Raw genomic sequence first — 118,454 nt, 5'->3', positions numbered from 1 at the left:
TGTAGAATGGGAAATGGCCACAAGTGAAACTGAAAATGGGAAATGGCCACAAGTGAAATGGGAAATGGGAAATGGCCATAGGTGAAATGGAAAATGGTAAATGGCCACAAGTGAAATAGAAGATGGGAAATGGCCCACAAATGAAATGTGGCTGGATAAGGCCAATGTGAACAAACCAATTGGGTTAGGGTTATGAGAGTGTGAAAAGGGGAGTTGGAATCCTAAGGTTTAAAGATATAAGGAACTTTGGTGAAGGCCTATGAGAGTGAAAAGGGAAGTTGGAACCCTAAGGTTTAAAGATATAAGGACCTTTGGTGAAGGACTAGAAACCTTTCTCACTCTTCTTCTTCTTCTTCTTCTCCCTCTCATGTTTACTTTTACTCTTCAACTTCTCCCTCTCACTTGGCTACACCTTTCTAGCAAATGTAGTCTAGAGCTTCAAGCTCTAGGCTACATGTTTACTTTTACTCTTCAACTTCTCCCTCTCAATTGGCTACACCTTTCTAGCAAATGTACCCTAGAGCTTTAAGCTCAATGATGGCGAAAGCTAATGTTTCTTGTTAAAGTTCTCAAAAATTTTCTTCAGCATGTGCTTTTGGCTTTTTTCATTTTACTCAGCGCTTGCTTGCAAAAGCAATGATGCTCTCCCATGCCTTCACATTGCTGAGCTTCATTGCAAGCCATGATATTCTCATGCCTTCACATAGCTTATGCTCTCCCTTGCTCCTCTATCCGTTTGTTGGTGTTTAGCACTTGGATCATAGCTAATGCACTGTTGTGCCCCTACCTAAGGGCTACACTCCCATGTGAAGTGCACACACTGTAATGAAGCGATTATATATGCACGTGCACGTGTTTGTGTATGGGCCTAGGCACATGGACCTTGTGTCCCTTAAGCATAGATTTGGGACATGGGCATATTGATTAGCCAGTGTGAAATAGCCAGGGACTATATAAGTGACCTTGGTTTATGCTATTGTATCTTTTATCACCCTTTATCACCTTTTATCATCATTTTGATATGATAGACATCTTGTCTTCTTGGAGCTTATGCCCAAGTTTCATGCCCAATTCATGGCAGTCTTTCTATGTTTAGGTGCTACTCCTTAGGATGAGTGGGACATGTGTGTACTCCATGCTAATGAGTGCAAACCCATATGTCCCTTTATTGTGTTGGTATCAGAGCTCTTGGCTTAGATCTTGATGTTTTCATTAGGGAGTGATTAGTAATTAATCCATTTTCAGATTAGTGCTTTTACACAATATTCACATTCTTTATTGATTTTGTTTTAAGTGGATTAGTAATAGGATTAATGATAATCATTTTTAGATATATGCTAATCAGAGATTTCAAAAACCCTAATTCTTGCACATATTTGAGAGAATCTTGAATTTTTTTATTTTCGTGATTTTTGAATTACAAGGTTTTCAATAATTTTCCCAAGTGCTTTTCTTGGACTTTTCTCGCTAAATCTCTTTGATTAATGCTTCTTTTCATCAAATCTATTCATAAACCACTAGTAAGCTAGTGTGCACCTTACACCACAAGACCCGACGGTGACTTTGTAATGTATGAAATTATGTGCTTGGTTGTACTACACATCCACATGTGGGATGAGGGGCTAAGCACATGATATAGGGCATAGGACTTGGGTTTATGGTGGGCAGCCCATGTGTGAAAGGTTTTACGAGTAAGTGACTATATAAGTCACTTATGAGATAGTTTGTACATCTTTGATATCTTTTGATACATGACCGTTTGGTTATCTCCTTACCTAGAGCAAGCTTGCATGGTGAGCTTCGGAGTGGGTTTCGCTATATAAGAGGGTTTTGGAGCGGGTTTCGCTATATAAGAGGGTTTTGGAGCGGGTTTCGCTAAGAGGGTTTTGGAGCGGTTTTTAAAAAAAACCTCTCTCTCTCTCTCTCTCTATCCATGTTTTCTCTTTCTTCTCCCCTCCTCCCTACTCCCAACATCGCCCAACCCAACCTAGCTCCTCCCCCCCACCTCCCCAGCCCCTCCCCCCCTTCATGCTCTCTCTCCCCCTCCAACCCACTGTAACCAATATGCTCTCCTTTTGCACACTCTATCTCTCTCCCTCTCTTTCTCTTCCTCCTTCAATACACACCCTCAGGCTCTCTCTCCCCCTCCAACCCACTTGTGAAACCAACACGCTCTCCCTTTACACACTCTATCTCTCTCCTTCTCTTTCTCTTCCTCCTTCAACACGTACCCTCATGCTCTCTCCACCTCTGTCTATCCCTCTCCCTGTCTCTCTCATTGCCACTGTATGCTTTCCCCCTTTCTCTCTTCGTACCCTCTCTCCCTCTCTCTTTCTCCCTCATGCTCTCTCCACCTCTGTCTATCCCTCTCCCTGTCTCTCTCATTGCCACTGTATGCTTTCCCCCTTTCTCTCTTCGTACCCTCTCTCCCTCTCTCTCTCTCTCTCTCTCACCCTCCTTCAACACGCACCCTCATGCCCTCTCTGACCTCTCCCTCCCTCCCTCCCTCTCTCTTTCTCCCTCTACACACTCTATATCTCCCCCTCTCTTTCTCTTCCTCCTTTAACACTCTATCTCTCTCTCCATGCCCTCCCTCCCTCTCTTCCTCTCTCTCTTTCTCCCTCTTTCTCCCTCTATCTCTTTCCCTCTCTTTCACATCCTCCTTCAACATGCACTCTCATTCTCTCTCCACCTCTATCTATTCCTCTCCCTCCCTCTCTCCCACTTTCTCTTTCTCCCTCTACACACTCTATCTCTCTTCCCCTCTTTCTCTTCCTCCCTTATGGTTTGAGAAAGTTCACTTTGAATTGTCCTCGTTTTTATCTTACATCTTCTCCTTCTTTAATGGGCTTCAACACTATCCTCTCCATAACAAGGAAAATAATATTTAGCCCAAGGACAAGTCTTAAGCTTCTGCCAATGGGGTCCGTGGCTTTGTAGGTGAGTTGGTAAGTATTTGAACTCTTGAGTGGGGGGGTCTCAAGTTTAGTTCCCACTTGTCGCAGTTGATGGACACCAAGGTTCTCTGCCATTGGGTGCCAGTGGGTTGATCTTGGAGTGGAGTAGCATCATTATGCAACTAATTGGCATAATCTCTATTAAGAAAAAAAAAGATCGAGTCTATTTTAATTAGGCAAAAACATTGAGGCCTAATTGAAACCTCATTATAGGTTGTAATTAAACTTAACGTTTTAGGTTTTCATTAACCTAAACGTTTTTTCTCTCCACACCAACACGACATTGTGAGGTGGCAGCGCAGCAAAGGGCAGCGAATGCAAGAGAGGACGGACGCAAGGGAGAGGGTGGACGCAAGGGAGAGGGTGGCGGACAAAGCTCTCTCTCTCTCTCTCTCTCATAGTATTACTCTCTCTCTCACTCTCTCTCTCTCTCTCTCACACACACACACACACATACACACACAATGAAGAGAGCTCTACGCCTCGAGAAATACTCCCCTTTCAAGTTTGGCATCAGTCCCAAGAAAGAGGTAGAGTGCACAACTCTCGCCTCTCTCTCAATATTGTTTAGGCTTGTCTATTTTTTTTCTCGAGTTTGTTGGATGCCATGTCCATAGTTGTGAGCTATCCAATGTCCAAACCCAATGTCCACAAGCTTGGTTGCATGGCTTATCTGGCCATGGCATTTCAATCGCACTTGGTTACATGGCTTATCTAGCCATGGCGTTTCAATCGCGCTCAGTTCCATGGCTTATCTAGCCTTGGCATTTCAATGGCGCTCAGTACCATGGCTTATCTAGCCTTGGCATTTCAATCGCGGTGGTTATTTCAATCGCGCTCACCACCGCGATTGAACGCCATGGCCAGATAAGCCATGGAATCAAGCTTGTGGACATATGGTAGCCATGTGGTAGTCATGATGCCATATGGTAGGCACGATGCGTGCTTGATAGGTTTTGTCTATGGTGCCATTAGAAATGGGAGTCCTACAATTGGTCATACTACATCGGCTCAAACATCAACACAACCACCGTCCCCACCCACTAGAACCTAGTCCCCTCCACTCTTCATTTTTCCACAGGAGCATGGTGAGAGATACCATTGACAAAATGTAGAATGGGAGAGCATAGGATCACAATTGAGTAGTCGTGATTCATTGAGCTTTTCTCTCATGGAAGGGGGGGCATGTTGGTCCCACTCTTGGTTTACATGTTCAATAGAGCTTTATGAAGGCAGGTGATCCCATGGACTCCAACAATTATAGGATTATCATGATTATTCATACTTTGGCCAAGATCTATGGGTTAATTTGAAGCATCAACTGAGTAGGTGGGCCGAGGAGCAGAGACTTAGGGCACTAGGGTAGGCAGGTTTTAGGAGGAGACACTCCACATTGGACCACATCCTCACAATACAAGCCATCGTTGAGGAGGGGATAGTGGGGATAGCCCGGGGGCATTAAATATACTGTTGCTTTGTGGATTTTTGCAATGCTTTTGATATTGTCCCATGAGCAAGACTAATGAGGAGGCTGCAAGACACCAGCAGAGATGGTATTCTCACACTCTATGACCTCACGATGTAGGCAATAAAAAATGACAATCATTCCACTTAAATCACGTGATGCACATGGAGACCACACTCTATGATCATAATCTCACAAAATTGCACAACCATGCCATCTTCCTTTTACATAGATTGAGCTATCTATGAACAACCATGAAATAACCATGTAACTCCATCCTTACAATGCACAAGATGAGAATCCTTCCATTCCATCTCAAAGTACACATGATGCTACACACAAGACCATGATACTATCTGCATGCTTGCATTGTGACCAAACAATTGTGCTATTCTTGACACAAATAAAACTCCATGTCTGCAAACACGAGACGGTGATGCATGCAAGAAAATATCCCATCCATGGTGGATGGGAATTATCATGCTTTTGATCACTCCACGGAAGTTGAGGGGACTACTTAAAGTTGCTTACTCTCTAACTTGTTTTTCATTATAAATATTTTGTGAGCTTGTGAGCCCATCTTTTTTTATGTGATTCAATCTAGAGAGATTGATCAGCTTCCATAGATCACTTTTAAATCACAATCAAACTAGAGGCCTAATCACATGAAATTTAAATAAGACACAAGGACTTAAAAAACACAAAGATTGTTTGATTTACATATGTTTTTTGAAATCAATTAGAGACAAAGACTTCACATAGATAGAGGAAGAATTAATTCAAAAACATATTACTAGAGTAACTTACGTTGTAGCTGGAGACAGGATTGGGAGAGGAACTTACATGGTAGCTAGTGTTCGATTAGCAATATGAATTGAGTAAATTTTTCTCGCTTTTTTACATGTCTTTGTTTATAAAATTTGAGCGTCTTCTTGAATGCATGGTATTCAAAATACGTGTTTGTTATGAGTACCAAGGTCGTGGGTGCATGTCACATTATGAGTACCATGTCATGGGTGCAATTTTGAGATATGTGTATGGATATTTGTTATCACTCACCTAGTGAGACGAAATGAATTCCCCATCTCGAAAATTTTAGAAAAACAAAATAAATTTTTTATTTTAATTTCTAATTCCAATAAAATTAAAAACATGTCACTGCTTATGTTTTTTTCATTTCACTAATAAAATAGGTTCACCTAGCTTGTCAAAGGGGCATTAGATATTTTACAAGGTCATGTTGTTCTGAACCTGGGAGAGAGTGATTGAAGAAGGTAACTGTTATATGCAAATTATGTGTGCATATACTAGGAGGCGACATTAGGCTTGTGAGCATGGGAGCATGGGAACAAGCTCTAGTGGAGCATGGGTTAGGACTAACCTTATGGGTTAAGGTTAGGGTCAGGCATCTAAGGGTCACACATGGGAAATGGAGAGTCAAGAGTCACTTAAGGGCCCTCCTATATAATAAGGGCATGGGGCACACTCAAGGGGAGCTTGGAGGCTTGGTCTCTTGTGTAGAGGATCATATCTACTCACCTACCATTTCACACTATAGCTACATGCTACTGGATTAGAGTTATACCTCTTGATGGTATGGGACATCAAGGTAAAGGTATGATGTACTTCATTATAATTCATGTGTGTATCCCTTGGGCTCAGGGGTGGTTGGGTGGATGAGTTTATGCCTGATTTATGCATGTTTATGTATAACAATTATCTAGAGAGATCTTAGGATTTTAACAATGGTATTAGAGCAATCTCTAGTTAATTGTTGTTATTTTTTCTTTTTTATTGTAATTTTTTGAAGTAAATTTTAATATTTACTAAATAAAAAATATTATTTTATTGATTTATGTTGATGATTTGCACGTGGATCGTCAATATGGCGGTTGGAACACGTGTTACTACTATTCAATGGATGAATCGATGTTGCGGGGGAATTCCGTGAGTTTAATGCTATTTTTCTCTATTCTTTTTGGTTTAAAATAAGCATTAATGGGAATTTTTACAAAAATATCACATATTTTACTGTGGATATTTTTGGTAGAATAGATTTCCTAAATTTCTAGAATTTTTAGGAATATTTTTCTAAAATTTTAGAAATTTTTTGAGCATTTTTATGGTTAAAAATGTAATTTTTATGCATTTTTGCACGTTTTTCCACGTGTATGCTATCAATTTTTTGCCGATTTTTTGCTGAAATGCAGTAGGGACAGCATGTTGATGCATGAAATGCTCTCCTGTGTGCATGGGACCCTCTTCGTCTCTCAAATTCGAAATTTTTTGATTAATTTTTAATTATAATTAACTTTTAATTATGATTAATAAAAAAGATTAATTAATATTTAATCCTCCTCTCTGTTAAACAGAGAAGGAGGGGGTGGAGAAGAAGGAGAGGAGAGAGGGGAGGAGAGAGGGAGTCCTTTCACCCTCTCCCTCTCAATTTGGCGCACGCGGGGGGGAGGCTGTAGCGCAGCCTGCGGGCGAAAATCCCCCCCCCCATAATACGTTTTTTTAAAAGCTTAAAAACTAAGCTTATAAAAGCTTTTTTTAAAAAATCTTTTAAAATATATTAAAAAAAGATTTTTTCCAAAAAAAATCTTCTCAATGCTTTTCAAAAAAGCTTCAAAAAAAGGGAAAAAAGAGATGTTATTTGAAAAAAAAATTCATCGAATTTTTTTTTCTGGAATCTCTTGGCTTTCCAGTTTCCCGAAACCTTTTGGCTTTCCAAATTCCGGAAAATCTTTTGACCTTTCGGATTCTGGAAACTTTTGACCTTTCACATTTCGATTTTTTTTGTCTTTTCATTTTCCCAAAACTGTTGGCTTTCTGTATTCCAGGAAAACTGTTGGGATTCCGAAATTTTTTGACCGTACGTATTCTAAATGCGTTCGGGGTAAATTAAAAATTTCAAAAAATTCTTGAAAATTAGTGAAAAATTAGATAAAGGTTATTTTAAATTTCTGAAAAATGTGGGGTTGGTGTTTGGCATGTGGTGTGACCATTCAAATTCCTTTAAAAATATATTTTTTGACCCAAAAAATTAAAAAAAATCCATTAAAATTATAAATTTTCATTGGATTTGAGAATTGTTGGCGGAATTGGAAATCTCATGAATGATGGGATTCTTAGGAAAAATTAGGATTTTTTTAGAAATTATTTTTAGAAAACCTGAAAATTGGTATTTTTAAAATATCAATGGTATTTTAGCAAATTTATTTGCTGATTTTTTTTGGAAAAATATAGGTTTGGAATGCCCTAAGATAAGTTTGGTGGAATTCAAAATTATCGTATTTTGAAGCCCTATAAAATTAGGCAAAATTAGAAAAAAATTATGATAATTCTTTTTCTCGAGAATTTAATATTTTCGAGGATTATTTAATGTTGAAGTATGTTTTCTCGTGCTAACATTAGATAGATGCAGGTTATTTGCATATTATTAATACGATTATATCTCGTATTAATAGTTATTTCTGTTTGGATTAATTCTAAACGATGTTTTTACGATTTTTTACCATTGTTTAGCCATTCTTTTTGGACATGTTCCTTACTTTCTTCAATAATGGCTATAATATGCGTTCAAAGTGTGTTTCACCTTTGACACTTTTCCATGATAATTTATTTTACACTTGTTTAAGTGTGGTCTGTGCTTAATTTCTTAAGCCTAAGATAAATTCTATCATGGGTTAGTTGATCTGTTTATTTTGGTGGATTTGATTGGATGTTTTTCAAGTTTTATTTTGACTCATCAGGTTCTGCCTAGATCACTCATGTCTAGGGGTTTTTAATGAGTGTTACACACGTGTTTCACTTGCTTACTTTGGAGTTTTGTTTGAATGACACTCGTGTCTAGGGGTTTTTAATGAGTGTTACACACATATGTTTCACTTGCTTACTTTGGAGTTTTGTTTGAATGACACTACGTTCATATACTCCGGATTGATGAGTTGGCCACCAATTTTAATGCTTCTTTTGGCTTGACCATTAGATAGCATGCATTGATTTTACGATCAACTATGGCTTTTATGGATTCAAGGAGCTTCTATGCTTTTATCCATGGTTTTATAAGGATCTTTTGATTTTTTGGGATAATTTCATGTGCTTTGAAGGTAGCATTTGCCTTTGTTTTTTGCATATAATTTTGGAGTATATTCCTTGTACTCTTGTACATATTCTAACTCGGATACCTAGTTGCTTATGTATCTAGGTGAGTTATTTTTCTACGTTAATTTTAGTGTGTTTATTGGATAGTTATCATTAGAAAGGCACCAATAATTCAAATTCTTTTCTAATGATGTACTTGGAAAGAGTTATTCCTTGATGTAGTCTCAAGTATATAGAGACAGGTTTTAGTATGTGAAAGTTTGGGATAAGGCCATCTTATTCCTTTTATATAAGATCTTATTCATATTTCCTAGATGGCATACTAGGGAGTTTCAAATTGGTAAGGTATGTAGGGTGGTATCATGGTGGTATGGGATGCTAGCAATCCCTCACATATATTATCTTATGGGATAATTTGGGCTCAAGATTGTTGCTTTACTTACATTACTTAGCATGTTGACCTCAACATTCAAAGACAATCTCATTTTCTGAATTCATTTAAAGTTGTTATGTGGGCATTCTCTAGATAAACTTCTTTTTATCTATAGCCTGTATGTATTGATGAGTGTAATCTCGTTGGTATTTTCACTTGTTGAAATCTCTTTCTTTAGAGTTCAACGAGTTATGCTTGTGTTCGGATTAAGAAAATTTCGATTCTTCCTTTGTTGGCATTTCTTTCTCTAGTTCCGTCCTTTAGGTGATTTATACAGTCAACCTGATGGTTTACGGATGAACATATGTGACTCATCGAGACACGTTGATGACTCTCTATGTTGATATGGATAACTCAGGACGTCTATATTCTATGTGCAGATGTGAGTACGTTGGATCGTCGATGGATACCTGGTTCCTACTGTTATAATGCCATGTTTTTCTACTTTATTTCGAATGGTTTACAACGAGGAAACTACTTTGAGTATGAATTGCTATGATCATCCGCAGTCTGATGGTGGGTAAACAAAGCGTATGAATCCGATTGTAGAGGATATGCTTCATGCATATGTCTCTGGAAAAGCATCAAATTGGAAAAAATATCTTCCAATGATGGAATTTGCTTATAACAATTTTAAACATACGTCTATTGGTTTTAGTCCATTCATGCTTATGTATGGGTATCAACCCAAGGCACTTATTGATGTCGGTCTTAAGGACATTGAGCTTGATGCATCGAGGGATTTCTTGCTACGTGATATGCAGCTCGGGATTCTATTAGGAGTGCTCAGGATAGGGCACGGTTCTATGCTGATAGAGGACGCTCAATTTGGTCTTTTGAATCAGGAGCGTTGGTTTATTTAAAAGTTCCTAAAGATTTTCAAACTTTGTCAAAATTAAAATGCTTGAATCTATCTCCTAGATATTGTGGTCCATTTCGATTTATACATCGGATTGGCACGGTTGCATATGAACTTAAACTACCTCCACATGTTAGAGTTCATCCAGTCTTTCATATCAATAGATTAAAAGGGAAACTAGGAGGTGAGGATAACATAGTTACTTCTCAAGAACTCGTTGAAGTTGAAGAATTATCCTATGTTCCACATGAACCTGATAAGGTACTTGAATTCAGGGAAAGGAAACTTTGTAGTTGACTAATCCTTGAGGTTAAAATTAGGTGGAAAGATAGGGAAATAGAGGATTCGACTTGGGAGTCAGTTGAGATTGTTCAGCGCAGTTCTCCTTCTTTTCATTTGCAAGAGTGCAATGTTTTGAGAGAGGGGAAGTATGTTATATACACATTATGTATGCATATACTAGGAGGCTAACCCACATTAGGCTTATGAGCATGGGAGCATGGGAACAAGCTCTAGTGAAGCATGGGTTAGGACTAACCTTATGGGTTAAGGTTAGGGTCAGGCATCCAAGGGTCACACATGGGAAATGGAGAGTCAAGAGTCACTTGAGGGCCCTCCTATATAATAGGGGCATGGGGCACACTCAAGGGGAGACTTGGAGGCTTAGGCTATGGTCTCTTGTGTAGAGGATCATATCTACTCACCTACCATTTCACACTATAGCTACATGTTACTGGATTGGAGTTATACCTCTTGATGGTATGGGACATTAAGGTAAAGGTATGATGTACTTCATTATAATTCATGTGTGTATTGCTCGGGGGTGGTTGGGTGGATGAGTTTATGCCTGATTTATGTATGTTTATGCATAACAATTATCTAGAGAGATCTTAGGGTTTTAACAGTAACGACAAGGGGGATGAAGAAGAGACTGCAGAAGGTGTTGAAGGGGGAAAAGAGGAAGGAGGGGAATTTATTGAAGAATAAAGTGCTCAACAAGAAAGTGCACGAGACAAATGTGCCAAAAAGTACGGGTAAGAGGAAGATAAAGATATTTGGTAAGCTCTTGAAAACTAGTACACCTCATGGTTTCCTAGAGAGAATCAGGATCAATTTTACGACACCACCTCCAAAAATCTCTCTATGTAGCCTTATTTCGAGAGAAAATTAAGTCCATCAATAGAGAAAACTTTATCAAGGTTTTTTATCAAGGTCTTTTATGAAGATGGGTGGTTACTTGGAAAGTAAGGGGTTCTTCATTGTTTACATCCTTGATTTAGACGGGGAGGAGATACCCCTTACAGATGAGAGGACGGAGTCTTGGAGTGATGCATGGAAGACTATGAATGATAGGTTTGAGAAACTCTTGAACACAAATGCAGAGTGGGGTCTATACCTTAGGGCCAAAATGATCCACATACTTGATGGAAACAATCTCCACAAAGCATTCACGGATTGCATCAAAAGAGGTGAGTATTATATTATAATTGTTTATGTAGATGGTCAAATCTTGTCTTTTACTTATTTATAACTGTGTTCTTGATGCTGCAAAATACCAAAATGATTTGTCGATGCACTTCAGTGTTGTTTGTGATTTTGTTTCATTTGAGAACAATGATGTTGGGAAACTCTTGTTTTCGCTCACTCGATGGAACAAGAAATTTCTCTCTCTTGATTGAACTTATGTATTTTCTCATATGATTGACCAATGTGCATTTTGGATCGTTGTTGATTGAAATGTTGTCTTATGTGTGGTAGGATTAATGAGTTTGGGTATGTTTTTTTAGATTAGGAAACTTGGGGAATCAGATCTTACTACTCTTATTGTTGAATTGGATAAAGAAGATAAGAAATGGATTGAAGCAGAGTTGAGAAAGATAGATGATGCAAGAGAAAAAAAGGGTTGGTACAAGATTCCAATTCAAATACTCACACAACTTGTTTTCAAGGTAATTTCCTACATGTAACATTTTTAAAAATGTCAGATTACATATATATCTTCCATTTTCAAAATGAGAACATGAACTTATGTTAATTGTTCTTGTTTTATTATATTGTGTTTTCTATCAAAGGATGAAATGGAACAAAAAGTGGATGAAAAGACAAAGGGCATGGATGATGATGCTAGACAAAAGATCATAAGAGAGGTGGAGGTGTTGCTTATCTTAAAGATGAAGACAAATCCTTTCTTGTGGGGATGCTTGACAATTCCCAATCTCTTATATGCACCTTGGAGTACTTACCTAATGACAAGAGGAAGATACGAGATTGGTTGCATATGTCTGTTTATTGGCTTCAAATTTTCAAATTGGGGGTATCATTGTTGCATGACATACATAATGTAGTTAGAGTGAGGCTTCCTAATGACAATGTGTACAGAGAGTATGCCATGACCAATCGAAGAAAGTACTTTAAAAAGGCTTTCACACGGAAGCATTAGATTCAACAATGACATTGAGCATGAGCCTAGTCTTTGCAAGGCTACACAATGTGTTATTTACAGGTGAACTGCTTCCTATATACTTCTTGAGATCGAGCATCAGCCCAGTCTTTGCAAGGCTACATAATGTGTTATTTACAGCTGAACTTCTTCCTATATACTTCTTGACCTCTTAAATTAATCACTAATGACACCTATTGAAATCAGCTTCTTATGTAATAAGCAGGTGGCTTCTTAAGCTCGTGAGTGTGGGTTCACTTGAGAGCATGCCTCCGCAAGCAACTATATGGGCTTGCAATGATACACCATCATATATGTATGAAGAATTGCAATTGGGAAGAGTAAGCGTGCATCCTTTGAGTTCTTGTAATACCATAGTCAACTGTAACTTTTTCCTATTCTTGTTATACATATACACATGCTATTTCTAGTATTGAGAGAGATCATTGTCCATGTGGTTGGACATGGAAAAAAATCTAGCACTAGATGAAGAGATGCATCTATATCAACAATATAAGTCTGTATTACTTCTACAAGCACAGAAGGTAAGTGAGAATCGTTTGTCTTTCATGTGTTATAATATAATTACATGATGTAACATGTGTTTTGCATGTGTGTCATATGTTTAGAATATTCCCCTTACATCCCATGCCCAGTCTACTGCATCGGGCAGCCACAACTTATAGAACAAGCCTTGAAAGCAAGCAAGAGGCAAGTAACACAAGCAGGAGTAGTAGCATTGGTGGAGAGGAAATTGAGAACATTGGAGATCCACCAATAGACATTTTGGAACCAAAAGGTGAGTTGACTCTCCATACATATCACAATGAAGATCCCTACTTGACCTAGCCATGCTAACATTTAAAATTGTGACAGGAATTATATATTGCCTTTATTGCAAGCATTGTAGATCTTGCCTTGGATATTCAGAATTGGAACCAACCCTCCACCATTATGAGTGGAATTATGGAAGCTTTGAATATAATTTGTACTAAAGGCAAGGTGAAAGGGAAGATTGTGGATCATTGTGTTGAGCTAATATTTGGTGACTTCCCATCTGACATTGTTGTAGAGAGTTGTTCCATAAATAAGATTCCGTCTTGGAATAGGCTTAATGATAATCTATATACCTTGGCCTTTAAATTTGTCGGCTTTTATCTCTTTGATGCTGGATTCTTTTCATACTTATACACAATGGAGGAGGATACAAAGGTGGAGCATTGTGCCTCAATTCAAGGTTTTGTAGTGATGCATCGCTAGGTTGTGAAGTGTAAACCACCGGTGGGAAGAAAAAAGGGACTAATGGCAACAAAGGTAACCTTTTTACATAGAAGTCTACATAGAAGCTAATTATACTTTATTTTCATTATCTTAATAAATGTGTAACACATGTGACATGCCTTATCTTATCTGCATTTGTATGCTCTTCTTCACCAAAAAATGTATTCTCAATTCATAATGATCAAGTTAAAAACTTGAACCTTGGAGAGAAACTTGATGTGGAGCATGAACTCATTCATGATATGTATGTATTTAGTTTCAATTATCTTTATTTCTGTTAAGAATTTGTTTAATTTTGAATTCGTTTCAACATGTATGTACTTAGTTATCATTATCTTTATGTTTGCCATGTAGTTGATTTTGAATGATAATTTATTGAATCACCAGAGTTCCTCCTAAAGATTTGGTCAAAATAAAGGGCTCTTCTTGGAGAGGTGGTTTCCAAAGAGGCCAGAAATTCTACAAGTATATCGGTTCATTATTCAGAAAGCCTGGGGATACTATTGTGGATTTGTTCTCTGGAATTGGGACACTTGGTCTTGCAGCAGCATATATGAATCACAATGTAATATTGTTAGAGAAGGATGAGCGCATTTACGACTGCCTACTACTAGAACCCTACTCTCCTAAGGTCAATTCCCACTAATGTGCATTGAAATATAATTTTCTCTAACTAACATACATATTTCTTTTGTAGATTTAGAACAAAGCCAAACAACCTAGAATACCATTAATGCCTTCTTGTTTGGAACATCATTCCATATTTTGATTCTTGTGTTTGTTTATTTAGATTCATAAGCTCCTCTACACTTAGAGCTTTGAACATTATGGACATTATCTTAGTTTCACTATTGTAGACATTTGTTATAATCACTCTAGGTTTCTTGCCTTTGTTTATTATGTGACTAAGAAGTTTCTTTTACTATTATAGCTTCAAACATTATGGAAATTATCTCAGTTTTGCTATTGTGGACATTTGCTATGATTTAAGTAGATTTATGAGATTAAACATTGCTTATTTGTGAAGGTATTATCAATATTATTACATTTCATTAATTTAATATTATGTTATGCCATACATTTTTCACATTGATGAGCAAAAAGTGGTACATGGTTTGTGAATTAATTTTTTGAATTCACTATTAACTTTTGAATGTTGCTTAATACTTCTATTGGCATTGTCTCTTCTAGGCACTTCATGAAAGAGTAATCAATCACAAAACTCAAATATGCTCCGCTCAATCATGCTCACAGACCCAAACCATTAAAAAAAAGAAAATTTGCTCGCTTTTTGGCCATCCCCAAAATTTTTCAACACTCTTAAGTGTGCGTTTCTCAATTCTCAAAAGTACATAATCTCCAATTTCAAAAGATATAGCTTTACGTTTACGGTTTGCTTTCTTAACATATTGTTCTTGAGCATGTGAAATAGAATGTTTTATATCATTCAAAATGCTACTAAAATCAATAAGTGAATTGATTAGCAGCTTCGATTTTGTGGGAAAGTCTAGTAGCCGAAATAGGCAAAGATCAATTTTGAAAGGTGCTTGATCAGTAGTCGAATGAGGAGTATTATTGTAAGCAAACTGGAGAAGATGAATGTACTTATCCCATGAATTAGATTGTTGGGCGCAACATAGGCTCTGATTAGATCCAAGATAGTATTATTAGTAATCTCAGTTTGCCCATTAGTTTTCGGATAAAAAATTATGAAAAAATCTATCTTAGTGTGCCTAAGTTAGAGAAAAGAGTGATCCAAAAGTTATTGCAAAATCTAGAGTCTCTATAAAAAATAATAAATTTTGGCAATTTGTGATGTATAAAGATTTGCTTAATAAACATAATTGCGGCTTGCTGAGAAGTCAATGTTTTCTTACAAGGTAAGAAATTACTTAAACGGTCAATGTTTTCTTACAAGGTAAGAAATAAGCTTGCTTACTTAAACGGTCAAATATAGCCCAAATCATGTCATTACATGACTAGATGTAGTAGGCAAACCTATAATGAAGTCCATAGATATTTGCTCCCAAGTATCATTAGGGATTGGTTGAGGAGTAAGAAGTCCTTGGGTCTTACCTTTGTAGCTTTTAATTTTCTGACAAAATTAAGAGAAGACATTACACAAAAAATAAGAATGAGCAACTATTTCCACCAACACACACCTTAAAGCCTAAAGAACTAAAGAAAATTGAAATTTCCAAGTTGATGGACCAAATACAATGGAACAACGGACCTTGTTCAACATCTTTAAGTATTTGAACAAGTTTGTGAGGTTGTTGGAAATGTAGGCTACCCCACAAAGGTACATGCCTTGGACTTTGCCTTGATGCCAAGATGAGTCAATGGCTCTACTCATTGAAACCACAAATAAAGATGAATTTCAACTCGATGAAGTATCCTTGGGTTCTCCCCATTCCCCACCCTCCCCCGTCCAATATGTGAAGCTCAACCATAGAGTTGCAACACATTGAAGGAGATAAGGGAATCTTTGATAGATCTTATCACATGTGCAAAGTACCTCAACTTTAAATGTGAGGAGAGGGAAAAATTCCATCATTATCTTTAAAAAAAGTGATTCCTCTCGAGTCTAAAATGAATCATTTGCATAACTTAATCATTGTTTGTAAATCCATTGATCAAAATTCTTTGATTAATGCTACAAACTTGCAATGACAACATGATAAAGCACAACCCAATTCTAATCATCACTTACAATTTGTCAAAGGCTTCAAATCCCTTCATATTTTATTTAAAAAAAACTTGAATTCTATGAAATAGTACCTTTATGGATGGGGGACCTTTGTGGGGGGAAACCCTAGTCCAAGGTACAACCCATCGTCTAGATTATCCTATCACATGCTTCTCAAAATTATGGTTGAGAGTCCCTTATAGAGGCTGCTAGAAGAGCTTGGGAATCCTATAAAGAAAGCAGAAGTACAAGAAGCCAAAGGAAGTGCAAGCAAACCATTAGAACCTCTTCCTAAAATTGGGGAAGATAAAAGAACCTCCTTATAGGCTAAATGACAAGGGCAAGCAAAAGATGGATCTACGAATGACTCCTAAAAGTGGAGTTACAAACCCTTAACTCCCTCCCTCACACATGTGTGGCACCACATGAACATGCATCCAAAAAGGAAGCAGCACCACAAGAACCGATCTCACATGAGGGTCACGTGAGGGAAACACTTCATCCTCAACCTCAACTTTAAGAGTGCATTTATTCTAGAGCTAACAAGAGCTTTATCCCACATTTGCTCTAGAGCCAACAAGAGCTTCACCAATGGTGGCACTCCTCCGAGAGCTTGGCATTCGGTAAGTCCCTAACAACGACCCCCCCTCGCACACACAAGGCTAAACCACATATCCTAGCCATCCTATGTGATCCACATCAATGTGGTCTAGGTAACCACATCAAGATGGTCCTATCTTATGAGAGGTACATTTTGTTGAGTTTTTTTTAAAGACATTTTCAAAGTCATTTTGTACAAGAGGAGTGACATCCTAGATCCATATGGTCATGTATCTATTAAATGGCACTTGGAAAGTTATGACATTGGGAAACTACAATGGATTTTTGAGATCTTACATTTTACAAGGGGTGTCATATACATTAGATGATAGCTTATCTAGGTATTCAAATTGTCAAATATAGCATCATGTGGAGTGCTTAAAGTTTGATGATCAAAACTACGATTATTGGAAAATGGGAGATTAATCACATTGTTATTTTATAGTTCAATGCCACGTCAAACCATTTATGTAAGGCGCACACACTTTTGACAATTTTACTACTATTAATGTCCTTGCTGTTGCATCTGCTGCAAGAATAAGTGATATCCCCAGTGCTCCAAGGTGTGGTGGCAATCGAAAAGAGAAAAACCTAGTGGCATACATTGTTTTTTCTTTGATAAAGATGTATGCGTTTTAACCCAATTACAAATCGTTTAATGAATATCCCTACTTGACCAAAAGTTGTATCAACATGAATGCAGAATGTGGAAGACCATCATGGCGGTTAATATGGAAAAGCTATAGGATATGTGTACACAAGCATTAGATTTTCCATGCTTCACATTTCATGTTTTGATAAAGTATGTAGAGGGACAACAACTGAATTTTGTACTTAAAAGCATTCTAATGCTAATAGATCCTTGCTCAGACGAATGCCTCCATTAGCCACTTCACTTTAGGTGTGTATTCATGATATCACATCATGATAGAAGCAAATTCGTCTCATCACAATTGTATCCTACTTTGTCCCATGATATTCCATTTAGTGAGAGCAATGATGGAATGCCCTTTGGATAGATATGATGTGCTTTTGTCCCCCTACCCACATCAAAAAAGTATGGATCAATTTGTTTTACCTTACAACTCACTTATTAAGTTATTAAGATCTACTAAGCTCTCCCCTATGGCTCGTATTTTTGGGCCTTGCCGTTTTCAGCCTCTATCCCAACCACCTCCCACACCCCTCAAACTCCTTCCATCATTGTTCCCAACCGTTCCTTGCACCTCCCTCCTCTCATTTCCCCTTTAAGTGCTTCGTCACTTCAGACTCAAGCTTCACTCTAGCCTCTAAATATGTCCTAGAACTCACATTGTTGGCTCTTTAAGCTGTTTTATTTCTTGAGCTCTTGCCTGCTTTCTTGAGCTCTTCTTGTGCACACTCCGTCGTCCTCTACACACTTCACTTTCTTCATCTTGCCTTCAGGCTCCCTATCGTCTCGCAACCTCCTCCCAAAGTCCAAAATCAATTTACCCTCCCTTTTGTCCCCAATCTTCTTTTAATGCCTCTCTCTCTCTCTCTCTCTCTCTCTCTCAATACAAGCACGTCTCCACCTCTACTAAATGCATCAATATCCATGCAAAAATCCACAAAACAATTAGTGCATGCTAGTGTATAGATGTCACAGTGGTCAACATCCATGGCCAAACTCTACAACAACACAAAGGAAAACAATCTAAGCAAGTTGGTTGAAGAAGGCACTTGGACAGATGGTTTTCAGGGCCAAACCACATATCACCTTGTCACCATCTGACTCCTCATCGTGGATAGCTGGCTTCAAAGGAAATCATTATACTACTACTATGTGATTTCAAGAAGGCATTTGACACACTGCCCAGGCATAGCCAGGGACTCCAAGGTCATATTGTAGGACATACTCCTATGTACAGGATGATGTAATACTTTTTGCACACCACCTAGAGGCTTTGCAGCACCTCATTGATACTCGAATTAGTTTTGCAAAATCAATAGGCTCTTGGTCAATATGGCTAAATGGTGTTGGTCAAGACAGTTCAGCTTGGCATAATACCCATCATTACATTCACAATACAGGAGATCAAAACAATGCAGAAATTTCATAACCTTGGAAATCGAAATCCCAGCTTACCACATAGAAACAATGCTCCAAGCACAGACTAGAGGCTAGGTAGACCAGCTACTGAATACATGCAACCAAAGCAACACCTATAGATGACACATTCCGACGATGCTCTTTGATGCCTTGGTTACCCAAGTGGTGGCCTGTGTGTTTTTTTTTTTTTGGGGGGGGGGGGGGGGGGGGGGGGGGGGGCGCGGGGGAATGTCACATCACTTGGATTGACATATACAAAAAACATTTAAAAACTGACACGGGGTGCCAATAAAGTTTCGTTTACCAGGACGATCCACAAGATCCGAAGTTATGGTTTTTCACATTTGAGTCATACTCTGCCTCTACCCAAAAGTCGTGCTCCTAAAGACTCATGTACCCCATACTCAATCATGCTCCTAGAGACTACGATTACACCACTAGAGTTGGTACCTCTAGAGAGGGTATATAAATAAGTGACCTTCCACGAATGGCATAGGAACAAGTTGTTTTTAACCACTAGATGGGTATTGCATGTAAGGCCATGGTTGCCACAATGGGAAGTTGCCTCAACCAACATGTAGCAACCTTTAGATAGATCGAACTGTAAAAACGCCCTGGCTAAAGACCAGAAATTTGGGACGGGGGGGGGCGTGGTGTGGTGTGGGTGGAAAATAGCACAAAGCACGAAGCCAAAAACATAACGAGCTCTCAAGAGCACAATTATCAAGTTTCCAATGCCATGCCTTGACCTGTTCTGGAGGGATGTTGGTTTTCCATTTACTGGATCCGTTTCAAATCTCTGCCTCTTTCAGTCTAAATAAGGGGTTTTGATACTTTGTTTAGGCCTATATGATGTTTTGTACTCCCTGATTTTTAGGTTTTACAATGAAGAGCGAAAACCATAAAATTGCCAACATACTAGAAATTCGCACTTCAAAGTTGGTTCAAATGCCATCCCTACAAATTTCATGCACTTTTTTTCAGTAATTCCCAGAATGCTTAAGAACTTCAACTGCTTAATGTGAACTTGCTTAAAATTTTCAGCTCAATTTAATTCATGTGGTTTATTTAAGTTAAGAACTAATGCACTTGTACAGAAAAAAGAGGGGTGCCTATTACAGAACAGAAAAGAGAGTTGTCCAACTTTAGAACTTCTAAGAATAATACAAGATAACTCACATTTTACGTACACTCAGCTTTACCTTTCCCTGTCACTGATGGCATCAACACATCATCTGCACAAGAATCTTCTGTCCTATTTTGAACCTGTGCCAAAGCCTTCAATTCTACTGTATCCTGGGCTTCCTCTACAGACCTTGCCACTTCTGCACGGCTTCCAGAAACCTCACTGTGCTCTGGTGCCGTTCTGTTTTCCAGTGTATTGCCTTGTACTCCTGCTTCCTGGGCACTTGATTTTTCCGACTCCCTGGGACTAGTGAGTTCCCGCTCAACTTCTTCAAATTTTGAAGTCGCCCATGGTGCAGTGCCAACAGTAAGTTTTGAATTCACAGTCTGGATCGTCAATGAAGATATAGAATCCCTTGAAGAGTACCATGAATTTCCACACTTCAAGCATTCCAACTGACAGTAAAAGAGATGAATGAACATCTCTCTCTCTCTCTCTCTCTCTCTCTCGCTCGCTCACACACACACACGCGCGCGCGCGCGCGTTTGCACACAAGGGTGCACACAGAGACACACATCCAGAGATGACAAGTGGCATTTATACATCCATAGCACATGGATACAGAGGCTCACCACCGTCCAAGATGAGCCCAAAACAAGACTGGTCCACAGTAACAGAGGAAGGGTTTATCTAGAAGCCAAGATAATGAAGCACTGATGTCACATATACTCGATCTCCACGGGCCAACTCATGGTGTCATCACATAGGCTACACATTCAGGCATGGAGAGAGGTGCCAACCACATGCAAGAATCAAGCTGAACATTTACAAAAATATATATATGTATGAATGCATCATGTTCAGTGTATCCATCCATGTTTATCCACAAATGAGTCTATATGTATGCGTGTGTGTGTGCGCGTGCGTAAAAAGTATTTGGTTTTTTTTTTGAATCTTTTTTATTTAAATTATAAAAGAATATAGGAATTTGATCTCCATGTTTGCATATCAATCTGTGTGCATGCATGCACAAAATATCCATGCATAATGCACCTAAGTAGGTAATGAAATTAACAAAATGCTTGTGAATGCACAAACTCAAACTCCACCTACCTGATATCTATCTCCATATCCAACGTGTATGATATCCTTTACTCCAACTTTCTTTTCACCACATATTGTACATCGAACATCTGCCATCTGTCCAATGATAGATGTTATGCAAGAAATCACTGGTAAATTAAATTGAGAGTTACCACCCAATTATTAGCTTAATTGTTAAAAATTGTAGTATTATAAAAGAGGACATATGATCGTGTATGTGTGGGCATTGTTTTGGGGGCACATGTATGACTGTATACATGAGGGTAACGTTGTTAATGAATCAGCCACTCAATACTCACCTGCATAGTCTCAGGTTCTTCTGGCTCCTGCGCACTTTTCTCTTCAGCAGTTAGACCATCCTGCCAGCATGAAGGTTGCATTCGCCATCAAGGACATCGGGGCTTCAAAGATACAAAATAAATGAAACCTTACTCCAACATTCAAGGTGCCCTGCTCCTGAGCTATTCATACCTTCAACTCTGCAGGAGACATATTGAGAACTTTCAAGGCATCCAACTCCCTTTTTAGAAGACGTTCTGCCAGGACAGTACTATTCTGCAATTCAAGAACAAAAACTATAAGCTGCCGTAAGAAAACATAGATCTTTAAGTATCACAAAACCATCCAGACAAAAACCAGAATGCCTTTGTTGGCTAGAAATCACTCTGATCAGAATTGAGCTGGCAAATGTACCTTCAAATTGAAGTCAAGCTGCCGCATCTTGAGGTTATATTTATGCATGTCAGAGCTTAAGGTCTCATAGGCAGTCCTCTCAAGTGCAGTAACAGCTGCTACTGCTGCTCCCGGCCACAAGAGGTCTGCATCCACCTGAACAAACAAGCTTTCTTATTCACACATACATTTTTTCACACAATGAGCAGGTTTTCGACACACCTACTTTGAAAAGCCTTCCAAACTTGTAACCTCAAAAAATGGCTAACCTGCATCTTTGTTGGCCTTGTGCTATCAATACCAGCTGTTTGACTCTCAGTAGTATCCTCTGTAATTTGGTGTGCTTTGCTTCCAGCAGTATTAGAACCTTTCTCCTCGCCTGCCGTATCCTCACTCATCTTCCCCACATTTTCTGTGTTCATGTGTGACTTGCAAACATACTTGACCCCTTGTGCAAGTTTCTCCAACCATCTATCACGTGCCTTGTTTCCAGTAAAAGCATTGCATTCATGTAGAGCTACGTAACCCTCTGAATGTGTATCAGTGGGTAAACCGCTTCCAGGAGTATCAGGCCTTCCAAAGCCTTCTCTTGGAGGTATCTCACCAGGTAAATGCTCCTCCTTATTGACATTGATTGGCAGAACAGTCCTCCTTCGAACTTGCCTCCTCCCCTTATCAATTTCCTCTTGATCAGCTGCTGCCTCGTCCGGTTCAATGTCAAGAAGATCGCCCAGAGCATTTCTGGTCTTTTGTACAAGCAAGTCAAGTTCTGATTGCTTACTGTCTTCATAGTCCTTGTCTGTAAGCCTCCAAAGCTTCTTCTCAACTGTGTCATAAACCTTGCGTACAATAAAACCAGGATGCTTTGAACGAAGAGGAGGCTGCTTGTGAGATGGGATGAAGTGCACGACACACTTGTGCATTACAGATTCTGCAGCAACCTCATCTCGATGGAAGCTGTAAAACAACTCACGAGAATCAGATGAAACCCAGCTACCTCCTCCCTTTTTTTCTGCCTCTTCTGGCCTGTAAAACCATTGTCCAGTGACTGCAATATTCCCATCTTTCGACTGTTTTATTTCCTGCAAAAATAGTACTATAGAAGTTCTCTCTCTCTCTCTCTCTCTCTCTCTCTCTCTCTCTCTCTCTCTCTCTCTCTCTCTCCACACACACACACGCACAGATCTGGAGTTATCATGTCTCACACATACCCAGACCACCAACATTTTCTTTCAAGCCACCAGTGATGAAAGAGGCACCCAGATCTGGAGTTCTTATGTCTCACACATACCCAGACCACCAACATTTTCTTTAAAGCCACCAGTGATGTGGACCCTTGATGAAAGGCATCTCCCTGTCAGAATACACAGCGGAGATGATGACAAAATCTGGAAACACGAGCAAGTGCAGAAAATAGACAGCAATGGAGAGAGAGGCGTGTAACTCTACTCTATATACACAAAGAAGATCCCGAATACTGATACAATGTGGCAAGGGGCTGTGGGGCCATTTTATATGGCCCCCAAACAGCAGTCGGCCTGCTGTAGGACAGCCAACAGGACCTACATCTCCACGACCAGTATAAAAATATCCAGTCGGCCAGAAATGAACAGTCTGTCAGAATATGCAGCGGAAATGATATCCAAACTTGGGTAGACAAGAGCAAGTAGACTGCAGAAAATAATCAGCACAAGAAACACAGAGAGATGTGTGTAAACTCTTCTCTATACACAAGATCCCGGAAATACTGAATGAGAAAGTGGAGGAGGATGAGGGACAATATATACAAACCCATGAGGGCAGTCGGCCAGCTCTAGAAAGTGCCCACGACTGAGTATAAACCCACGACTGCTGAAAATAGCAGTCGGCCAGCTCCAGATGCCTACGCCTGAGAAAAATCAAGTCGGCCAGCACTCCTACAGCCCACGACTGATACAGATGCAGTCGGCCAGCTTCAGAGTGCTCCTGGCATCACCTGGCAGCCCTCCAGCCAATAGAAAAAAAATGGGAAAAATAGGGAAAAAATACGGGGAGTATGGAAAAATGATATACGGGCGGGCACACCCACAACAGAGGCCCTGGTGTATACAAATAGACAGGAGATGACTTCTAACACCCCCTCTCAGCTCCTGGCTGTGTAACCAACCCCAGGGAGCTGGAGTGCCGCCTGAGCGTAGCCTGAGGTAGAGACTTCGTGAAGAGGTCCGCCGCATTGTCCTCCGTCGAACAATAAAGTAGCAAGATGTCACCCGCCAAGATCTTCTCACGAACAAAGTGATACTGTATCTCTATATGCTTGGTCCGGGCATGGAAAACCGGGTTCCGAGCAATAGCTATACAACTCTGGTTATCACACTGGATGACTGTGGGCTCCCTCTGTGGAAACCCCATCTCGCCTAGCAGCCTCCGCAGCCATACAACCTCACAAGCAGCACCACAAGCAGCCCGATACTCTGCCTCTGTCGAAGAAAGGGCAATAGTTGGCTGCTTCTTGCTGCTCCAAGAAACCGCTCCTGAGCCGAGGGTAAAAGTGTATCCTGAAGTAGACCTCCTCGTGTCTGGATCTCCTCCCCAATCTGAGTCACTCCAACCTTGGAGCTTGACTCCATTCCCTCCTGTGTAAAAGAGTCCCAGATCCTTCGTACTCTGCAGATACCGCAAGATCTGCAATCCTGCGTCCCAATGAGCCTTCAATGGCGTCTGCATAAAAGAGCTCAACAGCCCCACGGAGAAGCTCAAGTCCAATCTGGTGTTCAGCAACCAGATCAATGAACCAACCAACTTCCGGTACTGCGAGGCATCAACTGGCTCACAAGAATCTGTAACGGTTAACTTTGTGTTCGGGTCCATCGGCGAAGTAATAGGCTTGCAGTTCTCCATCCCAAAGGCCTCAAGCAACTCATGAACATACCGTTGCTGAGAGACGAAAAACCCCCTCTGGGTCTGCCAGATCTCCAACCCCAAGAAGAAGTGGAGTAAGCCTAAGTCGGTCATCTCAAACTCCTTTGACAAGGCAGCCTTCGTCACTCCAATGTGCTCCACATGACCGCCGGAGAGAATGAGATCATCCACATAAAGGATGATGAGTGTGACCATGCCGCGTTCCCGAAAGAGATACAGGTTCGGATCTGCAACCGATCTCTGAAATCCAGTCCGAATGAAGAAGGAATCAATCTTCTAATTCCAAGCCCTGGGAGCCTGCTTAAGACCATACAAGGCCTTACGTAACCTATAAACCATCCCTTCCGATCCTGGAACAATAAAGCCTGGAGGCTGCTCAACGTACACCTCCTCCTGCAGGTCACCATTAAGGAACGCTGATTTTACATCCATCTGGTACACGGGCCACCTCTGAGAAGAAGCAAGGGCAAGAACGGTCCGAATCGTGGTCATCCGCGCTATCGGTGCAAAGGTATCCTCGTAGTCGATGCTTGGCCGCTGAGCATAACCCTTAGCCACGAGCCTAGCTTTGTGTTTGTCCACCGACCCATCAGCCGCGTACTTGGTCTTAAAGACCCATTTGACACCAATGACTGACCGCTTCGACGGCCTCGGTACCAACTCCCAAGTATGGTTCTTCTCGATGGCGTCAAGTTCCACCTGCATGGCTTCCCTCCAAGTATCCTATGAAAGGGCTTCCTTTACGGAAGTGGGCTCTTTATCCCGCATGATACGAGACATAAGAGCATAGTTCACCTGAAGAAGCTCCGCCATGTTGCTTTTATCTCGGACTCGATGTGATCTTCGAGGGCCGTCCTCTGTGGTCCACTCGGAGGGTAGCTCCGTGACACCTGACTCCCGAAGGGTGTCTAACAACCACCTAGGTACTCGAACAGATCGTGGAGCCTCCTGTGATCGCGGGGGCTCAACTCCAGCTGCGGGCTCAACCTCCTGTGATGACTGAGGTTGATCAACTGGAGTGGTGGACTGGGAATCATCATCAGACTCTGGATCTCCAAGAAGTGGCGGCTCCTCGACAGTGGATGCTGGAACATGCTCGTCAAAGACCACATCCCGGCTGACAACAATCTCGTTCCTCTCTGGATCATACAACCTGTATCCCTTGGAAAGAGAGTTATACCCCACAAATACCAGCTTGCGGGACTTGGAGTCAAGCTTCCCCCTCTGCTTCTTCGGAATATGTACATACGCATCACTCCCAAAGACACGGAAGTGCGAGACATCGGGTTTCCTGCCAAAATATGCCTCAAATGGAGTCATATGGGGTACAGAAGTCGTCGGAGAGCGGTTAATGGTATGGACAGCTGTTGCCACAGCCTCACCCCAAAGTGGACGAGGAAGATCTCGATGCTCCAGCATGGTCCTCGCCATCTCCACCACAGTCCTGTTCTTACGTTCAACAACTCCATTCTTCGAAGGCGATCCGGTATTGGCCAATTCCCTCTGGATGCCATGATCTGCACAAAACCGAAAAAATACAGTCGAGGAGAATTCACCTCCTTTGTCAGCCCTGAGAGTCTTGACCTGAAATCCAGACTCTTTCTCCACCATCACGTGCCAATCCTTGAACCGAGCAAAAGCCTGGTCCTTCTGGGAAAGAAAGTAGACCCACGTGAATCTGGTACAATCATCAACAAGCAGCATGAAGTAGAGAGATCCTCCTAAGGATGGTATCTGCTGTGGTCCACACAAGTCAGTGTGAATCAACTCCAAAGGTTTCGAAGCCCGCCTGGAAGCCTGCTTTGGAAAGGATTCCCTGTGCTGCTTACCACGTATGCAAGAACTGCAGCGTCCTTGCCTACTACCAACATCTGGCAAGCCAACCACCATCTGGTCTCGGAAGGCGCGCCTCAAAGCATCCACATTTAAGTGGCCAAAACGAAAGTGCCACAAATCTCCGACCTGAGAGCCTGTCAGTGAGGAGAGTGCAGAGAGCTTGTAGATGCCATTCTCCACACCGCCTTCCCAAACAACTTTGCCTGTCTCACGGTCCCTTAGAGCAACTGAATGCTCCTCAAATTCCACCCGAAAGCCAGTCTTGCATACCTCATGCACTGACAGAAGATGAAAACCTAGAGCAGGGACATAAAGAACACGGGAAGCATGCTTGCCCCCCTTGCCGTCGGGAATAATCTCCATCCGGCCCTCACTATGTATCGGAATAGTGGAGTTATCGCCAATAAAGATACGACCTGACTGCCGTTTCAGATCCGGGAAGAAGTCACGGGATGGAGTCATGTGCCTGGAAGCACCACTGTCGAGAATCCATTCCCGGGTATCCTTTGCGGTGAAGCCAACTGCCTCCTCGCTCGAAGATGATGAAGCATCGGAGTCCACCATCTCCAAGTGCACAAATGCCAGAGTCTTCGCAGCTGAGGCTGAGGACTCAGCACTCTTCCCTGTCCGCTTAGGGCACTTCCTCCAGTAGTGGCCTTTCTCGCCACAATCATTACACGATCTTTCGGCCTTCAGCTTCTCTCGTTCTGGATCAGGCTTCTTCTCGGAAGACTTCTCCGGTGAAGCCTTCCCTTTGCCCTTGTTGGTATTACGGCCTTTCGACTGTTGGCCAGTTAAGGCCTCCGAACCTCCGCCGTGAGGAGGGTTCGTGAAACGTTCCTCCTGGTCCAAGACCATTGGCACAAGCTCCTCCCAAGTAATGGTGCTGAGCCTGCCACTAGTGATCAACGAGGAATAGAAAGCAGAATACTGACCAGGCAAGTGGGAAAGTAACGTGATGGCCATATCTTCGGATGATATCTCTTTCCCAGCTTGAAGGACTTCCTGCTGAAGGGCCTGCAGCTTGTTAATGTGCTCCCGCATCGTCGAAGACTTTGCAGGGTTCATAACCCGCATCTGCACTTCCAAGGATATCCGCTTCATGGGTGACACCCTGTTGTACAAAGAAGCCAAGTGCTCCCATATGCCTCTCGCCAGCGTCATGTATTTCACATGGTTAATCACCTGTGGTGTGCAATTGAGGAATATAAACGACCGGACCCTGGCATTGACACGGTCCCACATGTGTGCCTGTGCCTCGCGGTCCCTCCTCGTCGATAATAACTCCCCTTCCTCAGCTTCCGGCCGTGGCACCCCTATGATAATAAAATCAGCAAGATCATATGACTCCAAAACTGACTCCATCATGACCTTCCAGATGCCATAATTGGACCCGTCCAACTGACGATCCACTGGGAACGTGGGGAGAGTCGGAATCTTCACATGCTTCTCAGCCATCTCGAGTAAATCTGCCATCTCGGAGAGTAACCTGAAAGGGTGGGTGGGTGGGAAAAAATCTGAAAATCAGAAAATATGCAAGTGGCTGTCCAGCCCCTTTGCCCGCCTTCCTCTTGCACCTTCTCTTCCCGTTCAGCCCGGAACAGTCCACCGATCAGCAACCTATTGCTCCCCCTCTTGCTCAGAAAAACGCCCAAGATCTCCTAGAGCCTAGGGCTCTGATACCATGTCAGAATATGCAGCGGAAATGATATCCAAACTTGGGTAGACAAGAGCAAGTAGACTGCAGAAAATAATCAGCACAAGAAACACAGAGAGATGTGTGTAAACTCTTCTCTATACACAAGATCCCGGAAATACTGAATGAGAAAGTGAAGGAGGATGAGGGACAATATATACAAACCCATGAGGGCAGTCGGCCAGCTCTAGAAAGTGCCCACGACTGAGTATAAACCCACGACTGCTGAAAATAGCAGTCGACCAGCTCCAGATGCCTACGCCTGAGAAAAATCAAGTCGGCCAGCACTCCTACAGCCCACGACTGATACAAATGCAGTCGGCCAGCTTCAGAGTGCTCCTGGCATCACCTGGCAGCCCTCCAGCCACTAGAAAAAAAATGAAAAAAATAGGGAAAAAATACGGGGAGTGTGGAAAAATGATATACGGGCGGGCACACCCACAACAGACGCCCTGGTGTATACAAATAGACAGGAGATGACTTCTAACACAGTCGGCCAGCACCAGAACTGAAGTCGGGTACTGCAGGTACAGTCGGCAAAGATAAAGACATCTTGCCACATCAGGGCTGCCACCCAAGCCACATAAAAATGGAAAAAAATGGGGGGGGAAATACGGGGAGTGAGGAAAAATGAGAACAACACCTACGAGGGTGGGCACACCAACAACAAAGGCCCTAGTGTCTACATAAAGACAGGAGATGACGTCTAACATCCCCTCTCAGCTCTTGGCTGTGAAACCAACCACAGGGAGCTGGGGTGCCGCCTGAGCAAATCCTGAGATAGCGACTTCGTGAAGACGTCCACCGTACTGTCCTCCGTCGAACAGAACTCTAGCAAGATGTCATCAGCAACAATCTTTTCACGAACAAAGTGCCTCTGGATGACCGTGGGTTCCTCCAGTGGAAGCCCAATGCTGCCATGCAATCTCTCCAACCTCACCACCTCACAAACAGCATCACAAGCAGCCCAATACTCTACCTCTGCCGATGACAAGGCAAAAGATGACTGCCTCTTACTACTCCATAAACTGCTCCTGGGCCTGAAGTAGATCTCCTCGTGTTTGGATCTCCTCCCCAATCTAAGTCACTCCAACCGTGGAGTCGAACTCCATCCATCAATTCCCCTCTTGTATAAAAGAGACCATGATCCTTCGCATGCTGCAGAAACCACAAGATACGCAATCCTGCCTCCCAAAAGAGTCATCTGCAACCATGAGCTCAACTGCCTCATCAGGAAGCTCCCGTCCACTCTGTTATCCATCAACCAAATCAATGAACCATTCTGCTTCCGAGTCAAAAAGGCATCACACTTCTCACAAGGATTAACACCTATTACGGTGGAAAGCCAAGTCCTGGAAACCTGTTGAAGACCACGCAAGGCCTTCTGAAACCTGTCAACCGCCCCCTCTGAATCCGGAACCACAAAGCCTGGAGAATGTGCAACAACCACCTCCTTCTGCAAGTAATCAACTGCCACTTGCCTGGCTTTCCAAGAGGTCCTCGTGGAAAGAACATCCTCATCTACAGGAGTTTCTTTGTCCCGAATGCTACGAGACATCAAAGCATAGGTCACTTGTAAAGTTTCCTCTGACTAACGAACACAAGAACTACCAACATCAGTACTGGAAAGTTCCTACCAACTGCTGCCATCAACTGGCTAGCTATCCTCCATCTGGTCCCGGAAAGCCTGCACCTGCAGCGTATCCACACTTAAGTGACCATTACTAGATTGCCACTCATCACAAAACTGAGGACCTGGGAGAGAGGGTGCTGAAAGTTTGTAAACTCCATTCTCCACTCTGTCTTCCCAAACTACCTGGCTTGTTGCCTTGTCCCGGAGAGTAACAATATGCTCATCAAACTCCACCCCTACGCCAGACTTGCAAACCTGATGCACTAACAACAGATGAAAATTCTTGGTCTTCTGCTTGGGACACTGCCTCCAATAGTGGCCTTTCTCGCCACAATCATTACAGGTTCTCTCTGCCATATACCTCTGGCCAGCGTCATATGCTTTACATGATTGATTACCTGCGGTGTGCAGTTGAGGAAGATAAATAAACGGACCCTAGCGTTGACACGATCCCACAACTGTGCCTGTGCCTCCCGGTCCTTACAAATCGATGGTAACTCCCCTTCTCTACTTCCGGCCGTGGAACCCCAACAACGATGAAATCAGCAAGGTCGTAAGACTCGTAAACAAATTCCATCATAACCTTCCATATGCCGTAGTTATTCCCGTCCAACTGACGGTCCACCGGGAACGTGGGGAGTGTAGGGATTTTCACATGTCTCTTAGCCATCTCTAACAAATCTGCCATTGCGGGGATGTAATCTGAAAAAGGGTGGGTGGGTGGGAACAAAGAAGAACTTACACCTGCGAGTGGCTGTCCAGCAAATCAGCCTGCCGTCCTCTTGCTTCTCCTCTTCCCGAACAGTCCACCAATCAGCAACACAACAGTCCCCCTCTTGCTCACACAAATCCCAAGAACAATCAAAAGCCTAGGGCTTTGATACCATGTCAGAATACGCAGCGGAGATGATGACAAAATCTGGAAACACAAGAGCAAGTGCAGAAAATAGACAGCAATGGAGAGAGAGGCGTGTAACTCTACTCTATTTACACAAAGAAGATCCCGAATATTGATTCAGTGTGGCAAGGGGCTGTGGGGCCATTTTAAAAGGCCCCCAAATAGCAGTCGGCCTGCTGTAGAACAGCCGACAAGACCTACATCTCCACGACCAGTATAAAAATACCCAGTCAGCCAGAAATGAAGAGTTGGCCAGCATCATCAGGATGTCCACGACCTGTACCACAGTCAGCCAGCACCAGAACTGAAGTCGGGTACTGCAGGTACAGTCGGCCAAGATAAAGACATCCTGCCACCTCAGGGCTACCACCCAAGCCACAGAAAAATGGAAAAAAATGGGGGGAAAATATGGGGAGTGAGGAAAAAAGAGAACAACACCTACAAGGGCAGGCACACCCACAACAAAGGCCCTGGTGTCTACATAAAGACAGGACATGACTTCTAACACTCCCCACATGTGACATGTCACAACCAGCATGCGTGGGCTCAATATATGCAGGCACTCCAACAACTCCCCAACCAGCCATCACTAGATTTCTTACAGTGCACACAAACTTCATAATGAAGAGCTAGAGACCATGAGGAACTGCAAACAGAGTTTTTCTTAAGGGTGGAAGAGATTTCCCCTCAACTTTAATACACTGAAGATACCATGAAACCAAGCATGGTTAGCCACTGGAAACCACAGCCAATTTTCATTTTTATCATTTAGTGGTTGATTTATCCCTACTGCTGGAAAACATCCTTTTTGAGTGCATTTCACAACAGTAAGCGATCAAGACACATTTGCTTCAAAAAGAGGACATGCAGCAAGAGTAGAAGCTAAGCAAAAGGAGAAGGCAAACACAGACACATACAAAATAAATTATCTGTAACAACTTGCCATACACAAGCATAGGCAAGGACCTCAACAACAGCCCTGGATCAAATTGATAAATAGTACTTTATTTGACAAAATATCACACCGTTATGAAAGTTGAAAGAACGGATACCTTTATTATTGCCACATAAGGCTTCTGATTTCTTTCTTCTGGAGTGACAAGCACAGGATCTTCCTGAAAAGAACATGAAGATGAGAGCTATTTAGCCTTGTAGAAATGCCAGTTGACGAGCATAACTTTCACAATGTCAAACGTATGTATAGACTTTCATAAGCTTGTGCCTGTTATAGCAATTTTCTTTCTTTGGAACCTTCAATGCACAGGATATTACACATAAAAGCATGCCTTCTCCAACCCAATTCTCCCTACCAATTATATAATCATGATGAAAACCTTTTGTAAACTTGCCTTAAACCTTTACAAACATAGTTTTCTTATACAAATCCTCACCAGGTTGTCACTTTTAACTAACATAGCCATAGTTTGCAAGCCATTTTCTTATAAAATTCCTCACCAGGTTGCAACTGTCACTTTCAACTCACATGAGCCACAGCCCACAATGTACAAGCTTGAAATGACCCGGAGCTACATCCACCAGCTCATTTTGCATTATCCGATTACAATTGAGAGATGAAAACATTCAAAGAGTGCAATGTCAGTGTACTAGATCATTTGACGTGCAAAGAATCACGCAATCTCGGTGAATACTCACTCTCATAGGGTAATCCAGTTCTCCCACGAGCCTTCAAAAGCTGTTCCATTGCGTGAAAGTCTTCAAAATTGAAGCATAAATGGATATGTGCTGATTCTACCTCTTTTCTATGCTTGTGAATGGTAGGGCCATCTCTCAAAGCTTCCCAATGGTCCAGACAGCACTATGGAACCTTCAAATCAGCCCTAAAACAAGCCAGAAGTCGAGCTCCTCCGCGCAGTAATAGGGCAAGCATTTGGAGTGATTTTGTCACATGCACTTTGTACTGTAGTGCATGGTGACAAGATGGCTCATCATCAGTGCAACACCGTACAACACTAGAACCCTTTAGGATTTGATATTTCTCGTACGTCATGACCCCATTGTAATCCTTAGTCTAGGATATATCAAGCACAGCTACGTAGGTCATTCCTCAGCCTTAGAGAGTCAATCAATCAGTCAAAGTCACGTAACCCACTTGGAGAGAATCATTCATGCATATAGAAGTCATAGAAGCCTTCGGGTTTGCATCAGACCATGTCTGCATTTTGCATATCAGATAACCAGAAGGGACAGGCACTGGCCTAGGGCCTAGTAGAAGGTCCTTTGAAGAGGCCAAAAGGGGAGCCCAGAGAGCTCCAAGAACAGGGCGTGGGAAGGCAAGCCCAAACAGGCCAAAAACGCAGCCTGTTGGGACAGCAATGTTGCTGCCCAGACCCAAAAAATAGTCGCCTGAGAACCCTGGAGGTGCCGCCAAAAGAGCAGGTATGCTGCCCTGAAAAAAAAAAAACCCCTGTCAGGCCGCCTAGAGGCTGCCAACTGACGCCCTAATGGAGAGGGACTGCAACCCACTGAATTGGGGATGAGTCAGCCCTTGATTGACCTGAAACGCAAGCTTCAACGCTTGAAAAACGCAGATCTGTCCATAGGCAAAAAAACGCAGAAATCAAGAGGTAGCGGAGGGAGCATCCAACGCTGACTATCACCGGCGCTCTGATACCATGATAGAATGTGCAGCGGAAGAAGGGAAAGTGGAAACACAAGAGAGAGAGTGAGAGAGAAAGATGGAGAGGAAACACAGGTGAGAACCTGCTCTTAATATCATCACCAAAAGGAATACATGTCCCGAGCAAGAGGGGAGAACCTCGTATGTGAGGGACTGTAGCTAGACAAGCAATGAGATATGAGGGAGGCATGCTGGCTATGTATGTCTACATGAAGGCAGCCGACTGGTGATAAAGTGCCTCCACGACTGGGAAAATACCCAAGACCATAAAATGGGGAATAAATATGGGTAAAATATATGTGAGGGTGACCAGCCCCTCTGACTAACATCGTCAGCCCCAAAGGCTAAAATAGGACACCAAATAGGAAGCTAGCAAGAAGGGGATGATGTCTAACACTTTCAGCCAACCGACCAGCAGCATGTGCATATAAATAGCAATCATTGCATTCACTCATTCGTATCATAATCATTGGACTCAAGCGTTTCATCCTTCAGCCCAAGTAACATCTACGATTGAGTATTCAGCCCATCTTCATTGAAACGCCAGCACCTTCAGCACTCAGCCACTACAGTACCTTGCGTTTTCAGCATTCATCATATCATCATTTTGCTACAGCCCTTCCGGTGAAGGTAAAATGCATCATTTTCAGCATAGATTCACAACCTAGAACAGTCCCAATCAGCCCCTTCTCTCAGCCTCAGATTTGCAGCCTTCCTGCATTCCATTGTAAGAGTGCATAGGCTTGAGATCGGTCATCATTGGTCAAACTTCACTCCGGCACGACCACCGACTTCAATAACATGTCTACATAGGAGAGTACACATCAACACGAAGACATCTCCCCCGAAGGAGACCTTGCTCTTCAGACAGACGGGACTATGAGGAAGCCCAACACAAGATCGACGAAGACCATCGTCAAGCTAAATTCGCTGCTCGGGAGCACCAATGAGAGCTCGATCGAGAGCGTATGTTACGTAAACACCAAAGGGAAAATGAGGCCATTGGTGATCGTTTAGCTGTTAATCAGTTTATTCATCAATTTAATGCTCATTTTCCTTTAGCTAGGATCCAAGATTCTCAAGATAGAGTCCACATAGCGGCTCCCTGCCTTACGGGTGAGGCAATCACTTGGTGGCAACATTGGTCTAGTCTTCATACAGACCCGAACAATAGTGTCACAGAACGGATCACCCGCGCTTCGGTTTTCCGATAAGGTTATAACTTTAGCACAACAGTTAGGGTTATCTGAGCAAGCCAACATGGATCAAGTCATTCGTGGATTAGATTCTAATATCTGGTTCACAGTTCGTAACTTTGAACCTAGCACGTATGATCGGGCTTTGACTCTAGCTCAAAATGAAGAAACGAAGATGAACGGAGGCAAGCATAAGCAACCGCAGTCTAGTACCAAACCCCAGCAACAGCAATCTGCTTCGTAGCCGGGAAAAGGTAATGCATCTTCTAAAGATGCTAGGAAGGACGGCAGTTCTAGCTCTAGTTCAGGAGGTAAGAAGGATAAGGAATCCAAGCCTAAGAACACCCTTGAGGAAAAGGCATCACCGGAGACTATCTTTCTCCAGAGGAGCAAAGGAAGTACCAATCTGATAACAGATGTTTTTTCTGTCATACCATTGGGCATGGTAAGAAGGATTTCCAGAAATGGCAAACAGAGCAAGCCTCCAAAACACCTTTCGATTTGGTCCTTCGATCAGAATCTCCTAGCAAGTTCTCCTATCGTCTCTATCGTCTTTCCAAGACTTTAGAGGGCGAGCTAGAAAAGCACTTATCTGAGCTCCTCCGAGCCGGATTCATTCGGCCATCTTCCTCACCATTTGCTACACCCATCCTATTTGTCCAAAAGAACAAGTCTGCACACCTTTGTATAGACTACAGGGCATCAAACAAACTCACCATTAAGAATAAGTTTTCTATGCCAAGGATTGAGTACATTTTGGAGTGTTTTGACGGTGTAAAATTTTTCACTAAGATCGACCTCAAGAGTGGTTACCACTACGTTCGCATTTTTGAAGCTAACATTCCAAAAATAGCTTTCCGAAGAGAGCGTGGTCACTACGAGTTTGTAGTCATGCCCTTTGGGCTTACCAATGCACCCGCAATCTTCAATAAAATGATGTCCAGGATTTTCATAGTCCTCATTGATAAGTGTGTTTTCATATTTCTTGATGACATACTAATATTCTCAGCCAATGCGGAGCAGCATGAGAAAGATGTGGAGACAATGGGCTCTACATGAACACCAAAAAGTCTATCTTCGGCGTTACAGAGGTTCAATACTTGGGCTATATCATTGGTTCTGCTGGGATTCGATTGGACCCCTCAAAGGTTCAAGAGATCTTGGATTGTGACATTCCTCACACCGCGCAAGGGATCCGTTCTTTCGTAGGTCTTTGCCAAGCGTACAGCACTCATGTTCTCACCAGCTTTCCAACCTCGTAGCACCTTTGACTGACTTGCTTAAGGGGGTGAAGACTCGTAGACAAAAAGTCACAGTTACAAGCAAGGCGCTTGATGCATTCCATGCACTCCAGAAAGCAACCTCGGAAGCGCCTATTTTGAAGTTAGCATCTTGGGATGAACCTTTTGAGTTCATTACCAATGCCAACAATGTAGCCGTAGAGCAATTCTTCAGCATGACAATAGACTCGTGGCCTACTACAGTAGAAAGTTGGATGTCGCCAAAAAGAATTATTCAGTTTATGACAAAGCTTTTGGGTGTGACCACAGCGCTCAAACATTGAAAGCCTTTCCTTTATGGACAAGTTTTCACAGTCAAAATAGACCACCAAGCACTTAAGTGGCTTCAAACCATGCCAAGTGTCCAGTGGAGAAATCGGCAAGCCAAATGGAGTCAGATCTTCCAACAATTTGGAGGAATGATCGAGTACATCCCTAGTAAGCATAGCCTAGTCGCAAATGCTCGTAGTCGAAAGACCAGCATCCAAACCATGTAGGAGTCCACCATTCTCGAAATCACTAGGAAAGACTTAGATAGCATGAAAGATCAGTATGTCGATTCCCCTAAGTTTGGTACTCAATACAGTTTGGTCCTCACATCTGAGCCTAGCCATTACTCAGTGCAGAACGGTTGGATGTTCTACAAGAACCGCCTCTGTGTCATTCGAGAAAAGCGAGCAGCTCTTCTCCATGATGCCCATGACTCCTTAGTTGAAGGACATAGAGGTATCAACAGTACCCTTGAGAAATTGAAATGGTCCTTTTATTGGCCAAAAATGAGACGTGATGTCTATTCACATGTTCAAGCCTGTAAGATTTGTCAAAAAGTTAAGGTTCCACAAAAAGGTTGGGTTACTTCAACCTTTGCCTATCCCCAGACAGCCCTTTCATCGACATTTCTATGGACTTTGTAGGGCCTCTACCAACATCCACCGGATCTCGTAACACTCAATGTTTTACCATTGTGAATCGCTTCAGTAAGTTCTACATGCTAATCCCATGCAAGCATACGGCCACAACCGAGGACGTAGGCCACCTTTTTCGCAAGCATTGGTATACCATTTGTGTTTTGCCTAGCACCATTACATCAGACAGGGATTCCAAGTTCACCTCGCATTTTTGGAGGGCATTATTCGAGAACTTTTAAACCAAGCTACAGTTGTCTAGTGCGTTCCATCCACAAACAGACAGCCAGACAAAAATCTATAACCAATTGGTCTTTGATATTCTCAAGTCATATTGTCATGACTAGCAGTCCAAATGGGAATATTATCTTCTGTTGGTCCAAGCCGTCTTAAACGATACTCATTCATCCAGTGTCAAACGGACTCCGTGTGAGGCAGCCTTGGTCGCCGTTTCTCTTCCCTTTTGACAAGAATGATGTCTCCATCTCTTGAGGCTAACAAAACGACGAAAGCATTTTCCGAAATCATTGAGTCAGTTAAAGACCGCTTGACCAAAGCCTTGGAAGCTTTTATAGCACAAAGGCAAGAGCTGTCCACTTCAAAAAATGAGATTGGGTCTATTTGCGCATCATGAAATAGAGATTGAAGCAAGTGGACAAAAATGAGATTGGGTCTATTTGCGCATCATGAAATAGAGATTGAAACAAGTGGACAAACGCTATTCCAAGCTTTCTTTCCATAGTTTTGGAGTCCTTGCTATAGTTCAAAAGATAAGTGATGTCTCCATGAAGTTGAAGTTGCCTAACATTTGGACGATGCATGATGTTTTCCATGTTTCTTTGCTAAAACCATATGTTGGACCAGAAGTTTTTAATGTTTCATATGAACAGCAACCAGACGTGGTAGACAAATCACAAGTCATTGGGCCTGTGCAGATCCTTCTTCATTGTTAGAAGCATGGTTCCGATCGAAGACTCCGTCAGTTCTATACGAAGTTGATGGGGAGAAAACTGAATTAGGGTTTAGAGTTCATTCATGGGAGACATACACAGAGAAGCAAGGGAGAGAGAGAGAGAGAGAGAGAGTTGTGGGGATAAGTCAACTCATGAGGCATGAGTGTGTGACTCCCCTATCACACATGTATATTGCACTAGTACACATAGTGCACTTAGTACATTAAAAGTACTAAGTGTACTATGTACTATAACTTATGGGCTTGTACACACTATAAGGGTGGGCATAACGCCTTTGAGCAAAATTGGCAAAATTGGGTGACATTGGTCACAATCAGGATAAATTTGCAGGAAATTGGTCAAATCAGGATCAATTTGCAGGAAATTGGATGTCGAAATTTGGGGCTTTTGATGTAATTGTGCAATTAAGCACTCATACATGCTGTATGATGTGAAAAATTGCACATTTGGGCAAAATTGCAGCAAATTGCAGTGCAAATCAAGGGGCTTTTGTGCCGATTTGGTTGATTTGCATGCAGGCGATCGCATTTGATGCCGTGGATAATGTGCTGATGCCTTACAAGCACTCAATGTGCCTGTAAATCAAGGGGCTTTCATGTATTGGATGTATATGTGGCCAGGGGGAAGCATCGTGAACACTCTGGATGCCTTCATGTGCGTCAATGTACCATGTATGATCAGAAATTGATCTTAAATGGCTTTTTCAAGTTTTCATGCTTGTTGAGCTTGGCAAAGCAGCAGGCAAGACATTTATGCCTTGAATCCTCAAAAATCAGCTTGCAGTCAAGGGGCTTTTGCCCAATTTCTGTTCGGAACTGTTGTATGCAGTGTTCGGGACTGTTAAAGTCTGATTTTCACTCATTTGGACAGCCAGGAGAGCATTTATTGCTATTGTACCTGCTGGTACAGATTTGGCACAGCTTTGTGCATGTTTTGGCATGGCTGTACACTGTTTTGAGTGATCAAAAGGTTCAAATTCACCTGCTGAAATTGCCGGTACAGGTTTGGTACATCATTGGTGAGCACTTGGTACTGCTGTACAGTACTTTGGAAGGGCAAAAGAGCACATTTAAGGTGCTGTCCAAAATCTGCAGCAACCAGATTTTGGTGTTTTCATCACAAAAAAGTGGGAGAAAAGTTGCATTCTTGCTTCCGCAGTGGGAGATAAAGCTTGGGAGAAAAACTGTGAGCACTTTGTGTGCTTTTGGGTGCAGTGTTTGCACATTTGCAGGGAGTCAGGCATTTACAGGTTGCATTTTGCTATGGCAACCACAGGTGAGAGCTCTTCATTGCTTCACATCAAGAAGCTTGAAGGCTCGCATAATTATGATATTTGGCAAACCCAGTGCTACAATGTGTTGCTCCAGAAAAAGCAGCACAAGCCTATCAAAGAAAGGGGTGTGATGCCCGCTTCTCTTACTGCTGAAGAGTGGGAAGATATGGATGAGCTGGCAAGATCTACTATCATGTTGTCTGTGTCAGACTCATTACTTTTCAGCATTCGTGAAGAGAAGACAGCTTGGGGAATGTGGCAGAGATTGCAGGACTTGTATGCCCAACAAAGTGCCTCAAGCAAAGTGTATTGGTTGAAGAAACTCATAGGTCTTCAGATGAAGGAAGGGGCATCTATGACAGCCCATCTCAATGAGTTTAATGGTATTGTCAGCCAGGTCATCAATCAAAAGTTGGCAATGGACGATGAGTTCAAAGCCACTTTTTTGTTATGCACTTTGCCAGAGAGTTGGGACACATTCAGGACAGCCACTAGCAATTCGCATGCTATGCTGTCATATGCAGATGTTGAGGGTGCTCTTCTTCAAGAAGAGATGAACAGGAAAAACAACTCTGTTGGAAAGTCCAATGCAATGAATGCACGTGGGAGATCCCAGCAAAGGGGGAAAAGCCAAGAAAGGGGAAGGAGCAAGTCTCGCTCCAAAAAGGATTTGGAATGCCATTATTGTGGCAAGAAGGGACACATTAAAAAGCAATGCTACAAATGGAAAAATGATCAAAAAGAAAAGGCAAAAGGCAAAGACAAAGAGAAAGATGAAGCCAAAGATGTAAAGCCAAAGGGCAAAAGTGGAGTCAAGATCGAAGAAATCAATGTGTCACATGCAGGTGGCAGTGAGGATGAGGTCCTATTTACTTCTTCACTTGATGCCCATTCACTTCTTACAGGTGGTCATGGTATGCACTCATGGATCATTGATTCAGGTGCCTCCTTTCATGTCACAGGTTGCAGAGACTTGTTTGTCAGGTACACTGCTGGCAATGAAGGAGTGGTTTATTTGGGTGATAACCATGCATGCAAGATTCTTGGCAGAGGTGATGTGAGGCTTGTATTTTCAGATGGCTCACAGCTTATGCTCCATGATGTCAGGCATGTGCCTGAGATCAAGAAGAATCTGCTTTCTACTGGACAGCTTGATGATGCTGATTATGTTACCACATTTGGTAGTGGAAAGTGGAAAATTAGTAAGGGCTCACTGGTTGTTGCCAGAGGCTCTAAGGTGGACACTCTTTACTTCATGCATGCAGGTGTTTGTCACCATGCTAATGTAAATGCAACCGAGCTGCCGGAAATTTCTATGTGGCATAGCCGGTTGGGACACATGAGTGTCAAGGGAATGGAGCAATTGTCTCGTTTGGGTTACTTGCCTTCTCTAAAGTTTTCAAGTTTTCAGTTTTGTGAGCATTGTATATATGGTAGGCAACTACAGTGCCCCCACAAGAAAGCTCTTGGACAGAAAGATGCTCAGTTAGAGCTTGTGCATACAGATGTATGTGAGATGCCTCAGCTTTCTTTAGGAGGGGCAAAATATTTTGTGTCTTTTATTGATGATGCCACACGCAAGGTGTGGGTTTATCCTCTTCGTTTGAAGAGTGATACATTCTCAGTGTTTCAGAAGTTTGTTGCTCTTGTTGAGAATCAAACTGGCAAAACACTGAAGGCTTTGCGTTCCGACAATGGTGGAGAGTATATGTCCAAACAGTTTCAGGACTTTTGTGATGCTAAAGGCATCAAGAGGGAGCTTTCTACTCCTTATGATCCTCCACAAAACGGGACAGCAGAGAGGATGAACAGGACCATTCAGGAGAAGGTCCGTTCTATGTTGTCACATGCTGCATTACCTCATGGTTTTTGGGCTGAAGCTGTTATGACAGCCGTTCACCTTATAAACAGGTCACCTAACACGAGGCTTAGTGGGAAAGTGCCAGAAGAAGTATGGACAGGGAAGCCTCCGTCATACAAGCACTTGAGAGTGTTTGGTTGCGTTGCGTACGTGCACATACGCAGGGAAATGCGCACCAAACTTGATCCTAAGTCTCACAAATGCATATTCCTAGGATATGGTGATAGAGGTGAAATGGGGTATAGACTTTGGGATCCCATGAATAGAAAGATCATACGCAACAATGATGTCATTTTTGATGAAACATGCATGTATAAGGAGCCTGCAAAACAACAGGAGCCTGGCAGAGTCATCTTTGATGATGATGGACATCATGGACAACAACAAAGGGCTGTAAATCAGCCATTACAGCAGGAAAACCAGCCCTTAAATGGTGCTGAAAATGGTCCAAATGGACAGCCAGACATGGCAGAAGATATCCCTATGGATATACCACAGTTAGAGGATATACCGGGCATGATTTTTCAGCCTTATGGCATGGAACAGGAGCCACCAATCGGTGATATGCAGGCTGGACAGCAACCTGCAAATGATGGTCATTGGGTACGGAGGTCTACTAGACCCTCCAGAGCCCCTGACAGGTTTGTTCCAGGGGTTGACTACTTGATGCTCACTCACTGTGGGGAGCCCTCATGTTATAAAGAGGCTTTACAGAGGGCAGACAAGGCTCTTTGGGAGCGTGCCATGAAGTCAGAGATGGATTCTCTGCATAAAAATGGAACTTGGAAATTGGTGCCTTTGCCTGCAGGCAAGAAGGTTTTGCCATGCAAGTGGGTATACAGGCTCAAAGTTGCACCTGATGCAAAGCCAAGATACAAAGCCAGGTTAGTGGCTAAAGGCTTCAAGCAGGAATATGGTGTGGACTTTGATGAGATCTTCTCTCCAGTGGTCAAAATGACCACACTTAGAGCTGTGTTGGCTTTGGTTGCGCATGATGATCTGGACTTGATTCAGATGGATGTGAAGACTGCTTTTCTTCACGGTGATCTCCATGAGGAGATATATATGCAGCAGCCAGAGGGTTATGCAGTGAGTGGAAAGGAGAAGCTTGTATGCAAGCTGAAAAAGAGTCTTTATGGGCTCAAACAGGCACCAAGAGAATGGTATCATAAATTTGATACATTCATGAAATCTCAGAAATTCAGGAGAAGTGACATAGATCACTGCTTGTACACCAAGAAAGCTTTGGATGGCAGTCTATTGATCCTCATCTTGTATGTTGATGATATGTTGATTGCCGGGAAATCTCATAAAGAGATGGATGCCTTGAAGCAGAGGCTGCATCAAACCTTTGATATGAAGGATTTGGGTGATGCAAATCACATCTTGGGTATGCGGATACTTCGGGACAGAAATCAGCATGTGTTGTATTTGTCTCAGAAGGAATACATTGGCAAAGTCTTGCAGAGGTTCAATATGGACGGGGGGAAGAAGACTAGTACTCCTTTGCCTCCATATGTGAAACTCAGTGCTATGGACAGCCCACAGTCAGATAGAGACAGGGCTGATATGGCCAAGATTCCGTATGCTTCAGCTTGTGGCAGTCTCATGTATGCCATGGTTGCTACTAGGCCGGACATTGCATTTGCAGTGGGAGTGGTTTCTAGATACATGGCCAACCCTGGCAAGAAGCATTGGGAAGCAGTGAAAGGTGTCATGAGATACCTGAAGGGCACACAGGATTTGTGCATTTGCTTTGGCAAACAGGATGCATTAGTGCATGGTTACACGGATTCCGATTATGCCGGTCATCCAGATAACCGGAAGTCTACTACCGGTTATGTGTTTACATTCACAGGAGGTGCTGTGTCATGGATATCCAGGATGCAGAAGTGCACAGCCTTATCTACTACAGAGGCCGAGTATATTGCAGCCACAGAGGCTTGCAAGGAGGCATTATGGCTATCTCGGTTAGTGGTTGATTTGGGCTATACAGGGGATATTCCATTGTTGCATTGTGACAGTCAGAGTGCTATCCAGTTGGCAAAGAACCCTGTCTTTCATGCAAAGACGAAGCATGTGGATGTGAAGTATCACTTCATCAGAGAGGTGATAGAGAACAAGCAAATTCAGCTTGTTAAGATTCATACGGATGACAACCCGGCTGATCTGTTGACGAAGAGTTTGCCTCCGGAGCGGTTTGCTCATTGCAGACACTTGATGGGCATTGGATGAGGCCAGTTTCAGCCTTGATATGGCCTTGTATATTATCATGTACATGCTGATTTTTTCTTTTCCTTTACTTAAGGGCACTTTGCCTTTAAGTGGGAGGTTGTTAGGGTAAAGGCGTTATGCCCACCCTTATAGTGTGTACAAGCCCATAAGTTATAGTACATTGTACACTTAGTACTTTTAATGTACTAAGTGCACTATGTGTACTAGTGCAATATACATGTGTGATAGGGGAGTCACACACTCATGCCTCATGAGTTGACTTATCCCCACAACTCTCTCTCTCTCTCTCTCCCTTGCTTCTCTGTGTATGTCTCCCATGAATGAACTCTAAACCCTAATTCAGTTTTCTCCCCATCAGAAGTTCCAAGATCGAGGTAGCCACGACACAGTTTGGCTAGACGAAGAGTTCTTTCAAGAGTACCCCCAGTTGTTGGCGGCCTACTTGGAAGCCATGACCCTGCCGCCAATCTAAGCAAGAAGAAATGTCACATGCACTCTACACTGTAGTGCATGGTGACAAGATGGCTCATCATAAATGCAACACTATACAGCAGTAGAACACTTTAGGATTTGATATTTATCGTACGTCATGACCCCATTGTAATCCTCAGTCCAAGGTATGTCAGGCACGAGCTACGTAGGTCATTCCTCAACCTTAGAGAGTCAGTCAATCAGTCAAAGTCCCTTAACCCACTTGGAGAGAATCATTCATGCATATAAAAGTCATAGAAGCCTTAGGATTTGCATCAGATCATGTCTACATTTTGCATATCATTCATCCAATATGCATATAGACCATCTAGATCACTGCACAACACTCAAAATATCATCCAGTATTTTTTTCACATTTTATAACATTTATCTCGTATTTTTAACCATATTATTATCAACATTATCTATTTTATGCAAGACATGATGCAGTGCTTTCAGCCAGCCGACAGTCATGAATGCATGTGCACATGTAATGGACGAAATCTCCTTTTCATGAAACTCGTACAAAAAAGTTCTTGTCGGACATAAAACTAGCGCGACAAAAATATAAAAATATGTCCTGGTCTTGCTATTGAGTGGCAGTCCCATAGGTAAGACGCCATCCTGGCCATACATGGGTGGCACCAACATGCTCCCGTCCATACAGCACGAAGCAGGTCACACAGAGGTGGCACGAAACTAATTCCCGTCCATGTGACGCAGCACCAAGGTGGTTCCAAACGTAGTGAACAATACGTTTAGTACGTTTGGAAAACATGCTGAAAAGATTCCAAACCTAGTGAACGTTACCTGCGATATATATATATATATATATATATATATATATATATATATATATATACAAAATTTATAGTTTACTTATAAAATTTTGAAATATGAAGTTTGAAGATTCACCAATGAACATTAAAGGACTTACTAATACTATACAACCTTTAGTTTCAATTTTGCGGTAGTGAGAGAAAGAGAGAGAGAGAGAGAGAGAGAGAGAGAGAGAGAGAGACTTGAGCGCCGCATAGAGATGCCCATAGGAGAGGATTTGAGCACCGCACAGAGGCTACCATACGCACGTAAGGAAAAGCGAAAAAAAAATGACGTTGACTTGCGTTCGTTTTTTTAACCTATAAAATCAAAAGTGCATGTTCACTACGTTTCCAAACGTTAGTGAACGTTCTAAATGTTTGGAATGTTTGGATTACAGCCAAACGTAATTTGGATGAAACTATGCGCAGCACTGGTCACACACGGGTGGCACTAATCTAGCTCCCGTCCATGTGACACCAAAAGACTGGCCCTTTCACACAAGACACTGACCTGGCCTCGTGTGAACATGGCACAAATCTGGCCGCTCTATGGAGTGACAGTCCCATAGAAGTAGCTCCAGAAATGGAGATGGACCAAATGGTGACATCCCCCCGGGCTTCTAAATAGTTGTCCTCAACTGAAAAGCCTCAAGATATGCCTCCAAAAGCTGAGAGTAGTCAACAGAATAATCCTCGTCTACCCACTTTGCATCAATTGGTAAATAATTTTTAAATTTCACAAGGTATCTCCTAGAAAGCTTCCCATGTGGTAACTTTCTGTCCTTGTGAGAAAAACAATCTGCTCTGGCTGAAGGATCTCCTCAAGCTCATCTTCCAGCGGATCTTCTGTGTGACAGACTCCTCTGGATCTGGCCCCACGTACTTCTACAAAAGACTCACATGAAAAGCATTGTGAATCTTCCAATGGTTGGGTAAAGCAAGCCTGAAGGACACTTCATTGATTTTGTCAATCACTTTGAAGGGTCCATAATATCGAGTAGAAAGTTTTGGATATGATCCCTCTCGACCTAGCCTCTTCCGAAGCCTAGCTTTCTCAAATTTTAGCAATACCCAATCACCTTCCTTGACTTGCATGTCCCTTCTATGCTTGTCAGCAGCCCTCTTATGCTTGTCTTATGACCTTGCAATGGTTGTCCCCACCTAAGCAAAGGCCACATCCAAGTCACGCACATACTCATCAACTGCAAAAATCTCATCCTTTGTACGAAGGATGGGTGGCAAGACCACTCTGCCATAAATAATTTCAAACGGGGCCTTTCCCGTGGAGGCATGAACTGTGTTGCTGTAGGCAAACTCTACAAGTGGAAGATACTTCTCCCACGCACTCTTTTGATCTGCCACATAACACTTCAACAAATCCAACATGGCTGAATTTGCAGCTTGGCTTTGGTCATCCGTTTGGGGGTGATAAGCTAATGAAAACTCGAGCTTAGTGCCCATGGTATCTATCACCAGCCTAGACATTTCCCAGTATGAAAGGGGTCTGGTGGACTCCAGGATGTCTAAATATTTGGAAAGTACAAGCTTTGGGAATGGGGGATTATCCTAGAATACAAAGGACCACACTCCTGAGAGTTGCTATTTTTGGCCCGACTCCGATGGAAATTCTATTCGCGTCATTACATCTGAAATTGAGCAGATACCAAGAGTTGGCAAAGTGCCTATGACAGAATGTCTACCAGTTGGGATATTTTTAGAGATAAAGTTTATGGAAGGACCCATCTCTTAGATTGCTATACCAGCATTTTTACTTGCTGTACCAGCCACCGTACCGGCGGTACCAGCCACTGTACCTATTGTACCAACCACTATACCGGTTGTACCAACCATTGTACCTATTGTACCAACTGAATGGAGAGTTGTACTTGCTGTACCAGCTCTATTGCACGAAGACCCGTGGTTTTTTTGGGGAAGAATCAGTACCCACACGGAGGTATATGGATTATATTGTTGGCTCGGCATTTCTACAGCCTATGTTCCGGCTTGGTTGCCTCGTGTTGGGCTGTGTTATGGCATTTGTATATGGATAATCCGGCATCTCTCGTGGAGAGAGTAAGGCCCTCAAAGCTTGTACATGATATTATTCTCCTTGGGTAATAAAATACTCCAGGGGGGAGGGGGGTCGGCCCATTCCGGCCTCTATGCGGTGTCACACGTGCAAGCTCCACTTTCAGCATTTGTGGATGTTTTGTCCAGCTTTTTATGTTTCATGCAAAGTGATGATGAATATATGTTAAGGCTATGGCCATCTTTAAGTGTTTTAATATGCATTGATGGTATCAACAAGTGTGTCAAAGACCCTAGTCCCCTGGGCACCGCCGTGAGTTTCATTGGTATCAGAGCATAGGCTTTCTTGGAAACGGAGGCTTCCTTCTATCAATAAGGAAGAGAAAAGATCTCAAGTGGGGACCACACTTACCATCATTGCTATTAAACATGGCCAGCCACTTCAAGGCTTATGAAGCAAGAGCATAAGCAGTAGACAGCTTGTTGATCTAAGGATTTATGAATTCACAAAATTTATCTTGGAAGTATGGAGTTGGCTTTATGTGCACACGTTTAGTAGTCTCTCCATATGGATATTGTGGATTATATTATCAAGCTTACAGGCAAGCTATATGAAGATATATCTCAGGATATCTTAAGGATATGGTGACGAGATATTTCTTTTGGCTTCATGATCAACCTGGCAAAGAAAAGCTAAGTGTACTTTGAGTTTGCAAAGTTGGTGCTTTTGCTATTTACTATGAAGTATTTTTTATGTTCTAACCCTTGTATAGCTATGCAAGGAGAAAGGTGTTGTTGTTTGCCTTGAGATGGTATCAGAGAAACATTGTTTATGGCTCACTTTAATGGGATGAATTCTTTTCATGGCTCCCTTTATTGGGATGGATTATATCTATGGAGATTTCTTTCTTGGACAAGATTTATATAGATATTGGGCTTCACAAGCAATTTCTACGGATGAATCTGTCCGAGTTTATAGAGAAGAAATCTTTGGATATCTCATGGATATGATGCTTTTACGGATAAAGTCCACCTCTACTCCAAGGGGTGTGGTTATTACGGAGTACGTGATAAGAGGTATGGTATACAGGTCTATGGATTCCTAGACTTCTTTTCTAGGGATTTGGATCTATCCTCAGGTTTATGGATTATTCTTTATAGCTCCCTTTATTTGGGATGCATTGGACTTATGAAACTCATGGTTCACATATCCTGTGTAGTGTTCTCTTGTCCTATGTGCTCTCTTGAAGATTGTTTCTACCATGTGTGGGTGGAACAATAGAGAGCAGATGGAAGGGAACATGGGCACTTCAGAAGGTAGTGTCGACACAACATACCGTGTGTAGTGTTCTCTTGTCCTACGTGCTCTCTTGAAGATTATTTCTACCATATCCGGGTGAAACAATAGAGAGCAGATGGAAGGGAACATGGACACTTGAGAGGGTAGTGTGAGTTGGTGGCCGAAATGCCTATAAACTATGTGTAGCAAAAATGCTTATGGAACACGAGGTTATCTATGCCTGCAAGTGATTATTTTATCTTGTTACTTGAGCCCACCTCTCATCCAAGGTGTGTGGTCAGAGTACCAACACAAAGTGCAAGTGGTAAAGTGGACATGAAGACTGGTTGGCACGGAACTTATATCTATGCCAAGGGTCATGTGGACCGATGCCTTATTAGCAGGAGACTTATTTTGTCTCGCCCATTTATTTGGGACATGGATTTATTTATCTTTATGCCATATTAGAATCAGTATCTCCCCATACAAAGGCCAAGAGATTCACTGTTCATCTCACCATGCATGTGGATTCACGTTAGGACAATTCAATGAACACTCCACTATACACGTGGATTAGTATTGCGATTGTGGAGTGAATGTTTCATTGTTTCCGAACCATGCTTGTTGATCAGAGTTGGGATTGTATGGGAGATCATTGAAACTGTTGGGATTGGGAGAAAGGATTGCCAGAACTATGGAGAACCAGCTTTTCTGTCACCATGGTTTGTGCTCCTGAATCGCACCAGTTTGTGTGCATAGCACTTGTTTCTGTGCGAGGCACTAGTATCTTGTGCATGGCACTTATTTAAGTGTCTTAGCACCTGGTTGGTGATTTTCATTGGCATATGATTATCTCGTTGATATTGGTGATTGAGACACAATTGGCTCTTGTGCCTGTGTCTAGCATATCTTCCACGGAATTCTCGCCCATTTATTTTGGGACATGATATTGATATTGGTATTATGAAGACTTATTTAGTCTCACCAATTTCTTTGGGACATGGATTCTTCCGTTGTATTGGATTTTTGAGACTGTCTCGTCTCGCCCGCTTGATGGGACATGATTATATCTTGAATATATGGCTTCAAGCTTAGAGTTGTGGACAACTTCTAAGAAGCTGGGAAGGATGTCACCAGCCTAGACATTTCCCAGTATAAAAGGGGTTTGGTGAACTCCAGGATGTCTAAATATTTGGAAAGTATAAGCTTTGGGAATGGGGGATTATCCTAGAATACAAAGGACCACACTCCTAAAATTTAGGAGAGTTGCTATTTTTAGCCCTACTCGGATGGAAATTCTATTCGCGTCATTACATCTAGAATTGAGCAGATACTCTCCCGTGGGGAGAGTAAGACCCTCAAAGCTTGTACATGATATTATTCTCCTTGGGTAATAAAATACTCCAAGGGGGGGTCGGCCCATTCCGGCCTCTATGCGGTGTCACACGTGCAAGCTCCACTTTCAGCATTTGTGAATGTTTTGTCCAGCTTTTATGTTTCATGTAAAGTGATGATGAATATATGTTAAGGCTGTGGCCATGTTTAAGTGTTTTAATAAGCATTGATGGTATCAACAAGTGTGTCAAAGACCCTAGTCCCCCGAGCACCGCCGCGAGTTACAGTATCAAATAAAGCCCTCCAAAAGAGGCTCGTAGTCCTGGGATCTCTATCCCCAATGATGGACTTTGGCATACCATGATACTTGAATATGTGAGCAACAAAAAGCTTCACCATATGATTAACTTTAGTGGTTTTCTTAATAAGCAAGAAGTGAGCTTGCTTGCTAAACCTGTCCATAATGGTCCAAATAGCATCATTCCCATGCTGGGATCTAGGCAAATCCATAATGAAGTCCATAGTAATGCTTTCCCATGGCTGCAAGGGAATAGGCAATGGCTGAAGCAAAACTAGAGGCTTTTGCCTGTCAAATTTCACCTTTTGGCAAGTAATACAAGCGCATACATATGCCTCAATGTCTTTACGCATGCTTGGCCAAAAGAAATATCTCTTAATCATGCGTGTAGTAGGCATGATACCTCTATGACCAGCATAAGGTGGAGCGTGACATTCCTCCATAACCTTTGCACGCATATCCTTCACCACACATAAGCAGTTATCCTTCATAAGATAAGCCTCTTTGATCACATAAGAGGCATGTGAGTGACCAGCCATCAAATCAGCCCATATATGGCAAAAATCAGCATCCAAATGATACAAATCTCGCATGGCAGATAAGTCCCCATGAGAGGCCACTAAAACTACCACATAAGGCCTCCTGGACAATGCATCTGCCACTGCATTTTTCTTTTCCGGAGTATGTACAATCTGAAAAATGAAACATGGAAAGAAAGTTTGTCATTCTCATCTGCTTCTCCAAGAGCTTTGTTTGAGAGAGAGAATATCTCAAGCTTTGATGATCTGTCTTGACTACAAATTTAGCCCCAAGAAGATAATGCGTCCATATCTTTAAGGCATGAATTACAGCCAAGAGCTCTTTTTCATAGATGTCCATATGAAGCTCGACATCATGCAATCGACGGCTCTCATATGCAACTACATGACCTTTTTGATTTAGGATAGCCCCTATACAATTCCCACATGCATCACATTCCACTGTGAATGGCTTTTGCAAGACGGGAACAATCAATACGGGTCCACATATGATAGCATTCTTGAGTTGCAAAAAGGTATCTTGCTCCTTTGAGGTCCATTTAAAAATGGCTTTCTTCTTCGTGAGATCATGTAAAGGCGTGACAATCATAGCAAAATGCCTTATAAAGCGCCTGGAATATGAACATAACCCCAAAAAGCTACGTACCTCATGTACATTTTGCAACTCTAGCCAATTCCGAATGGTTTCAATCTTGGCAGGATCCATTCTTTCACCATCCTTGGATACAATGTGGCCCAAATAGTGTATCTCTGTGATACAATGTGGCCCAAATAGTGTATCTCTGAAAGAAAGAACTCACTTTTCTTGGCATTAATGAAGAGTTTATGCTTCCGCAACTCTTCAAACACTGTAGCCAAATGAGTCGTATGCTCTTGCTCATTCTTGGAGAAAACCAAGATGTCATCAAAGAATACACCTGTGAATATTCGATGGGGTCGGAATATCCTATCCATCATAGGATTGAATGTGGCTGGGGCATTGGTGAGACCAAAAGGCATCATCAAAAACTCATACAATCCAAAAGCTGTCATGAATGCAGTTTTGTGGACATCCTTTGGCACCACTCATATCTGGTGATAACCACTCTTCAAATCTATATGACTGAAATAAGACGAGCCATCAAGCTGATCCAAAATGTCATCAATGCGTGGGATTGGAAATCTGTTCTTGATGGTGAGCTTATTTAGAGCTCTATAATCCACACACATGCGGAATGACCCATCTTTCTTTTGTACAAGAAGCACGGGAGAACAAAAAGGTAAGGAGCTTGGCTAAACCAAACCTTTTTCCAAAAGCTTATTAATCTGCTTCATAATCTCTTCTTGTTGTGTGCGGCACTCACACGATATGCATGTTTGTTAGGTGGAGAACTACTTGGCACAAGATCTATGCAATGATCGTCGGGCCTTTGAGGAGGTACTTCACTTGGCAATGCATCAGCAAAACAATCTTTGTATGCATTAACAAAATTCAGCCTATTCTGAGTCAAAACATCCACATTTTCATGACTTTGTTCAATGTTATCACGAACAAAAAAACCCGAAAAGACTCTTTTTCATTGCTTTATTAATCTGGATGTGAGATACAACTGGAATAGAATCCCCTTCCTTGCCAACATCAATAACATACATGCGGCCTTTATCCATAAAGCATATTCTGTTTGTCTTGTATTCTTTGCGGGGCTCAAGCCTATGATGCCATGGCTTGCCAGGCAATACATCACATTCATTAAGAGGTGCAACCAAGAAATGCTCATGATCAAGATAACCCTGAATATGTATGCGCAACTTCCTAATAAGTGCGGTAACCTGCACCTCTTTACCAACAAAGGCAGCTTCTGCTTCAATTTGAGGCCCCATGTTCTCAACCTCAATGCCCAAGGCGGCTGCCATCTCGGTAGAGATGAAGTTATCTGTTGCACAATCATCAAACATAAATAAAGCGGGTTGATTATTGATTTGACCCCATGCTTTGAATATCGTCCTCTCTTTACCATCATGCTTCGTGTTTCCCTACACATCGGGAACGGCATGCACATTTGCCTTGGGTTGCTTGTCCTCATGCTTTTGTTTGCGATTGGGACATTGCCTAAATATATGCTCTTTACTTCCACAAGAAAAGCATTTTCCCTCTTTTGCATATTGCTCCCTTTGCTCAGGAGGAGTCAAGCCAAATTTGTTCTTCTTTGGCCCATTATCCTTGGATGAGGTATTTTCAGCTTTACCTCCCTTCTGGGCTTCCCGAAAGCTCTTTTTAGGTGGCTGTCCACTTTTTTGTAGGTTTGGGACAGCCTTCTCTTTGCCCTTGGAACCACCTTGATCTTGCTTGATTTTAAGCACCAATTGCTCCGTAGCAAGAGCAGATGCTATAAGCTGCTGTAAAGTGTGTTTCGGGTGCAATTCGATGCCCGAACAGTAGGCAGGTTGCGACCCGGAATGAAACTTTATTTTCTTTTCATCTTCAGAGAGTTGCATGAAAGGAGTAACCTCGAGCAAAACTTTCCAAAATTTGCTCCCATACTCCTGCACACTCTCATTATCCTTTTGGTCAAGTCTATCCCACTTTTGGGTGAGTGTATGCTCTGCATTTAGAGGCAAGAATTGGGCATAAAATCTATCCTTGAACTCTTTCCAAGTGCAAATGGGGTCTTTGGTGGTCTTTTTAGTGATCCACCAATAGGTAGCTGTCCCCTTCAAAAACATCCTTGCATGATGGATTTTGGACTTCTCAATGAAGTCCTCTTCACTAAATGCAATATCAAACTGAGCCACAAACGCAAGCACCTTAGAGGCATCAAACTTCCCATGATAGGCATCAAACTTCACTGACTCGTCCCCTGCCTTGAACTCCTCCATCTTTTTGACATGAGGCTCAAGTTCTTGCCCTTTTCCAACGAGGCAGCTTTCTCTTCATGAGCTTCATGGGCAATCTTAGGTGTTTCACTAAGCAAAGTGACATGGGCCTTTGGTTCTCGTGGCCCCACTGCATGTGACCTCGCTAAAAGATGCCTTGTCTCGCCACGAGACAACTCAATAGGCAAGGTCTTTTGGCTTGCATGCCGACCACTGTCTCCATGATGTACATACTTGAAATCCATATGGCCTTCAGTATGCATGAATCTGTTTCCTCCTGTGCCATGAGGAGTGGATGCATGGCGAGAAGTGACCGATACTTCTTCTTTATGCAAATATAATCTCAACTTTTGAGAGGCTGGGTCTCCATGCTTCAAACGGGGTGGATTCTTGAACATAAGCTGTCCATCCTCTCCCTCTTTTAGGTCACCCTTTCGGATAAGATAAGAGAGTGTCAACTCTCTTGGCTTCTTGTCCACTTCTCGAGCACTCCAAAGTCTTGTCCACCATAGCATGAGCTTTCTCGGCTTCTATGACACTTTGTACACGGGGTCTTCATGCAAGAATTTCAACTCTTGCTCTTTTGCAAGCAAGAGCCTCTTCATGTGCTCCAACTCGGCCCTCAATGCATTGGGCTCTTTACCACGTGATGGCTGTCCCATCAATGCACTGTCATAGACTCTCTCAAGAAGCTTATGCCTTCCATGCAATGCATCGGAATCCCGTGAAGCACTTGATTGGCCCCTCGAATTTGGCACTTCCAATGGGTTGCCCTAGCTGTCCATTGAGTCAAGTGTTCGTACATGCTTCCGATCTCAAAACTTCGTGTCTCCTCTTAAGAAAGAGAGACGATTGGGCTCTGATACCAATGTGACCACTCCCTATAGGAGCCCTACAGATCGGAAGACAATATACACATATTTAAAACACTTAACTAAAGTTAACAATGGAAACAACATTAGCAAATACTGGAAATACCAAAATACACATGACGCCAACACTAGGGCCGGAAAGGGCCGACCCCCCCCTCTATACATTTGTATTTCTTGGAGTATTTATTTGTACAAGTGTCACCGGCCAAATAGGTTAGATTTCTCCACCAGGAAGTGAATAACTCAAACAAAATTGATTCAAGTCGATGAAGATGTGTTGGTCGAAGAAGTCTCAAATCACTCGCTTATTCCCACCTTCACTAGGTACAGACCTACCTTGCACTGGTCTTCCGGGACCGTGCACCAATAGGCACGCCTGTACTAACAGGTACACCGCGGAGGTTACATGGCCTGGTTCTTCCCAATAAGCTTTGCTTCCAAATTCCCTGGCGTGTCTAACCTTCACAGGCTCTCAAAGACTCTGAGGACGCGGTTAGCACCACCACACAGGAAAAAATACTAACCACACCATGTAGAACTTCCTGAGCATGGTTAGCATATACATGCTTTGTTCTTGCTCTACACAAAACTTAAAGAATTCTCTGAATTTAAATTAACAAATCTCAAATTTACACAAATGATAAGAAATCATGTGGGCACCTAGTACAACAAGTACAATTTGGTACAACATGTACTATTCAGCAAGTACAATCCAGATTCAACAGATACAATCCAGATTCAACACACGTGTGAAACTCAACAGCAAGTATAATCAGATCTCAGCAAGTATAATCAGATCTCAGCAAGTACAGTTCAGATTCAGCACACGTGTGGAATTCAGCAACAGGTACAAGCAGGTACAGTCCAACACGTACAGGCAAGTACAATCCACGTGGGCAGCAAGTACAGTTTGGTTTTCAGCACACGTGTGGGTTTTCAGGAGGTACAATCTATGTGGAAGCAAGCGATGGAGAAAAATGCATCAATTCAGTCCTTGAAGAGGTAGGCAATGGAGAGAATGAGGGAGAATAACAGGCGATGAGAAGAGAAGTGCAGTCAGCTTCCCCACGTGTGAATAATTACTATAATAATTCATGCAATAGTTTATCCAAAGGTTTTCAAAAGGGTACACAATATTAAAAGGGTATTTAAAATGCTCATGGGCACCCTAATGTGATAATGTCCAACCCCTAATTTAAATGTGTGAACACATGGACTATTAAATATTAAAGTTGGCCATAACTTATAAATTTTACATTTTAAAAAGAGAAAAATGATAATACTCACCACCTGTTCATACGCCACACCAACGAGTCAGCAAACAACATTCCACGGTACACTAGGAATGTCTCCGTCCAGTATACTGGCACGGCATAGCAGGCAAACACACACAAACAAGTCATGCAAAAACAAATTTATGCATGCAGTCATAAATGCATGTGCACATGTAATGGACGAAATCTCCCTTTCATGAAACTTGTACAAAAAGTTCTTATTGGGCACAAAACTGGCGCGACAAAAATATAAAAATATGTCCTGGTCTTCTTATGGAGTGACAGTCCCATAGGTAAGACGCCATCCTGGCCATACATGGGTAGCACCAATAGGCTCCCGTCCATACAACACGAAGCAGGTCACACACGGGTGGCACGAAACTGGTTCCTATCCATGTGCGTCCATGTGACACAGCACTGGTCACACACGAGTGGGGCACTAATCTAGCTGTCGTCCATGTGACACCAAAAGACTGGCCCTTTCACATGGGACACTGGCCTGGCCCCATGTAAACATGGCACAAATCTAGCCGCTCTATGGAGTGACAGTCCCATAGAAGTGGCTCCAGAAATGGAGATGGACCAAATGGTGACATTCTCGGTACGAGCCAAGTATGCACGTGCTGCATCTCTCGGTTGCATGTGCAACTCTTGAGCAATCATTGCCATTGCATGATCCATATAAGATTCAGCTTTCTTGGCTTTCAAACGGTCATGTACCAATGGATCCTCGCAGCGGTAGAGATTCAACTCTTCTTGTTGTGCATGGAGAAGAGCCTGCATACGAGTAAGTTCAGCCCTCAAGACTATGGACTCTTCTTCCTGCATCTTCTCTTTGCCACGGGATAGCTCTCCCACAAATTCATGTTCCCTATTGTGCACCACATGAGTTTGCTCATCCTGTAAAGCATTGGAGGCATGCATTTCATTGTCCCTGTCTCTTGTGTTAGCATCTCCAACATTCACTGTATGGCTGTCCCTAGTGTTCTAAGTGTAGAGATAGCTAGTGTTCACATTGATCGTCTTTCACGATAGAAGTGAAAGAGAACCATATACTTTGATACCAATGAAACTTGGTTGAACACAATGCTAATGAATATACTTAAATACACTAAGATTTGATGGACACATACTCAATACAAGAAGTAATTTGCTGAATTGACAAGAGGCACACAATGAGCCGGAACGGCCGGCCCCTCCCTCAAATAAAGTACAGTGATCTTGGGAGAATCAAGTACATAGTGTCATAGGCATTTCTGACCAGATTTCCATACCAATGCATATGAATACAGTATTGCAAACAAGTGTTTGTCGGTGTAGACTTGCAACTCACACTACCCTCTCCAGTGTCTATGTTCCCTACCATCTGCTCTCTATTGTTCCACCAACACATGGTAGCAACGATCTGCAAGAGAGCACCTAGGACAAGAGAACACTACACAGGGTATGTGATCTTATAATCCGGTTCCTCCCTCCTGCTACTTGCTTCCATATTTAAGCATAAAAGCTTATCAATTGCAAGAAGAGTCGATGACAACGGAAGTCTTCGCGATGGAAGTGCTTGGACTATTGAAATCTTCGATTTGTCGCAATTCTTCGCGAGTCTTCAAGAGGATGAAGGGAACCCTGGGAAAGCCTCCCCTATCGTTCAACTAGAGAAAGTAGGGCTGAAATTAGGGTTTTAGGTAAAAAAGCTAGAAATTACAGCAAGAAAGAGAACTGTTTTGCTGAATTTCAGTCATTGGGAGTGTATAGGAGAGTGATTAGCATCCAAAAACACTCTTGGAAGCTTGGGAAAGACCTTAGCAAGTGTCACCAGCCTGGATATTTCCCAGTATGAAAGGGGTCTGGTGGACTCCAGGATGTCTAAATATTTGGAAAGTACAAGCTTTGGGAATGGGAGATTATCCTAGAATACAAAGGACCACACTCCTAAAATTTGGGAGTTTTGCTATTTTTGGGCTGACTCCGATGGAAATTCTATTCGCATCATTACATCTCGAATTGAGTAGATACCAAGAGTTGGCAAAGTGCCTATGAACAGAATGTCTACCAGTTGGTAGAGAGAAAGTTTATGGAAGGACCCATCTCTTAGATTGGAACATGTGGCAAGAAAGTGGACCAAAGTGAGACAAGTGGCCTGACACTTGTTAGAAAGTGGATCAAAGTGAGACAAGTGGCCTCACACTTGTCATTGTAGCCTTCTCTTGCCATTTTAGATCAAAGTGAGACAAGTGGCCTCACACTTGTCACTTCAGCTATTGTGTGGCTCTCCACTTGTCATTGTAACCTTCTCTTGCCATTTTAGCTCATGGGAGGCCCAAATCTATAAATTGGAGCCCTCTCTCTTCATTAATAGAGGCTCTCTTGCTGCACACTAGCCTCTACCACCATTACAGGCTGCCCTAATGATGGCTACTCTCTTTCTCCCTCTCTTGAAGGCTGCCCATGAAGAATACCGGCAGTTGGGGACTACTTTGGAGGCTTCCATCGTGAAGAAATACTGAAGGCAAGGGTATTTAATCATTTATTATGATTTCTAGCCATTGTACTTGTTGTACCAACCCTTGTACCTACTATACCAACCACTGTAATGGCTGTATCAGTCCTTATACTTGTTGTACCTACTGTACCAACCATTGTACCGACTGTACCAGCTTTCGTACTTGACGTACCAACCATTGTACCTATTGTACCAATCATTGTACCTAATGTACCAACATTTGTACCTGCTGTACCAACCACTGTATCAGCTCTACCAACCACTGTACCTACTGTACCGGCTGAATGGAGAGTTATACTTGTTGTACCAACTCTATTGCATGAAGACCCGTGGTTTTTGGGAAAGAATCAATACCCACACGGAGGTATATGGATTATATTGTTGGTTCAACATTTCTACACCTGTGTTCGGACTTGGTTGCCTCATGTTGGGCTGTGTTATGGCATTTGTATATGGATAATCCGGCATCTCCCGTGGGGCGAGTAAGGCCCTCAAAGCTTGTACATGATATTATTCTCCTTGGGTAATAAAATACTCCAAGGGGGGGATCGGCCCATTCCAGCCTCTATGCGGTGTCACACGTGCAAGCTCCATTTTCAGCATTTGTGGATGTTTTGTCCAGCTTTTATGTTTCATGCACAGTGATGATGGATATATGTTAAGGCTATGGCCATGTTTAAATGTTTTAATATGCATTGATGGTATCAACAAGTGTGTCAAAGGCCCTAGTCCCCCGGGCATCGCGAGTTTCATTGGTATCAGAGCATAGGCTTTCTTGGAAGCGGATGCTTCCTTCTATCAATAAGAAAGAGAAAAGATCTCAAGTGGGGACCACACTTACCATCATTGCTGTTAAGCATGGCCAGCCGCTTCATAGCTTATGAAGCAAGAGCATGAACAATAGACAACTTGTTGATCTAAGGAATTATGAATTCACATAATTTATCTTGGAAGTATGGAGTTGGCTTTATGTGCACACGTTTACCACTCTTTCCATATGGATATTGTGGATTATATTATCAAGCTTATAGGCAAGCTATATGGAGATATATCTCGGGATATCTTAAGGATATGGTGAGGAGATATTTCTTTTGGCTTCATGACCAACCTGGCAAAGAAAAGCAAGTATACTTTGAGTTTGCAAAGTTGGTGCTTTTGCTATTTACTATGAAGTATTTTTGATGTTCACTAACCCTTGTATAGCCATGCAAGGAGAAAGGTGGTGTTGTTTGCCTTGAAATGGTTTCAGGGAAACATTGTTTATGGCTCCCTTTATTGGGATGGATTATATCTATGGAGATTTCTTTCTTGGACGAGATTTATATAGATATTGGGCTTCACAAGCAATTTCTATGGACGAATCTGTCCGACTTTATAGAGAGTAAATCTTTGGATATCTCATGGATATGATGCTTTAATGGCTAATCCCAAGTTTTTATGGCTAAAACTCTTCTTAATGAATTGCTAATGCATGTGGTTTAACCCCTTGGCCTCATGGATTGTGGAAACACATCAATTTCAATATTCTGCATATTGGCTGTCCCAAAACAATGAATTTATTCCAAATGATTGCCCTTGATTAACCTTGTTGATCATGCCCTCATCACATGAATCCTCAAATGTAAAGCATTTGAAGCCCAAGAAAAAGGAAAAGAAGTCAAAAACAACAAAACCCTCAACAAAAAGGACATGGTACTATCATCTTGCAAGAGGTCAGGGGTTTTCAATGTTTTTGTCCTCCAATATGCATCTCTATGGTGATGGGAGTCTTTAGTTTCTAGCCTCTTGCATCTCAACTTTGTGTAAGAGTTTAGACACTGTCTTTTAGTCTCTAGTGCCAAGCGGTAAGACCTACCCAATCATAATGGCTAGTAATAAAGTAGATAAGTTTGAAGGGTATAGCTTTCATACATAGCAGACAAAGATTAAATTTACTCTCTTGAGAAAAGGGCTATGGGGTATAACAAATGAGAAAGAAAAATGCCAAACAGCAGATGGAAAGGACTCATCCAATGAGGCTTGGAATACCCTAGATTTTCTTTTTGGAGCACAGTCAAAGAACTCTAAAATCAACCTCCTAATCAAATTTTTCAAGCTAAAATTGAGTTCAAGGGAGTCATTTCCGACCCGTCTGAACTACATGAAAAGTATTTTGGGATCAAGAAGACTATTGAAGAAGATGTAATCATAGTGGTCAACTTTTGTGGAAAACCAAGGCACAAAGAAAAAGACTGTTTCTATAGAAACAAATCTCAAAAAGCTCTACTTGCAGGAACAGCTCACAGCTCAAGCGAAGACATAAACGACAACAAAAAGGAAGGACCCTCACTGGAGGACTTCATCGAAGATGATTGGGCTTTTTAGACCATTTAGGATCTGCCCACTTGTGGTCACCCCTCTATCCTAAGCGAAATGTAAACATAACTAGTATCCTAGCATCTGTCATCGACTTCTAGCATTGTAAACCACCATGAGCAAGACCTACGAGCACTTGGATGGTCATCATAACTAGAGTTGTAAACAGTAACTAGATCTAGCATTGTCATCTTAGTAGCCATGGATATTTTGTTGAGAAGGGTGTTGGAAACAATACACCAAATCAACCATGTGACATTGGGAATTAGGACATATGGTTCATTATTCCACTTAACCTTAGAACTTTTTGGTAGACTATGGTTTATGACATACATTAGAATATATGGAGCATATTCTAGGTGCCTAGAGCAAGTGGGAGGAGATCTCCTTTGCACTCCAATCTAGGTTTTTGGGTGCTCTCTTCTAGATATAATTAGGGTTTTGCTTAGGGGTTAATCATAACCTAATCCATTGTACTCCAGCCTATATAAGAGGCTCTCATCTAATGCAAGGTAACATCACCTCCATTATCCCATCTCTTGTGTCATTATGCTGCCCATTTAGTTAATGATGTGATTAGCATTAATCTTCATCTTATCTAGTTTGTTTTATGCAATTATCATGAGTATGATCATGGTGTCTCTCCATCCACCCTGATTTCTACACATAAATCATGGATGCATGTAAATGCATTAGAGGATTTTTCCTAGAGAATGACGTGTTTTTGTGTTTGGCCTGCTTGGATGTGTAAAGGGATAGGTAGTGCCAGGGACGCCTGCTACTGCATGCTGCCTATCCCCAGTAGAGTGTTCTTGTTTGTTGATGAAGTTATGGCATTTTACAAGGTTCAAAACATGTAAAAAGAGACCTTATAGGGGACATTTTTATGTGGACCCATTTATAAGCCTTTGAGTTCACACTCATTTTAATGTGGTTGGACACTATTGAGATTGGGTATCACAAGTAACATATTATTTGGCAACAAGACTCGTGGAATGGTGTAATAAAATAGTAACCGCCAGATGTAACCCCAAGAGAGAAACTTACATCTATTCATGGGCTTTCCTAAAATTCAACCTTTTGATATTAATAAAAAGTTGATCGACCAAGTCTCTTTCACGGAGATCAACACACAGCTAGTTGTTGCGAAAACTCTCCTAATGGGGATTTGTGGGCGATGCCCTTTGTCGTTTTCGTATACCATTTCTTTATTTTCAATCGCCAGGAAAGTAGTAGAAGCTGTCGCAACTGTCCGTACTGTACTTGATGTATCATACCTACTAAAAACTGTACCGGCTATATTCGATCCAGTTGTGCCACGCACCAGCCGCTAAGGATGAAATCTGTACCTGTTGTATGTACTACACGTGTTTGTGTTTTGCTTGCTGTTCCAGTCTGAATGGTACCTGCTGTACATGTTGGACTTGTTGTGCATTGACGTCCGATACCTGCCATACAAACTGTACCAACAGTACCAATACAAGGCTGTAGATAATTGCAATGCTCAAAATCCCCAAATTTATGAGCACCAATGGGCTGATTTATGTGTCAATTGCACATAATTCACAAAAGCCCAAAAATCTATGTACCAATGAGTTTTAATTTTGCGATCAAGCACTGATCCCCAAATTTCTCTATGTCCTGTAGCTGCAATTGTGCAATTAAGCACAAATTTTAAAAATTCCTTTTCTTTGTGTCCTACACTCTAATGTTACCCTGCACTGCTACCTTCTGCAATAAAGCAAGCGTGACACAAAGTGGTGGAGTCCTCGGCACTAGCACCGCCCCCTTTGGAGGCTGAAACGGGCGGCAGAGCTGAGAACAGGCGGCATTGGAGAACAGACGGAAATTCGAGCGACGGTCGAAACTGCAAAACGGATGGAAGGTGAGCTGGCGACGAAAGTGCAGCTCGAAGGGAGGCGACTTCAGCTCTGCCAGTGTTAGGTTAGGGTTGCACACAAACGGAGGCACACAAAGAAACACAACAGCAAGCACTCTCAAGAGAGACAGATGGTGATTGATGCTCACACAAAGAAGATGGCCTAGAATGTGTGCAGCAAGAGAGTTGACTCCACAATATCAAAATACAATAAATGTGGTGTCCTTTCACACCTAATATCCAAGGGGGAAAATGAAACGAGACCCAAGCAGGGGTCACCCCTTCCTGGACTCACCTCTCCAGTTAGCACTCTATTATACACTCTTAAAAGACAATAGCACAAGACAAAATAGCAAAAAGTAATTAACAACTCTGAGCATAGATAGATGACACCACACTGAAGAGGTGAGTCCAGGAAGGGGTGACCCCTGCTTGGGTCTCGTTTCAGTGGTATCAGAGCTCGGATCTTCCTTTTTCTACATTGGGAGACGATCCAAAGGCTTCCTGACCACTCTCCATTAGTGACTTTACTCTTATTATGGCTAGCCAAGCAAGTAGCAGGGAAGTGCCAAATTCAAAGGGGCACTCCAGTGGAACACAAGCAAGTGGACGGATGCCTTATGCCCGTGATCATGTATGGTTGGGACAGCCGTCCCGTGGCAAGGAGAAAATGCAGGAGCAAGAGCAAGAGCCAAGTGCCATGAATGCAGAAATTCAGCGTATGCGAGAGCTTCTCCATGCCAGGGAGATGGAATTGGCCAGCCTACGTGAGGACCCACACATTCAACAAGTGCTAGATGCAAAGAAAAAGGAGGCAACCGTCTTTCAAGACTTTGAAGCTTTGGCTCGTGGATCAGGGCTGAAACCTCGTGAGCTAGCTCTTTCATTCTTAGTGGATAAGGGTGATGTATTGCAGGGCCAGGATGGGGAGCTTGTTATAAAGAGATCTCCATTGGTGGACATGCCTGGGATAGCCTCTCCAAAGCTGAAATCTGCTGTCCACAAAGAGGAGCCTTCCATTACATCCCGACGTGATTCTACCTTACATGGGAGGCATAGCCATGCCTATGAAGGTAATATTACTTCTAGAGATGATCGTTACAAGCCTCATTCTTCATCATTGCAGGTTTCTCATGGGCTTAGAGAGCACCGACATCCCCGTACTACTACTTTACCTGTTGAACTCTCCCATGAAGAGCCATTTCTTCATGCTCCCATCTCCACATCCTCTCCGGATTATGCTTATGCTGCAAGAGATAGTGGTGGGGCTACACACATGCATGCAGGTACAGCACATGCTTCACGTCCACGTATGCCACCTAAGTATGCAGGAGCATCTATGGATGCCAGGGCTGATCCACATGAACGTGGAATCAAGAGGACGCATGGGGATTATGAGCATCATGTTCATAAGCAAAAGGAATTCAAAGCCGGGGACAAATCCGTCAAGTTCGAGACATATCATGGTGAGTTTGATGCTTCCAAGGTTATGTCATTTGTTTCCCAATTTGACATTGCTTTTAGTGATGAGGATTTTTCAGAAAAGTCCAAGGTGAGGCATGCCAGCATGTTCTTGAAGGGCACGGCCGCTCATTGGTGGCTTGCAGAAAAGCTCTCAGGCACTCCCGTGGACACTTGGGCTGAATTTAAAACTAGATTCTATGTCAAATTCTTACCCCCTAATGCCAAGAAGAACATCCGCAAGAAGTGGGATTGGGTTAAGCAGAATGAAGGTTAATGTGCATATGGTGCCCGATGTACAAGGGGGGACAGCCCATGATGCTTTGGATAGGATGGTATGCAAGGCATGGGGACAGCTCAAAGATCAACCCGCATTATTTATGTTTGATGATTGTGCCACGGACAACTTCATATCATTGGAAATGGCTACAGCATTGGGCATTAGTGTGGATGACATGGGACCGGAGATTGAGGCCGGAAGTGCATTTGTTGGCAAGCAAGTCAAGGTCACACCCCTTATTGGCAAGCTTCGCATGCATATTCAGGGATATTTGGACCATGAGAACTTCCTCATTGCACCATTAAATGGGTGTGATGTATTGCTTGGAAAGCCTTGGCACTCCCGTCTTGATCCTCGCAAGGCTTACAAGACCAACCGGATCACATTTATGCATAGCGGCAAAGAGCATGTTATTGATGCCGGTGTGGAAGGGAATTCTATCCCTATTGTATCCCACATACAAATAAATAAAGCCATGAGAAAGGGTCTTTGCTCGTACATGATTTTTGTTCGTGATAGAGTAGACCATGTTGATCATTCTCTTGATTCTCTCACATGTGATAGGCTGGAATTTTTGAAACAATATGAAGATTGCTTTACAGATTCACTTCCAGGGGAGCTACCACCACCACGGCCGGAGGATCATCTTATAGACCTTGTGCCTGGCAGTTCTCCACCAAATAGGCCGGCATACCGTGTGAGTGCAGCAACATTGTTAAAGGATAATCTCCGTTCATGTACTTGCACAATACTTGACATTTCCGGGCACAAACAGGCCCACCGGAAAGTCAATTCCAGGTACACACACAGTGTACAATCCACCCGTCCCTGGCACTACGAATCACGCCGTGCCAGTCCTAGCGGTGGTAATCCAGAAACATACACCGTGTGCAATCCACCCGTCCCTGGCACTACGAATCACGCCGTGCCAGTCCTAGCGATGGAGCACCACTACGGAGTATGCTCATCCAGAGCCCAAAGCTCACACAAGAAGATAAGAGGACCATTAGATAGCTCAATGGTGACAGAAAACCCAAAGGGAGAAAAGTGCCCTTGGTTAGCCCATGTTCACATGTGGCACCACTCATACCATATGTGGCATAACTCAGTGTGTCACCAGCCTGGACATTTCCCAGTATGAAAGGGGTCTGGTGGACTCTAGGATGTCTAAATATTTGGAAAGTACAAGCTTTGGGAATGGGAGATTATCCTAGAATACAAAGGACCACACTCCTAAAATTTAAGAGAGTTCCTATTTTTGGGCCGACTCCGATGGAAATTCTGTTCGCGTCATTACATCTCATCTTGAGCAAATACCAAGAGTTGGCAAAGTGTCTATGGCAGAATGTCTACCAGTTGGGATATTTTTAGAGATAAAGTTTATGGAAGGACCCATCTCTTAGATTGGGACATGTGGCAAGAAAGTGGACCAAAGTGAGACAAGTGGCCTGACACTTGTTAGAAAGTGGATCAAAGTGAGACAAGTGGCCTCACACTTGTCACTTCAGCTATTGTGTGGCTCTCCACTTGTCATTGTAGCCTTCTCTTGCCATTTTAGCTCATGGGAGGCCCAAATCTATAAATTGGAGCCCTCTCTCTGCATTAATAGAGGCTCTCTTGCTGCACACTAGCCTCTGCCACCGTTACAGGCTGTCCTAATGATGGCTACTCTCTTTCTCTCTCTTGAAGGCTGCCCATGAAGAATACCGACTGTTGGGGACTGTTTTGGAGGCTTCCATCACAAAGAAATACTGAAGGCAAGGGTATTTAATCATTTATTATGATTTCCAGCCACTGTACCAGCTGTACCAATACTCCAAGGGGAGGGGAGGGTCGGCCCATTCCGGCCTCTATGCGGTGCCACACGTGCAAGCTCCATTTTCAGCATTTGTGGATGTTTTGTCCAGCTTTATGTTTTATGCAAAGTGATGATGCATATGTGTTAAGACTGTGGCCATGTTTAAATGTTTTAATATGCATTGATGGTATCAACAAGTGTGTCAAAGGCCCCAGTCCCGCGGGCACCGCCGTGAGTTACACATAGCATATATTATACTTGCTGTTCGATAGTAACAAAACCAACCGTACTTGTTGCTGTTTATTTCTTGTATATGTTGTTCGTATTGGCATACTTACAAGCTTTCGTACAATCGAACAAATGCAGCACAACAGTAGTAGGACTTCTGTACAACAGGTACAGTCGCAGCTGGTGCAGATACGACAGAAACAAGTACATGTATTGGTATAACAAATATGATTGTAGTACAGTAGCTGGCGGGGGACAAAACATTTGCACAAGACTTTGTGATTGCTTGGCATTGCACTCCGGTGCGTTTGGGATTTTGCTTGCAGGTGCTTTTTACAGCATATTTCGTTGCACGTGTTTGCATATCTCTTGGTTAAGAGATTTTCAACAAATGGCTAGAAATACAACCGATATATTCGGGGTTTTGTCCCAAGAGGACAAATTGGATGGCAACAATTACTCCCTCTAGAGTTTCATGGTCCGAAATCTTCTTGTGGCCAAAGGATTATGGGGTCGTGCGTCAGGAGAAGATGTACGCCCTATTGACATAGCACCTAACACGCCTGGCGTGGTTCTCAACAAGCTGCAGTACCTACTCCTCCCTCGCAAGAGCAGAAGAGATGGGATACTCGCGATGCCAAGCGATGGCTTTGATTGCTTTGTTAGTAAAGCGATCAATCATACTACATATGCGGTCTTGCAGGACCTCTCAGCGAGCTTGGGATGTACTTGAAACCATGTATCAAGCAAAGAATGAGGCCAGGGTTGCATTTCTCAAGAAAGAGCTTGAGAACTTGGACATGAATGATGGTGATAGTATGGCTGATCATCTTACGAAGATCCAGGATCTTCGAGAGCAGTTGCTCAATATTGATGAGATCATTTCCGAAACGGAGATGGTTTCCAAGACACTATCATCTTTGCCAAAAACCTACTTGAACTTCCACACATCGCTCACTCTCTCTATGCGCCGAAACCCGGAACCAATCTTGTTTGAAGAGTTGGTTGTTTTGTTACTCTACAGGAGGAGCACAATCGGAAGAGCAAATCTTCCCGCATGCGTGGCAGTGATGGGGCTTTTGTTGCCCAAGGGAAAAGCTAAACACAATTTTCACCGAAAGGCTAATTTGGGACAGCCTTCACAAAAGGGTAAAAATGATGCAGGCAAGCCCAAGAAAAAGGACAAATGTCACCACTGTAAGAAGCCAAGTCATTCCTTGCATGAGTGCAGCAAAAGGCTTGCAAAGGAGAAGAAAAAGGAAAGCGGCATGCTTATAGATTCTTCTTCATCACCTACAGGGAAAGATGATGCATCAGTAAATCTTGTGCAGGATGAGTGGACTTTTCTTACTTGTAGTTATGATACATCATTGCAGCATATGTCTCTCAGTGTCAATGAAAGACAACACATGGTACTTTGACAGTGGTGCTTCCAAACACATTACCTCACGGAGAGATTTGTTTAAGAAGCTTATGGCTGCCCCTGAGAGCAAGCGGGTAACGTGTGCAAACAATTCTTCGTATCCAATTCAAGGTGTTGGTGAGGTGATCCTCACAACAGCAGATGGTGCAGACTTATGTCTTCCGGATGTATTGTATGTGAAGGATTAAGAAGAACTTGTTGTCTGTCTCCTCTTTTACTAAAAGAGGATATGCAATGAACTTTGAGGCAACAGATGCACAATGAAAGACCGTGAAGATGGCTATGCATTGGTCACTTCCGACACATTGTACCATGGGTTATATCAACTTGACAGGTTTGACAGGAGAGAGCATGATGCTCATGTGGTTACCACTCTTATACCTGCCATGCATGAGGCAAAATTGTGGCATGCCAAGTTTGGGCATGTGAATTATGGCAGTTTGATGCTATTGCAAAGACATAAAATGGTACAAGATATGCCTCATGTAGAGCTGCCACCAAAACATGTATGTGAAGGGTGCATATTGCATAAGATGCACGGAAATGCATTCCCGAAAGATGGATCAACAAGGGCTGTCCACAAATTACAGCCTGTGCACAGTGATGTGTGTGGTCCTATGCAGACACCATCTATTGGAAAACATCTATACTTTGTAACTTTTATCATGACTACTCCAAAATTGCTTGGTTGTATCCCTTTAAGGCAAAATCTAATGTATTTGCATGTTTTCAGCATTTTGTGGCACAAGCTGAAAATCAATCAGGTTGCAACGTGCAGACCCTCCGTACAAATAGAGGGAGAAAATACATGTCCATTGCTTTCAAAGCATTTATGGCAAAAAAAGACATAAAGCATCAATGCACAATGCCATATTCTCCTCAGCAAAATGGTGTTGCTGAGAGAAAGAATAGATCTTTGATGGAAATGGCTAGATGCATGATTGCCTCACAAATTCTGGATGGAGACAATAATGTGTGCTAGACGTGTTGAATAGATGCCCCACCAAAGCATTGAAAACCATTACGCCATATGAGACCTGGCACGAAAGAAAACCTAAAGTTGACCACTTTAGAGTTTTTGGATGTATAGCTTATGCACATTTACCTCACCAGTTGAAAGGTAAGCTTGATGACAGTACAGCTAAGTGCATATTTGTGGGTTACAACAGCGACAGTAAAGGGTACCGTCTCTTTAATCCTTCCACACAAAGGATTTTGGACAGCAAAGATGTATTTGAAATTTAGACCAGCCATTGACTGAATTTTTTGAACAGCCACCTTCAGGTCCACTTAACATGTTTGAAGGACTTCTCCCGTTGGGAATTGATGGCACAACAAATCAACCATCAACTTTGCCTAATGGACAGCATTTGGCTGCTCAAAATCAGCCCATGAATGAGCTCATTACACCTCAAAATGTGGAGGAGGCAGTGGAGCAAGAGCGGACAGCAACAGAAGAGGCTAGAGTTGTGCATCGTTGGCTGCTCCATACTTTATAGGAGAGCAAACTTTCGACTCCACTTGGTAGCAAGACTCGGGTTGGTTCACGTAATGCAAGAGAACAGGTAGATGTTGCTTGCATGAGTACACTTTGTGATGCAAATGAGCCCGATTCATTTGAAGAGGCTCACGAGGATGAGCATTGATCCAGTCCCGAAAAAGTTTCTCGGACGCCTAGAATCCCAACATGTGTTTCTTACAATCTATGGGTTTGAACCCCATTGTAAAAAAAATTAATAACCTACATGGGAAATCCTCCCAATTTTCCAAACCTTAGACATTGTATAACAAATAGTGAAAGTAAACAACTTTGCTTAGATCATTCTCGTTTTGTTGGAGAAAAGATTTGTAATTTTTTAATACGGCTATAGGAAATGCAAGTGTAATCATATATAAGTGTAGTTTGTCCTCTATTATCACCTTCTAGAATACTAGAAAAATAAATAATTTTGCAGGCCCATAAAAACAAGGCTTGGCACTCCGGATGGTCAAATTCATTGTGTAGTGACACTACGGGACCAAGTAGTATCACTCATGGGCAATTTTAAGATATTATTTTAGCCAAACACTTAGGGCTGGTGCCTTCATATTGGTAATTTTTTCTCAGTGCTATGCTTGCACTCACAGTCAAATATGACTACAAATGGTACAATGTGCAATATAATACCTCCATGCTGCACTGTGCAAGAAAAACTCACCAGTTCATAACGATTTCCATCCAGTTCAAAAGCTTGGTAGTATCTTTTCTCCAGTTTGCCCCTTCCTACACGCTTGATGACTTCTCCCAAAGGTTTGGGCTCAACTGCCAACTCATCATCACTGCCGCCGCGGCCGCCGCCATCCTTACCAGCCGCAGCCTTCTCGTCCTCCTCCTCTTCTGAATCCGAAAGCTGTGCTAACTTCCTCTTTCCCATGGACTGTCTACAACGTTATCCTAATTATATACCTAACCGTGTAACCCTACCTTTGTACTGAAATGTAACACAAGACTGCAACCCCAGACTGGCGGCAAAACCTGAAAAAAAAAAAGATCATACTTGAAACCCTAATTCTTGGTTGGATAGAAGAAAAAAAGCGGACCAAATGAAAAAAAAATTGCAAAGAGAGGAAACTTACCATGCACAGTTCGAACAAATTGCGGGCCTTAAAGAATGCACCGCATTATATAAGGTTAGCGTCCGGTGTCCAGAATTTAAGAGGGCTGTGTTATCTCAAATTATAATATAAATTTTACATTCTCTAGGAGGAGGTCTTGTATTCTAATCTACGTAGGGGGTATTGTGTTCCAATCTACCTTGCTTGGGCAAGATAGATGTAATTTCGTACCATTTTTTTTTGAAAACAACCTTCATACTTTCTTTGAAAATTATTTTCTTCCAATTTACTACACAGAAGAGAAAAAGTGTCACCATACAAATTTTGATTTTTAAAAAATCCTATAGAGGAGAAATATGTTCAAAAAAATATATGATTATTGAAGGTGAAAAAACAGACCAACCATGGCAACCCAGCCCCAGCCTCCTGCATCTGCGTCAAAGAGACGAGTGTTTGATAAAAGTAGAGTAGTGTTTAATTTGGAGTTCACCTCCATGTGTTTGATCGGCATGCCCTCATTTGCCTTGTTGGTTTTCATCACACACTCCTCGTCCTTCCTATTGCCTGTGGTGGGGAGCCTATTGGCTGCTATTGGCATGCTCATTCTGTATGGTAGTTGTTGGTTCCATGCTCATGGTTGGTTTCTATCACGTGCTTGTCATCCTTCCTCTTGCCTATCGGGAGCCTATAATTGGTTGCTTGGTATGCTCGTCATATATGGAGCCCATTGGTTGTTGACGGCATGCTCATGGTTGCTTCGTTCGGATGGCATGGCGCATCTCTTCTTTCCTTTAATTTGATCCATCCACTGTCTATGGTGGTATGTTTCTTTCCCTTTATGGTAATCGATTGTTGGTTATTTATATCTATGGGTTTGTTTGTGTCTCTTGCATTCATCCTTTCAATGTTTTGCTTGTTTCACCTCTATGTGGTACCATGTCGAAGAAGCATGCATGTCTCCATGATATTACCAATGTTACATCTCGTCCACAAAATTGAAACGTTGCAAAACTAACCTAGCTCTCATTTCTCCATTTCTATATAAGATTCATTGAGGGTTTTGAAAATCTTTATATTTGTATATGATCAAATAAGGGTTTTTTGGACCAATTATGTGTGTGTGTGTGTGTGTGTGTGTGTGTGTGTGTGTGTGTGTGTGTGTGTGTGTATTGGTCTCAAATAAGGGTTTTTAAAAATGTCATATGTAGATTAGTCATAGTTATTATTCTTATTGCCAGCCCAATAAGATACTTTATCATGGCACTATAAAAGTTAAATCACTTTTAGGCCCGTCGATGTACACACGTTGATGTACACACCACTTTTCAATCGATCAACTTCTCCATCTGTGTGTGTTGAGATGCCTTCTATCTCTTACTTCAAGGTTCTATTACATTGTCCTTTTTCTCATTAGCTTTTAGAAAAAAGGTCTCCTTCAACAATAGATATGAAGCTCCTATATTTGTCTTTTTTTTTAATGCATAAAGAGAGTTGTATTGACACTCCAAAGAGAGAAGAATACATCATCATGCCCTATACATGATCAGCCTAATGTCTCTCTAACCTCCTAAGCAGACTACCCACTATAGCTTTCTGATTAAGACTATTGTTTGTCTTTTTTTTGGACCAAAATATATATATATATATATATATATATATATATATATATATATATAAACACTATAGTTAAACCCACTTTAAAAAAATGCCCGAACTACGTGTGCTAAGAGAAGCGTAACTTTTGTAAGGGAAAGATATCTTTTCATCATTTTCATTTCATATCATTTCATTGCATTTACAGACTACCAAACTTGTGCAACTTGGCACATCCACAGCCGATGGATGCGCATCGAATCGAACGTTCGCAAAGCCGCCCCGTGTGGAGCCTTGGAGGTCGACGCCTGGCCTGCCGTGGCTGACCAACGTTCATGATCAACGTTCATGTGGCTAGTAAGAGATCTCCCACACCACTCTTCTCTCCTTCACGTTTATGTGACGCTGCAAAGCACCGTCATCCTGTTGATTGCGGTAATGTGGGCGGTTTCCGGCACTCCATTCCGTCGATCCTCGGAGATCCCCGTCCGTCCTACGGGCAAGCGGCATGTTGATTAAATAAGCCTCATTACATTTCATCCTTTCCCCTCTTTTCGAATGCTCCCGTAGCACGCAGGTTTGGTGGCATTCGAAGAACCCTTGCTAGTCCACATCAAAAGGAGAGTGATTGAAACACCCCAGCCAAGCAAGAGTTCCGCTTCTTTTTTTCCACCGGGATTAGTCAGATGATAAACCAGCCACTAGGCTGAAATACGGACACACAACCTCTAAAAGAGGACAAAACCTAGGGGCCTCTCGACATTTGCACATGCGGTTCGAACCTCCGTGTAACTTCCTCCATTGGCCGGCCAGAGGGTATGAATGATACATGTCCATATGTCATGGACTTTGCTGGGGTGTGAGAGTACCCTCAATGGTCTCACTGCATCGTGCCTACCAAATGTGCCATGCCACTATGTTGTTAATGATCATCTCTGACAAGTGTTAGGGAACCATGCCTCTATCGAAGAGCCACGTGGGGGATAGAGACTATATCTTGCAATGTGTGAGCTTGAGGGCTTGGCTATCAGTTGTCTCCTCATATTGGAGGGTGGGCCCTAACTCTATTACCTAGGCGCCCATCCCCCAAGTAATGATGCAAGAGGCGACCCTAGAGGTAGTGAATAGTCAAAAAATCCTATGTCATCATGCACTTTGGGGCAATCCCAAAGGCAATGTTGCTCTGTGTCTCCTGCAAAGCAGGTGGCTCCTTCGAGTTGTTGCATCTCATGTCATTGCGTTGGTGGACAACCACTAATGGCCATCCACGTATACCCTCAATCTCATGCATCTGCATCCAATGGCCTAGCCTTACTACTAAGTAGTGAAAAAAGGGGGTGGTGGGGCTCTCAAGGTCTGTCTAATCCCACTCACCAGGGTCCCACTAAATTCACATCAAAGGGTCAACTCCCCTAAAGCCATAGTCTGCAGGACCTATCTCGGGCTACCATGCGACAGAGGGGGGTCGATGTGCCATGGAAGCCCGATGATCCGGACCTTCTCAAGTGAGCCACCCCACTAAAGTCCTCAATTGGTGAGTTAGTCTGACAGCCATGGCTTCCAACTAAGAAAATGAAAGTTGGACCCTAAAACTGCCAGAGAAAATGAGAGTTCAACTCTAAAACCGCCAGCAGAGGGATGTCATGGCACGTGAAATCTCCCAAACATTGGGGAGGGGGGATGCTACTGTAAGGGGGTCATCCAGTCATAGAGGATGGTTGAGTCAATGGTAAGGACTATTTGCTCTCTACCTCGAATCTCAGCGAGCTACCTATCTGGCCCTCTTGGGGAAGCCATCTGAAGAAGCTAATCCACTCGTACAGAGACTGGGCAAGGCCCTTGAAGAGGCGGTTCCCAAGGGCTGACCAATTGGGCATCCTGAAGAGGAGGCATGGTCTTGTGGCACTATCAGAGATGGGAGATCATCACCAACATAGCAGCGTGGCACGTTTGGTGGGCACGATGTAGTGAGATCATTGAGGGCACCCTCACAACCCGAGTGGAATCCATCCGTGAGATGCCATATGGACATATACCATTCATACCCTTCGCAGCAGCAAGTGGGGGGCAAGTCACATGGAAGTTCGGAACGACATACAAAAACATTAAGAGGCCTTCCTACGCATTGGGAAGTAGGGTCCCTTCCTCTTAGACAGTGGAGGAGACCACATTATATTAGGGTCCCTTCCTCTTAGACAGTGGAGGAGACCACATTATATTAGGGTCCCTTCTCTCGAACAGTGGAGGAGACCCCACTTGGCACTACAAGCCATCAGTTTGTTATAGCAAAGCCCTACTAGGTAAGTTGATCATTAGAGGCCTTTTGCCAGGAGGTAAGCCCTAGAAGGCTTTTTTAAATGATCAGATCTAAGCCCGAACCCCCTCACTTGGCATCCCATCTGGAGAGTCGGGGGTGGGGATCGACTCTTATCCTACAATGTGTGAGCTTGAGGACCTAGCCTGCCAGGCAAGATGTCATGGGGTGGCAAGACTAATGATCTACGGAAGCGGGTGTACTATCAATCTCATGCATCTGTATCCGACAGCCTAGCCTCACCGAGTAGTGAAAAAAGGGGGTGGTGGGGCTCTTAGGCCTAAAAGGGTCTCTCTAATCCCATTCACCAAGGTTTCATTGAATTTGTGTCAAGGGGCGAGTCTCCCTAAAGCCAGAGTGTCTCGGGCTACATGAGGGGGGTTGATGTGCCAACGGTGCTCATGGAAGCCGATGATCTGGACCCTTTGAAGTCAGCCATCACATTGAAGTCCTCAACTGTGGGGAGAGGGTCAGATACCCATGGCATCCAACTAAAAAAATGAGAGCTGAACCTCGTCTGATCCGAAAACCGCCATAGGGGCTGTCATGGCGTGTGAAAGCTCCCAGCCATTAGGGAGGGGGGGATCTTGTAAGGAGGCCAATCAGTCATCAGGGGGGTGGCTGAGTCGATGGTGCATAATATCTGCTCTATGCCTCCTAGGGGAAGTTGCCTAAAGCTATAGAAACTAGGTAAGGCCCGAGCTGAGGGGACACCAAGCTATGTGAGAATGTGCACCCAAGGGTGACTGTCTTAAAGAGGTGATTCCAGATCAACATCGTAGTCTCTCCTCATCCAAGGCTAGGGGGAGTTGTTGAAGAACTAGCTTGAGGTGATCCCAAACTCTCATCAAAGGTATAGCAAAGTCAGATCGAGGCCTCTTGCCGAGAGGTCTCATCTTCTCCTTAAGAATAGAGATTTGTCCACTAGGATGTGTGGCTAGGTTTATGGCATTTAAAACATGTCTCCTTCATGCGGGTCTTAGTAGGTATAGCAAAATCAGATCGAGGCCTCTTGCCAAGAGGTCTCATCTTTGTTTACTCCTTAAGAATAGAGACCTATCCACTAGGACTCTAGGTTGCTGCTACCTGCTTGGTGGTTCTTCTTTCGTTTTCTCTTCTGTTTCCATCCGTTGCTCACCAACTATGGCATCCTATATATTTTGTACCTACTAATAAAGAGCTCATGTGCCCAACCCTTAACGAGCTCTAGCATTGCCAGTCCTCCCAAGCCACATGGCCTACTATATAATGTCACTATGGCAGCCTCCCGTGTACATACTACACCTTGTACAATACCTTGCAATCATCAATGCATTACAATATTGGGTGTAGCTGACAAGCACGGATTTATAATTGACCTGTGTAGATTTGAACAGAGTCAGGTTGAAGGAAATAGATCCTCACTCACCACTCACACTCTAGTGTATTATGATAGAGTAATGTACACCAGTTCAATTGTAATCTTGTATTATAGATAATAGTATAGTCATGTTGCATCTACTTTAATTGCATAAGCTTCTTTTATTGTAGCTACATAGTAGTCTATCTACCAGTACTTCTCTACATGTGTGTGTGTGTGTGTGTGCGCTCACAAACTACACTGTCTACTTGGAGATCACACATATTGGGCATCCAAGGCAGATATGTCCTAATCAAAGGACATCCATCTTGCTGCTGTGCTGGTTGATTTGTCTTGTTGTGCTAGTTAATCCTTGACATTTTTTTGACGATCCTGCAAAGGAACATCCATTGCCACCATCAAGGGTGCTAAATTAGAATTAATAGCAAAAATGTGTCAGTGTGCCAAAGCCACTAATTTCAAAATAATAATGGCAAATAGAGAGGAGCACCAGAGGAGCTTGAGCAGCATAGTAAATAGTGGAAGAACCAATGTAGAGTCAAGAGAAAGCTCAAGAATAAGAGGTAGAGCAACAACACGAGGAGTACTTTGGATTTCAAGAACTATTCCAAGAAGTGGAACCTAACAAAGGAATCAAAATGGCAAACAACTTTAACTATACACAGTTCCAAACATATAAGGCAAGAAAACAGAGGATCCATACATCCATGTGAAGAAGTTTGAGAAAACATATAAGGTTGGGATTTCAAGAAGAAAAACTTGAGCAAGGAATCAGAATGGCAACAACTTTAACCATAAATAGTTCCCAACATACAAAGGCAAGTAAACAGATGATCCAGCAACCATGTTAAGAACTTTGAGTAAGCATGGAAGGTCATGAAGGTCCATGGTCCAAGGCTAAAGGAGGTGAAGAGAGACAAGTTTTCAAGAGTCACCCCTGATGGAGTGGTTCACATAGTTTGATGATTACCACTTTGACATGTATGAGGCCAAGGGTATGCATTCTTGAAAAGGTTCTAAAACATTAGGACTTCAAGTCAGCTTAGGGACATCATGGGAGAACTAAAGCTAAAAGACATGGATGTTAAGGCCTATGCAACAAAATGCAATTCCCTCAAGAAAAGATTGGATGAAGCCAATAGGCCTTATGAAGAACAGATCGGGGAATGGTTCATAAAGGGATAAAACCAAAGCTTAGATAGTCAGTTATCATTGTGGATGTGCAAAACCTAGGGTTTGATGAGTTAGCAAAGGTAGAAGGGCTGAGAAGAACTTGTAGATAAGAAAACCAAGTCCAATAAAAAGAAGAAAGTATTGAATGAGGATTCACCTGATTGTGAGACGCAGGATGTAGATAACTCAAGAGAGGAGTCTGACTTAGACATCCTCGCAAAGAAGAAAGATAAGAAGGGTGTGGTGAGTGTAGAGAGCAAGGCGCTACTCCGAGAGATGAGAGACCTTACAAAAAAGAGTGCCAAAAGTCCAAATGGGTCTACATTTTGAGAGGGAGTGTACTACGAAAGATGCATTAAGGAAGGCCACCTCAAAGAAGAGTGCACCTTTGAGTCGACATGTCGTATATGTTTGGTATGATGGAATCGCACAATGTAGAACTACACATATGTTTGGTGTGATAGAATCACACAATGTAGAATTATAAATATAATGGTTGGAAGAGAGCCCCTGCTATAATGTGAATGAAGGGGCAAGGGCACTCCATTGCCAAGACAATATTATGGCTGGCGAGGAGGAGCCTAACGCGAGGACAATCCGCCGCCAAGGCAATACTATAGCAGAGGCCCAAGGAAGAGGAAGGGATAACCCCTCAAAGAGGGATAGCTACTACTATTATAGAGGTGTGTAGGTCACCCAAAAAACAATTACCTCATTTTCCTCTATTATTAACATGAATTAGAAGGTTAGTTGGGAGAATCCACAGACCAACTAACCAAGCATAAATGTGGTATTGCACTAGCTAAGCTAGAAGAAGACAAGCCAAAGGTAATGGTAATGAGATGAGGTCGCAAAAGGCAAAATTGGTTTTTTACTTTGAAAGAATCCAATAGACAAGAAAGATAAATTGTCTCGTGGGAAGACCATGCAAGAGTAAGGGTTGAGGCCATGAGGATGGTATAAGAAGCCAAAGGCATGGAAAGAAAGGCCGATAAAAAAAGGTGTGAGCATACCCAGAGTGAGGCTACTAGCAAGGATAAAGGAAAGACCGAGATAGCCGAGGATAATGTCGAGGTCAAATGAGGGGTGCTCAGTAGTGAGGCTACTAGCAAGGATAAAGGGAAGGCCAAACAGTATGTTAATAGCCAGTATGCTTACCAAGCAAATACGTTGATAGCTAGATAAACCTAGAGGATGTGAATGACACTTTAGATTTCTTAGCGAAAAGTAGCATAACTGAGAAATGAAGAAGACACCTCAGGGAATTTAGAAGCTGTTGCACAAAGATGCAACCACGGTGCAAAAGAATAAGAACAATAAAGTGCCACTGCAGATAAGGGCAATGAAGAAACTAGCAAGGCCAAAGAGTACAACCTTTGGAGTGAATTGAAGAACATGAAGTGCCACTATAGATAAGGGCAATTAAGAAACTAGCAAGGCCAAAGAGTACAACCTTTGGAGTGAATTGAAGAACATGAAGTGCCACTATAGATAAGGGCAATGAAGACACTAGCAAGGCCAAAGAGCACATTAACAAACTTTGGAGTGAATTGAAGAACATGAAGTTGAACATAACACTAGGCATCTGCTAAACTTAGTGCCTAATTGCTAGAGGAATCTCTTAGCTAGGTTTAAAGGGTAGTCCGAAGAAGAAGAGGAATCTGTAGCAAATAAGCCGATAGTAGAGTGTCAAAAAAAGTATAAATAGAGATAGTCTTAAAGGTAAATAACATGGTCCCACAAGTGATAGTTACGCACCAAGGACAAGGTATACTTGGAGTCCTACTGGATGGAGGATCAAGTGTAAATATCATCTAGATAGCTAGGGAGCTAGGATTGATGAACTGGCAAAGCAGCGCCGTTCAACATAAGAATGGCAAATGAGAGGATAGTGGAACCCTGGGGCATAATCAGAAATGAGGAGATGATAGTGGCAGGATGCAAATTGCTCGTCTTCTTTGTGGTGTTGAAGATGTAGGTAATATATGGAGTCCGTACAATGCTGCTATCTGATGCTTTTGGGTAGACCATGGCTATGACATGGCAAGATAAAACAAGACTAGGAAAGATACACCATCTCCATTAGAAGGGGTAAAAAGAAGACAAGAATTTCAATCTAAAGGGACACACCTATCAAGAAGATGTGTCAATATGAAGGGACACACCTATCTATCCAAAGGGACACACCTGTCAAGCAGATGGTGCAAAAACTACATGTAGAAGGACTAAACTTAATGTGGACAGAGTGGATGATGAGGAGAGAGGATCCTCAGGAATACCCCCATTTGGTCACAATATTCATGGTGGATGTGGGGAAAATAGTATCTCAATACATTGCATCCACACCTTGACACAAAAGGTCTATAGAGGATAATCAAGGATAATCAAGGGACTCCTTAGAATAATAAAAAAGACAAAGTCCATAGAAGATTATGGGCCAAATAACCACATGGAGGAACTAGCGGAACTAAAACAACCGTCACTAAATGAGCTGAAGAAGTGGTTGGACAATGAGAAATTGCAAGAGAAATTGAGTAGTAAGCCTATTAGAGTGAAATAAGGTGATCTAGCAGAGGTAAATCTAGGTTTGAGGATGATCCACAGAATATCAAGATCAGTGTAGAACTAGAGGAAAATTTTCGTGAAAACCTCATTTCATTGTTGCTATTGTTGAGTGAATAAAAAGATATCTTTATATGGAGTTATATTGATATGGAAGACATTGACCCCATCTTATACTAGCATCATATCAATCTCAAGGATAATGTAGTGCGGATGTAGCAATAGTGGTATAGAATGAACCCCAACTATGCCAAAAAAAGTAAAGGAGGAGATTGACAAGCTACTTAAAGTTGGATTCATCTATCACGTCGATAGAAAAGGCCACATGGACATCACCCACATAGTGATTGTGCCAAAGAAAAATTAAAGTTTGTATAGATTATAAAACTATTTCCTTTGCCCTTTATAGATTTATTATGATGCATGAGGTTGATATATTTGCTCCTTGATGGTTTTAGTGGCTATAATCAGGTTCACATGGCACCAGAAGACATCATTCATCACATAATGGGGGGTATACTGTAAAGACATTTGGCCTAAAGAATGCACTAGAGGATGGTCCAATAATCATTGATGAATATTTGTTAGATTTCATGGAAGTATTTGTTGTGACACTTTTAGTGTGTTTGATAGAAGACCAATACACCCTTATCACTTAAGGCTATGCCATAGAGATGCAGAGAGACTAGGTTGAAACTAAATCCATCAAAGAAGGTAATCTGCACCATGCTACCATACTAAACAAGATGAAGGATCTAGAAAGCTTATTGGTGGGCAAGGTCAAATGGCATACATGATTTTTGTGATAATTATCTCATGTGGAATATCTGTTATACTGATTGGCAAAAAAGGGTGCAATATATGAATGGCCTCAGAGGAGCGAGACATAGCATTTGGCTATGTTTAAAGAAAATGCTAATTGTTGCACATGTATTAATCGCCTCGTACTTGAAAAACTTAAATAAACCATTCAATGTGTTTATAGATGTAACCGCCGATGTGGCGATAGGCAATGTATTAATGCAGAAATCAGAGGAAGGCTAGTCTCAACCAATTTAATATGAAAGAAGAATGCTCTCCAAGGCAAAACACAACTACGACACAACTGAAAGAGAAGCCCTCAAGCTAATATACTCAATAAAAAATTTCAAGAATGGGGAAAAATTTTGTGTTCCATGTGGATTATCAAGCATTGTTGTATCTCGTCAGCAGCAAGATAAAAGTAGTGTTTAGTATAAAAAAAAATTCAAGCCTACTTGCTATTGGGGGGAACAAATTTGTGTTCCATGTGGATCATTAAACATTGTTTTATCTCGTCAAATTAAGAGAACATTGCAAGGCAAGATGACTAGGTGGATGTTACTCCTACAAGAATTTGATTTCACATTAGTGCACACCCCTCAAGAAGTGAGCATGCAGTGGTAGACTTTCTATCGAGATGGGACAACAAGCATGGGAAAACATGTAACATCTAGAGTGCCAATAAATTGTTTATAATAACAATAGAGTAGTATGGTACAACAATATTTGGTAATTATGATATGCTAGCCTTTTTATAGCATGCCATTTTTCTTGAAAGAATGACAAGGGATTGGTGTAAGAAGTTAATGCTAAAAAGAAGTATGTTCACGTTAATAGTTGATCAATTGTGCAAAATGGGAGCACATTAAATACTCCACAGATGTGTGCTTGATCATGAGCAGCAAGCCATCGTGATAGAATCTCATTGGTAGTCAAAACTAGGCAACAATAATCTCAAGGAACATGGTGACTCGAGCCCAAAAAATAGCTTCCTTGGGAGGAAAGTCTAAGATGGTGGGTGGACATGTAAAGGTAATTGCATAGCTCAGAAGCCCAGAAGAGCAGTAAGACAAAGAAGATGATAAGGAGAAATAGAGCACACAATGCATCCTAAAGGATAACGAGGAGGAGTTGAGAGATACAAAAGCAATAAAATATGTCAGAAGCTCAACACTCTAAGATGGTGGTGGGTGGACATGTAAAGGTAATTAAGAAGCCCAAAGCAGTCCGACAGAGAAGATGATGAGCACACAATGTAGCCTAGAGGAGAACGAGGAGGAGTTCAGAGATACAAAAGCAACAAAAGCTGTCAAAAATATCAACCAGCAACTCCTCAAGTGTAGAAGAAGCCATCTCCCAATCCTAACCCCTTTGATGTTTATTTGACTGGACATAGAATGTTATCACACACGAACCCAAGAAGATCGAGCTTACAGGAGGAGAAAGATAACAAAAAGCTTAGATGGCAAAAATTGGTAAGCATCTCCTACAACAGGTTCAAGGCAGAAAGAAAGAGAGGTGAATCCTCTCCACATGAATGAAGAACAACCTGCCTAAAGATGTATACACATGCAATATAAGCAGCTCAAGCATAACTCTTGACCTGATAAATCTGATAACAACTTTAGCAATCCAGCAAACAACTGGCATAGTGGTGCCTCAACAACTCAAGAGAAGTATCTCAGGCTATGATGTAGGTACTATACACTACGAGAAGTAGAACACCTCCAAGAATGAGATGGAGGCTGCAATTTATAAGTTTAAAGACACAAAATAATGAGATCCACCACGGAGATGGCAGCATACACAGATAAAGTAATAAAAATTGCTGACCATGCATAAAAATGATCAGAAATGGGGAACAAGTAGCAGAGGCTAATATAAAAGAATTGTTCACTACCAAGGGCAAACTGCAGATCCAAGAGAAGATGAAGAAATCGATGTAGTTTAGATACCCGTAGAAATGATATAGGTGTGGGAATAAGAAATCACAAAGACACAACAAGCATGCTGGGAGGAGATCATACAACTAATCAAAGATTTCATGATTCTACCTCCTCCCACATGCAAACTATTAGTCATGCCACCATAACAAGATAAAGATAAACTTGATGGACGATCTGGAGGATCTAAGAAATTAAGTGAACAACCACACCAAAGGATCCTTGATGGACGATTTGGAGGATTTAAGAAATTAAGTGAACAACCACACCAAAGGATCTAGATAAAAGAGCAACAACTTATAAATGGAAACTAAACTTTGGAAGAGCTACAAGCACAAATCAAAGATCTATTGAAGAGCCTTGAGAAGACTTACAAGGGAATTGCTATAGGCAAGTCTCTAATGGAGCTAGAGGAAGATAAAGGAAAAGAGATTTTTCTCTAATCAGCAACATCCCTCGATAATATGACTCCATCATAAATGCAAGATCATATTCCAGTAATAGAACAACAATTGGAAAGATCACAAGGAACCAAAATGATGCACATCGAGCTGAATGCAGAGACCTAAAGAAGTAGGAATATGACAGTATCTAAGCACAACATTAGAAGGCCTTCAAACAAGTGGATAAGCTGACTATCAAAAATATTCAACTAAGTGGAGGAGCAAGGAGGGTCAAAATCATCGACCACCCATGGAAAAACAAAGGGGAAGAAAGACAACAAGGCATCAAAAGAGGGTAAAACATAGACTATAGCTCAAAAGCTACAAGAACTCCAAACAATAAAGAAGAAGAATTGGGACCTACAACAAAAGGCCCAAGAAATGCTACAAGTTGTGGAGGCTAAGGCCAAGGAAGCTGCCCAGCTATCAACAAATTTATAAGTCCTCAAGAGGTAGCTAGAGGACAAGCCAAAGCAACTACCAGAACCAGTCTAGCAAGGACAAGATAAGGAGTCCAAAGAAGAAGAGACTGACAAGGTAGCACATTCACAAAAGCAGTAAATCACATAAGGCACTAGTGAAATAGAAAGACTCAGAACGAGGGTAATGCAATTGGAAAACAATTTTAAAAAAAAGACACATAACTGTTGGAGGCTAATGAAAAATTTGAGAATTTGAGATCATCTGCATTAGACACTTAAAGGAAAGAAATTGGAAAAAGTGTATTTGCATAACCTATGTCAGTAGAGATGCACATATAAAAGAGTTTCAATAAAAGATTTTGCAGATTTATAGATAGACATGTATACTTAAAAGGCAAGAACCGACTCAAGGTTAATGTTGCAAATAAACAACCTTGACTTTGCAACTCAATGTCTAACATGGATGGAAAAATATTGTGATAAAGCCAATTTTCCCATGCCAATCCAATAAAGAAAGGGTGTAGAAATTGATTGAGATATACAAGGTGCAACATAAACCCAAACCCACCCTAGTATATCCGTGTAGTCTGGTAGTGACATCTTGTGACTAACACAAGATGCTACCTTGGGTGCATAACATATATGTAATAAAGCAAGGGGCTTTGCATCACAATGTGGTAGTCCCAACATTCTAGTGAGGAAGATTAATAGACATGAAAACCCATAGAAATATATTTATATAGAATCAAAATTTTATGTTTAGGTGTCTCCCTATCAAAGTATGCACCCATCTAGAGAAAAACCATAAAATCAAAGGATCTTCAGCCCAAGGTGGTCTAGGATGCAAGAGCAGTAGATTTGTATAAAATGGAGTAGGAATGCAGAGAAAGGAAAGAGGCATGGAAGCTACCAAGTGTAGTAATGCCACCTCCCCTCCCCATTACTAAAATCATTCCTTAGACAAGGGCAACAAGCTATTGAAGTAGAACCACAGAGAGTGCCATGGGATCCCCACCCTTGAGGGTCATGCATATTGGGCATCCAAGCATTGCCAAATCCATCCTAATCAATGGACACCCATCTTGTTGTGCTGATTGACCCCAACAACCACGGATGGTCGTTATTGATCCGACTGATGAGCTAAGGTCCGATGTCATTTCAGGAGGTAAGAGTGGATCCCATGGATTAACAATGGTCATTCTATGGAGATAGCTCTACTATGGAGGTATACTTCTCACACCCCCACTAGAGCCTAAGAAATGATAGGACCACCCTCAACCTGGGTGACATCATGTCTATAATAGTAGATCTTAGACTTGTTTAGTCACCAAGTCCAATTAATAAATTTTAGTATTTGTTTATCATTAAATTTCTCATAATCTTAACCCAAAATTTCCATAAGGAATTAAACAAAACCCCTTTAAAATATCCAAAACTTTGGACGATTGGGAAATTCACAAATAGGTCCCCTTACCTTGCCATAGTTATCTCATGATTTTCATTCAATTTATTGTGCTAAATCCATGGCACTTAACCATTTTATTCACTCAATTTACCAGATATTTATGCACAATCTCACTGCATAGGTATCTCATGATTTCCATTCAATTTATTGTGCCAAATCCATGGCACTTAACCATTTTATTCACTCAATTTACACCACATATTTACGCATAATCTCATTGCTTCACATATCATTTAAAAAATATTAATCAATAGGGTTGAATCACTCGAACCCCATCATTAAATTTGAATAGAAAAATAGTCCAAATTATGTGAGAAAAAAGACATCATTTCATCCCATCACAAGAGTAAAACATGTAGTTTATGTTTTGCAAAAATGAGTAAATTAAATGATTAATCTAAATGGATGAAATTAAATATTTGAGATAATATTTTAAAGAATTTAAATAAATAAATTTAAAACTAAAACAAAATTTACTTGTTTTAAGATCTAATCTTTGGGTTAGTTGATAAGAGGTTATCAAATAAAAAGACTCTAGTTTCACACACATGAACAAAAGAGTTTAGTGCTTTTAGCTTTATTTGCTGCACCAAGAAGGCTTAAAAAATCATGAGTTTTTGTCTGTAATTCAAGAGGGGATTAAGATAAAGAGAATTTTTTATTTGCACTTGTATTGATTTATTGTTGAGTATCTTAAGCTTATAACTTGATGTGTTGAGAGAAATGGAACATGGAGATATGTAGCTAATACACAAGGCGGGTACGCAAAGCAAATAACAAAGATAAAAAGTTGATTTTTTTAAATAGCTATTTCTTTAATATATGAGACCTTTCCTCTCATTCTCCTAGGCGTGGAAACTCATGATGAGGAAGTAAAGGACATGTGGCACAAATTTACTTATAAGATTGAATACTGTAAGTACCACATGGGACACCAAGACCCCCACACATGGGAGGTTCCCAAGGTTGCCAAATGTCACTGCATTGTCATTTTTGCTTCACACACACAACCCTAAATGTACTTGCTTCACTTTCCAATGCATGGAAACTTGCAGAAGACGAACAAAATTTCCCAAGCATGGATAAGCCAAATCAACCATATAAATTTCAAACTAGCCAACGGGACTACACATTGTAGTAATCAAATCTCATATTTGTCACGGTTTGTCTGTCCATCCTTCTATGGTTAATTGGGGACGCCTAATTACCACTATGTTTGAAGCATGGCACTTGGGTGATTTCGAATATTTCATGTGTAGGACATATGAAATTAGGGATAGCTAGAACTAAGTGTTGGATTTATTACTTATGTGCTGTCGTGGACTTGTAGGATGTGTTGCTAACTCGTGGTGTGTTTGAATGGACAACCTTGTAGGTTGGTGAGACGGACGGGCCTTGTGCTCGTAAGCCGGATTGGCTGGGATGTGATGGTAGCGATATGGTGCGAGCTATTACCGGGATGGTTCTCATTTGATATTTTTACCGTAGTGTCTACTACGAGATTTTGTATTGTTATTGGCCGCTCCATTTTGATGTATTCGGGCGTGGACTTATTGAGCTGCCCACTTTTGTTATATTGGACATGGACTTATTTATTTGTACGTGAATTAGCCCTTGGGGTTCTTTTTGTACCTTTAGTGATTAGATAGGAACACTTTACCTAAGCTTGTGTTAAAAGCAACCCCTGTTTTTGTAAAGGGCAAGCCCTTGGGGTTCTTTTTGTAATTATCCTTTAGTGATTAGATAGGAACACTTTACCTAAGCTTGTGTTAAAAGTAACCCCCATTTTTGTAAAGGGCAAGCCCATGCATAAGCGTGCATCTATTTTTGGCTTATGGGCTATTTTTATTAATAAAGCATAAATACTCAAGAAGTGGAAGGAAGCCAACACTTCTTGAGGGGGGGATAGATTGCACCCAATGATTCTCTCTTGTGTTTTTATGCTATGTTATGCTTTTATGATTATTTATTAATTTCTTGATTATGGTAATTTGATTGAAGTGATGAACCAGTTGTTGATATTTGGTTGGACGGTGTGTCTCTCCATGATCCTAGTGGTTTCAGTTGTATTAGAGCAAAGGGGGGAGAGAAGGTGAAAAATATTGAGAAAAATCAAATGGAGGAAGGCTTGCAAAAGAAAGAGAGAAGGTACGTGCAACTTTCTGGTTTCTAAGGGTGAAAAATAATGACAAAAATCAAAGGGAGGAAGGCTTGCAAAAGAAAGAGAGAAGGTACGTGCGACTTTTTGGTTTCTGTGAAAGAAGAAAAATTCAAAAAAAATTCAAGGGGTTTGGAGGCTTGGTTGAAGTTCTTTTTCAAGGTCACATTAAGCATATAACCAAGGGATAAAAGCTCTACCTAAAGCCTTGGTTAAGGCATAATACTAAGCTTAAGCAAAGCTTAAGATAAAGCTTAAACAAAGCTTAAGCTTAGCTGAAGCACGGCTACGAATTCCCGCCCGCCCGTCAGGCCAGCCTGAAATTTGCAAAAATGGCACTTCTTGCTTGGGAAATTGGTTCTTAATTCTGTAATCTGTTCAAAGATCTGTTTCGTTAGATGCATCCGGCGTGTTCTCTTGCATAAATCTTGTACCCTGTCTAAGGGGTTTTGTGGAAGATCCAGGGATTTGAATTTGTAATGGTGGAGGAAGTTTTGCAAAAATCATGGTGGAGAAAAATTACATCTTTGCTTTACTCAAAAAAGACTAAAAAGATAAGAGATTCATACACAAAGCTTCTTCAAGCCAAAACTTCATTAAAATTAGCCCGAATTCGTTCTGGTTCGGCTCAGAAAATTACAGCAATTCAAAGTTGCGGGATTTTCAAATTTGGTTATTTTATGCCTTTTAGAAGCTTAAATTCACTCTCAATTCTCAATATTTTTTCTACCGAACGACCTTCCGACGCTTCGAGGCTACTTTAAGCACTTTGATGATTGCATTGGATGGCCACACCACTCTTCTAATTGCCACGTGATTCAAGATCTTTAAAATTATTACCACAAGCGAAAAATCGTATAAGCATTTCTAACTTTTTCCTATCTTTGATTTTTCATGGGGTGGCTGATTTACCTACACTTCCGTCTATTCAAGAGTAACTCACAGCTTTGTAAGCACAATTGGTCAATGAACGCACTCACAAACTTGCATTAGAAGACCAATTGAAATCACGTAAAAGGCATAAGCATGACATTGAAGGCGATAATGATGAGGATTCTATTCTTCGAACCATGAAAGCAACTTTAGATGCTCAAAGCGGCTCGGAAAGAATCTCGCAGTAGTTGTTGCAAGGCTTTTTCTTTTTAGAATTTTGATGGAAGAAGGATGCACGCATCCTTTTGACTTGGCTTAGCCAATTCGATGACTATTTTTTGGGAGAGAAATTTTTTGAGAAAGGCAAGGTCGAGTGTGCTACAAATCATCTGATTCAGAATGTTGCTTTATGGTGGAATGCTACCAAGAATCGATCGATGACTATTTTTTGGGAGAGAAATTTTTTGAGAAAGACAAGGTCGAGTGTGCTGCAAATCATCTGATTCAGAATGTTGCTTTATGGTGGAATGCTACCAAGAATGGGTGACATAAACCTCATACTTGGGAGGATTTTCAGCACGAAATTAAGAGACATTTTCTACCTCCCCAGTACAAGACCAAAGCCTGACAGTATTAGGACACTCTTAGACAATTGAAAGGAGAGGATGTCCAAACCTACATTGAAAAATTTTGGAATGCTCTCATTCAACAGCAATCTATAGAAAAAGTACATGAAAAGCATCTTAAAAGGAAGTTCATCTTAGATCCAAAGATTAGAGCGGAGGTTAATATGTTTCATCCTCACACTCTTGCCTCTGTTAAATCTCTTGCTCTAAATTGTGAAAAGAAAAATGGTGTGCCTAGGTTCCAATAGGAGAATCGTACTTCTAAATTTTCCAAAGATTCGACATCTTCTAGTGGTTTTGAAAGGCGTTCTTCATTCAAACGACCTTTTAACAAGGATCAAGATCAAAGAAGCGAGCAATTCAACAACAACAACAAAGCAAAGATTAGCAACAATAGTAATGGAGCGAGTGGAGAACCAAAGAAGAAAGATGTTCCAGATTCATTAACTCGAGATGAAAAAGCAAGCAATGTTTGATGTTACGCTTTCCATTTGAGGGGACACTGTGCTAATAAGTGTCTAAATGACAATAAGAAAAAGAAGAAGAGCCAATTGCATGACTTGACATGGTGGATGGAGATGAAGACACTGGCAATGGAGATGATGATGATGCTTACGACGACGACGACTACGAGCCACAGTCTGATGGTAACGAGTTCAATGGTAAATCTGATCAAGAAGGTACTTTTAACCTTGATTCTCATTCTTTTTCACCACATACTTTACTTAAAATGAAGGAAAAAATTTGAGATAAGAAAATCACAATCTTGCATGATGATGGTAGTACACACGATTTTATTTCTGAACGTCTTACACATGCTCTTCATCTTGACATGATTCCTTCTTGTTTTAAAGTAAAGGCTGTTTTTCAAAACCAAAAGTATAATTGCATTAAGAAAGTGAAGAATCTTGCTTTTTCTATTGCACAATTTTCGGATCAACGTACTATCTTAGTAGCACCTTTGCATGGTATTGACATGATTTTGGGAATGCCTTTTCGACATGAGTACACACCACATATTGATTATGCAAAGCACACAATGTCTTTTATACATCATGTAAGAATGTTTGTTTACAAGGAATTTTGGAAGGTAAGGATCAACCACTTTTGAGCCATACTCAAGCCAAAAGGGCTTTGAGGAAGAAGAAGAAAACTTTTTAAATTTTGGTTAACCAGCTTAGTGCTCAAGAACCACCTCCTAGGGATACATCCCATGACTCTTTCATTTCCAAATTCTCTGACTGCTTTCTCAATGAGTTACCTCCTAGACTCGCTAGATCACGTCATGAAGATCATCACATAGACATTATTCCTAGTGGTGCACCACCTTGCAGAGCACCTTATAGAGTTAACCCTCTTGAGCAAAAAGAAATTCAAACTCGAATCGAGGAATTGCTTTCTCGGCGGGGACTTATCAGACCAAGTAGTTCACCATATGGAGCACGAGTCCTTGTAAAAAAGAAAAATAGCACTTATCATATTTGTATAGACTACAGGGCTCTCAACAAGAACACTATCAAGAATAGATTTCCAATTCTTAGAGTTGATGATCTACTTGATAAATTAAAAAGAGCCAGCGTCTTTAGCAAAATTGACCTAAAATCTGGATATCATCAAGTAAGAATGGCCGAGTAAGATATCTATAAAATTGCTTTCAGAACTTAGACTGGTCTTACTAATGCTCCTGTGACTTTTAGTCGTATGATGAATAAGATCTTTCTTGAACATCAAAAACTTTGTGGGTTGTCTTTTTCAATGATATCTTAGTTTTTAGTAAATCTAAAGAAGAGCACAAAAAACACTTGGAATTTGTATTTAATTTGCTTACTTTACATTAATCCCAAAAAGAGTAGTTTCTTCCAGAGTGAGATTGAGTATTTGGGACATATAGTTTTTGCTAAAGGCATCTATGTTGATCCCAAGAAAATAGAAACTATTGCAACATGGCCGCGTCCCAAGAACCTTCATGAATTACGATCTTTTCCAGGATTGTGTAGCTCTTATCGCAAATTTGTACGTAATTTTGCATATAAGGCTCACTATCTCACTTAACTTCTCAAGAAAACCAAATCCTATGAATGGATCAAACTTCAAGAGAAATCCTTTCTTGCATTAAAATATGCACTTATACACCTATGTTACAATTACCCGATTTTTCACATCCTTTCTTTGTGGTTGTAACCGATGCTAGTAGTAAGGGCATTGGTGCTGTATTAATGCAAGATGGTCATCCTATTGCTTTCGAGAGTAGAAAATTTCACCTTGCTGAAAGTAAGTATAGCACCTATGACAAAGAGTTATCTACTGTAGTCCATTCTTATAAAAACTGATCAGCAGAGTATTAAACACTTACTTTCTCAACCACTTATTTAGGATAGACATATTAAATGGGTAGCTTTTATTCAAAGTTTTCAACCTATTATTCAATACCAACCTGGTAAAGAAAATGTTGTTGCTGATGCTTTGACTATAAGACCTTCCATTCAACATATTTCTGTGATTGAGAATACATCTTTTGACTCTATCCATGAGACTTATGACCAAGACCCTAACTTTAGTGATATTTGGTTTAGATTGAGAGAAAATCATTGGACCCCTTTTGCTGAGTATTCCTCAATGATGGATGTATTTTCTTCCAGAAAAGATTATGCATTACTCGACCTTTTAGACATTCTATTTTAGAGGAATTACATTAGCCACATTATGCGAGCATCGAGTTGTTTCATCTACATTCCAGACTATCTCTAATGACTTTTATTAGCCTAAAATGAAAAATGATGTAGCTAAATCTGTGTCTAAATGTGATGTTTGTCAAAAAGTGAAAAGTTATAAGGGTAAGAAACTTGGTTTACTCATGCCACTTCCTATTCTTAACACTCCTTTTTGGGAACAGATTTCTATGGATTTTATCACTGGTTTTCCATTGACTACGAACCATAATGATATGATTTGGACCATTGTTGATAGGTTTAATAAATAAGCATATTTTCTTCCTTGTAATAAGAAGACTCTTACTGCACATCAAGCTGCACATTTGTTTGTTAAACACATTTTCACACATCACGGTTTACCACCAGAAGTGATTGTTTCTAATAGAGATTCTAAGTTTTACAGTGATTTTTGGACTACATTGTTTGATAATCTAGGCACTAAATTGGATTTTTTCACTGCATTTCATCCTGAATCTAATGGTCAAACAGAAGTGACAAATAGCACAATATTGGATTTACTTTTGTCATATGTTTCATCACAACCTAAACAATGGGATAACTATATCCATATTTTGCAATTTGCATATAACAACACACTACATTCATCCACTGGAAAAAGCACCTTTTGCAATTGTGTATGGAAAAGTTTTACCTTCTCCTATCATTCGTTTGTCACACACTATTGAAGCTGCATATCAATTCACTATTGATTTCACTTCCATTCATGATCATGTTCGTAAAGCTATTTCTAATACACAAGAGAAATACACTAAACAAGCTAATAAGAAAAGGAAGCATATGGTTTTTCAAGAAGATCAATATGTTTTGCTTTGTATTAAAAAGAGACGTCTAGTGTTGAGACTAACCCTATTGTTAAGTTGGCTCCTCGTTTTTATGGTCATTTGAAAATTACTCATAAGATTAATGACCTAGCATGTAGGCTTTCACTTCCTTCTCATTGGAGAAATCATAATTCTTTTCATATTAGTCTTTTGAGACCTTATAGGGGACCAATTCCTACACATTTTGTATATGAGGAAACACCTAGTCTTGTTGACCAAGTAGAATAACTTCAACCTGAGGCTATTATTGACCATGAGACAACTACTACTCGCATAGGTATTGTATATAATAGATATCTTTTGACCTTCAAAAATCATCCTCGCAAAAATGTTAAATGGATGCTTGAGCGGTTTTTTCGCACCTATCCCGACATCATCCAATCTTACTTTTAAACACGGGCCAGTTGATATGATGCAACTGAGAACAGTTGCTATCCTAGGTAGGAGGGATGTCATGGTTTGTCCGTCCATTCTTCTGTGGTTAATTAAGGACGCCTAATTACCACTATGTTTGAAGCATGGCACTTGGGTGATTTCGAATATTCCATGTGTAGGACATATGAAATTAGGGATAGCTAGAACTAAGTGTTGGATTTATTACTTATGTGCTGTCGTGGACTTGTAGCATGTGTTGCTAACTCATAGTGTGTTTGAATGGACAACCTTGTAGGTTGGTGAGATTGATGGGCCTTGTGCTCATAAGCTGGATTGGCTGGGACGCGATGGCGGTGATATGGTGCGAGTTATTACCGGGATGGTTCTCATTTTGATATTTTTGCCATAGTGTCTACTATGAGATTTTGCATTGTTATTGGCCGCTCCATTTTGATGTATTCGGGCATGGACCTATTGAGCTGCCCACTTTTGTTATATTGGGCATGGACTTATTTATTTGCACGTGAATTAGCCCTTGGGGTTCTTTTTGTAATTATCCTTTAGTGGTTAGATAGGAACACTTTACCTAAGCTTGTGTTAAAAGCAACCCCCATTTTTGTAAAGGGTAAGCCCATGCATAAGCGTGCATCTATTTTTGGCTTATGGGCTATTTTTATCAAAGCATAAATACTCAAGAAGTGGAAGGAAGCCGACACTTCTTAAGGGGGGAATAGATTGCACCCAATGATTCTCTCTTGTGTTTTTATGCTATGTTATGCTTTTATGATTATTTATTAATTTTTTGATTATGGTAATATGATTGAAGTGATGAACCAGTTGATATTTGGTTGGACGGTGTGTCTCCCCATGATCCTAGTGGTTTCAATATTCCAACGTAAATGGTACCTTATACCACATATGAAGCATTTTTCTCCTCTTTAAACTCAAACTTTTTAAATTTGTGGAGATACATGAGAAATGAACTATTCTCAGTCCTCTCTCTCTCTCTCTCTCTCTCTCAAAACTAAACTATATGGCTAATTTTTATGGTTTATAAAAATCGACTTCGAGCTTAGGATTCTTTTGATGGGTGGCCTAAAGCAATTTTTGGGATGGCTAAGCTTCTAGTTCTCTTCCTAGATGTAGGCATCTTGGCTCTTAAGCCCTTGATGTTGCCGAAGGATATGTCACTTAGAAGTTTTGACTACATGGCTGATAACCTTAATCCACTGTTAAGTGTCGATTTTGGAAGTACTGGGGGGGGTACAAAATCACAGGTCGATTTTGGTGAAATGAGATGGTTTGTGAGACACCAATCTATGGCATCCTTGAGTGTGTCTCGTAAGGTGGCTATGGTCCCAAGGTTGGGCCAAAGTAGATGTGGTAGAGGTTGGGATGAAGTAAAAAGTCGTGATGGATTTAGGGAGGGTGGAGGGAGCCAACTCATGGGTCCCTTGGTGACTCTTGATGGGCATATTCAATTTAGGCTCTAGGCACTTCTCTTGGATGTGGTTCAGTGTGTGGAGAAGTTCATGAGGATTAAACATAACACTTGTGGAGCCGATAGGAGCATCCTCATGGGTGGAGTGGGGAATGGGGATGGTGGAAGTGGGAGGTTTAAGTTGTGGAGCCGATAGGAGCATCCTCATGGGTGGAGTGGGGAATGGGGATGGTGGAAGTGGGAGGTTTAAGTTGTGGTTGGGCTAGAGTTAACGACAAGTAGGTAGTTAAAGGTTCCTCCCAATGCTAGCCTTGGGGAAGAAAATTGATGGGTTGCGGGAGGGTTCTTGTTTATATTTTTTTGGAAGAGGTTGGGACTTGGGGGTGTGATACCATAAGCCACGAATGGGTTGGGTGAGGCACATGGGTGGAAGCGCTTTGTCAATGGCATGAAAAAGGAGCTTTGTGAGTGTATGAACACAATTTACCTTGCCTATTGGGCTCTTGCAAGAGCTTTAAAGATCAATAGTGAAGGCTTTGACCCAATTTATGAGTTGGCTAGGATGGTGAAGGACACCTTGTTGTGGTGGTACTAACCGAGCCTTTTGTTGGTGAGTGAGGAAGGTGAACACATGGGCTAGTGGCATCAATTTTGGGACTATGATGTTGTCAAATTTAGCTACATCGGAATTGAGGCCATTATTTGGTGATCAGGTGCCAAACCTTGGCTGTGGAATTTGGATGCACGAGGGAACCAGATGTGTAGGGCTCTTTGCATGAGATCCTTGGATGAGCAGGATCCAACAAAGTGACCCATCTGGCATCTCAACCTTCCCTAAATTGTCTGTATTATGGTAGAACTCAATGTAATGCAGGGTAAGAGGGAGATTTGGGCCCCATGAAGGTTGGTTAACATAAGGTTGTGAGGTCAACTTTACGGAAGCAAGGGGATCTTGGGTAAATGGAACATGGCATAGACAGGCAGGGGCGACCCTAAAGATGTCGCTCGAGGGGGGTTTTGACTTGGACATGAAAGAGGCATCCTCAAACAATGCAGAGCATTTTGGGATCTGGGAAGCAAGAATCATCCCGAATGGTGAGAGACATTTTAGCAAATGGATCTAGGAGATCCAAAGGCCAGGATTTCTAGGCTCCCTATGTAGGGTGATGATGTGGTTTCAGCCATGGTGTGTGCACAAAGGTTCCTTGTGCAATGGGTTAAAGTCTTAGTTTTAAGTAAGTGTATAGTCACTTTGTGTGGTAGTGCCGGGTTAGTGCATGGTTTGTGTGAAATGGCACGATGAGGTGGCTATGTTCGGAATGGGGTTTGGACTTTTTGGATGGAAGCTCTTGGACTTTTTGGGGGTGTTTTTTGGATTTCTAGTTGTAAACAAAACCAATTGTACCGCGGCTCTGGTACCCATTCAACTCTACGCACTTATTGGGGAGCGATAATAAGCAATAAAAAGAGGGATGAGAATTGTTTCACCTTTACTTACTGATAGTTGAGGAGAATAGGGGTGGTGGCATTGTGTTGATCTTTGCATACATGAATTTTTTCTATTTTACGATAATAAAGATGCAAATTCTTCTCAATGCATTATTTAGCATGTAAGAATTAATTATAGAAGGTGTATTAAGATCTATAAGCTTGAAAAAAAGTAAATTGAGTCTTGGGGGCCTATGTGCACATGTGCGTGCAACCTTGACAGCAACCTTGACAATAGTGGGTGATAAATAATAAATTAAAGATGAGGAAATTTATTAAAATAGACCCCAAAAATAAGTTCAGCACGTGTGCCAATTATCTTAGTGTACATATTCGACTAAAAAAATTATGGTTATTACCAAGAAAATAAATAAAATTCATTTTATCTTAGTGTACATACCTAGCTTAAAACATTATGGTTATTGCCAAAAAATAAATAAATTTTACATTATCGTAGTGTACAAATGTAGGTTAAAACATTATGGTTATTCCCAAGAAATTAAACGAATTTCACCTTAGATAGGGTGTGTACACATTAATAAATTAATTCTACAAAGGCTAGTAGACTAAGGTTTCAAAACCGTGGTATGGTGGAAACCAAGGGTGGATTTGCAAAGTGGAAAATGTAAAACCATGGGTAGTAAATGGAAATGGTAAATAGTAAGCAATTTTCACCAAACTTAGGTGTCGTGCATGCCTCTATTAGTTCACTTTAGAAAAAGGGGGACTCATGCATATCTCAAGTCTAGTCTGGCCCACAATTAACTCAAGTCTAGCCCACAAGATCTTGAGTTAAACGTAACCATGAGGATGAGCCCATAATTCATTCTAGTGCACTCAATAAACTTTAGTTACATTGCGGACTAGAGAACCCTAAACCCTAAACCCTATCACTCATACTAAAAATCAATATATTAAATATTTGACGACTTTCCAAAATCATCCTTGTTGTGAAGATGCAAGATGGGTGCCTGAGAAATACTTTTGTGCCTTCCCTGAGATCCTCCATTCTTTTCAACAAACCTGCAATTGAGAGCAATTGCAAGCTTAAGCAAGAGGGAATGCTATGGGAATATATTTTAAGCTCTCTTAAAAATATTATTGTACCCTCTTAGATAATTCAAGGACACTTAGATTATCTTTGTGTCAAGCCAAATCATGTTAATATCATGGGTGATGCCATTATAAATATTGATATATTTGGTATACATTGACATATAGTTGGGGCCTCCAATGTTTGTTACAGTTGGTTTATATGGAAGGGTGATTTCTGGGTTACTTACACCTGGCAAACATGTGTGTGGTTATGGTTTGTATACTTATGAATTATTTGTTTACCAATTTATTGTTGGTTATTTTATAGGTGAAGAGGATTCATCAAATTGAGGAGAATTCACACATTATTATTTGTTAGCAAACATTTTTGTAAACAAGCTTTGTATATACATGTGCTAGCTTGTGCACATTTTGATTTATTTTGGAAAGTTTTGGTTTATCAAGCTTAGACTTGAACTTTAATATTTTTGTAAAGCATGATATGCTTTAACCCTAGCCTCAATTTATGGACACTCGATTTTGAGCATAAGAGTGTCATGCAAGTAAAAGCACCTTTTTGTATTTTTAGAGGCTATGGCCTATTTTGGAATGAAGAATTGCGTAAATACTCATGTGTGGGGAGAGGCCACACACATGAGGAGGGATGATTGCGCCCAAAGTTTGAGTCATTATCTTGAGCTAAGTATTTTTATTTATTATTCATTAAAATCTCAATTAAAGATGTTGAATTTGTGGTCTTTTGATGAGTTATTTGGTTTGAATAATCTATTTTCTTCCAAGTTCCTATTTCCTATATTTTCCTAGAATCAGATCTGTGTCAATCTACCGCACGACATGTTGGGACTTTGTGAAGATGCCACATGGAATCCTACCTCTTACCCAATAAAATGGGCACCCTAATCGTGGTTCATGGAGCTGTTGGTGTTGGAAGAATTAGGGTTAGGGTTGCAACAATGCGCACACATAAGATAAAGAAGCTTAAGAGCACACAAACTCACTAGATTAGAATAAACCAATGTGTGCTAGATACAAAAGATAAGTACACACCCCAAAATGAGCAGATAAGAGGGTGTACATATGCATAGGGGAAAAAACATCCTAGTGAGGGAAAAAGTACCCCGGCAGTCCTAAGTGTGTTCACACACATCACTACCATATAATGCTACAAATCCTCCCTGGAGTGATAATGTGAACATGTACAGGGTATGGTCGATCAATCCTGAAAAGGTAGTAAGCCCAAAGCTTTACGAAAAGCTTCAAACTTTTCACGAGGAGCCTTCATCGTGAATAAATATGCCATGTTGTTATGTGTAGACACATAGACTAAGCTGATCTCTGTTGTTGCAAAAAAGAGTCTTTCCTTGATAAAGTGGTAATGCACCTCAATGTGCTTAGTGCGAGCATGAAACATTGGGTTCCTCGCAACTGCTAATGCGCTTTGGCTGTCAGTGAAAATCGTAGTGTTAGCAACACCCAAATCAGCCACCATAAGACGTCTGAGCCACACACACTTAACTATAGCTGTAAAAGTTGCTCTGTACTCAGCTTCACGGCTGGAAGTGGCCACTCTAGGCTGCTTCTTGTTGAGCCATGATATACATGAATCACCAAGGCGAAAACAAAACTCACTAGTGGACACTCGTGTGTCATAACATCTAACCCAATCTGAATCACTAAAAGCATGCAGCTATGACTCACCCCCTTTTGGATAAAACAATCCAAAATACCGAGTGCCCTGCAAATAGCGAAAGACCTGCTTGATAGCCTGCCAATGCGTCGTACTTGGGCTATGCATAAATATGCTCAACTGTGAGACCGCATACTGTATATCTAGCCTCGTGTTGCATACATAAAGAAGAGACCCAACAGCATGCTAATACAAACTAGCATGAAAAGAGTCTCCTGCTTCTTAAAGACTAAGTTGAGTACCTGTCTCCATAGGTGTAGCCACAGGGTTACAGTCTTCAAGATTAAACCTCTTCAATAGCTTCTGTATATATTTAGACTGTAGCATAACAATGCCATCATTGCGCTGCATAAACAAAATCCCCAAATAATAATGCAAGGGCCCCAAATCTGACATCTCAAACGATGATTGCAAATTAGCCTTAAAGGCTGAAATCTGATCTATATCGGGTCCCGTGAGTAGCATGTCATCAACGTATAGAACGATGACAAAAAATGTGTCCTTACTCCTTTTCACATAGAGGGTACTCTCTATTGGACTGTTGCAAAAATCATTTGTAACCAAATATGCATGAATCTTCTCATACCATGCTCTAGGAGCCTGCTTAAGGCCATAAAGAGCCTTTTTCAACCTGCATACTGTAGACTCTTCTCCTTTCGCATCAAAACCAGGAGGCTGCGATACATACACCTCCTCATGTAAATCACCATTCAAGAATGCAGTCTTAATGACCAATTGATGTACATTCCACCAATGATGTGCTGCCAAAGCAATGAGATACCTAATGGTAGTCATACTAGATGTGGGTGAAAAGGTCTCATCATAATCAATGCCTTTTTGCTGGGCATACCCCTTTGCAACACGTCTGGCCTTGTAGCGATCAATGCTACCATCTGCTTTTTGCGTTTTAACTTGTAAACCCACTTAGTACTAATGGCCTTCTTGCCATGAGGTAGATCTGTCAAATACCAGGTGTCATTCTTGAGTATAGAGTTATACTCATCCTGCATAGCATGCATCCAATGATCATCATCATGTACTTCCTGAAAGGAAACAGGTTCCTCCTCATTACATAAAGTAGAAATGAGAACATGATCCACATGAGAATAATCTGCATGATGAGAACCTGCACGAGTTCTGGTAGCTAAAGGAGCTGCCAACTTGCTATCCCTCAATGTCTGCACAAGCCATTTTGGCATACGCGTAGATTCTTCTATGGCTGCTCTCTCCTCATCCACTACATCCTCAATGATTGTGTTATATGTACATTATGTGTGCTATCTTATATACACATTATGTGTGCATATACTAGGAGGCTAACCCACATTAGGCTTGTGAGCATGGGAGCATGGGAACAAGCTCTAGTGGAGCATGGGTTAAGACTAACCTTAAGGTTTAAGGTTAGGGTCAGGCATCCAAGGGTCACACATGAGGAATGGAAAGTCAAGAGTCACTTGAGGGCCCTCCTATATAATAGGGGCATGGGGCACACTCAAGGGGGGCTTGGAGCTTTGGGAGCTTGGGCTATGCTATGGTCTCTTATGTAGAGATCCATATCTACTCATCTACCATTTCACACTATAGCTACATGCTATTGGATTGGAGTTATACCTCTTGATGGTATGGGACATCAAGGTAGAGGTATGATGTATTTCATTCATTATTCATGTGTGCATCCCTTGGGCTCGGGGGTGGTTGGGTGGTTGAGTTATGCCTGATTTATGCATGTTTTATGCATAACAATTATCTAGAGAGATCTTAGGGTTTTAACAGTGGTATCAGAGCAATCTCTATTTAATTGTTGATTTTTTTTAGTAAATTTTAATATTTACTAATAAAATGTTATCTTTTGTTGATTTGTGTTGATGAAATGCACATGGATCATTGTTATGGTGATTGGAACGTGTGGTACTTCAATTCAATGGACGAATCGACGTTGCGGGGGAATACCGTGAGTTAATGCTATTTTTCCCTATTTTTTATGGTTAAAATCGAGCATTAATGGAGAGATCTTAGGGTTTTAACAGATTGCCTCATCAAAAGGTTGATTTTGCACCTGCAAAGGCTGATTTTCAGCACTTCATTGAGCATTTAATTACTCTACATATGGCTGCCCTCCATTAAACAAACGTAGGAGCAAATCAAACATGTCCTGTGAGCATACATTCTGCTATTTTTTGCATGAAAGCATGGGCTGAACCGAGTTTTCGACAAAAACAACATCTCTACTTACCAAAATCCGCTTTGAGGCTGGATGGTAGAGTCTATATCCATTGCTTTCTGAACTGTATCCCACAAATATGCATTTAACTGCTTTATCATCAAGCTTACTGCATTGTTGCTCAGGCACAAGAGCATAAGCAAGAAAACCAAAAACACGCAAATGAGCCACATAAGGCTTCCTGCCATGGCAAGCTTCATAAGGAGTTTTAGACTGCAAGGCCTTGGTAGTAGGACATTTGTTCAACACATAGTTTGTGCACATAGTTGGCTCTAACCAAAAACCATGAGTTAAATCTTGGGCGTTCACGATACATTGTGTCATCTCCATGAGAGACCTGTTCTTCCTCTCAGCCACACCATTTTGCTGAGGTGTGTATGGCACTGTACATTGATGCCTTATGCCTTTTTCAGCCATATATGTATGAAATTCCTTGGACATATACTCCTCCCCTCGATCTGAATGAAGGGTGCCAACTTTACATTCACATGCATTTTCAGCCATGGATACGAAGTGCCTAAAGCACATAAAAACCTATGACTTTTGCTTTAATAGATACACTCAGCTATATCTGAAGTAATCATTAATAAAAGTGATAAAGTAGAGATATCCCCCAATAGATGGTGTCCTCATAGGACCACATACATTACTATGTATAAGCTGTAATTTCTTAACATCTCTCACAGATGCATCCTTTGGAAATGTTGCCCGATGCACTTTACCAAGAATACACCCCTCACATACATGTCTAGTAGGGGTCTCAAGAGTTGGCAACTCAGACACCATATCATGCCTTTTTGAAGACATAACAAACTGCCATAATTCAGATGGCCAAATCATGCATGCCATAATTCTGCATCACTCATAGCATGAGTCATAGAGAGACTGAGCAAGCATCATGCTGCAACTTCTCAAATACATTCATCTTGTATAGGCCATGAAACAAGGTACCTGAGGCAATGATAGAATAACCATCATTTCTATCCTGAACTGTACATCTATCACCACAAATTTCACCGTCAAGCCTGACAAGGCTAAGGTTGAAACTGATTATTCTTAATGCCTGGCACATATAAAACTTTTGAAAAAGTAAATGCGCTCCCATTTGCAGCAGTGAGCACAACTCTACCAACTCCTTTGATAGGATATAAGGAACCATTTGCACATGTGATGGTTCCTACACTTGGGACAAATTCCAGAGATGAGAACAAACCTTTTTGTGAAGTAATGTGCTTACTAGCACCACTGTCAAAGTACCAAAGTATCCGATTCTTCCACTAACATGCATACATCATGAATAGAGGGGTCATAACTGCAATGTACAGTCCATGCCCAATCATCTTGAGCAAAACTTGCAGATTCCTTCTTCTCTGCACTTGGTGTAGAGGCATCAGCCACACAGCCATGCCCGATTCTTTCTTTTTCTCCTTCTCTAATGTAGTGCCTTGGTTTCCTGTAATAGTGGCACTTGCCCTTCTTTTTAGGTTTATCACCTTCTTTCTATGCATCCTTACCTGAGGATTCTGATTTTGGCTTATAGCCACCATGTGAAGAAGCTTTACCTTTTCTGATTGGCATTTTTCTGATTGGCAACAAAAGCTTGGTCACCAACTCACATAGTAGATCTATTTTGCCTAGACTGCTCTTCTTTGCAAGAGTATTGAAACCAGCTCATCAAATGTAAGGGCATTTGGATTTCCCTTCATCATGAGTCTAAGGGTAGAGGCAAAACTCTAGTAAGAATCCCGCAATGCATTGAGAACTGTGGGCACCAATGTACTATCAGAATATATCTCATCCACACTAGCAAGCTGCTCCTTAAAATCTTTGATCTTGGCCAAGAAGCTGTCCATTGAGTCTCCCTCATTCATGTGCTTAGACTCCAACTATTTGCATAGATATGCAACACGTGCTTCATTGTGCACCTGGTATAATGCAGCAAGTGCATCCCATGCCTGTTTTGAAGTCTTACATGATCGAATATGAGGAATAATGCTTTTCTTCACAAAAAGTGCAAGCAATGCATGTGCCTATGCATCTCTTCCATCCCATCTCGTTTGAGCAACAGTGGGAGGTACTGGTGGTGCATGTGGAGAAGCTACATCTGTATCAGATTCTACTTTAGATGTACCTGCAGCACCTGGTTGCACTGGTAGTTGTGAAACAGGACGAGTTTCACTACCACTCACCACATTCCAAAGGCCTTTAGCAACCAATACATGCCTCATCATATAGGACCACAATGGGTAGTTAGTCCCATCAAGTTTGTCCTCAGCAGCAGACAACATGTTGAATATATCACTACTGCCAACCATGACTTTCTACCAAATGCAAATACTTTCAACACACTGCAAGTACTCAGTATTCACTGAATGCAACCTTGGATGGCTGCCAACAACTGCCTGAATCACCTGTAAAGTGTATAAAAATTAACACATAGTAGAGAATAGAGTGTTACTGGTGAAAGTATGATGGTCGATGTTGTTGAAGACACTGTAGATGCTACTGCACACCAAATCTTTGCCCCCGCTACACAGCCTAAACACCCAAAATTGAGCAGAACCAATCCAAAATGACGCCTCTCTAGAATATCTGCAGAAACCTTGCGGTGCCCAAAACGCGCCTGAATCACATTGTGGACCCTGAAAATGTTGTATACTTTGTATACATCGCACTATAGTATACACCTTCTTCTCCTAAGAGGGTATCTCAATCGGAGACAGAAAAATAGGGTCGTGAGGAGGGAGGCAGACTACTAGATCAAGTGTCAAGGAGGCTAGCTCTGATACCAATTGTTGGAATTAGGGTTAGGGTTGCAACAATGCACACACACAAGATAGAGAAGCTTGAGAGCACACAAACTCACTAGATTAGAATAAACCAATGTGTGCTAGATACAAAAGATAAGTACATACCCCAAAATGAGTAGATAAGAGGGTGTGCATACGCACGAGGGAAAAAACCTCCTAGTGACGGAAAAAGTGTCCCAACGGTTCTAAGTGTGTTCACACACATCACTACCATATAATGCTACAGTTGGATCCATGCACAACATAGCTCTTCACACTCAATGATGCTTTAATTAACCACTCTCTCCATCTCCCTCCAAGGCACAAATGTTGCCTACATCCGTGCTAATCAAGCGAGGTAGAGATGCCCAAAAAGCCATCAGCAAAGCTACATGCCCAAAAAGTGACCGCCAGCATTCCAACATTTTTCCCACAAGCCATGAGTAATAATGTAATACTTCCATTCTTCTCGCGCCCGACATTGCCATGCTTCAAGCAAGCGGGCCGAATAGCTATCAACACTTCAAAGCGCCTGGATCCATTCTACCATGTCAAAGTGCGCGCTTTACCCAATGTTCCTACTAGCCAGGGTGTCCTAAATTCAGTTCTCAGGGACAACCCAATCTCATTTCCAGCCACCTTATCGTCCACCTTGGCTACACATCAAACCACCAATTCCCTATCTCAAACCATGTGTAAGAGTCGAAGAAAGCAAATAAAAAAGTGTCAAAGAAACCAGTATGTTAGAGTTTCCAATAAATGAAGCTTCTACATAGGCCCACCTTTTGCCCAATGTCCATGCATGCCACCTACAATATCCATGGGCCCTACATGTAATTGGTACATATGCACTATTCTTTCACAAACATTGAGCCTTATTTACCATCCAAGTACATTTCTGTGGATGGGGGGACCATGGTGGGCGTAAGCCTCGCCCATGGTACGAACCATCACCTAGACCTTCCCCAAATCAGCATGGAACCTTTTGTGGCCTCGTTTCCAACTATGCCACCCGTTCAACCCACCTTGCCTCTATCCCAAGTGCTTGACATTGTCAAATCCCTCGAGCTGCAGAGGCCGTCTAGCTCTATTGCAACTATGGGCACAACCTTGCACAAAGTCCACTACCATGCCTCCTCTAACACTCTATTGATCTTGATCTTGACCCCACAAGAAACAAGATGTCAAGTAAATGTTAAAGAAAGATGAAAAAGAGGCAAAGAAATCAGTTGTGTTAGATAAGTCCTTGTGTTGGAGAAGTGCACCCACATGGGCATACCTTCCGCCCATTGTCCATGCACATGACTGGCACATTTCCCTATGGGCATCTATCTTGAACTAACCACATAACCTCAGTTGCCAAATCTATGGCGTATCATAGACCATCCACACTATCCACTTCTAACAACAACTTCACCACCATGACTTGGGTGAGGACGCGGTGACCATGAGGAAGGGGGTTAACATGGTTTCACTCACTCCACCTACTATAAGGCGCTTTGCCATCTTACCATGTGAATGGGAACTTATTTGGTTGTAAGATGGTGCTGGAACATATAAAGCAGCCTTACTATGCACTTAATGTCAAATAGGGAAATTCTACACACTTAGTGTACATAGTGTTATTAAGAGACTACTAATAGAGGCCGAACCATTTTTAAGTTTGGTCGGCCTAGTGTGAAAACTAGTCACTTTTATGTATATCATTTTTTATAATAAGCGATATGCAACCATTCCCTTGCATTAGTTTACTTGTGAGCTCTCCCTCTGGCCTCTTCTTGTGATACACAATCATTCCCTTGTAATAGTTTACTTGTTGTTTGTGAGCTCTCCCTCTACCCTCTTCTTGCTTGCTTGTATGCTTTTGAATCTTGCTTGCTTGCTTGTGAGCTCTCCCTCTACTCTCTTCTTGCTTGCTTGTATGCTTTTGAATCTTGCTTGCTTTGGATGCATGCTAGATAGGTTTGATTGTAGGTTTTCTACTTGCAATAGCCTCTTCTTCTTTCCCCGTTCTTGCCTCCATCTAGGCATTGAGCGGCTCTCCCTTCACCAAACAACGGAGTGAGGACGTGACAGATGAGCTAGCACACCCACATGGGAAGTTGTAAAAGGTAAGACCCAATGACACATGTAGCAAGGCCAAGGTAACCTCTTGATTTGAACACCACTTGAAGTTTTTTCCTTCCTCTTCAAGCTAGTCTCTAATAGGAGTGACACTCTCTTGCATAGTTGAATCTATGATGAAATCTTGACAAACCAAGATACGTTTGTACTTCTTCTACATTCTTAAGATACATTCTTGGAATGCGGCCATTTCAGTATGACCTCTACTTTTTTAGGATCAATATGGAATCCCTCTTTGGATATAATGTGTCTTAGATACTTTTTCAAGATCCATATGGAATCCCTCTTTCGATTTTCAATTCATTTGTGAAATCACTTGTGCATAGAGAAATTTCTCTCTCAACAATTGAAACACCTTCCTTAGATGTTTAATGTGCTCTTTTTTAATGTACTATAGATCAAAATACCATCAAGAAAAGCTACCATGAACTTTCCTAAAAATGGTCTAGCAAAATTCATGAGTGTCATAAAAGTAATTGGCACATTGCTAATCAAAATATCCATATCAAGTTCATACCTAATACATACTTGATAAAATCGAGATCTTAGATCTATTTCAAAAAAATATCTAGCTCCTTGAAGTTGATCAAAGAGCCCATCAATGTGAGGCAGTAGATTTATTCTTTGTAATCTTATTTAAAGCTCAATAGTCTATACATAAGCGTATAGTACAATCCTTCTTCTTCACCAGTAAAACTAGCATGAAGCCCCAAAAGAACTAGGGGGCTGAATTTTTCCTTTTCTTAAGTATTCACCCAGTTATCTCTCCATTTCCTCTTGTTCTACCTCTATAAGGATTTTTACATATAGTTATGATGTATATAATGATATGAATCATGTGTAGGATGCAAACCATCATGCAAATCCTTAGGAAAAATGTAAGTATATATGTAGACACGAACAAAAAAATTTCCACCACTAAATAAGGATAACATTGTCTCCAATTTTGTTTCATTATTTGGGAATAACACATACATATGGCATCAAGGTATGAGATATTAGTCCATAATAATTAAATTATTATGAATTGGATTCTTTAAGTTATGCAAGTTAAGTCCTCAAGCGAGGCAAGGCATCATTTGGTTACAATGCTTTGCTGTGACTAAAGAGGGACATTACATATGTTTTTTTTAAAATTGTAGAGCGGGTTTTGTAAGGTTTCTTGGCCAAGGAAACAATAAAGATTGTTGCTTTGTTTTCAAAATGTCAACCACCAACGGTCTAGCCTTAGGGATTGATCTAGTAAGTTGGACAAGATAATGTAGCAATATTGATTTCAGAAGGGCATGGTGACCTTAATAGGCACATAAATTAGAGGACAATACCTCAGGTCCTATTTTTGGACTGCCTCAATGATGATATGATGAAGTCACATGACTATGAGAAGGCGAACTTCTAAGGTTTCATAAGAGATAAGGTTGAAGCCATTCAGAATGTGATCTATTATGTTTATAATAATAAAAAAGAGATAAAGAGCCGTAAGCACTCTTGCCTATTTCACAGGGAAGAAAGTCTCAATCAGCACACAACAAAGTACATTTTTAAGGACTTGTGAGAAATGGAGAATTGCGACAACTAAGGATGCCACCCTCATGCAAGATCGACTCAAAGACAATGGTTGTGTAGGGTAGGGGTAGTGTAAGAGATTGTGATATCTGACTTGGCAGATGTTGTGGATAATTTATTTGCACACAAGTACAGTGGAGTCCAACTACCATTGAGCTTTGGTTTTAATTGTTTATCTTGTACAATTTGAGATGGCACACCTTGTATCTCTTAAAGGAATTGTTTTGGCACACACCATCATGTTGTATTTTGCCTCTGACTAATAGCCATAAGATAGAGAGCATCATTAGAAGAAATTACACATCAAGAAATGGCAGTTATTGGATAGCAAGTAGTGGGCTAGTGAAGTCACACATGCGGGTGGTTATAAGAATCTCATGTATAAGTAATCTATTCTTGTATACTTTGGAAGAGATGCAATTCATGAGATACATTAGGATGCACAATTTTACTGTATGATTGCTCATTTTTGTGTCATTCTCAACTTGTGTTCCATCATGTTGGGAAAGATGCCACCACTAAAACACTTAGGTCATACTACTATAAGGCCATGCCTTTTGAAACTTGAAAGATCCATATCCATTTGTCTATTGCTAGGGTGATTTAATTGCAAAGTATTAAAGTTTTCAATGGCAAGGCAAAATGGGGCATGATAATGATTGAGACAAGTTTTTTCAAGTAAAACACGAGGCAAAGATAAATTGAGGCACCATTCTCTTTTCTTGAAACATGCATTTACCATAGAAACATACATAAGATTCCCACATCATACTCGACTCCATGTTACTGGTATATATGTTTAGGACCATGTGTGGGCCAAATTGAAAAGATGAACTAAAGCACTCACTTGCAGTTAGAGTGATATTGCAATCCTTTCAAACCAATGATTCATACACTACAAGATGGAAATAGATACAACAAGATGATGAACATTTATCACAATGTCATAAATTGAAACTTCAAATCTTTTTGGTTTTCTTTGATAAATAGTAGACTTGAATCATGCAAGTTTAAGCTTTAAATCAATTAGAGTGACCATACGATGCCTTCACACCTATGATTTAGATTGCAAAAGGGGGACCAATTGAGGCAAGCAAAGTAACTGAAAGATGAGGTGACACTCTTATGGATACCTTTGCTAAAGAGTTCGTTAGTAATTTGCGTGTACAAATTTTCATCTCGCTTATATCAAACTATACTTTAGATTCCCACCTCTTATAGCTCCATGTCCATAAGATTCAAAGTCCATGTTTGTAAGAATCAAATTCATACTTGGAAAATTGGTTAGTTAAAAGACGATTTGGGTCAAAGTTCATGGAGAACATTCATCTCAACATGTCTTAAAACTTGAAACTTCAAATCTTTTATGTTTTCTTTAAATTAGTAGATTTCAATCATGCAAGTTAAAGAAGCAAGAAGACAAAATTTACAAAAATTTTGGAGCTTCACTATATACAATTTGCAACTTATTGATTGATAAACCCATTAGTGGGACCCCAATACAAGGACCCCAACTCCAAGGTTAAGAAAGTATAGTTTTTGTTAAGCTGATATGTGGTTGGATAAGCTGTAAGTGGTTGGATAAGCTGATATGTGGTTGGATAAGCTGTAAGTGGAATTGTGGAGCTTGCAAGGGCATGATTACCCATCTTCATGGCATAGACATGTTCATTTAGATGGGCATCCACAATATTTGTAATTGGAGGTTTTACACAAAACGTGACTCTGCAACCTTGAAATAAAGGGAGCTTGACCAATAAAAAAGTTATATGATTGTGCTCGCTTTGTAAAGTCCACAAAATCCTTGTCATTAGTCACAAATGAGGTTGGATGGTATTGTAAGAAGTCGTATTATTCCTCAATTTCCTATGATGTGTGTGGAAGTTGTGGTAGAGGAGGCCCCATTTCTCAAAGTCACACATTTCCCTCTATGACTTCGTACCTTGGAAGCTGGTCACCTACCTTGATAGTTTGTCATGCAAGAGTTGTCAAAATTAAGCATTGAGAGATGACCACTATAGGCATGTCTGTGCCTCTATGTGGTGGAAACACATGGACGCCATCCTTGAGAGTTTTTAAATGTGGCTCCTATGCGAGATGACCACTATAGGCATGTCTGTGCCTCTATGCGGTGGAAACACATGGACGCCATCCTTGAGAGTTTTTAAATGTGGCTCCTATGGGGACCTTCAAACTATTTCCAACCCAACACATGAGATGGACATAGTGTCCCACATTTTCACGAGGGCATTTGGATGTGTGTAAAGGATGCCTATTAAGATACTTTGCAAATCGTTTGGTGCTTATGATGGCTAGGTGCAAGTAAACACAGGATAACAAACTGGAGCTAGCCCGATCGGTATCGCTCTTACCTCATTAAAGGGAAGTCCCAACCTCGAGGTAGTACTGTGTGGCCATCTACAATTCCAGAATCCATATCAATCTCTTGCAAAAAAGAAGACTCAAGTACACCATTGTTGGGCGGGCGGACTAGTGTGGAGGGGAATCCCACTATAGAGAGTCTTCATCAAGCACCTACCATGCAAGCTTTCTGGAAAGCTCCAACCATTTCGAAAAGCTATAGGCTCATCGACAGCACACGATCTCTCAAGTACACCATTGTTGGGCGGGCGGACTAGTGTGGAAGGGAATCCCACTATAGAGAGTCTTCATCAAGCACCTACCATGCGAGCTTTCTGGAAAGCTCCAACCATTTCGAAAAGCTATAGGCTCATCGACAGCACACGATCTCTCTCATTTTCTCTCTCCCCCCCGCTCTCTCTCTCTCTAACTGTCTGCTTCAGTGGTGGTTAAGCTCTTTTCTTTTGCCCTCAACCCAAAACTTTCTCTCTCTCTCTCTCTCTCTCTCTCGTTCAAACCCTTGGGCCCTCTCTCTCGCTCTCTGTCTGCGTGGACGCCAAGCCAACAGCGAAGCTCTAGGCTTCCTGCATAGGTTTTACCCTATCTTTCAGTTTGCCTCCGAGCTTTAAACACCCACTGTCTGCGTGGACGCCAAGCCAACAGCGAAGCTCTAGGCTTCCTGCCTAGGTTTTACCCTATCTTTCAGTTTGCCTCCGAGCTTTAAACACCCATCATCGATCTAGGGTTCTTTTCAGCACCAACCCAGGGTTTTCTTCATTGCCAGGGTTTCCATCTCTGAGCTTCAGTCTAGGGTTCTCTTGATCCCAGGGTTTCCGTCTTCATCCTACTGTTTTTTTGACACTAGGCTTCTGTTTCGGTCTAGGGTTTGCGTTTTTTAGTTTTCTTTTATGGTCTGTCTGTATCCCGGCTATTCAACTCAGGGTTTGCACTCTGTCCTGCATTGTTGATCAGCACAACAGCGTTTTTTGGCAGTATGCTGCTATAGTCAGATCTGCTTATCATTGTTAATCTCCACCTCGGTCTTGGTCTTCATATCGAGCACATACTTTTACATCTGCCACACCATCAAGCTGATCTTTCTTCTTGCTCTCTGGCCTCAACATAGAGGTTATCTACCTCCCAAGAGGCCAGATGGTTTGCCTGAGGGTCTTTCTTTCAAAAGACAGGAAAGGTGAGGAGACTGCTGGTTTACACAGGCTGTTGGCTGATCAGAACTTGATCTTTCCGCGAGGGCGGCCGCTCAATCCAAGCTAGATCTTGCGTTACAGGTCACATAGTGTGTTAAGCAGCATACTACGTTGTTGTCGAAATTCAGGGAACAGATTGTTGATAAGCAAGAACCCATACTTGTGTCCAGCTATTCTAGCTTTCTCCTGGAAACCGTATCCATTGTTGGCAAGGGGAAAAAGAACATCTTACAGATTTTCCACAAGAGGTAGCAAGCACGTGAAGTCCATTTGCTGTGAATATTCTGTAGGATTGGCATTGGAGTAGGTGATGATGAGTTTGCTTTCGGCATGCTGGCGGCCCGTAGAGCGCTATTTTAAATCCGATTGTGATGCCGCTGATAGTCAGCCAGATGCTCTTCTTTGGCACAAGGATCTCACACAGTATGCCACAGGGGACTTTTCTATCGCTGTTGTACAGGCAAATGAGCTCTTGGAGGATCAAAGCCAGGTCAAAGTAGGGCCTTATGGTACCTTCGTTGGTGTGTATGATGGCCATGGTGGACCGGAGGCGTCTCGTTTCATCACAAATCGCCTGTTTCCAAAAATTGAAGGTAAAATTTTAGTCTTTGAAATGTTTCCCTAAATTGTTGCAACCCTGGAAGATGTCTAAGAAGTATTCTTTGTCAGCTTTTGCGCAGGAGTTAGGGGGAATGTCTTCTAAAGTTCTGAAAGAGGCCTTTAGTGCTACAGAGGAAGAATTTCTGAGCATCGTTGATAGAAATTGGCGGGCCAAGCCTCAAATAGCCTCAGTTGGGTCATGCTGCCTTGTAGGAGTGATATGTGGGAACAATTTGTTTGTGGCTAATCTTGGAGATTCCCGAGTTGTTTTAGGAACGGCGAAGCAAGGCAGAGTTATGGCAGTTAGACTCTCTGAGGAGCACAATGCGGGTAATGCAGAGGTGCGCGAGGAGCTCAAGGCTCAGCATCCAGATGATTCTCACATAGTTGTTCTTAAACATGGTGTTTGGCGGGTTAAGGGCATCATTCAGGTATATGCCTTCAAGGTCTGCTTAGGTTCCCCATGGCTGAATGATCTGCAGGTGATGTTATTGAAATGTGCAAGGTGATGGTGAGGCCTTCAACTGGGTTTTTGTTTTGATGGTTTGCAGGTGTCCAGATCGATTGGGGACCTGTATTTGAAGAAGCCAGAGTTCAATAGAGATCCGCTTTTTCCTCATATTGGACTAGCTGTGTCTTTTAAGAAACCTGTTTTGTCAGCAGAACCTTCTCTCCACGAGCGAAACCTTGTTCATGAGGACCACTTTTTGATTTTTGCATCGGATGGATTGTGGGAGCAAATGAGTGACCAAGAAGCTGTTGACATGGTGCAGAGAAGCTCTCGAAATGTATGCCTTTTTTGCATGTTTTATGTTTGGTGAGCATGTTCTTGTTTGGTTGTTTTTGGGTATTAGTGATAGCTTTCTGGATGTGGATGTTTTGTTTTTGATAGGGTATTGCTAGAAGACTTGTCAGAGCTGCTCTTCAGCGGGCTGCAAAGAAAAGGGAAATGTGTTACGCGGACTTAAGAAAAATTGAGCCGGGTGTTAGGCGATACTTCCATGATGATATCAGTGTTGTTGTTGTGTACCTTGATCAGAGCTTGATGAGCATGGCTGGGTCAAGTACAAAGCAAAGGGCACGCAAAATTTCAATGGACAGTGTGAATGCGCCTTTGGATATATTTTCCTCTGACAACTGAGAACCTAGGTCTAAAAGGCAGTTTATTCTATGAGTTTTGCATTCATAACACATAATTGTAAATGCTTAAATAACTACCCATCTTGCTCGTTTCAGGTGGGCTGGCTTTCTTATTTTGCAATTAAGCTTTACTTATTGTTCTTCCTTCTTTACCCAGATTCATTTTGTTTTTTCGTCCAAGGAGTTATTTGGTTTTTCTGCACGAAATTGTCTTCCTTCATTTTTGCCTCAGTGTGAATGTAGCACTTAGGACAATGTAGATAACCTGAAATTGACATCCTTTATTTTCCCTTCATTTTAAATGTACCTACCACTTATCATATTATACATAACGTGGCATTGGCTGTACTTATTTGAGGCAACTTGGAGGTGTACAACGGGGCCACTTGGTGTGGGTCAGGTGTTATCTTTCGGCAACAGAAAATATTTGTGGCTAGAGTGGGGTATTTGATGATGGTCAGGTGGGACTAGTGGAATTGGAGTTGATAGGGGTTTACTTTACTGCCTAGTGAAGGGTTTGAGGCATGTGGAAAGGGGTCCTTGCAGGTTTCAAGTCATTCTTGTGTGTGCTGCAACAGCCACTATGTTGTGCTGTTGAATCCATTTTAGTCTCCAAGTGAGTCTGAATTAGTATCAAGAAGTAACTTGTTGGAGTCCTGTTTCATAGGGCATTATCAATATGTGAAGCTAGGTTTACCAACATTTTGCTATTCGGTCCATCCTTGTTTTTACAAAATTATTGTCTGTCATGAGCAGAAGATCTGCTCATCCGAGGGATGGAAGCCCAGGTGAAAATGCCTGTGTGGCTGGAGGTCGTGACTGTTTTGTTTTAACATCTTATTTATATGCACACAGGTTGTTTTCTAGTGTTCAGACATTTGTTGCTACCGCATACCCTTTATAACACTACACAAAGACTGGCAATGTAAGTTTTTAATCAGGTAAACCAGTAAGAGAAGTCTTTAGCATGGAGTTGGTGGGCCTTTTACAAAGGCAGTGGTGAAAGGTCTCTTTCCTGGAAGCATGCTTTGGAACACACAGCTGACAGCGAGTATTATTCGTCATTGTGGAAGCATGCTTTTGAACGCACTGAGCTGACAGCAAGTTTTATTTATAATTGCCTAGTACCTCCATGGATGGTTTTTCTCCCCATAGTGAGAGACTACTTCATCGGTGCAAGCCGTTCCTTTAGTCGAATGTGAAAGGATGACTGTGGATTCAATAAAGAAGAACAATTTTTTTAGTTTATATTGGAAAGAACAAAAGCTCTTGGAATACAAACCACATATTTCTGCCTGTGCATGGGCGGTTTGTGGGCAATGACAGAGCACTGCCTTGGGAAAGGCTCATATGCTTGGGTATTGATAGAGTGCTATGTCTTGGAAAATGCTAGGAGAGCCGCATTGCAAGCCTTCGTTTGTTGAAAGAGAAACCAGTTCTTTCTATGATCTATTTACATCCTCATTGAATCTGGTTTTTGCAGAGGAGCTAGAGGTTGGCTCTTCCAAGATTCTCTACACTTCAAGATGCTGCTTGGGGTAGAAGACTCATCAAGTGGATATCCTTAATTTCAACTGATGATTTTAACATTAACCCTAGGTTATTTCTTTTGAGAGGCTTTTTGGCCTTTTTTTTTTGGGTGTACAGGGCAGGGGTCGAACCCGCGCGCTGAGTCACCGCTATATTGTCCATTTTATTGGCAATTGATGTCATCTTCACCTTGCAGTTTTGAATAGAAGAGGTCCTCCCTGAGGGCGAGTTTTGAAGAGGAGTCGAGACATCCTCTGTAAGGATGAGTTTGGACAGTTAATCTCACCCTTCAAAAGTGGGTTTCACTAAAGTTTTTGACCTTTCGTGTAAGAAAGTTCAAATTTTTAATTCTTTATACTTAAGAGGTAAAATGAGCGATTGTGTACTCGAGGGCATAAATAATCAACACTTGGTCTTGTGGGCACAAGCTCAACAACCAAAACAAAGCTTGTGAAGCAAGCAGGTAGACGTGAGGAGGGGGTTACCGTGTGTGGTGGGGGTGTTGTTGGGGGGTGATGGTGCTGGTAGTGGTTGGTTTCAAGGAAAATTTGGGTTTCAAAGAGAGTTCCTGTACCCTTGAGGAGAACCTCTAGACCTCTTTCAAAGATGGTGATTACACTTTGTTGGTCCTAATTGTTTCTTGTGAAGCATTTCCTTGTGTGACTAGGGGCTCAGGTTTCACATCCTTTCCATGGAAAAACCCACGTTTGATACACTCAATTCTAGAGTGTGTTCAGAGCAAAACTTTGTAACATCAGCTCCGCCCACTATGTAACATCAGCTCCGCCCACCATGTTCAAAGAGACTGCTGCCTAAATGCATCCAAATGTTGACTACTCTCCTTCAAGGAAAGTGATGGCAGCTGACCTAATTTTGTCCTGCGAAGAAACAAGCCTGTCGTACAACAGGGCCCAAAGCATAAGGTTGAAAATCTGTGTTATGAGCAATAATACAATCCTCCTTAAACCCATCCCTATCTGAATTGTAGCTCTAAGGACGTGCAGAAGCCACCAACAAATCTAAGAGAAATTTCTATGGCTGGCAATCTGCGTTTTTTTTTGTGTGTGTCTGAGAGAGAGAGAGAGAGAGAGAGAGAGAGAGAGAGAGAGAGGGGGGTAGTAGCCATGTGGCCATTTGTAAATTAATTTTTGGTAATATATTTTCTATTACGAAGGAAGAGGAAGAGAGAGAGAGAGAGAGAAATGTTAGTTTGATTGAATGTTTACAAATTAATCTTAATTTCACTCTACATGTATATACAACCAAAAAGTTAGTGTGAGTAAATGCATACAATTCAAACTTAATTTTAATTTCACTCTATTTTCTATGCTAAAGTAGGGATTTTTTTGTCTACGATGTTTGCTTCACACCTAGGCTATCCCTACTATTCTAAGTTAGGGTTAATCCTCTTAACCTAATCTCTTGGATTAATATAGATAGATATAAATTTTTTGGTTGAGATTTGCACTAATCATCTAGGTGTATTATTAATAACTAATCTCTCTTGTAAGGGACTAGACACTGCCTTTTGACTTTATTCTTAGTGGCAAGACCTTCCCAAACACTACACATAAGACATGTGTTTTAAGAAGATGGCCAAAGAGTATTAGAAGGACCAACTAGAAGATGACAAAGATGACGTTGAAGCAAATTTGGGGCTTTTCTCAAATTACCAAGAAATCCATCCAACACCTACAAATTTTTACAGCTTTTCCAAAATTAAGCCTCTTGCATCAAATTGGAGTCTGCATCAACAAAAAATTAGGGTTTTTTCTCTACAGCTCCCAATTTACGCAAGTATAGGTCCTCTACCTTAGCCCACGAACCTAAAAAGATGGCCCAAGTTTTAATCACTTTGCAATGTCATTTTAAAGGGTAAATCTTCATCGAGAGATCGACCAAAAGTTTCTAAACTTCAAAAAGTCGTCCTATTTGTTTGAAAGTATGAGTCGAGAGTTCTTTGCCCAAGATATCCTCCAAAATCTAAATATTTTGTAGTCATGGGCCCACCGGGAAGTCCCCCGAAATCTGAATATTTTATTTTTATTTTTGTAATGCTCCATCCTTCCCTTTTTACTTTGCTTAGAGCTAGGGGGTTGTTTTGGTATATTGATGTAGGCTGTCTTTGTCTCCCAAGGTAGGACTTCACCTTTGAATATGAGCCATGCTACATGAGCCTCTAAGGCACATTCTTCTATGCCTTTGAGCCATGGCATCACCTCCATCATGCCAAAAGGAGGTATTGGGTATTTTAGAGTTAGTTGGTATAAACACTTTTGGTGTGAACACCTCCTTAGAGTATGAACATCCCTTAGGATGTGAACATCACTTATTAAGGTGTAGGTGAAAAGATAAGGCTTGATGCCTATAAAATCATGTACTTTGTGTGAACACCTCCTTTGAGTGTGAACATCCTTTATTAAGGTCTAGGTCAAAAGATACGGTGTGAACATCCCTTATTAGGGTTTGTTTGAGTCTCATAATAAGCTGCTCGCTTCTGACCCCAGCTCTTAAAATTAAGGTCTAGGTCAAAAGATGCGGTTTGATGCCTATAAAATCATGTACTTTGGGTGGTTTCAGCTCAAAAAATTAAGGTCTAGGTCAAAAGATGCAGTTTGATGCCTAAGATGTGGTTTGATGCCTATAAAATCATGTACTTTGGGTGGTTTCAGCTCAAAAAATTAAGGTCTAGGTCAAAAGATGCGGTTTGATGCCTATAAAATCATGTACTTTGGGTGGTTTCATTGTCATGGATTGAATTCCATCATGGAAATCTTCAAGGAAAATCTGGGTTTCAAAGAGAGTTCCTGTACCCTGGAGGAGAACCTCTAGGCCTTTTTCAAGAGATGGTGACTACACTCTGTTGGTCTTAATTGCTTCTTGTGAAGCATTTCCTCAATCTTTGCCTCGTGTGACTAGGTGCGCAGGTTTTACATCCTATCCATGGAGAAATCTAGAGTGTTTTCCGCCCACCATGTAACATCAGCTCCGCCCACCATCATGTTCAGAGAGACTACTGCCTAAATGCATCCCAATGGTGACTGCTCGAGCTCCTTCAAGGAAAGTGATGGCAGCTGACCTAATTTTGTCCTCCCAAGAAACAAGCCTGTAGGTTGAAAATCTGTGTATTATGAGGACGCATCAAACAATAATGCAATCCTTCTGCTGTGTTAGTTTGATTGAACGTTTACAATTCAATCTTTTTCTTAAATCAATAATAATTATATATAAACTTAAAACAAAGTCCGGGTATTCTGAAATATAACAAAGTCAAGTAAAGAAAAAACCTGTACTTCCCTACACATCTCTTTTCACTTCATTTAAAATTTTACAAAGAAAATTGCATCTCTCTTCTTCCATCAAGAAACTAGAGTGCCCCCAAAATATCTAATAGCCCACCAAAATACAGGCCTCCATCATTGCTTCAATAGTGCAGTCCCTAGGAGACCGTTTCTCCCACGTACCCCACTTCTTAGACCAAATCTTCACTGTGGGTCTGGTTCCCACTGGGTTTTCTATGAAAGCAGCAAAAGTGTGATCCACCTGTTTTTCTTTAAGGTACCATCTCTGAGTTCTGGGGCCAAATCTGGGGAGTCTCTTTTTCCCCTCCCAATATCTCACCTGCAACATACAAGTCAACAGTTAGGAGCTCACTCCCAGTATGATTGAAGCTTCATCCAAACCAGGGCAGAAGTCAGATGATGTTCCTCTGCAGATTCAACAGTTAGGAGCTCACTCCCAGTATGATTGAAGCTTCATCCAAACCAGGGCAGAAGTCAGATGATGTTCCTCTGCAGATTCAGTAATAGCAAATCCAGCTTAGTACATCTCAGCTTATTCATATTGCATACAGACCAACACATGTGCAAACATTTATGCATTAAATTTGACTCTTGCATACCAATACTTGAGGACTTCAACATGCTCTTCACTGACTGCCCATTTACTTAGAATCCAATCCCCCCAGGATGATTGAATGCCAAAACTCTTCCCAGTCCATTTAGAGATCTTTGACCGGGTCCCTCTGATGGCAGGGCAGTCCCAAAAAGCACGTTTACCATCCTCAACAAATGATCTACACCTGGGGCAGACACCGCTAGAAATACTTTTCTTTTGAAGTTTAGAACCAATTGGAAGGGCCCATATACCCACTTTCCACATAAACACCTGGAACTTCTTAGGAACCCGACTCTCCTAGAGAAGTTTCCACCTCTTCATCCAAGAAGCAGGGCTCCAGCTGACTTTCCAATAATCCACATTCACATCCCCACATCTCATCAAGAAATACAACTCTCTGGTTTTGCCATCCTTTAGCTTGACACCATTGAGCCAAGACCAATATTTGATCCAAACTGAATCATCAGTTATAGTAAAGCACAAGTCCCTTTGGATTAGATCAAGTACCTGAATTACCAGGTCTCTCTCCCTACCAAACAGCTTAAATTCCCAAGTTATGTGATCCACATCTTTCCACCCTATCACGTCCCAATCCCAACAATCATTCAAGTATCTAAGTCCTTTATTATTAAGCCTCTTGATTGAGGAGATGTCAAGTAAGGCCAACGGGGGTTTAAATTTGTGTGTCCACCAAATTCCCAAGCTGAGCATAGAATTGCTAGTCATCCTACATCCCCCATCCCAAGTCATGAGGCCCAAGCACTCTTTCCATCTCTTGCATAGCATTTTACAAACTGCTGAATTAGTAACCTTAAGAGGGGCAAAAGAAAAGAGTTTATCCTTCCAACCTAGATCCACCCATTTACCTTTAGCCAAAACCTCAGAGGACTCAACCAATTCCCTCATCATTAATGCCCAAGGAGTAGCCTGAAGAGCATACATTTAGGAAGCATACAGGCAGTCTTTGCAATAGAGTGAGTAGGCATATGAAGAATACCAATACCACCTTTATCTTTTGGAACTGCCAGTTTGTCCCAAGTTAACCAAGCTGAGGCTCTTTTGGTTGCTTTGCATTCCTCCATAAGAAGTCTCTAACAGGCTCTATAATTTTCTTCCAGTGACCCTTGCCAAAATCCAGCACTGGGCATAAGAACATAATGTAAGCATTCAATACTGAGTTATAGATATCAACCCTGTTATGAAAGGGAACTCTAATGCCCTCCCATTTCCTTAATTTTTCGAAGAATATGTTTATTGCCCAATTCATCACCTACTTATTAGTTACCCTCACTCCAAAGGGGATTCCCAATAGCCTGCCAATTTGGCTCCTTTGCACCACATCACAACCCCACCTTTGCATATCAAAATCATTATCTTCAGTCAAACTGATGATTCTGGATTTTTCAATATTGCATTTAAAGCCTGAGGCAATAGCAAATTCCTAGACTATGTCCAGAGCCATCCTAACATTATTGTTCTCAGCTCTTAGAAAAATTAGAGAGTCATCACCAAAACATTGTATAACCAATTGATCATTATATCTAAGTTTTAACCCAGTAATATTCCCATCTCTGCAAGCCTTCTCTAAGAATACCACCAAAGAATGAGAAGTAATAGCAAACAAAAAGGGGGCCAAAGGACATCCTTGTCTCATTGATCTATTAATCTCAAACCCACCTACAACTCCTCCATTCAACAGCACATTGGAGTATCCACCCCAAGAGAGGGTATAGATGCAAGTTGCTATTTTGGACCCAAGGCCAAGCTTTTCCATAACTCTTGCCACAAAAGACCACTGGATATTGTCATAGGCTTTTTCTAAGTCAGTTGAAGCATGATACATTTTTGTTGGGTTTTGATAGCCACATCTCTTCCTAACAATGCAACAAAGATACTATCATATATTGACCTCCCCTTGATAAAACCATGTTGGCTTTTAGACACAACTTCTTGCAACACTGGAGTAATTCTAAGATCAATACTTTGGCCAAAATTTTGTAAATCACAGGGTGATGGGTCTCCAGTGACCAAATCTATTGCAGGCAATTTGCTTTGGAATAAGTTTCACTAGCCCTTCTTTGAAGTCTTTATCCATATTTCTGAGCAGCCTATTTCCTTCTTTCACATCTCTTCTCCTCAACTCTCAATTTACCCACAGCTCTAATAATCCCTTGCATCTCATTGGCAAACTGCCAGCACCTTCTATCTCCCCTCTCCTTTTCAATTTGCTAATTGCTTCTTCCGTATATTCCACAAAGAGAGG

The 118,454-nt window shown here is 41.5% G+C and overlaps 2 protein-coding genes across 3 annotated transcripts; one reads left to right on the top strand and one right to left on the bottom strand.

Moving 5' to 3' along the window:
- Positions 1 to 19,929: 19,929 nt before the first annotated feature.
- Positions 19,930 to 69,579, bottom strand: LOC147629291 (ASI1-immunoprecipitated protein 3-like). 2 transcript variants are annotated; one of them, XM_086812556.1, is made up of 9 exons: positions 69,444 to 69,579; positions 69,026 to 69,342; positions 31,821 to 31,883; positions 22,074 to 22,886; positions 21,826 to 21,960; positions 21,604 to 21,687; positions 21,432 to 21,491; positions 21,142 to 21,228; positions 19,930 to 20,483 (listed from the first exon to the last, which is right to left on the bottom strand). In XM_086812556.1, the coding sequence occupies exons 2-9, from the start codon at positions 69,239 to 69,241 to the stop codon at positions 20,085 to 20,087; spliced, it is 1,857 nt and encodes a 618-aa protein (XP_086668682.1). In that variant the 5' UTR covers positions 69,242 to 69,342; positions 69,444 to 69,579; the 3' UTR covers positions 19,930 to 20,084. The 2 variants fall into 2 exon arrangements, with proteins under 2 accessions (XP_086668682.1, XP_086668681.1); XM_086812555.1 differs by lacking the exon at positions 69,444 to 69,579 and having other exon boundaries at positions 69,026 to 69,343.
- A 38,573-nt stretch (positions 69,580 to 108,152) lies between these two features.
- On the top strand, positions 108,153 to 110,935 carry LOC147629290 (putative protein phosphatase 2C 46). The gene is made up of 4 exons (XM_086812554.1): positions 108,153 to 109,617; positions 109,694 to 110,055; positions 110,176 to 110,412; positions 110,517 to 110,935. Exons 1-4 carry the CDS (start codon positions 109,335 to 109,337, stop codon positions 110,763 to 110,765), a joined length of 1,131 nt encoding a protein of 376 aa, XP_086668680.1. The 5' UTR covers positions 108,153 to 109,334; the 3' UTR covers positions 110,766 to 110,935.
- Positions 110,936 to 118,454: the final 7,519 nt, after the last annotated feature.

Source organism: Cibotium barometz, chromosome 18, assembly GCF_041138505.1.
Source record: "Cibotium barometz isolate CiBa-2024 chromosome 18, ASM4113850v1, whole genome shotgun sequence".
Taxonomy (NCBI): domain Eukaryota; kingdom Viridiplantae; phylum Streptophyta; class Polypodiopsida; order Cyatheales; family Cibotiaceae; genus Cibotium; species Cibotium barometz.
This window is presented reverse-complemented; position numbering and strand designations above follow the sequence as displayed.

Bases quoted from the DNA above. Each gene is read 5' to 3' on its own strand.
- LOC147629291 (XM_086812556.1), bottom strand. From the start codon at position 69,241: ATGGGAAAGAGGAAGTTAGCACAGCTTTCGGATTCAGAAGAGGAGGAG. The intron at 21,492-21,603 runs GTATGAATAGCT...TCATGCTGGCAG, and splicing joins TGTCTCCTGCAGAGTTGAAG to GATGGTCTAACTGCTGAAGA. The intron at 20,484-21,141 runs GTAGGTGGAGTT...TTTTACTGTCAG, and splicing joins GATATGGAGATAGATATCAG to TTGGAATGCTTGAAGTGTGG.
- LOC147629290 (XM_086812554.1), top strand. From the start codon at position 109,335: ATGATGAGTTTGCTTTCGGCATGCTGGCGGCCCGTAGAGCGCTATTTT. The intron at 110,056-110,175 runs GTATATGCCTTC...GATGGTTTGCAG, and splicing joins GGGTTAAGGGCATCATTCAG to GTGTCCAGATCGATTGGGGA. The intron at 110,413-110,516 runs GTATGCCTTTTT...TGTTTTTGATAG, and splicing joins TGCAGAGAAGCTCTCGAAAT to GGTATTGCTAGAAGACTTGT.